The sequence below is a fragment of the Rhineura floridana genome, chromosome 10 (genome assembly GCF_030035675.1).
Source record: "Rhineura floridana isolate rRhiFlo1 chromosome 10, rRhiFlo1.hap2, whole genome shotgun sequence".
Classification (NCBI taxonomy): domain Eukaryota; kingdom Metazoa; phylum Chordata; class Lepidosauria; order Squamata; family Rhineuridae; genus Rhineura; species Rhineura floridana.
Window position 1 is genome coordinate 24,949,562 of NC_084489.1, and position 144,179 is coordinate 25,093,740.

General features: G+C 40.0%; 3 protein-coding genes and 1 non-coding gene across 10 annotated transcripts; 3 read left to right on the forward strand and 1 right to left on the reverse strand.

Moving 5' to 3' along the window:
* Positions 1-474: 474 nt before the first annotated feature.
* On the reverse strand, positions 475-93,130 carry ANO10 (anoctamin 10). 7 transcript variants are annotated; one of them, XM_061586734.1, is made up of 13 exons: positions 92,920-93,130; positions 81,412-81,561; positions 79,228-79,422; positions 78,562-78,696; positions 77,022-77,141; positions 75,510-76,079; positions 68,665-68,720; positions 66,313-66,387; positions 65,374-65,556; positions 64,278-64,469; positions 62,842-62,970; positions 32,216-32,332; positions 475-1,537 (listed from the first exon to the last, which is right to left on the reverse strand). In XM_061586734.1, exons 2-13 carry the CDS (start codon positions 81,548-81,550, stop codon positions 1,493-1,495), a joined length of 1,956 nt encoding a protein of 651 aa, XP_061442718.1. In that variant the 5' UTR covers positions 81,551-81,561; positions 92,920-93,130; the 3' UTR covers positions 475-1,492. The 7 variants fall into 7 exon arrangements, with proteins under 7 accessions (XP_061442718.1, XP_061442717.1, XP_061442715.1 ...); XM_061586733.1 differs by having other exon boundaries at positions 81,412-81,565; XM_061586731.1 differs by lacking the exon at positions 92,920-93,130 and adding an exon at positions 91,555-91,689.
* Positions 77,402-77,471, forward strand: TRNAG-UCC (transfer RNA glycine (anticodon UCC)). Its single transcript has one exon. It is a non-coding gene; the product is annotated as a tRNA-Gly (tRNA).
* Positions 93,131-99,610: 6,480 nt separating the features above from the next.
* ABHD5 (abhydrolase domain containing 5, lysophosphatidic acid acyltransferase) lies at positions 99,611-141,882 on the forward strand. The gene is made up of 7 exons (XM_061587074.1): positions 99,611-99,912; positions 123,418-123,503; positions 124,389-124,761; positions 134,100-134,254; positions 136,368-136,479; positions 138,367-138,553; positions 140,318-141,882. The coding sequence occupies exons 1-7, from the start codon at positions 99,626-99,628 to the stop codon at positions 140,405-140,407; spliced, it is 1,290 nt and encodes a 429-aa protein (XP_061443058.1). The 5' UTR covers positions 99,611-99,625; the 3' UTR covers positions 140,408-141,882.
* On the forward strand, positions 128,419-131,824 carry LOC133365043 (uncharacterized). Its single transcript, XM_061586295.1, has 2 exons — positions 128,419-130,405; positions 131,165-131,824. The coding sequence occupies exons 1-2, from the start codon at positions 128,860-128,862 to the stop codon at positions 131,818-131,820; spliced, it is 2,202 nt and encodes a 733-aa protein (XP_061442279.1). The 5' UTR covers positions 128,419-128,859; the 3' UTR covers positions 131,821-131,824.
* Positions 141,883-144,179: the final 2,297 nt, after the last annotated feature.

Genomic DNA, 144,179 nt, shown 5'->3' on the forward strand with positions numbered 1-144,179 from the left:
TACTCTGACCTTCATCTTTCTCATTGAAATTAATGGACACGAGTAACTTACAGGTCCATTAATTTCAATGGATCTCCTGAGTATGACTAAGATGGGCTACAACCCATTGGGTGCATAATTAATCTCCTTTGGTAGCTGGCAGGCCCATAGGCACAATGTGTGAGATTAGGAGGCCTTCAATGCTTCAAAATGCTCAGGCATTTTAGTTTAATATGTTCAATTTGGTTTTAGATTTGTGGATTTTTATATATATGTTTTTGTACCGACTTACGTGATTTCATTGTATATACTTTCTGTTGTACACCGCCCAGAGAGCTATGCTAGTGGGGCGGTATAAAAATTTAACAAATAAATAAATAAAAAGGCTGTGAGTTTGTGTACTGAAACAAAGTCTGGAAAACCTCATCATGTAACAAACAAGGATTTTGGTACACACAGGAAAATTATATTCACAAAGATTAAATCTTTTAATGGCTTTCTTGCTGGTCAATTCAAACTATTATCTAATTCAACCTCTCTTTTATGACTCATGAAAGTGGAAGATAATGCCAAGCAGTGGCGTCACTAGGGTTGGTGTCACCCGGTGCGGCCCGCAGCACCTTCTCTCTGACTCCGAGCGATCGCATGCGTGGTGGAGCGTGCACACGGCCTCTAGGAGCGCACGGCTGAACGACAAGGCCTGGGAGCGCGCCGCCGCCTAGTTGTCTGCCGCCACTTCCACCTTCTAACAGCCGAGGAAGGCAGCTGGCGCGCCACGCGAAGACTCTCACTGGTGCCTAGGCGGTGCCTGGGGGGGCGGCTCTGGGTGTCACCCCCGTCTGGAGGTGTCACCCAGTGCGGCCCACACCTGCCGCACTGCCCTAGTGACACCCCTGATGCCAAGCAGAAATAATATACAAGCCAGGCTTAATTTGTAAATTTCATTGGGAGTGGGTCAAGCTGAGTGAACTTTATACTAAATGCTTTCTTTTCCAGCTCCTAAAATGAATAATTTGACAGAGCACTGGTTTTAAACAAAATATTGTCATATTGAGTCTCACACATTTTACAGTACACTTTTTTTTAAAAAATCCAAAATATTGTGCTGGATTGGCCCTATGGGACAAATTTATACATCACATTTTACTGTAAACAAGACTTGGATTCATTTCTTCATAAATGCAGGGAACTATCTACTAAGCTGTCTACAGAAATTAATATGATGACTAAATATTGTAGCAGAAGGATACAATTGTTTAACTGCCATTGGGAATATGAAGCCGTGAGTTAGGTACTGCTGCCTCAGCTTGATGGCTATAGACAGTAACTAGAGCTGGCACAAGCAGGCCCTACATTCTGAATGATATGCAGAGGGGGCGGAAAGAGAATTCATGGTGAGTAAGAATAGGTAATGCTATATCATGGAGTATTAGAACGGAGTAAAAATATCAGGCATTTCTTGTTGTTAATACTTATATAGTCTATATTCTTTCACAGCTGCTCAATTTATCATCTAGGATGTTTGTTCTTTCAGAGACTCCGCTGCCATCTTCATTTGCTGAAAGAAAATAGTAGGAAAGAAAAATGATGGAAGTTAAGCAAACACAATGAATCTGAGGGATTGAATTGAATGAATCCAGTTTTTATTCTAATCAGTATTACCTCAATTCAATTTTTCTAGAGTTGGTGAAATGAGCATGGAGTTTATGAGAAATTTATGTGGGGTTTGTTGCTCAAATTCAAATTAACTGCCCATTTGTATGCTAAAATTCCAGCGACAATTCCCATTCGCTTCCAATGTCAATGTATCTATAGTTGTAACTACTGTAAACACAAATCTAATAAATAAAGCTTTAGAACCCTTTTGAAAAATGCTCCTCTTGAAAGTTTCTAGGAGGACAAATAATTAGTGGGGTTAACAAAACCTTCATGGTGAATTGGATGGAAAGTACTGACTACATAGAGCCTAGGTGATTTAGGGTTTTATTCATTTATTTATTTATTATTATTTAATTTGTATCCCGCCCTTCCTCCCTATATATCAAACTGAGCACCAAAATTTGTGACCATAGAGCTTTTGCAAAAATGGGAGGTTTCATACTTGTTGCTGGACAGGACAGTTCCGTGCTGCAGCACCCTCTTTGGAAATGATAAGAAAAGCCCTTCTGGGAAAGGGATGCTCCGTGGCTACAACAAACCACTAGGCTAATTAGCACATCTTTCAAACGTAAAAAATATTGTCAAATTAATAATGTGCTGAAGTTACACTTCCAGATCAACTATTAGCAATTTTAATTTAGTTCATGTCGTACAGTTTTGTTTGTGTGTTCCCTGTAATAAAAATCTCCAGAGTTGAACGACAGCATTCAAATTCTTTAGGCAGCTTTGCCGCCATGTAGTTAAATGCCTTAAAAAACAAAGCAAAACTACAGCTGAATTAATTAATTGTAAAACTATCAGAAGAAGGCAAAACACAGAGTAATACTGAATTCACGACCCATTAAACTTGGACTAATTCATTTATCCTGGAGCAATTTCTCAAGTTCTCATCATGCTGTGATTTATGGTACAAGCACAATAAGAAGAGGTGTTCTATTCTGCAGTGCTGCCTGTATATAGCACTAATCTTGAAAACTACACAAGTAATATTATCTTTCATGGCTGACGGCAGAACTTTTGTATGAAGAATAAAACAGAAAGCTGTCATTATGAGTCCTAAGCCCCTGTTTATTCTAATACTCTTATACTTCACATTGTGTTGACCCCTGGAGGGAAGATATCTAGTTCTTTGGCAGAACTCATTCAGTCACCAGCACCCTCTGGTTGGTCTGGGAAAGACTCCTGTCTGAAACCTGGAGAGCCACTGCCTGTCAGCATAGACCAGTGCTCTTCATCCTTGGGTCCCCAGATGTTGATGAACGATACCTTCCCTCATTCCTAACCATTGAATATGCTGTCTAGGTATGATGGGAGTTGCAGTCCAACATCTGGGTTGACCCATGGCTGAAGAACAGTGGTGTAAGTAATACTGAGCTAAGTGGCCCAGTGGCCTAATTTGGTATGAAGCACCTTCCTATCATAGCTTACTGTTGTGTTGCTTACACCTCTGATCATTCACTGGAAATAAAAAAATGGATTCATTGAAGGTAGATGTGATTGTTCTTCACCACAGTCTCTAAGCAATCCCATGTAGAAGTTCTGTGCCTACACAGAACTAATAGATGACAATAAAATCAGTTACATGTACAACCCTTTTTTCTTGAGATTGAGGCTTTTTAAAAGTCATGCACTTTTTCCATTTGTAAGACTTGTTGGTTTTTAGTATTTTAAAATGATAAACAGCCTTGACAGAAAGGAAGTATATAAATACAATAAATACATACAAATAGTGCTTCCTTAACACTGGATGTAACTCTATACCCGCAGATGAACATCTAGGTATTTAATAATCAATAGCAGATACATATTCAGTGTCTTCTGTGTTCTGTGATATTTCTAGCAGCACTCATGATTTAATGGCTTTCAATCTGCCACTGCACAACTGAATTTGGACAATGACTAATGCACTGCCAATTCTGGCAAAAGTAGAAAACACTGAATTTTCATACCTGTAGGTTAAAAAAAAGTAGCAAAAAACTGAGAACATATTGGCCTAAGTTCTTATTTACACCAGAGCTGAGCAGGAAAAATTGTTTTTGTTCTAGTTTATAGTGAGGAATTGTGTATGAGGCAGAGCTTGGAAATGTTACTTTTTTGAACTACAACTCCCATCAGCCCCAGCCAGCATGGCTACTGGATTGGGCTGATGGGAGTTGTAGTTCAAAAAAGTAACTTTTCCAAGCTCTGGAGGATACATTATATTACTGTAATATTACTAGTAGAGAAATTTGGTTTCATTCATAGTTTAATATCAATCTAATGTGCACTTCCTTAAACTGTACAAAAATAAAAATGCAGTTACACTTCAAGATTCCCGTTTTTACAGATTTTGAGGTGGAGTTTTATAGCCAAATAATGGGTACAAAAAGTAGTGTGCATAAATTAATGAAAATTAAACACAAAAATGAATTAAAGAAAATTTCTTGCAAAAATATGGCAAAATTACAGAAACATATGTATGAGCAATCTACATTAGAGAGATGAAGATTTTTTTATGATGACTTCACAAATTTTAATCTAGAAATGGGGACACCTGAATTTAAGATTGGAAAACTGAGAAACTGAGAGAACCAAAACTGACAGATTTGGCCATAGTTTATGATTAGGCCATGAAGCTTGGCTAATGTGGAAAGATCAATTCTGGGCCACTCTCCTTGTCCTTCTGAAATGCTGATTTTCCAAAGCCTAAATTTGGTGGTTTCCTACTAAGTACATTTATAACCTGACATGTCATGTTTGCTACAGTTCTCTTATCATGGTAAAGACTATCTGGAAATATAATTTGTCATTCCATAATATTCACACAGTGAAAAATATAACAAGCAATCTAGTTGACCTCAGATTAATAATTGACCTCAGAAATTACTATGACTGAAAAATATAGCAAAATTGTATGTTAGAATAGGCTATCTGCAATGCAAATACATTAATTTGCTTATTTCAGAGTTTTTATATCCTGTCCTTCCTCTAGAACAGAGCAGAAGATGATTTACAACATAACGTATAAACAGTAATATAAAATATAAAATAAAATAATAACACATCCATTATACAAATAGCAACACTAAGCCTCAGCATCAGCTTTCACAAGCTTGGATAAATAAATTATACAGCTACAAGAGTGGCTGTATACTATAGTCAGCATGGATTTTTCACATTCCGTAATGTGAAATTGAAAATACCCCCCATGCTATTCTGATCCCTCCCATAAGCTCATTTCAAAACAAAACCTTACAGAACTTATAGTCCTGAACTCAGAAACACTTGCTTAACAACACTCTAAATCTTCATGGCAATACACAAAACAGTCAGAGATAACAGAGAGTTCAAAGTCTAAAAGGAGAGAGAGAAAATCCAGAGCCCCTTTGGATTTTTCTCTGTCAGAGTTCTCATAATCTGTTGAAATTGATTAAAATCAGCCATGTTCACAGAGTACCTGTAACCCTATTACTGACCTTGCCCCATACTCTGATCTTCATCTTCTGCAGTCTAAAAGTTAAAAAAATGCCTGGCTGATTTTTAATCAATTTAAGAAATCTTGCATTGAACTGAATGATAGTGGTGGACATGCCCAGTAAGAACCAACTGTCAGTGTTCTAAAGGCCAGACTCACAGCTGCTGGGCTTGCCTAATCAGGAGGCCACACCCACACCAGACTTTGATTTCACTTGAGACAGTAATGGCTTTCCCCAAAGAATCTTGGGAAGTGTAGTTTGTGAAGGGGGCTGAGAGGAGACTCTTATTCTTCTCTCCCCACCAGGGCTTTCTGTATTGATTTGCAAGAAGAGCTATCAAAATGCAACATTCCTCTCCTGCCATTTGTGTACGTGTGTGAATATAATGCAGCTTGAGAGCCTGCAAAACAGGCAAAGCCATTGGCATGTGAGTGCTACTTTTGTAAAAAATCTGAAGAAATGTTTTTAAATGAATATCCAGAAATGCTTTATCTGCCCTGTACGAGGCAGCAAGTGACTGAGCCTGATTTGTACCATCAAAAATAAGTCCTGGAGAAGTCCAATTGGGTTTGGTGGGCTTCATCCAAATAAGGAGCACAAACCTAATGTTACACAAAACGAAATAGAAAACCCTTTTAGTTAGATTGTATCAGGCAAGCCAAGCTGTTCTTCAGATAAATGGGCTACTTTCAGCCACTTTTTCTGTTGGCTGGGGCATGAAGCAGGGTTGCCTTTGTTGCCTCTGCTTTTTGCCCTAGCCATCAAGAACAATTCACACATTGTGGGCCTTGTGACTGATGACCAGAGCCATTTAATAAATGTTTGCAGATGACATGGCATGGATGTTGACCCTTCTGGCTGTTCCCATCCCAGCAGCCATGACTGAAATAAAAGCTTTATGAGGCTGTTTCAGGATTTTCAGTTAACCTTAATAAATCAGAGCTCCTGTGTTTTACATACTTCTCCTGAAGTGAAATAAGCCCTTAAATAAAAATCTGGTCTATAAACTCTGCAACATTTCCTTTAAATATCTGGGGTCATTATTCCCAAAGATTTGTCTAAATTAATATATCTCAGTTTTAAACCTCTCATTAGGGATACAATTTTGAAAATTAAAGAGAGGGACAAATTTATGTGATAATGGTTGGGTCATAATGCTGCAGTTAAAAATGATGATACTGCCTCACTTTTTGTATTTGTTTTGGGTGCTCCCTGTCCAGATTCCTGATCTCACCAAAAAAAAATGGGAAAGACTTCTTACTAAATTTATTCACCAAAATAAGTGGCTTCATCTCTCATGAAATAGCTTATATATGCCTATAACCCAGGAGTGAGTCCTAACCTTAAACAGTGTCACAATGCTGCTCATCTTCATAATATATTAATCTTGCTCCAGAAATCTAAAGGAAAGCCATGGCCTTTGATGGAATTTGGTCGGAACCATTTGCAGGGGCTTCCCTTCCAGTTAATTTATTCTAAAATAAAATAAAATGAAATTAGGCATTGTTTCCAACCCTTTCCTTCTTTCAGATCTCATGGTATGGAAAGTGTGGTGTTTATAATTTATTACCAGTAATTCTTCTGTTTCTCCATTAATATTTCATGGTTATTTTTATTATACAGAACCGCTGCTACATTTTCAGAGTTTGGAAGGGGCAAGGTTGTACTGGTTAAAGGATTTTTTATAGAAATTCTAAACCATTAACCAGACTGAAACTACAGCAAAAACTGGGACTCCATATACTTGGCCTCATATTCACCAGATTTTGCATTTTATATGTCAGCCACAAGTTCTCCTAGATGCTACTTGATCTATGATCTAGTTTAAGAATTTAATTTATACAATGTGCAAGCGGTCCAAAGGTACTTTGTCCAGTTCTATGACACTCTAATACATTATTTTACTAAACTTCTCACTACTCTAAAGGCTCATTGGGAATGAGACTTCGAACTGCAGATAGATTATGTTCATTGGAACTAAGTCACTGGGACAGCTCCTTTCCATTCCACATCGGCCAGGATCTGTGAGAATGTTCTTAAAATCCTTCATCAATTGTATATGCATCCTATATTACTAAGTAGGGCCATAGGTATAAACACCTCCTCCTGTTGGAGAAATTGTGAGGAGCATGGCTCTTTGTATCGCATGTGGTGGACTTGCCCCAGAGTACAGCAGAGACTTCTTGGAGGCAAAGCTTATAATGGAACAAATTATAATTCGAGACCCGAAGATAGCTTTAATGTCAATTTACGATGATGAAGCTCAAGATCTTAATCACAAACACCTTATTACACACCTCATGACCGCTGCCTACTTAAGTATTGTTGAGTTCTGGAGATCCTTGCATGTTAATTTGATGGAAATCTGGCTTCAAGAACTCTGGGGCCTAGCCCTTATGGAAAAGTTAAAACAATGCTATTAAGGAACAAAGGGCACACAAAAACCAGTCAAGTTTTGCTTAGTTTGGCTCAGCTTTATTCAATATGCTGCTGCAAGAGAACATGGATATAAGGCACCAGCAACTCACAGTGAACTATAGCACGATACCTTTATTTGACGGGTAGAATTTCTGATCATTTGGTTTTAAACGGTTCTTACTATGGCACTCATTGGAGGAGGGGAGGGTTATTTTTTCTTACATTGCTTTCTGTTTTTAAAATCAGTAAAAGTACTTAAAAAAAAGAACTCAGCAGATAGCAGCACTCAAGGCTCAAAGATAAATTGGGTTCCGTTTTCAACTTTCAAAATTGTATCACACAGCTGAGCTGGATTGCACAAACCTTAATTGTGTATGTGTAAGGACTTTTGTCTCCTCCCCTTGGACAGACAATAACCCGATGCCTACTTGATGGGCAATTACCTGGCCCACTTACTTTTGAATTTAAAAAATCGCAGCCCATTGTTAGAAAAAATAAAAATAATGTTTTTTGGAAATGGAAAAGGTCAACATGGGAAAAGCAGAAAATAATGAAGCATTAATAACAATGGACCCTAACCAGCTGTCAGTTCATCAAAATGACACCAAACCAGCACCAAATTACATCCCTACTCTGGATATAGATAGGCCCTCTTAAGGAGGGGTCACATCATCTTTTTTAATGTTTGGGGCATCACCCCTCCTGCAATGAAGCATTAACTACTCCCTGGACCAGCGCAATCAATCCCCCTCTGCTAATTTGTATAAACTAGGACGGGCAAAGGTCACGAGGATACCAGGTTCGCCTCACCCCTGCAAGTGTTTTGTCCACATTCTTGAGCTGCAATCACTGAACACAGACCAGATGGTGCTCTAAATAACTAACCTGCTTCAAATATGGTGTCAAGTTTGACACAAGTGTGAGTGACTTTGCCCGCAAAAGGATTTGCAAAATTTCACAGTGTGCTACTGATAGGTCAGATGGTAACACTCTGAGACAGGAACCAACCAGCTCCTTGACCATTAACTAACGCTCTGCTTTGAGGGTCATTGAGGACAGATGGAAGCGGAGAAGTGAAAAAGACATTACCTTTTTAAACAGCCACATTGTACTTCCCCTCCCTTTTCACAGTGACCCAAGCAAAACTTGTAAGCATCACACTAAAAAAGAGCACTTTCTATGGTAATGAGAAGTGACCTTAAAAATGATACAAACGAGATGCTAAGAAAAAAAATGTTTCTTACAAAAGATAACAGAAGCCTTCGATAGGTCACACGATGGTATTACTACTTGATAAAACTGTCCTCAAAGAATGAAAAAAATCTGGTTTACACATCAAAACTAGGATCTGCTGCACCACATCTGGGGGTGGTGCAGCAGTTATGAGTATTGGATGAGGACAGGGAGGGACGGGCTCAAATCGCATCAGCCATGGAGCTCCAGCCATGAGCTTGGGACTACTTTACAGGGTGGTTCCAACGATGGCATGGGGAAGAGGAAAGTGAGGATATACATTTAAATCCTGTATACTAATAGCAAACTCATTCTGTAGCCAAAATGAAAACACCTACAAGGGAGAAGTGTCAGGAGGCTTGGAAGAACCACAAGGTTTGCAGAAGCAGGAAAACCAGATGGGAAGGGGAACTGAAGATAATATCCTGACCAGGAACACTCGACACTGCCACTTTTTGTTATACATCCTACTTGATAGTATTCTGTTCTTCAAAATACCAGACATATGCAAAATCTATTAGATCACGTAACTTATATATGATGCTGTCTTATATTGCGTTCTGGCAGCAGCTCTTCTCTAGGCTTTCAGATCTTCCCAACTTGACTGCAGCAGAAGATCCTTTTAACTGGAGGTGCCAGGGATGGTACCTGGAGTCTTCTACGTGCAGTTATGTGCTCTTACCTCCCCAGAGGATTAGCAAGGTGTCTATTGCTACTGGCGGGCTAAGTAGCAGTCTTCCTTACTGTTTTCAATAGTGGTAAGCTGAACCATGAAATAATCCCCCCCTGCCCCAGGACTATCCAGTATTAGTGAAAAGTGCGTTGGGGAGCGAATGCACTGTGGAAGGAAAGGCTGCTTGCTGTGAATATGACAGACCAAAATTGACAGAACATCCCACAATAAAAGGTGCTGGAAGGCAGGTGGCATTTACTGAGCAATGCCTCCTCACGCTACGGCACGCCACTAAAGAGCTGATAGAAATCACAGGCCTCAGTCTAGGCAGGAATGTAATTAATTCTCATTTAATGATGGGGTTTCATCTGTGATAGGACAATCAGAGAAAATTAATTCCGGAAGACTAGCTGTAAGGCTGGCAGGCAGGTGATCTTTTGTTTTCTTACATGGCTGGGGTGTGGGGGGACACAATTCAGATAGGAGGAGAAGAGGTGGCTGGGGGGAGATTGGTAGGTGGCATTAGCCATCACTGAGAGAGACACTTTTCTTCCTTTCTCAGAAGTAACAATTGCAATATGTTTTGAAGCCTATTTTAAAAAAAGAGTTCTAAACCTTTTTTAAAGATGTTTTTAAAGCTTTTAAAAAATGTTTTTAAAGATGTTTTGTTTTAATGTATTTTAAAGTCAGTTTTTATGATGTTTTAAAATGTTTTTAGTGCTTTTGTTTGCTGCCCTGGGCTCCTACTGGGAGGAAGGGCGAGATATAAATAAACAAATAAGGCTGTAAGATACCAGGGTTTTTCTTCACTCTTTTTGGCTGTTACTGAAGAACTGATTTATGATGAGAAAGAAAAACAAGTTAGTTACAATGTTCTAAGCTCTAAAGAGTTGTCTGTTGTGCTTTTTCAAGTAGTACCTCAAGGAGGATTTGTCTGTGATAATAAAATATTTTGCAAACTGAGAGCTTATTTTATTCTTCAGACATTTGGGGTTATTACCTGTGTATTGACACAGTCCATAACACAACAAGATCTTGACTTAGTTAACTATAGGCATTGCTGCAATATATGTGTGAAATGGAAAGGAAAGAGGAATGAGATTTAATTTCCTTCCCTTTGCTAAAGCATCTCTCTGCTAAAATTCTGGATATTGTGGCTTAAGATGGAGCAACTTTTCAAGTGGTGACAGTGTGACTATCTCAGACAAAACTATTTTTAAATTTATACTTACTAATAGCATGATGGAACCAAGGTCCTTTCAAGGCCATTTATTGCAATGTGGTGAAATCTCTTTCACTGAAGTCTACAGGACTCACAAGGTCTTATCTCTGGCTGGATCAAGTGTTTATTTCTTTAAAATATTTCTTTTCTTGCCTATCAGCACTGAGTTCCTAGTCACTTAAAACAAATTTAAGACATACCGATACAGGACCAAACTAGATGATTAGGAATGGGGGAGGATTCCTCTAACAAATTTGTAGCTGAATTCCCCCCAAAGCTGTATGTTCGTCATCCTTGTGAATCACTTCTGAATGGTGCTGGATTCCCCAGATTATTATTTTTTTTGCTAATGAAACTGATGAGCCTGCGTCTATGCTTTACTGAGGTGAAATTGGCACTGAATCACTCAGCTCACCCCAATCCACTCTTTCCCTGATTATTGCAAAAACACCCTCCTCTGCAGTCAGTTTTCAACATTAAAATGCAAAAAAGAGTTTAAAGGAAGAGGTTTTGAACTGACCTTGCTTGGGCTGATAGGGGAAGGGGAGGAGAGTGAGGAGCAAGCTCTGTGACATTGATCTTGCAGCCAATCCAGCAGTAGGCAAAGCCTCTCTTTTCTTACCCAACAACTGGTGGAGATGGGAGGGGGTGCCTCTGAAGATCCAGCAGGCTTCCTCTCCCTGCTGGCCTCTCTCACACGAGCATCCCATGGGGTGCAGCCTATCCGGCAATAGGCAAAGCCTCTCTGTCCTGCCAAATATTTATTTATTTATTTATAGATTTATATCCTACCCTTTCTCCCAGCAGCAGCCCACGGTGGCAAATAGCTGATGGGGGGCATGGAGTCTTGTGGTAAACATATCCAAAAGCCAAAATCAGGGAACCAGAGGAAGGAGAGATCAGCTTCTCTCCCTCCAGGCAGCCAGATCTGTGTGAGTGTGAGCTCATGTGCTGTAAATTGTGTTCTTTTGCCTGAAACTGACTAATCTGGGCCCTCGCTTTGCTAACCTAAAACTGAATGACAAACTCTTGCTTTCTTCCATGGCTGGGGGTGGAGGATTTAATACCATCTGGGAGGAGGAGGCATGAAGGGGAGATTTGGTGAGTGCACTGAGCAGAAGGAAACCCCTTTCAAAACGGTAATAGCAGGAGACAGTGGGAAACAATCAAACATGACAAGGGATTTGCCTCCCAGTTTGATGAATACTATTGAACTGGCAGTAACCAATGGCTCCCATCCTTAGATGAGATGCTATCCACTGAACTGCATGAGTTTTTTTTTTTAAAAAAGTGAACAGCAGGCATGGGAACTAAGAGATTTGTTTCCCACTATAGCCCCGATACAGCAGGTTTGCATTTGGGGGATCCAACCGGTAACAATGAAAGCTTCCCCCCAATTAAAAAAAAACAGGTGCAGGGCAGGGTTGATGTGGATCAGGACCTCTGAGGCTTGGCCTCCTCACATCTGCTAGTGGTATTGGAAAAGTTTCAGTTTGAGCTTTCCCCTCACACACAATGCGCAGCCGTATGCATCCACCCACCCGGCGCCACCAATCAAGGTCAGGACAGTAGCAGCACTAAAGCTTCCACTCAGTCTCAATCCCATACCTGCTATTTACTTTAAAATATTTATGAAATTGTTAATTACATGAATTGCTGGGGCCCACAGTGTAATAAAACAGCCGGGAGGTGGGGTGGGGATCAAACCCCACAGGAATAACGTAACCCCTAAAAAAAGCTGCGAACATATGCTAGTTCATCTCTTTGCAGAGCTTGGCAACAAATTTTGTTATACATGAATAACTCCACTGAACCCACCATTGGCCTAGAGGATGTGTGTGTGTGTACCTACATGCTTTCTGCCAAAAATCTGCAGACTTCTGAGTGACTGCTGTATGAACAGGCCCTTGGAAATACAGCATCCTTCCCCAACCTGGTGCCCACCAGATGTGTTCTATTGTGAAAGGTCTACATATTTATCCTGGCTTATATATAATTACTGTAACCTACCCTGTAACCTTACGGTGAACAGAGCTTGGAAAAGTTACTTTTTTAAACTACAACTCCCATCAGCCCTAGGCAACATGGCCACTGGATTAGGCTGATGGGAGCTGTAGTTCAAAAAAGTAACTTTTCCAAGCTCTGACGGTGAAGGATGGAGAAAGAAAGAAAGAAAGAAAGAAAGAAAGAAAGAAAGAAAGAAAGAAAGAAAGAAACTGAGTGAGTGAGTGCTGAAATTGCCAGACTTTGACACCACACATTCTGCAGGGAGTATAATGAATCATACAATAAGGCCAGTATATGCAGTACTGTTTCTAAAACCCTTGGATAAAACATTGGTTAACCAGCTAATAATTCCTGCAAAAAAGATTCTGAACCATGAACCATATTTTAGAAACAGAATGGTTCTTTGCTCATAGTATTCCTTTAATGTGGCTTATTTGCTCCAATCTCCCAGCACTGTATTTTTAAATCAGTTTGTTATGGTTTACCATAAACGCGTAAAGGATTTTGTTGCTGTTGAAGTGCTAAAAGAATTTTCTGTTAGCAATTATCTTAAGAAAACTGCATCCTGGAACATGTCATGTTAGCCACCATTTTGATATATGCTTTAAACGTTTGGTTACAGACTAAGAGAGGCAACTGCATGCGTTCAGGCAAAATTCATACACACAATGGGGTGGCAGTAGAATGGCTTTTGGCTTCTTCCTTGCAGCAACTTGCTGCACTTAAAAATCAACACACACCCTCAGCAACTAAAAGTCCTTTGGCAAGCCACACAGGGAGCTCCTGCTGCCAGAACAGGAAAGGAAAAAACTTTTAATGCCTACCCACTGAGATTTGGTGCATGTAGCCTTTGTGCATGAACAAAAACAATTTGTAAAACAGGACAGCAGTATACAGGTCAATATAATATTCCATTTGTTTACCTGCTTTTAAATACATTATCAGTTCATGCAATCTTTTAGCCTTGCAAGAAACTTAAGTTTTTCCTCTTTGTTAAAGACAAATAACAGCAGTCTGAAAAATCTTTGTACATTTTTCTCTCTGCTCAGACGTATCTGTCTATCAGGAAATGCCATTCGTTCTTTTGAAGGCATGTCTAGTAATTTTGGTTAGATGTTATGGCAAACCCTTGGATCCAATATTTTCATTCTTTGGGGGGAGGGTCTCATCCTTATAATGAAAAATAGATTGGCTCAGATTTATATAAAATGAAGAGTGGTAAAAAAAATATCTCTCAAAACATTTTGATGGGAACATAATGAAACAGAGAAGAAAGTGAGAATGAGACTGGGGGAGGAAAGAAACAGTCAGTGGGAAAAAACCCACTAACCACAGCCTGCTCCCGTGATAAACTTGAAAACATTCACAGTTCATAAAAATATAACTCACAGAGGAGCATGAAGAATAATATCTGCCATGGCAACTAACCAGAACAGTCTTCTGGCACTCTCTGAATGGGCATTTATGAGCAGATTAATTCGATACATGCGCTGATGAAAGGACTCCTGAGATCTATAACTGTCTCCCACATATTACACTTATTGTGCAACTGGCTGTTTAGAACAGATTGCACATTATCTATATTGACCCAGCACTCTCACAGCAAATTTATATGAAACAGATTAAGCACACATGTGCCATGCCATTCTGACCCACTCTACTTAATAGGTGTTTCACAAACAGCACAGTACTGCTTTGTGGGCTTTATCCTAAAACACATTGAGAGTTAGAAGCCAACAGAAATAGGGTTGAAATCCCTAAGAATTAGCTATAAAAAGTCATGAATCCTTCTATGGTCAGGCAATTAAAAAAAAAAACCACAGAAAAAAATACATACGGTGCTATACTATGATTGATGACTAGCAATGTGATTATATTTCAAAGGCATTATCAAACCAAAACTCTTAGTCAATAATTATGTCTCCCAGAATGCACCAGTATTACTTTGTAAATTAAGGCTACATCTTATAAGCATGCAGCACGCAGGCATGGGTAGAGATATAAACATTCTGGAAATTTTGAAACCACAAACATTTGTTGTTGTCCACAATCCAAGAGAGAATTAAGTAGCCTCTATCCAATGCATTACAATGGTTAATTTTGGATATTTTCCATTTCAGTCGGGTTTTAGGCCCGGTTTTGGCACGGAGACAGCCTTGGTCGCCCTGTACGATGACCTTTGTCGGGAGACAGACAGGGGGAGTGTGACCCTGCTGATTCTCCTTGATCTCTCAGCGGCTTTTGATACCATCAACCATGGTATCCTTCTGGGATGACTCACTGATTTGGGAGTGGGCGGTACTGCGTGGCAATGGTTCCGCTCCTACCTGGTGGGTCGTCTCCAGAGGGTAGTGCTTGGGGAGCATTGCTCAGCACCCTGGGATCTCCAGTATGGAGTGCCGCAGGGGTCAGTTCTGTCCCCCATGCTCTTTAATATCTATATGAAGCCACTGGGTGCGGTCATCAAGAGTTTTGGAGTACACTGATGACACGCAGCTCTACTTCTCCTTTTCATCTTCTTCAGGTGAGTCTGTCGACGTGCTGAACCGATGTCTAGCTGCGACAATGGACTGGATGAGAGCTAACAAACTGAGGCTTAATCCAGACAAGACTGAGATGCTGCTGGTGGGTGGTTCTTCTGGCAGGATGGGGGATGTTCGACCTGTTCTAGATGGGGTTGCACTCCCCCTGAAGGAACAGGTTCGTAGCTTGGGAGTTCTTTTAGATCCATCCCTGTCACTCGAGGCTAAGGTAGCCTCGGTGGCACGGGGTGCTTTTTACCAACTTCGGCTGGTGGCCCAGCTACACCCCTATCTAGACAGAGAGAACCTCGCTTCAGTAGTTCATGCGCTGGTAACCTCGAAATTAGATTACTGCAATGCGCTCTAAGTGGGGCTGCCTATGAAGACGGTTCGGAAATTGCAGCTTGTGCAGAATGCAGCGGCCAGACTACTAACGGGCACCAGACGGTTCGACCATATAACACCGATTCTGGCCCGCCTGCACTGGCTGCCTATTTGTTTCCGGGCCCGGTTCAAAGTGCTGGTTTTGACCTATAAAGCCCTACACGGCACAGGACCACAATACCTGTTGGAACGCCTCCCCCATTATGAACCTGCCCGTACACTACGTTCATCATCAAAGACCCTCCTCCAAGTTCCTACTCATAGGGAGGCTCGGAGGGTGGCAACGCGGAGGAGGGCTTTTTCTGTGGTGGCCCCTGAACTGTGGAACGATCTCCCAGAGCAGATATGCCTGGCGCCAACGTTACTATCTTTTTGGCGCCAGGTTAAAACTTTTCTCTTCACCCAGGCTTTTTAATATGTTTAGTAAGCGTTGACATTGTTTTTGACTTTTTAACATTTTAGACTTTTAATCTGTTTTATATTCTTACATGTTTATTGTATCTTTTTGATGTGTCTTGTCTTGTGAACCGCCCAGAGAGCTTCGGCTATGGGGCAGTCTATAAGTTTAATGAAATAAATAAACAAATAAATAAATAAATATTTTGGAGAAATTAACATATAAGTAATACAATGTTAGCATTATTTACAATTTTAAGACCATGAAATGTCTTATGCATAAACAAAGCCAGTAATATATAGAATAGTAGTGTTACATATTTCTGTGAATAATAAAGTATATCTGCTTCCTTTTTCATTCTGACAGTACAATGTAAGAATCTGTGCTAAGCATGCCTACGAAGCTACCATCTAAACAGAGGTTGAAAATAAAAGCCATCAACATTGCTAGGAAACACAAAGGAAGGCTTTATCATTTGGGGTTTGAAATACAGTAGTATCAGCATTATCAAGGAGAAGCAGGAAAAACTCATGATTATAGATGAAAAGCCCAGAAAATAAGTATACCTTAAAGTAATTAGCAGATCACAGTAAAGTATTAGCAGCATACATGGATAATTATTTATCCAAGGATAACAATAACACAGAGCTCTTTAGTAGTACTTCATTATCATAATTAGGGATGGGTGAGAATTTCAATTCAGTTCGCATTTACAGCTGAATCTATCAAATTCACGCTTTCCAAAACAACATGAGAAGTGAAATACAGCCATCCTTTGAAATTTGCACTTATTTGAATTCTGCAATGCACTTTGCCAACCAAATGATGTTTTCAAAAATACATATATTAGGATAAAATGTGCATAAAATGAATATATGAGTGAAAATAACATGCAAAATGCATTATATGACATGAAATGGCTTGCAAAAATGTGTACATTAGTCAAAGCTGCCTATAAAAATGCATTAGGAGAAATTTGCACTAAAATGCTGGCAAATTTTCCTAAATTGCTGCAGAAATGAGAACTGAATTTAAAACTGGAAAAATAAGAAGCTGACAGAACCACAATTGACAGGACTTTCCATTCTTAACCATAATATACATCAAGTCAGAGGCTGCAATCCCATATGACCACATCATTATGCAGCATCATAAATGGAAAGGCAAAAACAGTGGTTCACAGTGTACTACAATACCTGTCTACTCAGATGGAAATCCCATTTATTTCAGTTACGTGTACTCTCAGGTAAGTGGATAAAGAACTATAGCATCAATGGGTAAAATAAGCAGTTTTATTAAGTATTATTATTGTATAAATAAATGTATGGCTTGGTTTTTTTTAGGAGAAAACGTCTTACAAAGTGTCTTTCAAACCCACTTTTAACATTTCCAGGGAGTTTGCCTGATTTCCTATGGAATGACATTGCACAGATGTGAAGCCACCACCAAGACAACCCTGTTTTGGGTGCCTGCCAGCTGATGGGAGTTGTAGTTCAACAACATCTGGAGACCCAAAGGTTGGGAAAGGCTGCTCTAAAGCATATTGTAAAGTATTGGCAGATTGGTATGAGTAAAGACAGTCCTTCAAGTAACCTGGCCCCACACAATTAAGGGCTTTAAAGATCATCACCAGCACTTTAAATTCAATTTCTAAATAAGTTCCAAGTGCTTAGAACAGTCACATTTTGTACCAGCTGAAGTTTCTGAATTGCCTTTACAGGCAGCTCCACATAGACCGTAGTCCAGCCTGGTTGTCACTAGTACATGCATATCTGCTCCTAATGGCATTTAGCTCTTCTTAAGAGGAATATATATTGTAGGGTTGTTGGGTTTTTTAACTAAAAGGAACTATTTACTCTTTTATTCATCTCCTGTAGCAATGAAGTTATTGCTTTCTGCCCAGAGTATTGAGGAGGTATAATGGCCTAATAGCACAGACTTATAATAAAGTGCTTTATTTTAAAATGCTCAACTATTGATAAGGTATATCACAATCATTTTGAAGGAGAAACTAAGTAACAGGTTTATGGGAGGCTTATTAATAAGAAGTTTATTTCCCACAGGATGTAACGATGGCTACTAATTTGGATGACTTTAAAAGAGGATTAGACAAATTCATGGATGATAAAGCTATCAATAGCTACTAGCAACAATGGCTATGTTCCACCTTTTGGAGTATTGGAGGCAGTATACCTCTGAATACCAGTTGCAATCACAAGTGGTGACAGTGATGTTGCACTCAAGTCCTGCTTGAACTCTTCCCATAGGTATCTGGTTGTCTGCTGTGAGAACAGGATGCTGGACTTGATGGGCCTTTGATCTGATCCTGCAGGGCTTTTCTCATGCTCCTATTAAACTTAAGGAGGCAAAGTCCAGATTTCCCCCTAGTTTTTAAAAGTGTATTTTAAAGTATCTAGATGTAAGTAATGCAGTGTGTTTTTAAAAGTTGGCTCAGTAAAAGCTGGCATGCCTGTCATGTTTGTGCATTTCAGAACCTTACTTAGTCCCCATCCTTCTGATTAGAGGAGCCAAGAAAGCGCAAATCTCATATGAGGGAAATGCATTTTAATATGTTATCTAGGGCTACAGTACAGCATTCTCCATGGCAGCCTTAGATCCAAATTTAACTTCACCTTGAAAATACTTATGGCCATGTACAAGTTTCTAGGGAAAGCAAATAAAAATACAAATATGCGGCCTCTGAAGACAAACCTTGGAAAATGATGAATAGATAAGGAATAAATAGCAGGCAACAAATAGTCACATTACAAAGCAACACTGATAACAAAATCATGCTAATGGAGACTATATATATATATATATATATATATATATATATATAAAATCGTTCTCATGGTCCAGCCAAATTTGAAATGTGTCATTTTTAAAATCCACATTATAACACATAATGCCTGTCCTGATCTCAGAGCTTGGAAAAGTTACTTTTTTGAACTACAACTCCCATCAGCCCCAGCCAGCATGGCCACTGGATTGGGTTGATGGGAGTTATAGTTCAAAAAAGTAACTTTTCCAAGCTCTGCCTGATCTCCGCTAATCCAAAATGGCGAGAGGCACTTGCAAGATTAGCCTGAGTAGCACAGTCCACAAGCAGAAAACCATCAGAGAAGTTTCTGTCTGGCTAAACCCTAACATCAGACATGATGGCAGTATAAGCTAATATTTCCCTTATTCATGCAGTGTTGATCAAGGTGAATTGTTTAAAAGATCTGCACTTAAGACACAAGAGAATCAATAGGCCATAGAAGCCTTATTTAACTGTTGTGCAATACATTGAGAACATGGACTGTCATCATTCTAGAAATGAAGGGAACCTTGAATTTGTTAGAGGAACAACCATGTGACAAAGATTTAAAAATCACAATAGTCCAATAGAAATTTAGTACATTGTAAAGCAACAATTACAGTTTTACTCCGAATAATTTCTGGACTATATTTTCGCACCAGTGATTTCAACTTAGATTTGTTTGATTTAAAGTTCACATCACAGCAGCCTATTGCTTGCTCAAAGCTTTTTGTAGTTAAGATAATTTTTGAATGGCCATAAAATGTTAAATAAAGTAGCATGTTCTCAGATCTTACCATTTAAATACCCTCCAACTTCTCAAGATGACAGCAGATTATTGCCTTGGCAACACACAGCCTGATCAATACCAACCTGGACAGTCATGTTAAAGGAACATGGCCCACATGAAAAACCATGTGCAAGGGCTAATATTTCATCTTCCCTACAATTACAAGCATCCCGAAGTCGAGATCGAAGAAATTAGAAGGGAAATCGTGATCCTTTTATATTTATTAAATTTAACAGCAGTAAATATTGCTAATTATATTACACTGCCCAAGACAGCATTCATACAGATGTTTTCTGTTCACAATAATACAGTTAACCCTATTGTAATAAAATCTCCTGCAAAAATCTCATTACACCTTCACCACCACCAAGTAAGGAATGGGGGTGGGGGTGGAGTGAAGAGACGAAATGGCATGGAGAATTTGGCTTCCTCTGTACAAGTGCTACAGTTCCATAGAGGCCTCTACAGGTTAGACATGACACTACAGTAGGGCCCCGTTTATATGGCGGGTTAGGGACCTGGCCCCCGCCGTAAAGCGGAAATCGACGTAAAGTGGAACCCATTGACTATAATGGGCCGCGTCGCGCGAAAATGTCGCAAAATGCTGTAAAATCGCAAAATCGGCTTTAAAACGGGGGATTTCCCCTAATTGAGAGCATCCGCATCAGCGGAATGCTGCAAAATGGAACGCCGGTAAGCACGGCCCTACTGTACACAGTCAGTGCAAACTATGGTTTGTAATTATGTAGCGTTATATAGCCTTCTGCGTATATGCACACTTGTACAGAGAGGGATCATGATGTCATTAGGTTACCCTCACTGCCTCTGAGTTGTTACTATACTATTTGTATATTGTACAAATATGCTACTCTTCTATGATTCCATTAAATATTGTATGAAAAATTGACATAATGAGGTTAGAAACCATGGGCCTCTAAATACCATTTTTTTAATAAATTAGAACACCAAGATCAATTTGAAAGAGAAATAAGTTCTTGCAGGGAGAAGGATTTTGTCTTCAACTTGACAATCTTAAGTACAACATGAACCTGCTATCAACCCAGCATAATTAAAAAACAAATGCAAGGCACAATTTAGAAAGGTGCCCTGAATCCAACCATCATTCATTTGTGCAGCCCCCTCCATTTTCATTTAAAGAGGGTTTTTTCCCTTTCTTTTTGTTTGCCTTTGGCTTTTCTCCAAAAAGCAGTACATTCTCTTCCCACTCCGTGAAAATCCTTGAGAATCAAGCAATACTTCAGTGTTACGTTTGGATTTGATGGTAAGAAAATATCTGTGATGGAGGAAATTCCTATCAGACTTTTATTATATGACTATGACAGCAAGATTTTTGGGTGCGTAAAGATGGAAGATGGACCCAATATGGATAATGACAGAAGAGCGATTTGAAACTACTGGACTCAGTAGATTTGATGAGTTGGATTAATTGACATGTTTATTTAGAAAAAAAAAATTGATTGACATATATCTCAAGGATTGGAAACTTCTCTTTGACTTTTTGTGGAAGATTAAAATGATATGATGTTAATGAGATTTGAAACCAACTAAGATAACTGCTGGAGGAAGGTGATTTTATAATCTATTAAGAGATAGGTCTGTTATATATTATAGATTTATAGTTGAATTATAGTGTTTTGAAATTACTGGATTTAGTAGATTTGATGAGCTGGATTAATTGGCATGTTTATTTAGAAAAAAAATTGATTGATATATATCTCAAGGATTGGAAACTTCTCTTTGACTTTTTGTGGAATATTAAAATGATATGATGTTAATGAGATTTGAAACCAACTAAGATAACCGCTGGAGGAAGGTGATTTTATAATCTATTAAGAGATAGGTTTGTTATATATTATAGATTTATAGCTGAACTATGACAAATCGGAAGTCAATATTTTTATATATATGTATTTTTTTTGTATTGTATTAGTTATTGATTTGTGTTGTTTTCTTTTTGTATTATTTTGGTTTTGAAAATTAGAATAAAAATTAATTGAAAAAAAAAAAGAGAATCAAGCATTGTGAATGTTATAGCTGAAATGTGTGGAGTAACGAGGACAAATTAAATGCAGTTTAATGTAGTTGGGAGGCCAAAGATTGTGTCCAAATAAATATTTTTGATGAAAACAGAGCACAGTTCATTCTTCATATGTTTGTAACCTTATTCAATCAATGTAAATGAATTGCTTGATGTGAAGAGATACTTCTCTGTGATTTACTTCAGTAATTCCTGTATTTACCTCAGTAGCATATAAATTAGTGTTTTATTCACACAGAGCAGTTGTTAGGGTTGTCAAATGTCCTGTTTTTAAATTTGCACTTCCTGAAATAATATGCAAAGTGAAATACAATCATCTTTCAAAATTCACAGCTCTCTGAATTTTATAATGCAGTTCTCCAACCAATGTGCAAAAAAATGCATATACTAGGAAAAAGTGCATAAAATGCATATATTAGTGAAGATAATATGCAAAAATGTATTCTATTATGGAAAGTTGCTTTGCATAATTGTGTGTTTTAGTGAAAATTGCATACAAAAATGTATTAGGAGAAATTTGCACGAAAATGCTAACAAATTTTCTTGCAGATTTTTTTTTAATCCAGCAATTGCAGAAATTTGGAGAATTGAATTTAAGACTAGACAAATAAGAGATCCAACCATCCCTATCTGCTTTACAGAGGACTGTCCTCTATTTGAAGGGTTGTCTGCTCTGTCAGATTTAAAGTTACAGAACCATAAGCTGGCAGAGGCCAAGGACTTCTCCCATCAACAGCTAGCACCCAGAAAGTTAACTGAGCAGGCACAGACAGGTCTCCTGGTCATAGTGTTTTCCATTATGGTGAGATGTATAGTGTTTCTATTTAAATTACAGAAATTATTTCTAAATTTGCATCTATATACAAAAATTAACACCAGCAAATTTGTTTCAAATTTGTTTCCTCTTTTATCCACGCATAAGTGATTAGACTTTTTTCTTCCGGCAGGCCTTTGGAACTGAAGGTTTTAAGGGTAGTGACTAAAGAGGATGCTGTATGTTATTGTTTTACTTGTCTGCTCCTAAACTGGGTTGCAGTATTTTAAGAATATATCTAATTGGTTTTAACATCTTAATAGTTTAATCCTGTTTTAATGCTGATTTTATATGTTTATATGTTTTATATTTTTATAGGTTCTTCATGATATGTACTTATTTTTATCTGGAAGCCGCCTTGAGTTCCAGTTTGGAAAAAGGGCGGGGTATAAATAAAGATAATAATAATACCCTTGCAGCTGCTGAGTATGATATTTTTACATTTAGGGGGTAGGAAGGCCTCAATTTGATATTATTCTCTCCAAAGGTGTTGAGCACTGCCAATGTCTGTTAGGAGATGCATTCTGGACCTGATTCTGAAGATTATTTATCAATTTAAAGAAGAATTTATATTTATATAATTCCATCACTAGGGATGTAAGGAGGCAGTGATTTCTGCCCCAACCTGGATTCATCACACTGTTTCCATTCCACTACAGTTGGACTTCTGATAAAATGTAAATTATTTGTCACACTATCCACTATGGCTGAAATTTACATAATTATGCAATTAATTTCAAAGCATTTCAATGGAAGGGAAATGTCAAAGCAATGCAGTAAATAACATTATTTATATGATGTTTACAGACTAAAACAACAATAGTGAATCCCAGTCATATTATTACCAGTGGAAATCACATGATTTCAATTACTGACTTCTAATGAACCTGTGAATTGTGGGAATTTTTGCTCCCATTTCCGTTTGTGACAGAATTGTCTGATATCCCTACCCATCACTAAGCATTTTTTGAGATTCTTAGTTCTTTTAAACTCACACACACACACTCATTCTAAAAGAAAACAAACAATTGTGGGGTTGCTCTGTACTAAGGATGATTAGCTCAAAATTACAGATATTTAACTACTACCACTGGAATTTAGTTTATTTTCTCAGTGAATTTGTGAAATATTCTTTAATACTTCAATTATAATCAGTTTTCAAAATAGGACTAATTGACTGCATCAGAGGATAGCACTTACGTAATCTGCTTTATGTATGTTATATAACTTGCATATTGTGATAGCCAAATGATGTTTTAGGATTTTTGACAGTCAGCTTTCTTGCCCTCTCTAAAGCTACCATATGAGAGAGATTGTTATACGGTTCATCAGAAGGCATGACACTTTCCTACATTTTCAGCCTTTTCAGCACATAAATGGCATTGAGAATCCTATGTGATAGTCTTACAGTTCTGCATATTTCACTTTTATTTAGAGCTGAGTGTCTTCCATGGATTTGAAGCACCTGTCAGTCATCTCTGAAAGCTCTACCAATTGGAACGAGCCAAGAAGTCTGCACACACTTGTTCTTTAGGCCTTCCATGAGAGACAAACTATAAGATAGTGTTTTATAAATAATGTTTCATCATCTCATTCATCAACAATCCAATATTTGGATGGAGGTGTTTAATTCAATTTACATATTTGTAATACTAGGTTAATTTCAAGCCTTCAGTTATTTGGTTAAATCCCATCCTGCCTCCCCATTCCATGTATGCTTAATGATAAGTAGTACTTTACAATAGGGAAGGTAACATAAGAACATAAGAAGAGCCTGCTGGATCAGGCCAGTGGCCTATCTAGTCCAGCATCCTGTTCTCACAGTGGCCAACCAGGTGCCTGGGGGAAGTGCAAGAACACTCTCCCCTCCTGAGGCTTCCGGCAACTGGTTTTCAGAAGCATGCTGCCTCTGACTAGGGTGGCAGAGCACAGCCATCATGGCTAGTAGCCATTGATAGCCCTGTCCTCCATGAATTTGTCTAATCTTCTTTTAAAGCCGTCCAAGCTGGTGGCCATTACTGCATCTTGTGGGAGCAAATTCCATAGTTTAACTATGCGCTGAGTAAAGAAGTACTTCCTTTTGTCTGTCCTGAATCTTCCAACATTCAGCTTCTTTGAATGTCCATGAGTTCTAGTATTATGAGAGAGGGAGAAGAACTTTTCTCTATCCACTTTCTCTAAGGTTTTTAACAATATTCAAGAGGATACACTTTTTTTCAATGTACTTACCCTGCTAGCTTCTCTTGGCCTAGCAAATTTTATTACATCTTGGAGAATTGTATATTTATTCATAAAAACCTGTTTTGTTTTTATATTATACACGATTATCCTTCATGTACACATCACTTTGATAAAACAGCATCTTTGTCAACATGTTCTTAGGATAAAGTTACATATCAAATATTGATTTTCTGTGTATAAGTGGACATCATGTCAGTCTTTATTTAAATTACATGCTTTTGAATTTACTTTCCCAATGCAAAATTCATGGGCACTTCAATGGTCATCTGGACTGCCTGTACTAGCAGACTTACCCATTTGTTTCAATGGCCTGGTTTCCATAACACAAACATGTGGGCTCCCAGGAGCTTGCAGCAGCTTTGCTCCCTCCCCAGTCTGCTAAACTTTGGCTCAGCATATTGTCCAAACTCTGGCTTGTGAGGAGAGACCTCAGTCACAAGAACAGATATTAACCACAAGTTTGGCTGACCATGTCATGCAAACCAGGTCATTGTCAGGGGAAACCTGTATGAAGGTTGAAATGTGTGGCCCTATCATCAGCCTGAATGGGAAAGCCCTTGCACATGTGAGAGCCCTTACATTACACAAGAATGATGGAAATCACAAATATCTTCTCTATTTTGCAAGCATACAGTAGGCATTGACTCATAGGCTAAAGACAGACAATTTTTAAAGAGAGCTGAAGGAAGAAAGAGAGCCATCATTAGCCATAGTTTACACCAGAGGCATGGAATCCGAGGCCCTTCAAATGCTGGACTACAATTCCCATTATCCATGACCTTTGATTATGCAGGAGTTGAGTCCAACAACATCTAGAGTGCCACATATTCTCCACCACTTCTGTACACATTTATTTTTTGTCTAACTGTAGTCACAGGTTTTGAAGTATTATAAAAGCCTACAAGAGAGATAACAGTGGGAGACGAAAACAAAACACTTTATAACCCATCTTAGTTGCATTCTACCACCTTCAATTGTCACTAAGAACTCCAGCCATGTCCCTTATTACTTTGATAATGATGTCTCAAGGATGGATGCTAAATTATAGACATAGTGAGGATGTTATAATTAATAACCAACCAACTGATCTCAGTGAAAAGAAAAGTGGCATTTATTTTGAAAGTAGCAGAGTAAAATGCTTTCACATTAAAACAAGGTCTCAGAAATATTTCTCTTTAACTTCACCACTGTCCAATAAAGTTAGGATTTGCTTGAAAATATTACACATACACAAGGAGACAAACACTTTAGGTTTGGCTGCCTGGGGGTGAAGTGGCTGTTTATAATCAGATGAGTTTGCTGTGAATAAAAAGACGCATGAACAAGAATAGTTGCAGCACAGACAAAAGAATAGTGCCATCCTACCATTATTTAGACTGCGTAGGATGCACTGGTGTGACCGCAACAGCAAATATGTTATTACATTATATAAGACTGAAGTCACAAAGTGTCTCAACTGAATAGACACATGGCTAAAGCCTCTGGCATATCTTGGTACTGTAGCTTTGATGAACTACTGGGTCATGCAGGAAGTCTGAACAGGTGACTAATTCTTTCTGGGCATACTGTACAAATACAGTAAAATGTTTCATAACATGATCAACAGGTTAAAATGACAACATTTATTTAATATTTGATTGATGCAACCACCATACCCGAAGAAAAAATATTTATGATGGTACCAGCTGTCATGCTTTGAACACATCATTTTAAATTTTGAGTTAGGTTTAAACACATTGCAGGGACCTCTGGACCAGTGGGTTGGCATTCTGATTGTGGTAGCAGGTGGTGAAGTGCTCCAAAGCTGGGAGAGGCCTGGAAGGCTTGTAGTCTAGCTCCATGAACTCCTGTGGGAAAAGAGGCTCAGGCAGAATCATTTCCCCACAGGAAAGCAGGGTCTTTTCTGTCCTCTTTGGAGCCCTCCATTGGCTGCTACCACGTTCTCTTTCTCAAACATGGGTCTTTTTTTGTTCTTGCAGGAGATAGAAAGAGTAATGGAGTGATGGCTTTGCACTCTTCAAGCATGAAGTCAAAAGCTCAGAGAACCTGCTTTAGGGTCTGCAAGCATTCAGTTTTAAATGTTTGAAGGGCACAATAACTTTTCAGGAAGAAACAAGGCTCCTTGCCCATCTTTAATAAGCCCATCTCTAGGGATATCAAGTCAGCTGTATCTTTGCTTAGGTAGGCTGTAAATGTTTTTGTTCAGTCTGGCTTTTTTATGGTTTTTAAATTCTACGTTGTTTTTGTTTTACTAATGGCTTTGTTCTATTTCAATTGGCATTTTATCCATATTGTTTAATTACAGCATAACACTTTTAAAATAAATTAATAATAAATAATTACTTGTGAAAATTCACAGAGGTTATTGTTGGTACTCCCCCTCTATCTCTTCCCCAGCCACTGGTCTACAATGAGAGAACGCAGAAACTGACTCCTGTCTCCCAGACAGGAACAAAGCTCTGCCAAACTGGAAAAGAAAGAAGAGGTAGCAGAAGGCTAGGCAAAATTAAGCTCAGTCCATACAAGATTGAGCTACTCTTAGTAGAGGGGTAATCCACTTGGGGTAGTGATGCTCAACCTTTTCGGGAAGAGGTTACACCCTCCCTTAAAGGATGAGGTTTGTGGTTTGGTGTGCTCAGTGGTCCATTTTGGTCAGTAGAGGCACAGGTGGGCTCAGTGGATCTATCACTTTGGGCTGATATGACAACTGGAACCCAACATAGACAGAGACAGTCTTGCTTCAGTCATCCCTAGTAACAGCCTGTTATCACTTCAGGCGTGCCCTGGTAACCTCCTGTTTGGATTACAGAAATCCACTGTATATGGGGTTGTTTTGGAGAACAGTCCAGAAACTTCAGTTAGTCCAAAATATGGAAGACTGCAAACTAACAATGGGCAAGATGAACACATTAAGCTAGTCCTTTGTCCAATCAATTTCCAGGAACAATTCAAAATGTACATTTTGCTCCTTAGGGCCCTTCATGGACTGGGACCTGGGTAGCTGAATGATTCTCTATTCCTACTATATATTATTTTATCTTTGTGGAAAGACTGCTCTCAATGCTTTATAAACTGTAGTCAACACTTTCCTCAATTTCCCAAACTAAATGTTTTAATATGAATATGAAACAATTAGCCTTACTAAATTCATGATGATTGGGAATTTTTAGTAGTTTACTGAAGTCACACAGCTTACTTTGTTGTCCTGCTTTGGCATTTCTTGTAGAAACATGATACACACTCTTTAGTGCAAGAAAAAACAGAAAAAAGATTAATCTAAAGTATATGTCACCTATTAAGACTGTCAGAAAAGTGTCTTAGCAAGGATGATTTAAGTGAATCAGGGTGAGCCCACAGTGATCTATCCTGTTTCAATGTGATGGAAGAGGTCAAACTAAGAAGAAAACCTCAACTTTCTACAAAGGCTCTTTTTCCGTTCTATCAACAGCAAATAACCAATTACATAACATTCACACATATTTAATTAAAAGTTTTGACATATGATGCTAATTCTCAATTATCCCTCATTACAAGCCTAAATTTATCATCATGCCACATGCACTTGGTGTTATCTCACATATCCTGTTATCACTGGCAGGTAACAAAGTTCAGCACAAGAAAAATGCTATCTAGGCTAGCCAAGTTTAGTTTTTATCTTTCAGGTTTTCAGTGTACATCTTAATCTAGGGAGCACAGCCTTATACTAAGCCAAAACAGTGGGATATCTTAGCTCAATTTTGTTAACCCTGAGGGATAGGGCCACAGAGATTTACCAGGATCTCAAGGAGAAATTTTTCTGCCACCTCCAATTTTTAGTTGAAGCACTAGGGATTGAATATGGGGCTGTGCACATACTAAGCATGCCCTCTACAAATAAGTGGGACCTCTACGTTATATTTAATTTCAGGGGTCAGCTCTCAGCTTTGCAAAGAAAACTTTTAATTAGCCCTTTAATTCAGCCTATGCAGAATCCCTTCTCCCTCTAACAGAGGACTGATTAACACATGCATGTCACATCACTCAGTGTCTCACCACTAAATATAAGAACTCCTTTGCAAAGTATTTTATTTGAGGCAAGGCAATATGAGGCAATATGAAAGCTCTGAACTGTGATGGCTTTTTAACTCATACAGATAATTGTTTGATGTTGCTTGCAGTCAATATCAATAAACATGCATGTGTAAACTTCAAATGCAACAGAGAGGCAGCCTGTCCAGTCCTGAATAACTCAGGGAGAGCTGCCCTTCAATTGGCCTAATTCTACCACATGATCTGGATGATCACAGCCTATTCTGATGTGAACAGTCTTTGGCAGAGCCATCCTCTCACTGATCTGATAATGTCACATGACTTAGGGGAAGCATCTAAGCACAGGGTGATGCTTGCAGGCTACTCTCCTACAATGCTCACATGGGCAAGACCACCAAGCCATCTACCCTCCTGTATCCCTCATGCCATTGACATTTGTTCCCGCAGGTTTCCTCTCTAGCATTTCAACATTCAATGATGAAGATACAGAAGGCTCTCAGTTATATCGCCCTGTGAATGAATATTGAACCACAGGAACCTTAACAGCAGCATTCTCTTACTGTGAAAGTATGGTGGTATTTGTTTTTATACCTTAACAGGGAAAAATAATTTAGCAGAAATTGATTTCTCATATCACTATGTTGTATATCTTAAATACTATGGACACAAATGAAAATAGAGTTAAGTACGCTTAATATGGATTTCAATAGGGTTAAGTTCACTTAACTCTCTATCGAAATGTGGGCTATATCTTATTAGTGGGTTGAAGTATTTTTTTCTTCTTCTTTAACTGCTTCCACAATGCAGTGTGCATTCCAGACACTATCTAACGACAACATAACAAGCAGACCCTTTTTAGACAATGAACAGGCCGAAGCATAACTTTTTCTTCTCACTTAGGTCAGATAATCAGTTGACATGCTGGATATGTCTGCACTTGTATACTAATGCTGGCCATAGTGTACACCATCAAAACTGAGCATTGAGCAGGGGGTTGGACTCGATGGCCTTATAGACCCCTTCCAACTTTACAATTCTATGAATGGGAGAATAGTATTTTCATCCATTTAGAAACATACACAGTCCTCTTTCATTTTTATAGTGTTTTCCAGGAGGTACTGGCATACAGACAATAGTCCCATCAACCCCAAATAAAATAATCTTCTACACATTTTTAGATATCCTTTAAAATCAGTACTGCCAAATTAATTCCAAATGACTTATGATTGAAATAATACTAATTTTGCATTGCACACCTAGAAATATATACTAATTAAGAACATTCTCAGTTTTCATGTAAGCCCATCACAGGTGACAATATACATTTTGCAGAAGATTTTGTAAAAGATTACAAAGATTAATCTATTATAATCTTGTGACAATATTCTTAAAAAAAGTCCAAGCCACTCAATTATCTTAGGAGGCTAACATAATTTGTGCATATCCAGACAAATGGAACAATGAGTAACACCTCACATGACTTTACTTCACTACATTAACTAAAAGGCCCAAATGATCAAAGACAGTATGAAATCAATCAAGGGATATCTGCAAAGATGAAAAAGAAAAAGATAACAATGGTTACTTATAATTATTATAGTAGGAGCTTCATCTCTGACCAAGAGTGTACTGAGGTGTTTGTGGGTGAGGGATGGAACCTGCTGTAGGTCTGACTACCAAATCAGTAGAGTGCCAGATAGCTCTTATTAATATTCAGGAAGCCCAACTGACTGAAGAATTTCTAAACCAAGCCTGAATTTTTAGAGCTTGGACATATATTTTGGGGATACGCTTCAAGAGTTGGATAAAATATTCTTAATTATATACAAATAGTTATGGATTGAAAGAGTCAGTAAAATATAGCTTGCATGTGTTGTATACTCTCTAACCCACTGTTCTTCAACTTTGGGTCCCCAGATGTTGCTGGACTACAACTCCCATAATCTCTGACCATTGGCTAAGGTGGCAGTGGTGATGGGAGTTGTAGTCTAACAACATCTGAGGACCCAAGGTTGAAGAACACTGCTCTAACCCAAAGGTGACTAAGACAACGTGTGTGCTTAAGGGTGACCTACTTTTTCCTGATATATGCAGTGACAAGGAATAGCTCCAGCAGCTTTACAATCCTGCTCTTTGTAATATTATGCAAAGCTGCTGTCTAGCCATGGTTTCTTAAATGCATATTTAGATGCAATCTAACACATATTAAAATATTAGATTCAGTCTTTAGTCTGTTAAGCAGTTATTGCAGAAGACAGCCCTGACCTGGACAGGAACACACACCAAGAACTGGAACATAAATGGTTCAAATGGAACTTCTGGCATAGCATTCAGATTTAAAGCGCATCTAGTAAATCATATGCAAAACCTTCTAGGGATCTACTCTGGGACTAGGATGTATCTGAATCTCATCTGAAAACTAATGAGGTCTCACATTTCTATGCTCCCTTTTCATAAATCAGTTATTAGCATTTGCATGTATATATATTATGATCAATTTGGATGGCTTTTTCAGTTGAAGCTGCCAATAATTGCACAATTCTTCAAAGGCTGAATATATCAGCCTGGAGAAAACAATAGTTGAAGTCTGATACCTGCTAATTGGAACAGTAGATAATATTTAGTTAAGTATTTTCTAACTCTGACTCCAAGACTTCTTCAATCCTGGAAAAGTGAGGAGAAGCCCCAAGGGATGAAGCAAAAAGCCGGGATTTTAAAATAATGAAGTAGATCAGCAGCAACAAGAGAAAAGTATCTGCAATAGGCAGCCTCAGCACTTGTTCTACAATTACAATATTGTCTCTGCCTCAAAAATACAAGCCTGACTGTCTTCTGGAAGCCATCTAAAGCTTTCCTGTTTAGTTGGGTGTCTGGTGACCAGGGTTGGGGTACTACAGAATGGGCAGACTGGAAATGGCATGTATTCTATTATAAGGGCTTTTTATATTATTACAATGTAACAGGTTTTTGTTATTGTTGAATTATTCAACTTATTTAATGCTTTTGGTTATTGGGCCATTTTAACTCAAATTAACAACAAATTGTTTTGGCTTCCCATTGTGATTATAGCTGGGAAGACTGGACAGATGGTGACATAACAAGAGAGATTTAACAGAAGTAGCCAAGAAAGCGGAGGTACCACCTGTGCAAATTTGTAAAGAAAGCCTTAATGACAAAGAATGTAGCCTCAAATACTGAATGCATACTGATACTATAGATGATCCTTATTTTGACATCCTAAGTACACACTAAATACCAAGAGAAGAGACAAAAAAGTGTAGTAATAAAAGATTCTCTGTGGTCTGCATCACTGAAGGTTCCATTGTATATACTGGCCTGTATTCATGCAGTGCAGATTTGAGCCATCATTTAATTAAAAACTGAAAGTTAATAGTGATAATACATTACAAACTATTTTAAGAGACTAGATACTTCAAAGGTATTTAACAAAGCTCAGTTACAGAAAAGGACAGTAGTGACAATTTCCACCTTTGTCTCACCTGCAGACTTCCAATGTTAGTAGCTCTTACCTGCTGCTTGAGTGCCTCCAGAGACTCAAATTCTAGCCTTGCCAATTTTATCTGGATATGTCGTGGTTTATCTGGGATCACATATGCCATAAGAAATTTCATAGCTAGAGCTAAATGCTGGGAAGAAAAAATAAACAGAATACCATTCAGTCATGAGTGCTTAGCATCCTGCATGCATTTGTGTGTAGCAATTATCATCAGTGGTTGAAAATGAAGAAGTGACAAGTATAACATGAACATTATTAGCAACATAAATGATTAGCCATTCTTCTGCACTATTCTAAGTGGCCAGTGGTGAAAAATTTACTTCTTGATAATACAATCTATCATGTCAATTTCCAGAAATATTACCAAGCACAAAATCAATCCTTAAATGTCACTTGATCCCTTGGATGTTCTCAATTCTTCCATGAAGCTACATTGTAGGTTGGGGGCATTAAAGCAAAAATACTCTATTGTGTGTGATAGCAAATAATGTTGTCCTTCAAACAGGAGATGATAAAATCAGATATTAGACAAATGAACAAAGAACAAAGCAAAGAAATATACTGCAAGTGTGCTTTAAAAGTATACTGGCAAGTGATGTGTGTAAATTACTATTATTTATTTATTATTATTTATTAAATTTATTAGTCGTCCATCTGGCTTGGCTGTCCAGCCACTCTGGGCGACGTACAAAATAAAAACATACAAATACATTAAAACATTAAAAATCTCAACAATAATAATAAAACCTAACCCACCCCAAAAGCCTGCCTGAAGAGCCAGGTCTTCAAGGCCCTGCGGAAGCTCATCATAGAGGAGATCATTTGGGAAGGAATTCCACACAGTGGGGGCCACAATTGAAAAAGCCCTCTCCCTAGTTCTCACCATTCTAGCTCTTTTAACTGGTGGGATAGAGAGAAGGCCTTTTGAGGCTGATCTTGTTGAGCAGCATCCCTGATGATGTTGGAGGCGCTCCTTCAGATAGACTGGGCCGAAACCGTATAGGGTTTTAAAGGTCAGAACCAACACCTTGAATTGGGTCCGGAAAACAACTGGTAACCAGTGCAACTCCTTCAGCACTGGAGTGATGTGATCTTGCCGGCGGCTACCTTTAATCAGCAAGCCGTCGCATTCTGTACCAGTAGCAGCTTCCGGACCATTTTCAAGGGTAACCCCACGTAGAGCACATTACAGTAGTCTAGGCGAGAGGAGACCAGGGCATGTACCACAGATGGGAGCAGATGGTTGGGAAGGTAGGGGCGCAGCCTCCGTATCAGATGGAGTTGATACAGCGCCGCCCAGCTCACAGCCAAGACCTGAGCCTCAATGGAGAGCTGGGAGTCAAGAATGACCCCCAGGCTGCAGACCTGGTCTTTCAGGGGCAATTGTACCCCATTGAGCACCAGGTCAACATCCCCCAACCTTCCCTTGTCTCCCACAAACAGTATCTTGGTTTTGTCAGGGTTCAGCTTCAGCTTATTCCTTCCCATCCACCCACTCACCGACTCCAGGCACTTGGATAGGGTTTCTACAGCCAACCTCGGTGAAGATTTGAATGAGAGATAGAGGTGCGTGTCATCAGCATACTGGTGACACTGCAGCCCAAATCTTCTGATGATAGCCCCCAGCAGCTTTATATAGATGTTGAACAGCATCGGGGAGAGGATGGAGCCCTGTGGCACCCCACAAGTGAGAGGCCAAGGATCCGAAACCTCATTCCCCAATGCCACTCTCTGGTGCCTACCAGAGAGGAAGGAACGGAACCACTGCAATACAGTGCCCCCTATCCCTAACCTCTTCAGGTGGTCCAGAAGGATACCATGGTCAACGGTATCAAAAGCCGCTGAGAGATCCAGGAGGACAAGGAAGGTGCATTCGCCCCATCCAACGCCCTCCTCATATCATCCCCCAAGGCGACCAAGGCCATTTCAGTCCCATGTCCAGGCCTGAACCCTGATTGAAATGGATCTAGATAATCCGCTTCTTCCAAATGCACTTGCAACTGCTTTGCCACCACCCACTCAACTGCCTTGCCCAGGAATGGCAGATTTGAGACTGGGCAAAAGTTGTTCAGATCTTGGGGATAGAGTGGCCGTTTATTCGGCCAGATAGGCGACTCAAAAATAAAATTTTATTTATTTTATTTTTATTTATTTATACAAGGAGGGCTTCTTTAGAATTGGTTTTATTACTGCCTCGAGAGCTGATGGCATTACTCTCTCTTCCAGGGGCGTATTTAACACCATCTTGATCCCCTCGCCCAGTCTGTCCTTGCAGCTCATAATGAGCCATGACGGGCAAGGGTCAAGTAAGCAAGTGGTTGGCTTTAAGGTTGAAAGCACCTTTTCCACTTCATCAGAAGGAAGAAGCTGGAACTGATCCCACACCACCGGACCACTGGCCGCCTCTGGCTCACTCACTGTGTCCACAGCGCACGGAATAGCACTCTTACACGATCAATTTTCTCCATAAAGTGCTTTGAAAACTCATCACAGGAGGCCTTAGCATGTTCCATCGGTTCCGAGGCAACTGGACCGACCAGGCTCCAGACCACTTGGAACAGCCTCCTGGGACTGGGACAAATAAAAACTACAAACTGTACTGTATTCCCATTTGCATTTTACTAGAAACTAGAAGCCTATGGCCAAAGCGCTGACTAATTAGTTCAAATCATGAAGGGGAATTAACCTGTATCCCCACACACACTGCTTTTTGGCTTTTGTCGCCCCCTTAGGGCTGCTAAATACAAAGCTAAGGTAGAAGTAGAAACAAGGGCTATTAGCAACGTGTTTGTGCGTGCTTGTGTGGCATTTTAGTGAGGATTGTGGCTGGGAAGGAAGACGTTAAGCCTTCCCTCCATTCATTCTGAAGTTCTGAGAAGTCTCCGCATCAGGCACCTGCTATTAATTAAAATAAAAATCCTGATGTGCTTCAGAGTGTTGTTTAGTATCATGTCTAGGTTGATCCTTAATTTCCTGTTTATGAATATATAACTAGCAATGAGTTCACATATTGGTTCTACAAGTATTGATCTTGATTTCATAACTGTGATTATGTTGAACTAAGCAAGGTGTGTCAGTCAGGCCTTGGCACTGTACTGTGTTAGGTGGCTGGTGAAATATGACTAAAAAGGCAATCTTAGCTGATTTTCTTTTTGATAGCCTAATTTCAATAGCTGATTCTGTTATGGGGGTTTGGTTTTGATGTTATGACTTTAATGAGGAGTGTTATATCGTATATTTTATTATTCTTTTGATGTTTTGGATTGTAAGCAACTTTGAGTTTCTTTGGAAATTTAGTCACAGTATAATTTTTAAAATTAAAATAATAAATAAAATTATGTTGTTACTCATTCAGTAACCACCAACTTTTTATAACAGAGTTTTAATGAGATTTTTCCTGCCTAAGACATTCCTTACTAGCCTGTCTGATAATCAGATGGCTCTTCTTATATCTATACAATTGTGGCTGGCTGGAGTACAACATTTCTGCAATCATGCCACAGTAGAAATCAAATTAGCTGTTCAAAATTCCAAGAATTCATTTCTAATTTTTTAGGAGAGACAAAGCTGAGGGACACACTGATGTGAAAACACAGCTGCTCCTGTTGCTCATGGCAGTAATTTTTGTCGAACAGGCCAGCTTCACTGGCTCTGTGAACGCTTGGCAGAAGTCCACAAAGAGTTTGATAGTGCTGCAATTATTGAGGGTGAAAGAGACACTGACATTTTGCTTCTTACCCACTTGGCAGATGGCAAAATAGGAGGATATTTTACTGTTGACACCAGGGAGCTGTGTTAATTCTATCCTGTTCTCCTCATACCAAGACATATACCCTGTAATCATCATGTAGAACATGTGCTTGAAAAGCAGAATCTCTTTAAGTCTTGCAGTGTAGAATAATGCTGCTCTGTAAGGACTTAAAATGAGCTACACCACTGATATATGCTATTAAATTCAAGGTTGCTATCATGTTCCCTACTAAGAGACTGACCAAACCACAGAAAACGTTCTTGTAATTCATAGCAGACTCCCAACTACTATCAGCCTTATTTAATTTCAAATTAAACTAATTCCTATTCTAATTCAGATTATCAGACATGTAGTACCAAATTGATAAACTGAGTAGGTATTTCTCAAAACCTGAATAACTTTATCATGGCTGATTACAAGAATTTACTAAAACATTTTTGATGAATTATTTATCTCTTCAAGTGTGAAGAACAGACTAGTTCAGCCAGGATCTATCATATAGATCTACATGCCCCTTCAGCACTTTAGTGTGTGGGGTAGGGATGGGCAAGAAAGTTTATTCAGTTTGTATTTCAAGCTGAATCAATCAAATCTGCACTTTCCAGAAAAATATGAAACTGAAACACCGCCATCCTTCGAAATTCATGCATATTCAAATTTTGCAATACAGTTTGCCAACCAAATAGCGCTTACAAAATACGTTAGGAGAATGTGTGCATAAAAATGAATATACGAATGAAAATAACATACAAAAAAGGCATTATATGATGAGAATGTTTTGCAAAAATGTGTACAATAGTCAAAACCGCCAACAAAAACGTTTCTTAGGAGAAATTCACACTAAAATACTGAAGAATTTTTTTAATCACAAATTACTGCAGAAATGTGAACTGAAGATTGGGAAAATGAAAACCTGAGAACCAAAACTGACAGATCTTTCCATCCTTAGTGTGTGTACGTTAATTTCCATTACACCCACAGTTGGCTGCAGCCCCACACTATTTCAGAGTGTACCCAAACTTCTAGAGTTGCTTTTGTGGGGCATGAAAGGTTGCAGCACGAAAAGGGAAACAAGAAACCCTCACAGCTCAAACAGAATTCCTTTGGATTCAGTACTGTGACTAGTATAAAGGTGATTTAGTTAACATAGAAAGTAATACAATATACTGAGCTGCAGTTATCCAGGGCTCTGAGTATCCTATGATTATGCGCAGCTGTAGCAAAAGCATGGTACGGTATTGGCAACAATTCAGCATCCTGAACATCTGCCCCCCCTCCCCCGAGAGAGAGAGTGCACAAGCCAGTTTCTAGCCCTTACAACTGTGAAAATACCTGGTGAAATCTCAGAAATCAGTTACATGAATTGTAAATACCTTAGAAATGTAAATATGAAAGAACCCTTAAACAGCCATATTAAATTACACAACAGCTCATTCATTAATACTTGATAGCTAGACCTTAAGACTTTTCTCACATTTCTGTCAATATTTAGCTACTTTAAAATAAATATAATATTCAGCTACTTTAAAATATAAACAGAGGGCAGTAAGTATACATGATAGCATTTCTTAATTGCAAATTTTCAATACAGCATTCTAGAATGCAGTTATATAATGCACCGAATAGTATATTTCCATCTAGTAATCCTTAACATGTTTTGGTAGAATCCTTTTCTCAAGTTATGGATGGTGTGTTATAGGAACTGAGATATGGGTCGCCAAAAGTCAAATTAGCCAATGCAGTATCTAATGAAGCGTAAAGCTTTGATCATGCTCTGAAATAAATTTGTATTAAAAGCTGATAGAGCAAAGTGAACAATTCAGCTTGTGACACTTGGATTAATGCCATGCTTCATGAAGTACCAGTGATTGCCAGTATCATACACTGGTGTTATTTCTAATGGGTGTACTTTACTGAGAAGGCATGTGGTGTCTAAAAAAATGTTAAATTGATTTTCAGTTTATGCAATATCTGGAATTCTAAAACTGTATGAATGGAGATCAATTTTGTATATATACATCCCTTTAACAAATATGTTCTTGGTTTAAATCTGAGGTCAGTAACTTTTTGCCTCCAAAGCCCACATGCAGTGGAGGGTGCACACTCAGCGATGGCCCCCCAGTTGGCATTGGCAGAGCCAGCAGTAGCCATCACCAAGGCACACATACTATTTCTCTCTCATACACACACATAACTTTCAAAGGCTCACCCTGCTGGGGTGGAGATCAGCAGACCCCAAAGTCCTTTGAAAGCCAAGATCACACTGCTGATAGTCAGGGTGACCCTGGCTTTCAAGAGCTCCCCTGACAGGGGCTGCTTTCACACATGGGGCTAATAGCGCTAGTTTAACGGATTAAAAAGGTAGCGATTCTGTCCTGATTTCTAAAATCCCTTTCACACTGCACTACCTCTTGCAATCAGGAACAGGACTTTTTCAGCCGATATAGCGGCATTTCGCGCAACTGTCTTTCACACAGCTTGTTTTCGTCCCTCAACCATGCACACGGTTCCCCACTGTGTAGGAGGTCTAAGATCTTGTCCCTCCCATTGCCATGCAAGCCCTCTCCCTTTAGGATCTGACTTTTTAAATTGTTTTAGTTCTATCAAGACAGGTGTGTGTGGGAAATGCTGCTGCTATCTGAGCTGATGCCGGAATACCGATACGACGTTCGTCAGGCAAAAAAACCAAAACACCTGTGCGACTAAGGGGTGGGAACACACTGCATGCTGGGATGCCTGTCACGTGAGCGGGAGCAGCTAGAGAAAAACTCCCGCGATCTTCCGGGTTCCCAGCCTTGCTAACGGATTATTTCTGGTATCATTTATTGCGGAAATTAGCGCTATACTTGTACTACATTCCACCAGAATTCCGGAGCTACCCGGTATGTTGTGTGAAAGCTCAAATATAATGCGCAAATTACCAGGTAAGAAATCGTCAGAATAGCAGAATAAAGTGCAGTGTGAAAGCACCCAGGATGAAGAAACTCATAGTTATACGTAGTACAAAGACTTTGGGGGAAAATTGAATGATTTATTGTCTAATTATTGAAATAGTCCAAGCATATCTGAAGAACTGATTATATTTAGGCAAAATTTAAGGAAGAATGTATTAAGGTATTCTTAATACCTGTAGGCATTATGTTTGCATGTATTCATTTTAAATAAAATGGAGTTCACACAAATGTTATTTTTAAATAAAACAGTAACATTCACAGGTAAGAATCAATTCCCCATTCTTGGATCAACAACCCTAATGTGGATACTGGACAGCTGGTTTGAAATCAAACATCACAGCCAAAGGCATGAAGATCTGCAGGCACCATCAGCTGATCAGCACACAGCACCTGCAAACCTCACTTCCTTTAACTGGGTGGTTTGAAATCCAAACAAGCAAGGCACAATCTAGAAGTATTCTGAATCTAAAGTTCACCACCGCCAACACATCAGTGTTGATTCTACGGTGGGTGGTAAAAGTGTACCATGTTTCTGCTTACAAATGTATCATATGAAGATCTCAATCTGAAAGCCCCCTTGAATGCATGGGGAATCAACACCTCCATTTTGTGCCTTCACAGTATCTGTTCAAGATCAACTTGCTGCTCTAGATCTGAGCTTTATACCTTGATGAATAAAACAATAAAGAAGCTAGGGATCTTCCTAGTGCCTTCTGTGAAATAAGGGTAAATATTCAAGACTCTCAAACATGGAAACAGGTAATCTTAAAAGCTTGAACAGGACCTGGTGACAGCTGATTTCAGGCTCTGAGGCAGAGATATAGAATTATGCCTGCAGAATATACCAGCACTCCAGCCATCTTGTATTTAAAGGTATCCATCATGGCTGTCAGATCTTGATAAAGTTCACCTATTATGTTTTCATGTGTAAGGCTGCAATCCAATACATGTCTACTCCAAGTAAGCTCTATTGGGTTCAATTGGACTTACTTCCACGTAAGTGTATATTGGATTGCAGTCTGAATCAACTTTCGTTCTGGCCTATCTACTGAAAAGAATTAGCCCCTATTCCTGTTTATTATCCCTTTGATCATATTCTGACCTCCCTGATAGACAGCTTTGTAAACATTCCTAAAGACATGGCTAATAGCATTCAGATTCAACTGTCTATTCCAGCTGACCTTCTTGTGCTTCGTTTGCTTATTAAGTTAGGCTAGTGCTACCTGGACTATTAAAATGCTTGTAATTGGCAATATTGAGTTAGCCTTTGTTTGCCTATTTTTAAACTACTAAACTTGGTTAGCTTCCTGAAAGATTGCTTTTTCAGGTTAAATACATATCATCCTGCCTCTCCTTGGTTGGTTTTAGGAGGGAGTCTGAGGAGGCCCGCTTTAGCTCTCTTCTAATACAGAGTGGGCTTAGTACCTATGTTTCCTAACAGTCATGGGCAGAGGGGTGTGTTTGCAGATATACATTGGGGAAATGGCTTGGAGGACCCTCTCCTCAAGTGCTCTGGTCTTGATCTGAATCACCCTTCACCCCTGTGGCTGCTTTTTTTTTTAATTAAGATTTAAGCTGGGTGTGTGTGGAAGGAATAGGATGCTGTGTTTGAGAGACTCTGTATGCTGCTGCAGCTGTGGCCACTTACTCCACTTACTCCACAACTCTGCCATCCTGTTTTTTCTCTGCTCCAGGTATATAAAGGAGAGGGGCTGCCTGAGGCAGCGCCTCAGCGTCATGCAAAGTGCGACGCTAAGTACGCACTTAGCGTCGCACTTGGAGTTGCCTTGAGGTTACCTTGGAGAAGAAGACCATGGAAGATTCTTTCTTTTTACTGCTGTTCTGTTTTGTTTTTGTTTTTTTTCTGACTGTTACGTTATGATGCGGGAATCACCTTATTTTATAGTTAGTTACTGCAAATGTTATTTGTTGTTTAATTTTGAGAATTATTTAATTTTGAGAACTGTATTATTTTATTGATGCATTATGTTTTATTGATGTATTATGTTTGTGTTTTTTTGTAAGCCGCCTTGAGGGCCTTTGGGCCATAAGGCGGGGTATAAATTTTATAAATTTTATAAATAAATAAATAAATAAATAAGAGACCAGGGATCCAGTCACATATCTCCAATTAATATCTGATTTAGTTTGGGCCTGAGAAACACTACTGTGCATTAGAAACTGCTGAACAACTGTGCATTCACAAGAACACCAGATTTTTTCAACCAAAATTTCATAGCCTTTAAAGATATACAGGGACCCTTTGCACTTAAATGCAACCCTAAAACAATTTTTCTTTATTTAGACATATGCACATAGAAATATAAAAACATTGCTAAAAATGAATCTTGTTGCTCAGTTTACAAACTGTGATATACATTATATAATTTTGGAGTTTGCTGTTAGGCAGCAAGGAATCTAATCCTAAACAAAGAAAAAAAGAAAAAAAAGATTCTGTAAATTATATACAGCCTAATTATGATCGATCAGTAGCAAACTATAATAAAAGAGCCTCTCTCAATCTTCTCAGGTTACAAGATTGTTCAATAGCATAAGGCAGGTGAGGTAAGCTCAGGAGGTACATATTAACCCTTATTTTTCAAAATCAGTAAGTTTCAGTAAGTAAATCTAAAAGGGGGAAATGAAAACAACAGATGAAGAGCAATATTGTGTTAAATCATGGTTACTCTTTACAACAGCTAAAAACCCATCCATGTATATTTTATATACTTTTTTTGTTTAGTTTGATATAGTGGTTTGAGCAAGGGTTCAGCTTTAGAACAGTTTTAAAAAATGTGAACTTGTGATGGAATATAAAGATGAATAACCCAAGATTGGATTGTGTTTTTGTCCAAGAGCATTGAACGGAAGAAACTGAAATTTTGTAAGAAAACAGTGAACATATTTTTAATCATTTCATTTGGCATGCTTTCTTTTTAACTAAACTACATATGACATGAAGATCCCAAAATAGCCACCTGTTCTGGATTTATTTTTTATTGAGTGGGGGGAGGGGCTGTGGATTTGATTGCAGCAATTCCACTGGGGGAGGAGTACGTAATACTTTTCTCACGGGCCACTTGCAATCAAAATTGTCCCTAGGTTCAAATCCTGACATCTCAACTTAGTCCCAGTTTAAGACTTTAGAAAGCCACTTACAGCAGAATTGGAGAAATCCAGGGTAAAATGCCCCCTTAGCCATGAAGCTCATTGGGTGACCTTGGGAAACTCAGCCTTACCTACCCACAAGGTTGTTGTGAGGACAAAATGGTGGTGGTGGTATGTATGTATGTATGTTTGTTGACTATCTTGAGCTCTTTAAAGAATAGGCAGGGTATAAATGCAATAAAATAAATATGGGCTCCTGTTTTGTCCTCCTTCACAGGCACGAAAATGGGTTTCATGGAACAATTCTGACTAGACAAAACTGTCAGGGGGGAAATGCTAACTACCCCCCTTCCTCAGCACTGTTGCTGCAATAAAATGTGCACCCTTTGCTCAAGAGGCTGCATTTCAGTACTGAGAATGTTAGTCTGATGACATGAATTAGTATGTTAGTTATTCAGCTAAAAAAGATATGTCTTAAAAGTACTAGAATAACATTTCTATTGATCACAGAGAGCAAATTATTATGCTTGTGGGGGCTGTACACTGTTTCTGCAACTTGAAAATAGGCAAGTCTTCTCCTAAAGTATGACAAATTAATGGAAATGACTGCTTCAAACTGATCTCTTGAGATTTTTCTGACAGTATCAGAAATGTTAAATAATTCCATTCATGTGCTTTGCTGAAGACCTCCAAGTTCATAGACAACCTGCTGAGATTAAGAAGGTAACAATTCCCATGGCCCAACTAGTGAGAAAATAAAAATTCTTTGTTTCTAAGAATATTCACAGATTTTGAAGTAGGGATGGAATTTTCTGAAAATCTTGATGTTGAGCTTATCTGAGCACATTTTTTCTAATTTCTATATAATTACTCCCTAATTTAGCATATGTATATTTTATGTAATTCTGTGTTCTCTTTTTTTAGTGATGCATAACTGGCCACCGTAGAACAGGTTACCACATCAGGGCATGTATCAGGAATTTTGAATGCAAGACTTTTAGGGATAAGACACTTTAACCCAAAGATGGGGAATTGAATCCAGCCAGCAGGCCAGATCTTAATGTCCTCCACCCTTTGCAGGCCAACTGTGACTGTTGCACAGGACCACCTGTCAAAATTCAAAGGGCAATGCTGGTTACAGCACTTTCAGCAGTTGGTGCTGGAATATGCCTTTTAAAAGTCTCAAGTTAGAGGTTATGGGGAGCCCCTTTGAAGTCTCTCCAGCACTTTGATTACAAACTGCTTTCTGTGGAAAGAAAAAAAATGCTCTGTTTAAAAGTTGATACCAGCTGATTGTCAGGGTTTTGGCTGTGCAGGGCTCTCTTCAGGTCCTCACAATCACCTGGTTATTGGTGCTTGTATAGAGCCCTGTGCTGGGCTTTGAATCCCTGACAATCAGTTGATAGTTGGAGATTTAAAGTGCCTCACAATGGGCTTTGCAGGTGCCAACCGACTGATCAGCAGTACCTGCAATCCCCTTTTTGGCCCAGCTGTGACTTTACCTGCTCCACAACTAATGTTGTATAAGACATCAGGCATAGGGCAGGTGGGTGTGTCTTAGTCAAAATGGTCTGGCAGGCCAAATAGTGAAGCCTGGTCAGTCTAATTAGGGCTGTGGGTTAGAGGTTCTCCACCCCTGCTTTAAACTTTGGAGGCAGTATCAAAAGTCTAGGAAAAGTAGGAAAATATCTAGGAGCACAAAAAAGTGGGGACGGCGCAGGGTTTGGGGTTACGGCAAAGGGAAAGAGTATGAACGGTAAGTAGGAGTGGGCCAACAGAAAGTGCCACAGCCCAGGGAGCTGTGATGTGATGAGTGGGGAGGGGAGGAAATTAGCAGGCGAGAGCATAAGGTGGGGTCAACACTGGCTGAGGATTGTCTACATTCTGGAATATTTTGGACATCTTTAGACTGCAACATTTTGCTCAGACCTGAATGCAAAAACTGGGCACAAGGTGGGTCCTTCCCCCCCCCGCTTTAAAATCCTGTTTAGCATCTTGAGGCAACCATTAAAAACGACAAGAAAAATGTGGTAGAAGTTAAAGCAATTACTGTTACTGAATACTGCTTTAACAAATTCAGTTTAACTTGCATACAGTATTGCGTAGTCTGCCTTTCAAACATTGTAAATATTTTATTTTCCTCACTTGAATAAAAGCAGGCACCACCTCATAAATTATTTCAGTATGCATAATACCACTATATGATGAATAATTCTGGCAATTGTTCAAGCCGATCTCAAATCCCTCAGCCAGTTTTTGACAACACAATAGTTATCCATCCAGCTGAGGAACCTTCTTCCCCCAGACAGATCTGATCCATAAATTCCTGGAAAAAAATATAATTTCCCTTGCTTCCTGGAAAAACAACTTCTGATATGTGATGAAGAACCAATTCTATCTTAAAATTCTCTACCACATTGTTTAAAACTATAGACTCAAATGTGGCAGGTTATTCTTGAAGAGAGAACTGTGGTTTATTTCAGCAATTGAAATAGTACTAGTTTGCTACACTATCATGTTCACATATATCAATTATTTGGGTTCTGACACAAGTATAATCTCTCAGAAAGACATTAGCGCTGCAATCCTATACTTACGTACAAGGGAATATGCCCCACTGAACTGGAAGGGGGCTTTCTGAGTAGACAGATATTGGATTGCATTGTAAGGAACAAAGCAGGACAGAGTTGTAGAGTTCCAGAATTTTTATTCACCAAAGATAATTCAATTGCAACCACTCAGTTTCCTTTTAATCAAGGCTTCAATATCATTTATGATGCATGTAGAACCATATTTATTGACCACAAAAATTTCACTACTCTCTTTTCAACTTAGTTATAAAATCTACACAAATAGAAATTATACATAGTTTAATACCAATCAAAATAAGGATTCAAATAGATTCTGGAGTGGAAAAAGCAGCATATTTTTGTATCTTATAAAAATGGTAACCATTGAAGCTGGACATGACAAGTGCCTGGTCTTTTGATGCAAAGTAAAGTATGTCCATAGTGACGTAGGTTTGTACACAATACTAAAGTGCAGGACAGACTCTTTCATTCTAGAGGATTCCTTATAATGTGTAGGGTGGCCATTTGTGTATCACCAAAGTCAAAAGAGCACAAAGATTTGCATGCAATCTGCATATTCTAATTTATATGTATGGACTCATATTTAGAAATAATTGCTATAATTCATATAGAAAAAGTCCATCTCACAATAGTGGGGGAAGACTGCTGCCACCAGGTGACTTGTGTGCTTGCTGAGTCTCCTATCCAGGTGCTAACTGCTGATGAGCAATTTCAAGGCCCTTTGTCTCCCCCTTTATGGTTCTTTATCTTTAAACCAGACTTGGACTGGATAGCACTGAAAAGCGGATGCCTTCAAATAGAAAATGATCCACTGTGAAATAAAATATATGGCCATCCCAAAGGAAGAATAAAGTAAGCCTGTGGTGGGAGGGTGGAACCACAATCCTGATATCTAAACTTTTGATGGTAGCCTAGAAGCCCACAATTTATTTTTTTCCCCCAGCCATGCCACAGAAATGTACTAGGTGAGCCACAAGGATCTTGCCAACACTCAATCCCAACACACACACAAAGCATACAAAATTACAGAAGCACTGGAGAGGCTGTATAGTTAAGTATGTTGCATTTCGTTAAAACCACAAAAATTCTATTCCTTGTGCAATTCAGATGATTGATCTTATCCAACAGGGCAACATCCTTTTCTTTCTTTCTTTTTTGCAGCTGGGGCCCAGCAGGGTCCCTATTCTCCAGTGTCCTACAAGTCAATCAGCATGAAAGGGGCAGCATATTAGCCAATTGCCACTGAGAACAGTCTTCTCTCTTGTCTTGCTAGCAAGTGCTTTCTTGTCCTTTCATGCTGATGGAGCCACTAAGAATGAAAGGGGATGAGTTAGCCACTAAAAGACTACCACATGCCTCCCCTTTCATGCTGATTGGCTCCTAGGGATGTCTATTGTGGGAAAAGGTAAGTATGAGAAGAACACCAATGAGTGTAGAATTGATTACAATGAGGTGAGAGTAAGCAAGCAAGGAACTCCGTGTAACTTACAAATGTTATCCCCATTTTATCTTTGCAACAGCCCTAGGAGGTAGGGATTTGTGTGTGAGAGAGCAAGAAGGGGGCAGCACAGTAGCAGCACAACTAAACTCTGTTTTGTTGTTGGTTAATAAGGAACCGAATTCCCAACCCAGCTGCAAAAAAAGCCAGGAGTAGGGGCGGGTTGGGGGAGAGAGAGAAAGTGTGTGTGTGTAGTTCAATGCAGCTTGCTGTGTGAGTACGGATATTTTTGTTAATTTAATTTTTGACTACTAGGCAAAGAAACTGCCTGTGAGACAAACAGGAGAAATCTGTACAGGTTTTCTTGGTTGAGGAAGTAAGGAGACAAAAAACGCCTTTTCTTTCCTGTGAAGCTCTTTGTTTTTATTGTAAAACATGGATGGGATGGGTGAGAGAAATGGTGGCTAAGGTGGGGTGGGCTTGTTGTTTGCATGGGCCTAATTTCCACTTCCCAAAATACAGGAACTGAAACTTGTATCCTTTGAAATTCTCAGTTCTCTAACAAAAAAAATGTGTGCAAGAATGCAAACATTATGGAAGAGAGCTATTAGCTGTGGGCGGTCTAGAAATGAAAATAAATAAATAAATAAATTAAAAATCCATATATTGCTGAAAGTAACATACATAGAAATCCTTAGTAAAAGGCAAAAGATTTATATGATCTGAAGAGAAACCAGAGTACATATAAAGATGCATTACATTACAGAAAACCACTTGCAAAAAATTTATATTAGAAGAAATGCACACTAAAATGCTGATGAATTCCTACACAGTGTTTTTTAAAAAAATGCAATCTGATGCAGACATGTGGTGAACTGAAGTTAAAATTTGAAAAATGAGCGACTAAGAGATACAGACAGAATTGCCCATCCCTAATTAGATCCCAATAGCAAATTGATACAGAAAAAAAATTGAAGGGTTAACTTATCCAAACCATTATAAAACAACCTGTCATCACATCCTGTCAGCTATGGAAGAAAAGGGCAAAACCAAATGACTGTGTCTAAATGTCAAAGTGCATTTCGTATTCAGCAGAATACACAACATCCACAAGATGTAGATATTTCAAAAAGGAAACGTCATGACACAAAATACAGAATACTGAAAGACAACTGTCATACTAAAGACTCATATTCATTGCTGTCTAAGAACATATTTGGCCTTTTCTGCTATAGGCTATAAGATGTCCCCTTCTCCGTTGATCCCTTTAAAAATCTACTTTTTCATAGTGCCCTGAGCAAAGCTTTTGACAACGGAGTTAAAAAAACTGGAACAGTTTTGAAAACAGACGCAAAAGAAAGAAGTTGTCCCACCAAGGCATATTCATTCATTACAGACCAATTGTCTTCCTCTTTCACACCAATTGTCCAATGTGCTTTCTCTTCTTGTACAAACACAGAAAGCAGGGTTTTTTTCTCCATTTACATCAGCCTCTTTTTAATTTGATTCTCAAAATCAAAAGGAGCTGCATTGCTCATCATCTTCTAGTATCCAAAAAAACATGCTCAACTGTGTACACACACAACTATGGAAATATATGGTCATATAGAAAAATTAGAAAATACTCTAAATTTTAGAACTACATTTGCAAAATCAGAGGGAGGGAAGACACAAATTTCCTAAATGTGAATCTGCAAAGTTTCCTGTTTATAATGTATCCAACTCTATTTATTCAAAATTAAAACTCTGTGGGGGAGAAAGGCTCATGATCTATTTGGTCATGTTGTGTACTCATCTCACTATAACTTCACATGCAATAACTTGTCAGACCGAGAAAGTATGCAAGATGCAGAGCATTTGCGGTAAAACAAAAATGAAGCAATGGAGAGCAAGCTGATCTAGTTAAGTGTCCCCAAATGTTTCCTAATTTACCGTTGTAGACAGATTCTCACATGTCCTGTGTCAACTACAATGCCTAGGTGGAAGTGCATTAAAGGTCAGGAGCCAGCAATGCTTAGGGATCGTGTGCCAGATTAAATAACTGCATGGGGTTGTGAACTGTGCGCGAGATTGTGGATAACAAGCAGGCCTTTCTGCTTACTTAGCTGCCAAAATCAGCCAGAGCATTTGACCCTATGTGACTCACTACATCAGTGGTTTTGCATAGGGAGCTGGCACCAGGGAGCTGCCAAGATTATGTGTGTACTGTTAGATGTAAGTTGCTTCTATGTAGTTTAGCTATATATCTATCAGGAGTTGCAGAATGTTTCCTACATAGAATTGGTGCATCTTTATAATTGCTGCTAGCTTCTCTCTCACTTAAGACAGTGATTAACTTAGGGACTGCAAAACCTCTTATTATAGACTCCATTTTCATAATTAGCTCCATCCCATAAAGAGGCTGCTGATTTTCATTTGTAGTAACACTGGCTTCAGACTAATAGACAAAGTTTATACAATCTGAAAATGTCCATGTCTACCTTATAAGTATCACTAATAGGCAAAAAACCTTGCGGTTTAAGAACATACCTATAGCCAACAGATATTTCTATCAAACTTTAAAAAGCAGGGAAATTGCACAGCTATAGTGAATGCACCAGGGGAGCAGGAGACCTGACCTCCTCTCTGAGATATTGGACTGCCCTACAAATTTGTCAAAATGCAAACACAATTTGGGTTGGTCTTTCACAGTCCAATCCACTTCCTGTGTAGCTTGAAAGAATTTGGTAACATGTGCCCATTGCAGAGGGGAGTGCTACTCTCCCACCATAATGAGGGGTTCCTCTGGACCACAGGGGCCCTAGGCCAGGGCCCAACCTGGCTGTCCTTTGGCACCGGCCCTTGCCATGACTGTCTAAAGGGAAATAAAGGTCTGGTGTGGCTGTGGCCCCCTGATTGGCCAAGCCAAGCAGCTGTGAGTCTGGCTTTTAGAACATGGACAGTTGGTTCTTACTGAGCATGCCCGGGCTTATCATTGACCATAATGTTAACTTTCTTAAATTAATTAAAAATCAGCTAGGCATTTTTTAAACTTTTAAACTGCAGAAGATGAAGATCAGAGTATGGGGCAAGATCAGCAATAGGATACAGGTACTCTGTGAACATGGCTGATTTTTAATTAATTTCAACAAATTATGGGAACACTGACAGAAAAAAGTCCAACAAGGGTCTGTTTTTCTCTCTCTCTTTTTACACTTTGAACTATCTATTCTCTCTGACTGTTTTGTTTATTGCCACAAAAATTGATAGGGTTGTTAAGCAAGCGTTTCTGAGTTCAGAACTGTAAGTTTTGTAAGGTTTTGTTTTGAAATGAGCTTATGGGAAGCATCAGAATGGCATGGGGGTATTTTCAATTTAACATTGCGGAATGCGAAAAACCTATGCTAGCTGGATAATTACACTTGGGCTGTGTAATAATACCACCATTCTAGCATCAGTGTATCAACACTACACAATTAAAAGCTGCAGCACATCATACATTTAAGGCTTTTTAATGTTTGCCTTGTTGACTCATAATCTTATGTTCCATGTAAGGATTTAAAAAATGCTTAGAATATATTAGTTTGAAGAAATCTTTCTAAGTGTTTTCAGAAATAGATTCTACATTACATAGGTAGAAGAACTTGAACAATATAGTTTATCCACACTTTGGAATTCCCTTTCCTTAAATATTAGACAGGCACCATCTCTTCCCTTTTCGGTGCCTACTGAAGACCTTCCTCTTTCAACAAGCCTTTTAAGTATTTTAAACCCTTATTTTAAAGATGTTTTGTTTCAATATGTTTTATAGTCTTTTGTTTTTACAGTGCTTTTAGTGCTTTTGTTTGCCGCCTTGGGCTCCTTCTGGGCAGAAGGGTGGTTTACTACTACTACTACTACTACTACTAATAATAATAATAACAATAATGAACAAAAACTGCCTAAATGAAGCCATGTTAAGTAATCCATTTAAAACACTAGGCTCTCATCTACTGTATTTGTTGCTTGTATTCCAGAACAAGATGCTATTACTTTGCAATGTAGTAATTCACCAGACAAGAAACACATCAGGCAAGGACAAGGCAATCGGTGTCTTAGTTTACAATGTGTGAATCCCTGAAGCGAGAAAACCAATCATTAGATAAAAATAGATGAACACTGAGCCAGGAGGCTTCAAGCCGACTTGTGGCCTGAATGAGCACAGATGAAAAGGCAGCAGCACAAAAAGTCTATTAAAATACAGAAAGCATGCACTCAGAAAATGTCCAGTGTGAAGCTAATGTAACATGTTCTCTCCTGCAAGCAGCAGGCAGCAATCATATTAGAATTAAAAACTTCTGTGCGCAAGAAAATTCTTCTGAATGAGAAATATGGATCTGTATGAAGTCACTAAAGGGCATGTAATATTTTAAAATTGTTTGCCATGCCCATGAAGTATGTATTATAAACAGATACAATTATTATACAAAACAGAGTCCTTGACACGGCAATTGAAACATATATTGCTATATAAATATTCTAAGTATGGAATATTTGCACCAATCTTATAGCCAGCTTTTCATAACATTTTTAGTGATAGAAATGTGCCAGGAGAGTTTTTACATGTTCATTTCTAACAAGTGGTGGAGAAACAGCTCAAACCCAAAGAACCTTAGAACAAGAAATCCTGTGCAGGTAGTTCCAGTAAGGTTAGTGCAATCTATCAAACAATATAAATGCATGGATTTTGTCTGTACTAAAAACACTCAGAAGACGGCTATTTCCTGCACTGACAATTGCCAAATAAACGTCGGCAAGATTGACAAACCTGAACAAACCGATTTTGTGTTATACCCAAAAGGATATGCTGCAACAAGCAGCAAGAGCCAGCCAAAAGGCTAGACATTAAGTCAAAGGAAGGATAAGTTGTGTGGGGACCTTGGCATTAGAATCATGCAGCTGTCAGATACATTTCATAAAAGGCTTCTTGTCTGCAGAACTTGCAAGATACTTAAAAGGAGGACAAAAAAGAAGGGAAAAATAAACTGTATCAGAATAAACTGTGTAGTAAGTGCAAAATACCACTATAGCAAGATTGTTACATTCTACATATCACCCCAACTACCCAGAAAATTTGCAGCCTGATAATCGTCCTTTTAGTGCGGCAGCACCTACCCCTTGGAACTCCCTGCCTACTGACATCAGACAGAGACCTTCGTTATATTCCTTTTGGCACCTGCTTAAAACTTTTTTGTTTAAGCAGGCCTATTCAGACACAGATGTTGATCTGTTTTAATCTTTTTAGTTAGTCGCTGTTTTAGTTGTTCTTAATGTTTTTAATTACTTGTTTTAAAATGTTTAATTGATAAATGTAATGTTTTTTGTAAACCACTTAGAGTACTTTACATTCAAGCGGTATATAAATTTTATTAAGGAAAAAATAAGTGTTGCAAAAGCAAGATCCTTCAATAAAAAGCTTAACATAAGATCATTAGAGATGAGTGACTATGTCGAAGCATTATACACTAAGCAGATTGTGCCTTTGTTTTTGGAAGACTTCTCCTAAACCTGATTTTGAGCTTAAGATCTAAGTCACTGTGAGACAATTGCCTGTGCAGAGGTGTATGCGAGGGAGGCCTGGTGCAAGCTGAAGCTGATGAGGAACAGAAGAAGAAGCCAGGGGTGTACAGATGCAGAGCAAAGGCTTGGGTGAAAAATGGGGTATATGCATAGCTGTGGAGTAGGCAGAGCTTGGAAAAGTTACTTTTTTGAACTACAACTTCCATCAGCCCAATCCAGTGGCCATGCTGGCTGGGGCTGATGGGAGTTGTAGTTCAAAAAAGTAACTTTTAGGAGCAAAACAGGAAAACTTGGGTGTAAGGAGGAAAATAGGAACAAGCAATGAGATTGAAGGGATACATACAGCAGCTGTGAAATGATAGGTCTATGCATTTGCTAGTGAAAGGCAGTTACAGAAGCAATCAGGAAGGGTAAGTAGGAAAGCTAAGGCTAAAAACTGCTGTGAGAGGGTGGGAAATGGGGCCAGGTAGAAAGAGTGTGGAAATAGACAATGGAAATGAGGCAGACGGGCAGGTAGAAAAAAAATGAATGAGATATGGCCACTTGGGTTTGTAGGAAATCATAAGAGTAGGAAAGTGTACTAGCCAAAGATGTAAGCATGATGCTACCTTGAAAAGAAAAATGTTGTTTGAAGTATATTTTTCATCAAATAGCAAATAGCAAGATTCATAGGGTGCTATCCAACTAAGTCATAGAGCAGGGATGGCCAAATCTGTCTATTACAATTTTTTCCAGTTTCTCATATTTCCAGTCGTATGTTCAGTTCTCCACATTCTGCATGCTAGTGTTGTTGTTTTTAAAGTCCTTATGGAAATTGGTCAACATTTTAGTGCAAATGTCCTTAACATACACATTTTCTATGCAATTTTGGTTGATATGCATCTTTTTACAAGCAATTTTTTGCTAATAAAAAGAGTTTTATGCATACTTTCCCCTAATGCACACATTATTTAGGTGGAGGACTGCATCGCAAAATGTGGAGAAGTGCAAATTTTGATGAGTGGCTGTGTTCGGTTCACATATTGTTCTGGAAAGCAAGAATTAGAGAAGTTTGCATCAAAATCGGAATCTAACTGAATTTCTTCTCCAACCCTACCTCCAAGTACTGAAAGCAAGAGTCTTAAGTAATTATGTTCATTGATTTCAGTAGCTGTATTCAGAGTATGACTAATACTCAGAGTATACTCAGAGTATAACAATCACATACAGAATGAGAAGTTATGAGTAAAAGTACAATCCTAATCCCAGCTGCTGCCCAATAGAACATATCACAGCATGTTAGATGGGGTAGGAGAGGGCAGGGAGATCACTGTGACAGTCTGGAGCTAGTACAGTGATCACCCAGATTGGGAACAATGCCATCATGTGATGGCAGTGGGGCTGACTCAGCATCCAATGGAACCTGGGATAGCTCAGCCCCACTTTGCCCCCACAGAACACCTCGCTTCCCAAGATGATGTGCTGGTTACTGCCAGCAGCACTTCTGCCCACCCACTCAGAAGGCGGAGGCTGGCTGGGCAGAGACATTCCCACCCAATCCAACACACACACTCACAGCCCAGCACAAAGGGGGCTTAGATTGCTCTGTAACGGTTAAACTTTCAGTATTTGCTTTTCATTTTCTAGATTTTTTCTGTCAAACCTATGAAACATGATCCAGCAAACTATATAGAGATAAAAAGAATACAATTTTTAAAATATATTCATAAAACTTCTGAATGCATTTACAGAAGTTTGTTCTAAGCTTGGAATTGTAACTTTCCAATAAATTTAAGCTAAAATTAGTAATATATTAATGATCTCCTTTAAATGCTAAGGCTCCAATTCTAATCATACTTATTAAGGAGCAAACTCCACTAAACACAATGGGAGTTACTTTCAGTAAACATGGACAGAATTGCACTGGTCATGCCTGTGATAAGTTTTTCTTCATTTATTTTCACCTGAGGCATTCTTTCTTTATTATTCCTATTGACATTTGGAATGTCAAAACGAAATCTCACTGGACCCATGGAAAGACAAGAGTTCAATTAAATTAACTAACAGCCTATGTAATGTGCCCTCTAGTGGTAGAGTTCCCTTATTTAATATACTAGACATTCATTAAGAAACTACTCCATAAAAGTATTTTCTAACTATGATTGAAATATGAGTAGTCAACTTAATTGGAATTTTCTAAAAGTAATTTATGATAAACATGTTACCTAAAAATGATACAACAAATGAGTAATTCAATGACAGTTACAGTTAATAAAATGCAGTTTATTAGGCTTTCCTCAAAACACCTGACAAATATTTCGCTAATGATTTTGAACAGAGTCTTCAAAAGGAATGGCATACTAGGTATTCCCTCTCCACACAAGCAAGAGCCCATATGCAACGTCTTGAAACAGTTCCTACTGATGCCTAGTAAAAGACAGATTCCCAGAAAGATAAGCATCCTGAATTCCCTCTTCCAGCTATATTTTCACAGATGTCAATTACTCACAATGTGACAATAGCCCAGCTGATTTAAGGTTGTGTTAAAAATTGGGGAGGGGGAGCGAAAATCTGGGCCCAAAACATGACATGAGGTATATGGAAGTGGTAGATTGAACCCTGAGAGACCTCTAGTGGTACACAGCTATACAGTGGGGGCCTATGTCTGTACGTGTGGCAGATGCACAAGGTCTGTGGGGCACCTACTGCCTCATAACTACTGTCAGGCACCCTTGAAAGTACAGCTGCAAAGGACATCAAGAGGTTCTCTAGTCAATCTTCCTGCCTGAGTACAATATTGCTAATCTAACATGCTCTTAAAGACTGCCAGTAATTGGAGATCTCATCACATCCTGTCCTGGCTATACCCTCCTAAGAATCAGATTCAGGATAACCAGTGTATTTTTCTCCATTACATAGATCAGACTATAGGTCACAGACCTCTGGAGTTCTGCAAGACATTGTCACAACAATTTGACATGCCCCCCAGCCCCCCTTAAGTAGGATGGGGCAGGTACACTACTTGCATGGGAAATGTCTTTCACACCAGGACTGGGCAAGTAGGCTGGACAGCGGGCTCAATCTGCTCACCACCCATGCAGGCAACAGTTTGTCCTTGGCAATAGAAATGCCTTGGCCAGTTCACTTCTGAGCTCTGCCTCCTTGCACTCTTGCCGCTCCACAGACACATCTATAACAGGGGTCAGGTGGCGATTCAGGAGACAGCAAACATTTGGGAGGCGGAGTAGTTGGGGGTTCGCCTAGTAACTCTGCCTCATCCACGGCATTCTGCATCTCAGGGGCGGGGCTGTCACTCAGCAGACTACTGAGATCTTCTCTAGCATCTTCACCCTCGCTCCCCGCATATTGTTAGGCCACTCCCCTGGATCCCAGCCCTCCTCCTCTTTGGAGCCACTCTGCAAAGAGTTCTCCATGGGGCTTGTGACACATCCTTGGGCAACCTGTTCTTGTGTTCCATTGCTTTTATAGGAAGTTCTCCCTAACATACAGCATCACACACAGCATAAATTTGGTTACAGTGTGAGCCAGTTATTTCTTATCTTGCCACAGCAGCCCAGGAAAAAAAATCCTGAGCCCTATTCTAACTGAGGCAATCTTTTATATTGTATCAAATCCTCAGGTTTAATTGGAGAAGAAAAGGTTGTCGTTTCTGTAGTTCACCATAAGTTATATTCTCTAGTTTGCAAACCATATTTTTGCTCATTTCATTCAATTCTTTCCAGCTTCACTGTCATTCTTGAAACATGGTGGACAGAAGACATTACTCACAGAAAGCCTTCACTGATGCTGAATAGAATGAAACAATTATTTCCAATGTCTTGTAATATATAATGATGCCATCCTTTTTTTCATGACACAGGTGAGATGTGAACATTGCTTGACAACACCACTTCAAATATGACCAAAGGCATCAGAAGATCTAGGCTGCAATCCTCTGCACATTGACCTAACAAAGCCCCACTGATTCCAAGCAAGTGTATGGAAGACTGCAAAGTTGCCTTTGTAAATTCTTTTTCAATTTTCATGCTTTCTTGTACACAAAAGGGTCAAATCTTCTAATATGAAATCCTCAGACTACATTTAGTTAGTGATGCTATTGGCTGCAAGAAGTAGCAAGAAATTTCTGGATGGCAGAGTTTAGAGGGCTTTTAAAAGATGCACATACAAGCAATAATGGTAGTGAACAAAATAATTATTTTAGCTTGCATTTATTAACCACCTCCGGATGGCTTACTTTTATCTTATGACAGTACCTTTGACTAGTATTAACCCTGATCAAGCATATTATCAGGTACACATTTTCAGGAGCTTCGCGCTGTGCCTGCTTTGTATTATCCGCTATACAGATTCAGCTGATTATACGCATGCATTAGAAGTCTCCCATGACTTCAAAAGAAGTGCTAACTGTATTAAAAAGAGAAAGCAGCTGCCTGCTGTGTCCCTTCCACAGTGCCAGAATTAATGAAAAATACCTCTGAGAATTACCACCCCACTAATTCCTTCTACTCAGAGAAGTGACTTTGGATTGACGCTTCCTTCAATTACAGAATGGAATCAGTGGGAAAAGGGAGATGATAAATAATTTATTTTGACAGTTACTTTACATAATTTCTTGTGACAGCACATAAGGTTGTATTTCAAAAACTCCATTTCATGTATTTTGTAAAATCAATACCAGAAAAAAAATCACACTGGTGTGGGGGAGATGGTGGAGTGAATTCACTCCAGAACCTTATTTAACAAAATATAATTTGATAAAGACAATTAGTTTAACATTCAAAAGGTTTTTTTCAAAATGGTCAGAGGTTTAAATTGTCCTGGGGGGGAAAGGATTTAAAGGCAGTCCCTATTTAATTAAATAATAGGGACTTTCTTTAAATCCACTTGTTCTAGGGGCATTAATCTGTGTTTTGGATCAATTACTGCTTCTGAAGTATATTTGGAAACAAATATGCTCAAATATGGGCTCCTGCTGGGAGGAAGGGAGGGATATAAATTAAATAATAAATAAATAAAATAAATAAAATAATAAATAGTATGCTCTATAAAAAATAGGGTTTTTTAAAGGTTTCCAACAAAATATTACAATGAATGCACAAGGTACACTGTTGGTGCCAGAGTCCCTAGTTACAATGAAATTAACATTTTACAGCATCTTTCATTAGCATACTTCCAATTGCTCCTGGTGTTTGCCTCGGATTCAATTACCTCTTTAGCATACTTAATTCCAGAAAGGCTGGCCTGCAGCATGGTATATGCTGTCAGTTCAGCTAAAGTAGGAAGAAATAGAATGACAAAAGGTTTCAGTTTTACAAGGCGTAAAATGGGAGGGGGTAATCAACACTCCCATGGCAACTAGGGATGGACCAATCTGTCAATTTCAGTTTCTCTCATTTTCTCATTTTTCCAGACTTAAATTCAGTTTCCCCATTTTTCCGTATCAGTATGTCCTCATGGAGATTCATCAGTATCTTGTGAGCATTTCTGTTACTATACATTTTTGCCAGCAATTTCCTCTAGTATAATGCATTTTTGTATGTTAAAACTCTTAGCACAAAGACAAGAGCTTTCCCAGGGTTAGGGAGGTGCCTCTAATTAGTGGCTATGTAGTGTGGACAGGGAATGCCCAGCAGACCTGGGCACCTGCTAACCAAGAGGCTAGGCATAGAGTTTCACCACAGTCAGAAGCTCAAGCTTGAGAATGGCACCTGAGGGGCATTTGTGACGTGGATAACCGGGCCAAGAAGGGAAGGGAGAGTGCTCTTGCGCTCACGTCTTTCTTGCGGGCTTTCTATAGGCACCTGGTTGGCCATTGTGAGAACAGAATGCCTGACTAGATGGACCAGTGGCCTGACCAAGCAGGCTCTTCTTCTATAAAGTTTGAGCAGAGAGAAAATAAGCCCCGCCTCATCCCACATATGCATTTGTTAATTGTAAATCATTTAAACCCCAAATCAATGTCCACTTCTTTCTTGCCAACCGCAATTGCACTGTTGTGATGTGCATTGATGTGGGATGCTCTATTACCACACAATTGCCCCATTCCACTGCCTCTCCTCCCTCCTTCTGCAACACTCAACAACCAAACACAGCCTACACTCCCTGTACTCTGGCTGCCTAGTAATGAGTGGCAGATAATGTGGAACCATAATGGAGTGAAGCCAACAGTTTAAATAATGCAGTAATTGGTCTTCAAACTGAATCATGACAAACTGAATGTTTATGTTCAACTAACTTGGCAATAATTGCAGACATTGAAATTTTCAAGGTACTTACACCACAGGCAAACCCAATTAAATCTAAATAAGGTTAGTATGTTTAGGACAGGAGCCAAAGACTCACAGAGACCTTAAATATTTATCTGCACATTGCAGTTCAACATTCCACTGACTGTAGTGTACAAATAATAATAAAAACATCTTCCAGGCGGCTTGGAAGAAGTGGTTGTTGAGAGTGGTTCAGGAGGCTCAAACCCCAGACAGTTTGTTTCAAGCCCCAGATCTCCTGCCCCTTTCCTTCACTTTAAAACAAACACTTTTTACTTTGTAGTTGGGTGTAGCGTAAAGCATAGCGCTGGAGACCCGAACCATCCATCGGTTTAATTTGCCCAGAGGTATCTATATATATAATTTAACATATGCAAGTTTTACACAAATGTGTGTCATGCACCTATGCCCAAAGTCCTTTAAGTAACTAGCAATGTCCTTGGACACAACCCTAACTTCACTGTGTGTATGAGTTCTGAGGAAGGACTTAGGGAACAATCCTAACTATGGGAAGCCAGACTAATTTACACTGGCTTAAATCAAGCTGGCGTAAAGTACGCCAGATCCAAACCCCGTTCAGGAGTGAGGGTACTGCTGGCTGAGCCAGCCCAAGACTGGCAGATGAGAAACAAGTCTTTAAAATAGTTTTTTGTAGGGCACATTCAGCTGGGTAGCCAGGTCACATGACTGAACTGAGCTGAACAGAGTTAGGATCCAACCAGAGCAAGGCCCCCACCTGCCCGGTCACATCCATCCCCTTTTTGAGACTTATACCAGCTTCGGCTAAACCGAGATGAGGGACTTACACAGGCATATCTCCAGCTGAACTGGGGTTGGAGACTTACACCGGCTGAGCTGAGGTTCAGGGCTATGCGAGAGATGTGCCAAACCCTAACTCACTCATCCCAGCAGATCTTGAGTTTGGATTGTTACCACAGAGTTCTACTGTTGTTTCCTCAGTAAGGTTTGTGTGCTCAGATGCTTTGCTAACAGAAATGCAGATGGCATTTGATGCAGTCCCAGCATGCCACTGTGTTTCCTCAGCCCATTTTATTAAACTATAATAGAAGTTTCCCTTCTACTAGTGGGAAGGAAACTCAGGCATCAGAAACAAAAACTGAACAGTTGGCTGTGTGCAATGATTTGTGGCCTCTGTTTTTGTTCCACATTTGTAGAATGGTAGCAATACTAACCTCACAAGGAGGTCAAGAGGGCCTTCTCTTGAGGGTCAAAAGAGTCAAAGATGACAACTGTAAAGCATCTGACACTTAATATATTATTTTAAAGAGACCATATTACTAGGCAAATATTTTCCATGAAGTGTATCAATTAACCACTAGATAGCAGTGTACAAAACTCTGAATGAATACGCTTTATATCTTGGTGATTTTTATCTTTTGGGTACTGGGTCCCAGTGATCTCCTCATAGATACCCTGCCAGTCAAGGTGCTGTTGCTGATTTCACAGGAGTTTTGCTTCCAGGCCATGGGCCAGAAAAGAAGGTCACTGCAGTACAGACCTTTTGGGATCTCCACGAGGGTGCCATCCATTCAATTTTGTAGTGCTGAATGTATTATTCGGTAGAAGTGAGTGATTATTGGGTGGTAATCTCAGACTGAGATTCTGGCTTGTCATGTTTTTGGGTGCTTTGAGGTTACTCAGTACTACTCTGTGTGAACAAGTATAGAGTACAGCCCTACCTGGGTGAGAGTGGTTATGTTGTTGTTTGTATGATCTATATTGCCCTGGATGGAGGTGGGTGGATGAGCTGGTTGTAAATTATAATTAATTCTGCTGTGTATTTTTGTACACTATGTGTTTGCTCGGTTGGCTGGGGATTAGTTGAGTTACCTGTGTGGCTAGTGGGAATGCATGAAAGTAAGGCTCGGATATGGAGGATTGCTAAGGATGTATTTGGGAAAGGTTACTGTGTCGGTCAGGGGGCAAGTGTGGGTGCAGCTTCTATCGTAATTATTTTAGTAACTCACAATGCTGTTTTATGGAGTTTACAGTGTTTTTGTGTTGGATTTTTATGCATAACATTTTCATATCTAAGAGAATATTTTGTTTTCCTATTGTTATGAGTATAGGGGTTAGAATGGATGATCCCTGTGGGTCCCCTTCCATCCTCTGATTTGGAATCCTGTGCCTTGGAATGAGGAACTCACTGTGCTGGTCAGATGAGTCTCCTCTGTTAAGCTAATAGAGTGGCCTGATAGTTAATGGGCTTATTAGGTGCCCAGCAACTGATGAATGAGCCAGGAAGATCCTTTTGTTATTGAAACTCTTCAGGAGAGCCTCCCTCCCCCTCCTAGAGCCTAGGAGAGTTTTGTGTTTTTAGTTGTGTCTAGAGAAAGGCTGCTGACTGGAGGCAGACAGAGAGGCTATCCCTCTGCACCATGGCTTTAGGATGCCTCCTGCAACCCAGATGGAAAAGCTGGATATTGGACTGCTGATGCTTTTATCTTAAGCTCAGGTTGGAATGTGTGTAAATAAATAAACCATATTTCATAAAGACACCGCAGTCTCTGCTGACCTTCTTCCCAAAGGAAACCAAACCCTGGAGGAGCACAGGGACCCTGGAAATCTCACCACTCAGAGATTGGGGAGGCGCACAACACTATACATTATGCTGCTTTAAATGTGCATTTTATGTTTGACCTTAATCTGCAATGTTTTATTTTGATATTTTTAATGCTTTATTTGATACTTTAATTTAGGTTGTAAACCGCTTTGAGATTTTTTGAAAAATATATAAAGCAGCATAGAAATTTAAATAAATAAATATCAGGGGAGAGGAACCATGGTCTCCAGGTATTGCTGGACTACCACTGCCATCATCCCTGACCACTGACCATGCACCAACACTTTGAGATCACTGTGGTAGCCTTTAGGATGTGGTGCCCCTCTACTAAGGACAGCTCAAATTCACATTATCTTGGAGAAAAAACTTTACGAGAAAAAACTCTCTCTAAAATAACTTCAGAACAGTGCATAATCCTCTTGTCACATTCTGTAAGATCCAAGTGGAAATGAAGGGGTCTTTTTTCCCCTTTGGTTACTAATTTAATTATTTCCAAGGATTTTAAGTTCAGAAAGAAACAAAGCAAAACCAACCAATCATGACATGCTTACAACTAAAATACTCCTAGTTTTTCTTCATCATATTTTAATCTGCAGAACTTTTCTTTCAAACAAATTCCAGGTACTTCATCCTTAGGTGTTTTAAAACTAAAAATAAGTCTTATTTCAGATTTGCCAACTTAATGTTGCTTAAATGTAAAACATCTTGAGAAACAGATGGCAATCAGTGAGTGGACTAGTTATCATATAATGTCCACCATGAGTTTATCATGACATGAGTAATCCTTGGACTCACACATTCCATGTTCATCTTACTTGGTCTGAATCCCCTCCCAGACTTCCTGGTTTGCAGCAAACCATAATTTGAAACTACCCCCAGATCAGAAAAACTATGGTTTCCCTCAAACCAGGAAGTCAGGGGGAGAATTAGAGCACACAAGAGGAGGAGGGGGTATGGAGGCCCAAGGCTCTCTCATGTATTACCAAACTATGGTATTATGTGTGAACTGGGCCAATGAGTATTTACAGTGTCTAGGTTAGACTATTGCAGATATTACTTTAAAAGATTTCAGTCTGACTACCAAGGAATTATTATGGCCAAAGATGGAGTTTCTATAGGCCAAACTATGCATTAATAAAAATCCTAACTCCTGCGTAGCATGAAAAAAAATATAGGTATTTTGACTAACATTACTAAAAGCATCTGAATAAATGAAAGAACACTTAAAAATATTTTTGTTTGATATTGTGTGAAAATGAGCTATTACAGCCCTAAATAAACTCATTAGTAGAAAATACATGCTACTGTAAGTCACTATTGACCTTGATTAATCTCCCTTAGCATTCTGAATTAATTATGCCAGATAATTATTTTTCATATGCATGTACCACTGAATCACGTCACTGCTCAATTTCCATAAACTGCACTTTATCATCTGTGTGCTCAACTTGCAAGCAGAAATGCATTTTACTTATTTGGTTCTGTAAACAAGCACAAATAACTGAATAAAATACCCAATGAGCAGCTTTATTCATTCGTTCTCAAAAGATTCTGGGTTTTCAAAAGCAAGCAAATCAGAGCTTTATCACCTCTGGTCATTGGTCATGCTTGTTGAGGCTGATAGGAGTTGTACTTCAGCAACATCTGGAGAGCCAAAGATTCCCCACATCTGCTTTAACCCAAAGCTGTCTGCATTTTTGTATAGTCAAAAATGCTGTGAGAAATCCAGAAATCCTCTACTACAACACTCAAGAGATAGATTCCAAATACCTCATCAACTCCTTTGTTGCCTTCAGGCTTCTAGTCACTATTGCTGAAAGTTTTCTTTAAAAATCCTAGCAAATATAGCAGAGATGGCTAACCCACAGCCTCCTGGCTGTATCTGGCACTCCAAGACTGTTTGTGGCCCCAACGGCCCTGCAATTTTCCCATTTTTAAAAAATGACTGGCTGCCACCATAGGTCCCCCACTGTGATACTGTGATGCCAAACTACTGGGAGATTTTTAGACATCCAAGTCTCCCACCCGAAAACAAAACAAACTTTCCCCCCTTAAATTACTGGCTGCTCCAATAGGCACCCCACTGTGATGCCAAAATATTTTTTGTGGTCCTCCAAGGTCATCTGACCAAGGCAATTGCCCTGCCCAAGCCCCATTCTAATGCAGGGATCTGCCACCATAGGATGCAGCCAGATCCTAAGTGTGTGGCCCCTCTGCAACATGCTGGGATTCCATAACAGACATATCCATGTAGAAAAGGTACCCTAACAGATAGAAAAGTTTGAAAACCACCACTATGTAAGACTCTCCAGTTCATAGACCAGTGGAAATCAATCAGTCAAGGAAATACATACAACTTATGAACATTTATTTCTGAACCATAAGCAAATGTTTAAACCTTCCACTTACCTCTGCCAACACCACAATCAGGATAAGTTCTACCTTTGAGTCTGGGAAAAGTCCATTTACTTGGGGTGACATGCCAATAAGGACACAATTGGTAACCACTGATATGACAGTCATAGTCTGAAAAGCCAACTGAAACAAAAAGTAAAAAGAAGTAGAATTCCTTTAATAAAAATATATATCTTTTCTTTTCTCAGGGTCCCAAGGAACCCTGGCATTCCTCTATTTTATATTCAGAAGTGGCAATAGCCTAAAGCTTAGGACATGTATCTGCATGAAATTTGCCAATAATAGTACATCACGAAGAGACAAAATGTGAAAACTTTGGAAAGATACTCAGGTATGTCTCCTGCTGTGCAAGAATTAAAGACCAGACACTCGCTAAGAAGTCACTGTATAGTTAACTTACAGTGCAGTGGAATGCAGGTCTATTGAGAAGTCAATCACTTTATCTTTCATGGGGCTTACTGTCAAGTAAGTGGGCACAGGATCGCAGCCTAGGCTTTGATTTAGTGTTGGCATTGGCAGAAAGCAGAGTTCTTGTTCCTTTTACAGCTGTGTCACAGGCAGAAGTTCAAGAGGTTAAGCCTTTTCTAGCATTGAAAGATAATTATGAGAAAAGCTTCACTTGTCTATCTGTTAGGCAAATATATTTTTGCGTGGCCACTAATTTATTTTTGGGCCCTCCACTCCACCTGCAAAACAGGACCCAAATTAGTGTAAGACACAAAGCATATGAAAATGTTATGCAAATCTGTATCCCCTTTTACGAGTGGGTTGGGGGGCTCAATCCATATACAGTGTACTGGTGTACAGCTAGATATATATATTTACATTTGGTGTGGATCTGAAGAGTGCTGCAGGTCTAGCAGCTGATATCTCTGTTGGAGACTGTATGGTTTTAGTGTTGATTTTACTACTGTGTTTCATTGTTCTTTTAACAATCTGATATTCTTTCTATTTTTTCTTTTTCTTTCTTCAGCCTTTTGCATGCATTCTTACCTCCTGTATGGGGTTCCGAGAGAATCTTGCCTTCTCTAACCAAGGCATCAAGGTGACTGGGGATCAAAGGAGAGGTCCCATCTCCTCGAAAAGGGGTATTTACTTATTTAAAACACTGATATCCCACCTTTCTGAAACGTTTGCTAACGAATGAGGAATACAGGTACAATAAACTGCCTGCCCAGTTTAAGACCTTCCCTGTGATTGATATGGGCCTCCAGATGTCCCATCAGTCCCAGCCAGCATGACTGCTGGTCAGGGTTGACAGGTTCCCCGAACTAAATGTCCTCCAGCTTACAAGAGGAGAAATGCTCAGCTCTGCCTCATATCCCACTTCTGTATCCTTAAGAAAAACAAAACTATCTTCTCATATATTCCAATGATAATGAAAAATTAAGAAAGAAGTTGCGCAAACTTTAAGAATTTGAACAGATTACCTGCCATACACCTATATTTGCAGTGGGCTCTGAAAATGGACGTTTAAAGATCCTGCACATTTTTAAGGCATCAGAATACATCTCTGTGATGTTGTTTAGCACTGCAAAAACAGCTGCCAAAGGGTAGACACATGAAAAAAGGCTCACATAGCCAAACTGTAAGAACAATTCCAAATAATCATCAAAAGTACCCTGGAAGAAAAGAGAACATTTTAACACTAAATGTACGATTAGAAGCAGTTTCAGATTCTAGCAGATCTATGTATTTTCCTAACAAATTTGAAAGATTAAAGTTGAAAATGTAGATGTAAAATGGTAAGTAGACAGTGTAAGATTAGAGTGAGCAGGGTGGACATACCAACTGCCTATTCTCACGTCTGTTCATTTGAAGATCAATTAATACTTCTTATGCATTCATCTCATGTGGAACATGGAAGGCATTCATTTAAAGCATGAGAGAATGTGTACACTGCTCCATGCCCAACTTGAAAGATCACTAGTTAGAATGCAAGGGATGTTTTAATAATTACCTCCTCTCTTATGCTTAAACCTCTGTTTGGCATGTGTTTTTGCCCCATATTAAATTTACCAACCAAAGCCTTACTAATTATAATTATACAAAAACCTAAATAAAAAAAACTCTTAAAGCTAATGCAAAATATGCAACAAGAGGTCCAAGTGAAGGGGATGCAATTAGAGCTTGGTGCTTTGTTGGTTAATTTTAGACTCTGGACTCAATGGTCTTACTTGGGGCTCTGTGTTTGGATGGCGATAAATATTGCTACACTTAGATGCCCTCCTGCTCATTCTGTTGAGTGGCGCACTCGATTTCTACCCCAAAATCCTGCCCCAATGGCACCACTATGTCACATGCACTAGTATTTCCCTGCTGGGCAGAGACTGGAGGTGTGAACAACAAAAAGAATGGTTTTGGACCTCTGGCTTGAACAAGCATAACAATTTTATGTTCTAAGTATATAATTCAGAATTCAGATTCAGTATTCAAATATTTGCGATAGTCCACAGTTTTTTAAAATTAGGAAAGGCTTCACTTTTCAGATGCAATGAATCATAAAACAGGATACAGTCAGCTTACCAGATAGGTATCCATCCCTTTTTCCTGATTAACTTGCTCAAATAAAGACAGGTCAGTATCTATTTCCATTGCTTTCACCTTTTTCTTTACCCTCTTATTCCGTCTCTTTTGGAGCCAATAAGGCAGTACAGCTTCTACACATTGATTAAGGACTTGTGAAGTTATCAGCAAAGTTGCCAAACTCTAAGAAAATTAAACAAAGCAAGCATGCAACAAGACTGTAACAGTCCTTTAAAATATTATATCTGCATTTAATTAACTAATGATCATCACATATAGTACCCAACACAGATCTAAAGGTTCCACAATATATTGAGCTGGAGCCAAATTCCAATTTTTAAGCTGCATACAATAAGTGTGAAAGTAGTCGCAGAGGCAGCCCATTTTGTAGGACTGGTAGCATTACAATATTAATTATGGATAACAACCCACTAGCGTTATTAACATTATTAATATTCATGTTTCGTGGATGGCTGTTTACCAAAGAAAGAACAGACCCAGAAATTTCACATAAAAAACATACTAAAATATCCTTTGCAACAACCCAGTTGTCCCAGAGTAACTCAAACCCATGTTAAGAAAGGATGCAACTGTAATTCCAACTCAAGACTGAAAGGAGTAGATACGCCACTACAATGTACTGCAAGTAAAACAAACACACACAGCACCATATTAGACATGAGCAATTCTTTCACATGGTAGAAGGCAGTCTTAAAAAACTACCCGTCAGAACTGTTCAGCACATAGGGCAAGCCGCTAGAGAGCTTGGAACATATTTCCTAGCTTGAAAATATTATCTGAGTCAGCCTGATGTAAATTAACAAAATGTTATAGATGCTATATTAGAGACAGATGACTGAAACAATATTATAATCAAATATCCTGTGATTAGTGCAGTATTTTAAAAGCTATCCAAACAACATTTTAAACAAACCTCACCTGTCTCAAAAGTTTCATATCAAACAAGACGAAAGCAATGTAGAATAAAGATGCAAAGCAGTTTAAAAAGTTGAACTGCAAAAGGGAGAAAAAAAGTTAAATGTCATCATCTCAGTATCCTAATTCATGAGGGAAAAGCTACGGATCACATGACATAAGCAACCCAGGGAGGCCTCTTCTCTCTACCCCATGCAACCCTGCACTGCCACCATGTGGTGATTCATCTAGAGTTGTTATTAGGAAAATACACTTCCCAAGGAGAAAAGCTTCTCAAGGAGAGAATTGTGTGTATTTATGCTTTGACACCATCCACCACCAACCACTTTCCCCTGAGGGATTATAGTCCTCAGCCACTGCCTCCATCCACTTTCCCCTGAGGGATTATAGTCCTCAAATTGCCCAATCCTGTCCTATGCAATCCCCATTCATTCTGATGAAGTTTGAGCAGAATCAGCACCTGACTACGTCCTAGACTAGAGCAAAGGGGTTGTATTAACAGTGAAGACATTATGCAATACTCCCAAAATGGTGCTTTGTTAGTTCCCTTCCCTGATCAGAACAATCCTTTCTGGCAACTAGCACTCCACAGATTTTGCAAATGATCTGCGATACATTGCTTTCCCTCATTAAGCCCTTGGAATTGGGCAGAATATAAGTCAAAATAAATAAACTAAATATATTGCACAAAAATGACAGATTCTTAATATTTCTGTTATTAGTTTGGTGTTTTAAGTTGAGACACAGGCCCAATTTGCAAGTTATGGACGAGCAAATATGTGGGCTCTTAGAAGACTGCAGCTGCTTTGCTTCTCTCTGGCCACTTTGCTGGTGTGCTAAGAAGTGCTTTGGATTAGTGTGTTGCACAAACTTGGGCTTCTGGTTTAGTTCTTCCAAATAAATCATAAATTGTAACCAAGATTTGTTTGGAGAAAGTTAAAGCATAAACCCAGGTACAGACGGCATGCTAAACGAAACCATAACTTAGATCAGTACAGCAGCAAAAACAACCAGCAAAATAGCTGTGATCTCCTTTCTGGAAGGCAGCATGTTTACTCAAGCCATGGTTTGGCTTAGTGTTTTATGCAAACAAGGGCACTGTGTTTTACATAAATTTAATAGTAAGATTATTCTGCCCATTTCTGCATTAATCTGGAAATGTCTTTTCTAAAATGTGTACAAAAACTGTATTTAACTACTAATTTAAAATGTATTTTATCTCTATGAATTTATAAATGTATTTTATCTTTAAATATGCATTGTTAATACATTTTGTATGTTCTTTGAGCCAAGAAGTATATTGCAAAACTCAGAGAAAGTACTAAATTGAAAGGATAATTACATTCCAATTTGCATATTAGGGTGTGTGGATCAGGTCACATCAGGATTTCAAAGTAACTGAATTCCTCAAGTACCTCTAATTTAACCTCTTTAGTGATTTTTTTTAATTTAAGGTGCATTTCTGGGCACATGACCATCCAACAAAAGGATTATTTTAAAAAATCTGCACCATTTTTTCCAACAAGCCCACCCATATTCTAACCCAGCTGTAAGAGATGTAAATTTACTGTTTGAATTGTAACTATTTCCAAGAAATGGAGCTCTTAGAGCTTACACTTCCAAAAGGAACATCTTGAGGGTAACCGATAGAAATTTGAGGAAGGGCTGTAGCTGGATGGTAAGAGTACCTGCTTTACATGCAGAAGGTCTTAAATTCAATCCCTGGCATCTCCAAGTAGGACTAGGAGAGACTCCTGTCTGAAACTCTGGAGAGCCACTGCCGGTCAGTGTAGGCAATACTGAGCTAGATGGACTAATGATATAAGGCAGCTTCCTATGTTTCTGTGGCTTATGTTAAAATAAATCCACAGTGATAATTTTTCTTTCAGACTGCAATCCTATGCACAAACGTTTCTTTGAACAAACTGGGAATTACTTTTGAGTAGACATGCATAGCATCAGTCTGTCAGATTATCAGATATCAGACCTAATCCTCTGCAGCGTTTTCTTCTGAAGCCCTGTTAAAATGGAGCAATGCATTGGTTCCAAACTGTAAAATTACTTCTGCATGTTCATAGGATGGTCACCAGTCCTGGCTGTGGCTTGCCATGCTGTATCATATGCTACTCCAGAGAGTACTCTGACTCTCCAAAGCACATATTTTTGAGGTATGAGGGGCTGCAGACCAATGGAAAACTGGCAATCTCACCCCGTGGATACACAAAAGTGCTTTTTTTCTTGAAAACATTCCTCTTTGGATCCAAAACAATATTTTTATGAAATGTCCACTCCTTTCAATGGGCCTTGTCAGACATATTTCCAAATAATATTTAAAATATTTTCAACTCTACGTACCACCAAGACTTTCAGAATTAAGTGATTCTGATATGAAGACTCCAATCGATGGTTTTCTGAAATTTAACAAGGTCCCAATGAATGGAAAATACATAAACTTGAGGCATGTTAGACATCATTTATGTTAAATGCAATTAAGACATTTTTCCTACAAATATACAGTAAAATATAATACATTTAAGCCATAATCTGAGAGAAATGAGGTTGCGCAATACTTGTATTAAAATATTACATGTTATCTATATTACATTATATCTACATTATAATTTGCACTGTATATTTGCATTATAACTGGTATGTTTGGTTATACTGAAGGCCACAGACCTGGATCTACAACATACCAAGAGCACTAAGAAGTGTTAAGCAGCAATGTTTAGGATAAGTTGAAATCAAAAGAATTGACAAACTTTCCAGTCAATCCTTCTTGGGTGTTATTTTCTAAGTTTTCTAGTCAATATTATTTTTACCTGTTCAATTCCTTCCAAACTCAATTAGTGTGTCAAAACTATGGTCATTGAAATATATAATGAATTTTTGGGGCAATCATATTGTTCCCCTTTCTTACTATACATTTAGCACAGTTTAAGCTGAACGCAGTGCCAGCAAATCCCAAACTACTCCTTTATTTCAAAACTTATTTTTGTGATGCAAACCTAAATTAAAAGCATACAGTTAATTTCTATGTCTTCATCATGCACTAATTAATATTTTTAAAGCATCCTGACAGCTGCAAATCTGCAGTCTGAACATTCATGTCCTGTAATGAAATGTATCAAATGGTAGTTCTGATACCATTACTTTTCTAGTGCAACAGTAGTAAACTATTCCTGGATATCTAGTATGCTGTGATCCTGACCATGTTAAGAAAAAAACCTTACTACTGTCAAGGCTCATTAAAATACTGTGAATGTACTGTGCATATACTGCCCTGAACAGTGCTTTATATATATATTTTCATTCATTCGGACTTTGCTCTATTAATGTGATGCCTGCACTGGGCCAAGTAAGACTCACCTGACCTTTTCAAATTATGCTAAAGATTATACCCTCTTTTATAAAAAATATTTAATCAAAATATGAAATTAACAACCTACATTTAAAATTAACATTTGTGCATTACTGAGTCTGTCAATAGATCATATATTTCGGCTGACTGATCATCCGGCTTTTAATCAATATTTTTACAAAGCCTAAAAGCCTTAATCTTGATACTTTTCTTGAAGGAACATAACAATTTTTCCTAAGTGTAACGTAACTTTCAATTTAACAAACAGTTTACAAATTAATATTCATTCCAAATTGTGTAAACATCCAAATCGGCTGCCTTGTCTTTCACCAATCTACACTGTTGTGCTAATTTTTGAGTCAGAGCAATATGCCATAGTTCATTATAGAGTTATCTAAAATCAGTTTTCCAGCACCTCACTATGATTTGCTAAGCAGCCATTAACATAAAACAAATCAAGTATTTAGATTTAGCACTCTTATCTTGATTTTCCCATATAATTAAAAATGTCAGAGAATGTATTACTTTTTTATTTTATTACTGCAAAAACCTTGCATTTTAGTACATATACTCTACACCCTTTCTGAGTGCACCCTTCTGAAAAACTGCATTTTTTGCTTTTGTTACCAGTGATGGTCTCATGAATATGATATACCATAGATAGGCCTTTTTGCTTCAATTTTTATGCTGTTCTACTTTATCTTTACTAGTATGAGTGCAACAATATTGAGAACAGTACCCAGCCCTTAAACTTTTATTTACAAATACAACCTGTTCCACAGCCTGCTGTTCAGTATGTTATCTCAATTTGCACCCAAATGGCTTCATTGGTATTTTAAGAATCTAGACTCCTCTCATGCCCCTTAACAAGTTTTAGCAAAAGGCTGCTATTATTATTATTAATATTATTATTATTATTATTATTATTATTATTACTACTACTACTACTACTACTACCACCATCACCACCACCACCCGCCCTTCACCAGCAGGTCCCAGGCCTTTATTCTAGGTTCCCCACTAATATTGAAACTTTCCTTGCAACAGTGCTAATTCTTTGGTTTTGTTGTTGTGTGCCTTCAAGTTGATTATGACTTATGGCAACCCTATGAATTAGCAACCTCCAATAGCATCTGTTATAAACCACCCTGTTCAGATCTTGTAAGTTCAGGTCTGTGGCTTCCTTTATGGAATCAATCCATCTCTTGCTTGGCCTTCTTCTTTTTCTACTCCCTTGTTTTTCTCAGCACTATTGTCTTTTCTAGTGAATCATGTCTTCTCATGATGTGTCCAAAGTAGGATAACCTCAGTCTCATCATTTGACTAAAATGGAGGGCACCTCAAAAAGGAAATTTAATTTTGGAACTGAACCATTTTGATTGCATTACTATGCCCTAGAACAGGAGTTTACAAACTGTGGTGTATGGATCATCAGTGGTCCTCAACATGTCTGTATTAAATATTCATATTTATTTTAATTGTATTTTTTCTTGTATTTCTTATATTGTTTATCATATGACAATTTGAATTCTATAGAATGTAAATTGTAATAAAATAAAGTATGATAAATAAAAGATGCAATAAAAATACAATTACAAATCATACAGCATCTAGCACAGCACATTACATTACAATTACTACAACAGACAGAAAAATGATTGAGTCTGCCAAGATCAGCTATTTCCAAGTGGTCCATGGGTTTGGAAACCACTGTCCTAGATTAAGCTGTGTCCACTTTTTAATATCCTTCTTAAATTGCCTAATAATGGTTGTGTATTTAATTGCTGCAATCTTTAAAGTTTTTTGGGGGGTATTTAGTCCTGGGTAGTGGAAACAAATTCTGTAAGCCACTTTGAAACATAAATAAATCAACAAGTATTTGCCAAAAGTCTGAAACTTATACCCAATTTATAAATTTTCTATCTTCTACTGTATATAATCATTTCATTGTTTAACTGTCAATTTCCATGAATCCTATTTTTTTATCATCTAATTCTCAATCAGTTATTTTTAACCCGGTGGTCTGCGATTAGTTTCCAGATCCTTAATTTCATTTTAAATTTCCCCTTTTCTATTTTGGTCTTTTTATTGCATGCATATATTTAAAGCATTCTCCATGCACTAGAAATTTCACAAAGTCCCATTTTATGTGCATGGATATGCAAGAAGTGATATTTTCTTTAAAATAATTTTGTAGCCTTCTGAATCCTTTTGCACATCTCTAGCGTCATTAATTAAATAGTGTTTAATTTCCAGACTTAAGTTCTCAGCTGCTGTCTTAGCAGGTTTACTTTAACCTGCACAGGACAATGATCAGATGCCCACTGTTCCTATATGTTAAATCTGCAAAGACACAGGCTAGAAAGTTTATCCATAGCACAGCAAAGACCCAGCCTTGTTAGTTTCACCTTAAAACAAAGGCACACTTTCACCCTGAAGCAAATGCACAAGCCTGAATGTTTATCCACAACAAAGCAAAGCTTGTCAATTTCACCTTTTTAAAAGCCTTCATTAAAAGGAGTTTGGTTCCTGAAGCATTGACTGAGGTATTATTGCAGTGCTTTTGCAATTTATTTTTACTTAATATTTTTGTTTGATTTTTATTGTTTGTCCAAAACCAATTAGAGTTTTCCCCTCCACCATCACCATGAGCAGGACCAGTGCCAGGCATGACTGGGCCCTTGGACACCAGCCTGCCCTGGGCACGCAGCTCCTGCCTGTTCCACCTACCTCTCTCCGGTCTTCTGCTGCTGTGCATGCAGGGCTACCATCAACCAACATGGTGGCGGAGGCTTCTCTAAGGGGTTGATGCCCCGCTGCCATCTTGGTTGATGGCACGCATGCATGGTACACTACATGCATACACATGCCTGTCATCAACCAAGATGGTGGTAGGAGCATCGGCCCCTTAAAGAAGCCTCCGCTGCCATCTAGGTTGATGGCAGCCCTACACGTGCAGTGCAAGCAGCAGAAGACAGGAGAGAGGTAGGTGGAGCAAGCAAACAGGCGGGTGGCCTGGAAGCTCCCTCCCTGAGATCCATGGCAGGGGAGTGCTACTCTTCCACCCTAATGAGGGGCCCCTCTGGGCCACAGAGGCCCTTAGGCAGGGCCCAACCTGGCCACCCTTTGACACTGGCCCTGACAATGAGTTCACTTGTCCTGAATTTAATTTTCTGAAACTTAAAAAAAAAAATTGTTTTTAGTTGGAGAATATATTATTGCAACTATGTTTTACCTCCATATTTCTCCATCCCAAAGATATAACAACCCTGAGGGTCTCTAAGAATGTTTTTGTTTGTTTTTGAAAGGGAGATGCACTGGAGAACATTGCTGCCACCCTTCTTGTCTTAGAATTACTTGGTGTAGAGAAAGTTGCTCAACATTGGTATGCTACAGAATATGTTTTTTTTATAATGCCTGTTTCAGCATGCACTTTCTTACAAAATTAGACACTCTGCTCCATTTAATAGGGTCTTCCATCCCTTGAACATTTAACATAAAAAGCTTAATGTCTCTTTTTAACTTCTCCATTTGTTCTCCTCTTTGCAGGATGTAGTGGCTTCGTCATTTTAAAATTCCCTCTTGTCCCAATAACTTTCCCTCACAATTACATAACATTTCTTCTATTACTTTCCTACAATTTAAATCAAAATTCCAACTCAAATTCTCAAAGTCAAACAATAAACAACAATTGTCCACTGCATCCTCTGCCTCTTGTAGGAGGCAAATTGGCACGATTACATACATTTCATGCCATGCTTAGGGTAATTGGTGAGGTGCAAATTGTCAAACCTCCTTTCCTCTCCATATTTCTACACCCACACTCTTAATTATTTCAAAATGTTATGCAAAAAAACTTAGTATTTACTTTTCTTCTGTCAGTGTATATGTCACAAATGTTTCCTTTCTAAGCAACATTATTAACTTACATTAAATTTCCTAGCAACATTGTATTTCAACAACCACCATTACCACTTCTAAATACCTTTTTAGTATTGTTCTAGTTTATCAGCTTTCAGTTTATTATGCATTACTAGATGCAAACATGACTTTAGTCCCTGGAGCTGCTTGCAAGTACTTACTACTATCCCACCAACAGCTTTCCTGCATGTTCCATAAGAATTGTCACTTGAAATGCAAAAATCTTATAAATCTACAAGTTCCATAAATACTGGGTTATTGCCCAGCCTGAGGGGTTTTTTTTAACACTTCCTTTTTCTCTCTCTTTTGTAATTGCCAGGGTTCTGAATTTTGTACATCATCTTCCTCATTTTCTCAACCTAATTCTTCTTTCTCTGCCTCACATGGAAGTTCAATATTCAGTGCACTACGCATGGGTGCTGTTTCTTTGGATGTCATCACTGTGTGTGCTTTACCATCACACTAAACAGTTAGTTTAAATGGAAAGCTCCTGTATTTTACCTATTTATTTATTGTCTTCTAGAGTTTCTGTGAAAGGGATGAAATGCTCATAGTCTCTGCTGTGTTTCTGGACTCAAGTCCTGCATAAATATCATATTGGCATCTTTATACTCTGGAGGCTAGGTAATCCAAATGTGCCTCAAACATTTGATAGCACAAACCTTGAAAAACAGATAATATCCTTTGACTTAGTGTCTCCTTGCTGCTTTCATGGCAGGACTCTGTGAGTTCTCTCTATATACATTTTATCCCAAGCTACCTTCAGGAACAAAAAAGTTAAACCGCTTGACTAATAAACCAACCAAGTCCTCTCCCTCTGAGAACTGAAATTGACAGATCTTTCCATTCCTACTCCTGAGGCACTGTACTTAAATTCAATGTGTTTGTTGCTATTTAAGTTACAGTGTCATGTATTTTATTTTCCAAGGGGTCCATTTCCTTTCTCCGTCCCTCTACTGCATGCATTTTCAGGAGTGCTATTTGCACAGCGATACCTTGTAAGCAAGTTGGTCTGCTTCCTCTGTATCTTCCCTCATCTGCTTAGCTTTAGCTGCATGTTTGTTTTGCTTTCCTGTGATTCAAACCCCATTATCTCCATCAATATTTTTGCCTGGAAATAGTCAGTAAGGTCTCTTTCTCAAATATTTTGGGATCCTAGAGACATCTCATTTGCTGCTGATTTAATCTTAGACAACATATTTTAGGAGAGGAAAGTGTGGAACCCTTGGATCATGTGTCCATACTATCTGGCTTCACTTTGTCCCCAACCGAGAGAGTATATCAACCACAAACTCTAAGCTGAAAAAATACCCACTTCAGTCCCTATTAACTCATACATACACATTTGCATGATGGTGGCAGTAGGTGCCCCTGAACTCAATGGAGATTACTTTTAAGTAGATATACGTAAGATTTCACTGTAAATTGTATAAAATGTGGAGCACATTTAAATGGAGTCTAACAAAAATGTATAATTTTGCCACAAATAACACAAAACACTATTTTACAAAAAATAAAATAAAACACTACTTTACAAATTGGTTAGTCACCAATTGGAAATTATTTCCATGGTTTCCTTAGGTTATTTAGGAATCTATATTGCTTTTATATTACTGAAAGTAGGAGTGGGAGGGATGAGATTCTTAAGTGGTCAACATGACTGGACAAAAATGTTTTCACAAAACTACTAAAGGCATCTTAATTGGCACAAAAATGAAATTTCATTAAACTGATTGTCACTTAATCATTCTTGGGTAAACTCTCGAATATGAGCTGAAGATTCCTTTATACCAATGGGTGTTATAGCCCACATAATAAAGAGTTTTTTTGCATGATAGTTGAATTGATCATAGCTTAGAACATGCTTCAACATAACAGTAAAATAATAGGAGAAGAACTTGAGGAAGAGGAATCTTACCCCATGAGGTTAAGAACTCTGCAGCATATCTATAGATGCGGTTTAGAACTTCAATCACAACAGCATAAATTATGCTGGGCACATATAATATCAAGCTGCTTAACTCGGATTGGTTCTCTTCATGATATAAATGTGCCTGGTATTCCAAGTCAAAGTAAACCATCATGACGTAAAGCGAGAGATAGAGACAAAGGCACACAAATGGCATAGAGACTAAATAAATTCGTAACTGTCTTTTGAAGCTGGAGTAGACTGGCTCTTCTCTCCCAGTCACAGGATTGATACCTAAAACACCATGAAACCCTGGCCTGGGTTCCTCAAACTGTCGCTTCATCAACAACGTCCCCCACCTGTAGGCCATTACAGCACAACACCGCTTCCAGAGTTCAAGGATAACAGTAGACCACACCAGATTGAATGCTGCAAATAGCACATATTTGTCATAGTTTTCCCAATCAAAGATATAATAAGGAATCCCAATGATAGCCATTGGAATCAATGCAAATGTGATATACTCCAAAAAGGCAAAGTAGAAGGCAATTGTTTCACCAAAATAGCAGCGAATTTCATCTACGGAAAGAAAAGATAACAAATGTAAGCATTCTATTAAGAAAATCTGCCAGACTTGCAACAGCTATTGGGAAATTTAAAAAAAGACTATTATACTCTGTAGTATCAAGTGTTTTATGTAAGGCATAAAAAATGCTTACCTCATTTTTCCCCAAGATAGGGCAATGCCAGATTTGAAAATGCTGCTTTACAAGTACAATCAGAAGTACAAATTAGGACAACTTCCCAAAAACATTTGACTCACCACATGGATCAGGTTCTACTAGACAGTTTTCTCCATGTCATTTCAAACTGCTGAAAGCAGTGTTTTGCCACAACTCATCCATGTGGCAAATCACTGTACATTAATAGAATGTTGTACGCAGCAGCTGCCAGACAAATTCAAGCAGTTTCCCATTGCTCAGTATCTTTGTAAACTACACACAAGTCACTTAGGCTACAATCCTAACCCCACTTGCCTGGGGTAATGCCCACTGAATTCAACAGGACTTACTTCTGAGTAGACATAGATAGAGCACACAGTTATTTTGTAAATGTGAAGTGCTCATTATGTATTAGCTCATGCCCAGAATGAGACTGATCATCTTTTTTATTGTCTTAAACTAAGCCATGGCAGATCAGACTGACAACCATATTGGGATCAGAATTGAATTTTTCTCCAGGTCAGATTATGACTAGTGTCCTCTGGTTTTGTTTCCTGATCCCCTCCAACGTGTGACTTAACTTGCTTTTCTGTGTCCTCTCAGACAATTTGTTGGGAAACCACCTTACTTACTCTCTAGTTGCGGCATGCTGTGGTCTTAAATCTGTATCTCACATCTAAGGTTTTTCTACATAGCCTTATAAACCACAAGCCCCCAATAAAATTACATAATTCAGGCCACAAGGAGTAAAGATGAACCTCCTTGTGTGTTTTTTCCAGTGACTGAAATGCTACCTTACCTAAAGGTTGGAAGCTAATTTTCAGTTGTCTATACCAGGTATGTCCAATTTTCTTTAATTCTTCTGAGTCATGGAGAGGAAAAATCTGAACCAGAATACCATTAGTTGTTAGCCTTCGTACTTAAAGAGAAAAAAAAAAGGAAAGGGGTAGACAGTGTGTTAATTTTAAGTGTTTTTCTAACACAGCAAATGTGTTTCAACTGAATTATCTTAGGTAAAACATACTACATGATTCTTTGAATAACATCTTAAAATCCATATTTATTAGTAGAAATTGTAGTCCTGATATTCTGTCCACATACAAGCATACAGAAGTTATGTGGCATTCATGAATCGCTTTTTGAAATGATAATGCAGGAACACATGAGCATAAGGGGAAAGGCTGTAGTTCAGTGGTAGAGCATCTGCTTTCCATGCAGAAGGTCCCAGGTTCAATCCCCGGCATCGCCAGGTAGGGCTCAGAATATCCCCTGCCTGAAACCCTGGAGAGCTAGTGCCAGTCAGTGGAGACTAATGGTTCCATAAACTCTTTCCCCACAGACCACTTGAAAATCCCCGAGTGTCTCAGAGCACCACTTAATCATTTTTCTGCCTACTGTAGCAAGTGTAACACACTGTGCTACATGCTGCATGATTTTCAATTCTATTTTTATTGCTTCTTTTATTTCTTATATAGTGTATTACAATAGATTACAACAGAATACAAATTGTAATACAGTAAAATACAATATAAGAAATAACAGAAGAAATAAAAATACCATTAAAAATAAATATTCATATTTAATGCAGACATGCTACAGACCACCTGAATGTATTGTATTGTATTTTACTGAATTTTAGTTTGTACGTCGCCTAGAGTGGCTTCAGCCAGATAGGCGACACAAAAATTAAATTTTATTATTATTATTATTATTTAATGTAACTTGTGAACTGCTGGTGGTCCGCAGACGACAGTTTGGGAACCCCTGGTGTAGACAACACTGAGCTAGAAGGACCAATGGTCTGATGCAGTGTAAGACAGCTTCCTATGTACACAGGAGTGTTGCATCAGACTTAGATTTCAAGACAAATCCATGAGCTCAATGATCATGTTCACAGACCTAGCTGTAGAAACATTACATGTATGATGTAATTTGATTTGTACATAGTATTTCTACATGCATGCACTTCTGTGAGAGCCAAATACTATGACAGAACAGGCCTTCTGCCTGTTTACACATATAAAACAACAGGAGCAGGCAGTGCTTATGTGCAGAATAAGACAAAGCTACAACCTACCCCTTGCAGATGGAACAACCGAAAGATGTTAGGTAAGTTAAGCTACTAGGCATGTCTGCACTTCTTCTAGGTGGTTCCACTGAGGAATTACAGAAATTAACTGTATTAAATTCATGCAAGCAAATATTGTGGCATACTGCATATGCCCACTTACAATACCTAAATATTATTTTGAAAAGAAAAACTATGCTTTTACATATTGTACTTTTTTTTCAAGTATCAGAGCTTATGCAATCAACAACTTCCATACAAATTTACTTACTAATTGACTTTCCTGGATAAAGCTTTGCCTGAGGATAGCCAGGGATCATTTTTTCATCTTTGGCTCTCAGGTTTTCTAGTTCATGTTTGATGATGTACTGACACTCTGCCATTGTAAGAAAATCATGGTTGTCCTCTAAATGAGAAAAAAAATGGTAAGGTTGAACATTTGACTTATCTTGCAAAATTCCTACAGAAAGCAATTACCTGGGATTTGGGAGGCACAGTATGTCATCAAAACAAGAGGCCTCTTAAGGAATTATCTAACCAGGACACTAAAATTTGATCCTGTAAATGTCTTAGTGGAATTTACTCTCAGGTAAATATGTATTGCAATCTAAGACGCCTCCAGCCTCCTAAAGTAGCTAGCTACTAGTTGAAGATCTACTTATTAAAAACACTGGTATCTACTGATTTATTTTTAACAACTTATTAATATTCAACATTAAATATTGAACAGGGTTTGTAATCATCACATAAAATTGAAACTAATCAATTTACACATAATGTAGAAAAGCATAATAACATTTCAAAATTCATAATTGTATATATTTGCATAATGGACAAAAATTGAAAGTTCAATGTTCATTTTAGAATGTTTATCCCCTAAATAGCAAAAACATTCAATTTTCTTTCAGAAAAAAATTCTAAAAACAATTTAATTTACCCGCAAAATTTTTGAAGGTTTTTCTGCTGGTATATGTAAAGGCTCTCATTGTATTATCATTACATTCTTTCACCAACCCCACCGTTTCAGCTCCTAGAAGCAGCCTCAAGTGAGATGCTCCCACAAGATAAATATTCTGGTTTCCTTCTATTTTTTCCCCATCTTCCACCAAGGGTTTCATGAGAAGCTGAGCTCCTTCAAAATAAGGCAAGAAATTAAATTGAATGTAATTTTAAAATAAGTTATTTTAATAAATTACAAACTCATATATTGCTCATGTCCAGGTTCAGTTGCACAGATATCGCAAGGATAAAGCTATATAGAGTATCTATAGAACAAGTTTGCGTTGTTAAGTCATGGTAATAAAAGAGAAAGTTAAGTAGTATTGGTTTCCAAGGGAGAAAATAAGCACATACTCAATTTTCTGGCAATCAAATCATTAGGACTTAAATATGGGGAAGGGTCATAGCTCAGTGGTAGAGCATCTGCTTTGCATGCAGAAGGTCTCAGGTTCAATCCCTGGCATCTCCAGGTAGGGCTGGGTGAGAACCCAGTCTGGAACCCTAGAGTGCTGCTGCCAGTTAGTGCAGACAATGCTGAGCTAGATGGACCAATGGTCTGGGTCAGTATACGGCTGCTTCCTATGATCCTCAGTTTGGCTGTACTGTGGCAGAAAGGCTTCAAGCACACACCAGAACTTTAAGTGTCCACATTTAAAATGGATTAAATCACTCTCTTGCCCTAGCAGTACAAATTCACTTAAACAATGAACAAATGCTCAGTAAAAACCATATATAATCTAACTTTTACACAAGCTTTGTGCAAGCAGATCAAGATGAATATTCAATAAATAGGTCAGCTCAAGGGGAGGTAAGCTTATTGGTCCTCATCCAGTCCATTACTCCATTCAGGCACTGATTTAGAATACTAACTACCGTATCTGGATTTGATGAAAAGGAGAGACAGAGGTGGGTGTCATTTGCATACTGGTAACACCTCAGTCAAAATTTCCAGATGACATTGCCCAGTGCTTTCATGCATATGACAAAGAGCACTGGAGAGAAGAACCCTGCAAGACCCCCAAGCATAACTCCCAAAGAGCTGAATAGTAAACCCTTAGCACTACCTTCTGGACATGGCCATACAAATAGTGGAATTACATCATCATCATCATCATCATCATCATCTACCTGCTCTTCATCCTGAGGTTCCAGGGCAGGTCACAACAATTTAAAATACATTCTTAAAACAATGTAAAACAACTTAGAAAAATAGGGCGGGTCTTAAAATATATATCACAGGTGTCAAAGGTAAAGAGGTGTGTCTTCAGCACTTGCTGAAAACTGTATAGTGAAGTTGCCAGATGCCCCTCTGTGGGGAGTAGGGTTGCCAGGTTCAGGGTCTGAGACTGATCCTGTATCTTTAGGAGAAGAGAAAGTCAGCCAAGTGCAGGTGTTCTTGCAACCCTGTAATAGGAAGAACCACAAGGTGGAATTCTCCCTTTCCCCTGCACAACTTTTAAAGATACAGAAGACCGGCTATCCAGAAGGATATCATAGTTGATGATATCAAAAGCTGCTGAAGACAAAGAACAAAGTTGCACTTCCCTGTCTTTCTCTTGACCACGATCATCCCACAGTGCAGTCAAGGCAGTTTCAGTTCTAAAACCAGGCCTGAAAACCAGCTGAAATGGATCTATAAAATCTGTTTCCTCCAAGACTATTTGGAGTTGACATAGTGCAGAATATTTTTATTTTTGTAAATCAATGCTTAAATGAAAATGACAACAGCCTTTATAAACAGATGCTTTCATAGAAATTTGGACACTGACCTTGCTAACTAAGCTCACATATCACAGGAGAAAATGTTGACCACACAACTCCAGCAAAGGGAATATTTCAGTGAACTATTAAATATTAAGATCATATTCAACCACACATACTATTTTGTTGACATAGGTTTTTCTCAGATAAATTACAACTTTCATCATATTCATAAAATCTCAGAATACAATCTCTTTCATTTTTGTATGAAATAGGATAAGCTTTATGTAAATAAAATAGGATAAGCTATATGTAAACAAACTGTATGCAATTTTTTTCTTTTTGTTCTGTCTAAAAATGTGTTTGTATACTTGTATTTTCATAATGTAAAAAACAGTTGTATAAAACTCAGACTACTCACCTCCATTTTTCTTCTTCTCTACTATCTTTTGTGTCAGCCATTCTTTGGTTTCATCTTTGGTATCTTTTGCAAGCTCTACTACTACCAATGGTCTGAAATTAGCTTCAAATGTGTCATACGCAGACCAGCTTATCTTCATCTTTTAGATAACTACCTTACCAAACAGAGAAAAAAAGAGTAAAATAGTTTTGAGGGCTGCAGAAGAAATGAACATTCAAAGATATACTGTTTGCTGCAAAACAGCCACAGAGCACCACTACCACCTGCTTTTTTCTTTTTTTTTGTAAAGGCAACATTTCACCTTTAACCTTAAAGAAAAGGTATATTCCAGTGTTTCCACATAGTTTTTTAGAGATGTTGTTGACAGTCCAGATGGGTCAAGATCATAACAAACGGCTATATAATCTTTTTATCAAATATGACATGCTGTTTGATCAAACCAAGTGAACATGTTTAACTGAAAAGTTAGTTTAAATTACCCAATAGCACATTTTGCTCCCTAGACCTCTTTTTGTGAAATTTAAAAGTATAGTGTCCTAAACATACTATGCAATCTTAAGTATGTCTGCTCCAAAATAAGGTTCACCAAGTTGTAGTTGTAGCCACTGAACACAATGCCAAGCATATTTGTTAGTAAGTCTCTCTGTGTTTAATATGGGCTTATTATTTATTTAAGGCATTCATATGCCACTTTTCAGGTGGACCTCACAAAGCGGTTTATATAAGTTTATTACAACAATAAGTATTAACTTTATTTTTTTTTTAAAAAAAGTTACAATGGGGCTGTGGTTTGCCATCGGGCAAAATGGCAGCATAGACGCCAAGTCTCCCATAATCACAGAACAATAATCACATGGAAAATCGTGCAAAACATAAGCAATTTTATTCTAATCCTCTGGATAGGGTAGATGATATCACAGGCAACCCAAGGGACCCCAGCAAAACTTCTTAAAATTAGCGCAGAAACTAATATTAGCACTGACTCCTCAGACCAGTCAGACACAGAGAGTGAAATTGACGTGGTGCAGGGAGGCCTGAAAGCACTCAATGGTGGGAAACAGATAAGCGCTATGTCAATTGACTATGACCCAGATGAATACATCAATAAAATAAGAAAAGTTCCTTCAACTGATTGGGTGAAGGCACTACAGCCTCTGGAAGGAAAAATAGAAATTATGTCAACAGAAGTGAAAGAAATAACTAAAACAGCTAATGCAACTATGTATCTACGTTTAAGGCATAATGACAAGCTTGAGCAGCTAAAATGGTGACTAAACAACTGGTGCTGAGAGTGGCAGAGCAGGAGGATCAGGCCCGTCAAAACAATATTCAGATGAGGGGGATCCCAGAAAAAGAGGAAGGGGCAGGCATGCCCAGGTTCATTACAGACTGGCTTAATATGCTCAATTTAGGATTTACTCTCTAAGTCGATGACGTTGAGAGAGCATACCGGGCATTAGTAGCTCACCACAAACCACACGGTCCCCCAAGAGACATTATTACAAAATTTGATTGCTTTAAAATAAAAGAGAAAACCAATAAAGTGCTTTGCAATCTCAGGGAAATCAAGTATAATGATAATATAATTGATATTTTTCAAGATCTTTGTCCTGATACGCTGCTCAGGCTGAAAGGCTGTAGACAATATACAGCTGCACTTCAAGGGGCGGGAATTAGATACTGTTGGGGATTCCCATTTAAATTGGTAGTGCTTCATGAAGGGAAATTTCTTACAGCAAGCACTGGGAAACAGGCAGAGAAGCTACTCTGTGATCTTCACATACCATTTGTCAAAAATTGATCACAGGAAGGACTTGGATGAGGGGGTCCAACAATGGGAATGTCAAAAGAGCGATAGGAATAAGAAAAAAAATTGGAAATCGCAACAATGTCTGAAGGGGAAAGCAGCAGATGCAACCTCACTCTGGAAAATACTGACAATTGATCACACCTGCACTGGACCCCAATCTCTGTATAAGCACGCAGGATTATTTGTTTAAATCACATAGGCTATTTCAGCCATACCATTCTCATACTCTGTGATGGGAGAGGACCTATGTAGAATTATGGTCCCCACTAACCCCCCATTATCCCAGCAGGCTGAGACAATACTCGGGGCTGTCTCATGGTGGTCTACTATATGTGGGCAGCCCTCTCTGGTCTGTTTGTTGTTGCTGTTCTGTTTATTTTTTTCTGATGTCGGTGTTCAAAGTTTGGAGCACAGTCTAAGCAATCCTTTTTCTGGTACCAACAAAATGAATCAGCACTTGAACATTCTCTTCTCCTCTCAGCACTATGAGTATAATGATTAACAAGTTAAAAAATACTCTCATTCAATGTCAATGGCTTAGGGTCCCCCATCAAATGAGCCAGAGTAGTAGCAGCACTCAAATGTGAACTCCCAGATTTAATATGTTTACAAGAGACTCATCACTAAAAAAATACAAGGCAAACTTCTTAAAGGGCACTGGATAGGTGAACAAATATGTGCTGTAGGAACATCATAGGCAAGGGGAGCAGCTATTACAGTTGCAAAAAAAATGCTGCTAGTGGCGATTGACAGACTAACAGACCCAAATGGATGCTATGTAATAGTAAATGGCATGACTGAAGGGGAGCAATCCACTTTCTGTTCTGTATATGCTCCTAACAAAGGACAACTGGTCTTTCTAAGAACAACACTGCAGATTATAGAGAATTTTGCCCGTGGACCAATTATTATTAGAGGAGACATTAATAGCTGCCTCAACAATATGCTGGATCATAGTGATAGCAGACAAGTGGAATGCATTAATGACATTGGCATATCAGATTTATTTGCATCTCACAACTTGCTAGACTCTTGGAGATTGCTCCACCCTTTGGAAAAGGATTACTCATTCTTGACCTTCCTGAGTTCAGGGATAAAGATAAATACGTTCAATATAGAGGATGGGAGGAGAAGGGCTTATATAGGATTTAGGATCTGCTTGTAAGAGGCCAGCCCATATCAGAGGCCTTGTTGCATGAAAAACTGGGGCAGATTGGCTACACATAGCTCAGGTATGCTCACTAACACACAAATTAGAAAAATGGGCTGACATCAAACGAACCCTAACATCATTTGAGAATATGCGTACAAGCTCAGTTTCAGAAACAAAAGGACTAGCAGCACCAATATACAGAATACTTATAGGAGCCACAACAGGCAACACCACAGGTCTCAAAATGAAATGGGAGGAAGAGCTGGATATTGACGTAGATGAACAGCAATGGTATCATCTCTGGACTAAACCTCCTGTAAGAACTACTTCAGCCAAAATCCAAGAAACAGCACTCAAAATACTTTTTCAATGGCACCTTTAAAATTATATCATATTAATAACTCTCTATCGCCATTATGTTGGAGAGGATATGAGGACGTGGGCTCATTCTACCATATGTGGTGGAATTGTAAACCAGTAATGAAATTCTGGAACATGGTTTTGGGGGAAATTTCAGATATTATGGGGCAGTTGTTGATACCAAATGCAGCCTTGGCTCTGTTATCCTATACAGGGCTCTCAGATGTGCCCATTCTACATAAAGACCTGGTTATCTTATTACTAGCGGCAGCTCACATGGAAATCTCATTTCAATGGAAAACAGTAGATAACCTTTCAGCTGAACAATGGATGGGTAGAGAGTCGGAAATAACACTCTCTGAAAAGTTAATGTGGCATTATAGAAAAGTGCATGGTATGGCAAAAACAGATAAATTTGATGATGGATGGCACCCATCTATAATCTATATTAACAAGACTCTACCAGTCCTCCCCCCCCCCATTATCCCATATCTAGCTATGGTGAGGGTCAACTTTCCACACTGCCACAGAGAACCATGCAGACGAGTGAGGATAACAGAGACAGTGAGTGCAAAGTAAGTATGATATGTCATTTCGATTCTTTATTAAGATTTAGTTACAAATTCAAGTTGTTAATATCATTTTAAACATACGCCAGAACATCTGGGGATCCAAGGTTGAAGAACAGTGTCTTAGCCTAACCCACCTTGCAGGGTTGTTGTCGGGATAAAGCAGGGTGCGGGGGGTTAGAGAGGTCTACATGAGCTAATCTAGAGGAAGAGCAAGATAAAAAAATTAAACGTATTGAGGGTTCCTTAATGAGAAGTTCAGTAGAGAGACTGTATGGCTTAATGACTGAAGGCCTCAGGTTCAATCCCCAGCACCTCCAGATATGGCTGGAAAAGTCCCCTGCCTGAATTCCTGGAGAGCTGCTGCCAGTCAGTGTAGACAATACTGAGAAGAGGGATCAAAGAAACTTGGTGGAAGTGAGGTTCCTTTGTCCCTATTTAAACTTTTCTGTACTCCATGTTATGTTGGTTTAGTTTGAATGTTTCTTTGTATATCCTGGAAAATTAAATAAAACATAATTACAAAAAAAGTTGCAATAAAATGGAAAAGACAGCTTGTTTGTTGAAGAAGCTGTTACTGCTTCTTCTCACTCCTCTCAGGGCAAGGTGGTTCTGCAGATGTGCCTGTAGTGACAGTTGGTGGAAGAAGGGAGGGACTGTATGCCAGGGATTATAGTCTAAGGCTGTACCACATAGGATTGTACTGCCATAAAGTAAACACATTTATCCTAATCCCCAAAAGACAAGAAATATTTTGTGCACTGCAAACATTTTTTGTTTCACAGCTCAGTCTTTGGCCAAGGTAACTGTGTGCACTTAACACTTTCTACTGTCAGCATTTATGGCTAGTCCATAAGTGAATCACTTGTCCTCCTCTCTGCCTTAGTTAATTAGTATAATGGAGATAAATACTGTCTAAATCAAATTAATGTGCTATTAGGTAACATTTGTAAAGAGCTGCCTTTTTTGCTTATATATAAAGGCAATATAAACAGTAATAACAATCTATAAATCTGATTGGAAGAGCATGTATGAGGAATGCTATAAAAAATTGTCAGGAAGAAAATACTTATACCTACAATTATTTTTTCTCTCTCTCTCTGTCATGATCAAGGGATGGTGACTCTGGCCAGCTTCTCTCAAGATATAGCAATACTATTGCATGATTACAAATCATATGATTATAAGTCCGAGGATCACTTCTCAAATGATAGGAATGATCTACTAGTAATTCCAATTACAAATAATGATACTGTGTCATTTATACTCATGTCAAATGACAAGTCAAACACTACAAAGCTACTCCTTCATTAGATGTACAAGTTGATACAAGTCTTAATTCCTTCAGAAGTTACTATTTTCCTCCTAAGTGACTTGCAGCAGCATTCCTCTGCATGGAAAGCAGCTTTAAAGGAAGTACTACTGGTAAATTCAATTAGGCAACAAAGGAGGCAGTGCCAATACAAAGGGATTTGTTTGGTGCAGTGAGTGTTTCACTTCATGTGAGTGTTTGAATACACAGCAAATAAGTAGCGAAATTGCAGTTTATCACATGGGGGTTCAACCACATTATATGAATTCAGTCTCATCACACCTTTTTTTTTTTAATGAGCATATGAAACTTTATTGTACCCAGTAAGGCTATTCATTAGAGCTATGAAGGCCTGGTGGGAAAAACAGAGGGAAACTCTCTCCCACCCCACACATTTTTCCCATTTTGGGGGGCCTTCACTTCTCTACTGTTCATCCATGTAGCTCAATATTGACTATACAATATTTACTATCAATATGAGGCTCTATAAGGCCTCAGCCAGTGACTGTCTCTAACAGCAGAATGTATGTCTCTAGTCACGTACAGAATGCCTTTTCCTCATCAATAATCTATCACAACTACACATCTACAGTTAGAGAACAGGGATTTCAGGAAATCTGAGTCTCTTTTCTTTTCCATACATAACATTTATATATACAAGCATTCAAGATCTAATGAGAAAAGGTGTTTTCTGTTGATGCAATACATCACAAAGGGTTCCAAAAACACAGCTTTTACAGTGTTGTAAGGCTGTACTGAGTCAAGAGAAATTCAAATTTTTATCCCCAAAGTAAGGTACGGTACCATGAAAGGGCATGGTGCCATAAATGGGCAGCAAACTGTTATTTTCATTATTATTGCTATACTTTTACTCCCAGGAAGTAACTTGTGGGATCTTCTGCCTCAGGTGCCAACATAACTTGCTGGCCATGAGCAATGTGCACCTTAACTGGGTGGAGTGTTGCGACTGCTCCACCTCAGACTGCAGAATGAAATCTGTTCCATCTTATTATTGTATATGGATGTATCAGTGCATGGACTGGAAAGCTGTAATTAGCCACAGCTTCCCAGTGCATACACTGTGGAGACAAAAAAAGCACATGCGTGTGCAACTTTCACATGCAGAGTTAATGCTTTTTCATACATAAGAACATAAGAACATAAGAAGAGCCTGCTGGATCAGGCCAGTGGCCCATCTAGTCCAGCATCCTGTTCTCACAATGGCCAACCAGGTGCCTTGGGGAAGCCCGCAAGCAGGACCCGAGCGCAAGAACACTCTCCCCTCCTGAGGCTTCCAGCAACTGGTTTTCAGAAGCATGCTGCCTCTGACTAGGGTGGCAGAGCACAGCCATCATGGCTAGTAGCCATTGATAGCCCTGTCCTCCATGAATTTGTCTAATCTTCTTTTAAAGCCGTCCAAGCTGGTGGCCATTACTGCATCTTGTGGGAGCAAATTCCATAGTTTAACTATGCGCTGAGTAAAGAAGTACTTCCTTTTGTCTGTCCTGAATCTTCCAACATTCAGATTCTTTGAATGTCCACGAGTTCTAGTATTATGAGAGAGGGAGAAGAACTTTTCTCTATCCACTTTCTCAATGCCATGCATAATTTTATACACTTCTATCATGTCTCCTCTGACCCGCCTTTTCTCTAAACTAAAAAGCCCCAAATGCTGCAACCTTTCCTCGTAAGGGAGTCGCTCCATCCCCTTGATCATTCTGGTTGCCCTCTTCTGAACCTTTTCCAACTCTATAATATGCTTTTTGAGATGAGGCGACCAGAACTGTACACAGTATTCCAAATGCGGCCGCACCATAGATTTATACAACGGCATTATGATATCGGCTGTTTTATTTTCAATACCTTTCCTAATTATCGCTAGCATGGAATTTGCCTTTTTCACAGCTGCCGCACACTGGGTCGACATTTTCATCGTGCTGTCCACTACAACCCCGAGGTCTCTCTCCTGGTCGGTCACCGCCAGTTCAGACCCCATGAGCGTATATGTGAAATTAAGATTTTTTGCTCCAATATGCATAATTTTACACTTGTTTATATTGAATTGCATTTGCCATTTTTCTGCCCATTCACTCAGTTTGGAGAGGTCTTTTTGGAGCTCTTCGCAATCCCTTTTTGTTTTAACAACCCTGAACAATTTAGTGTCGTCAGCAAACTTGGCCACTTCACTGCTCACTCCTAATTCTAGGTCATTAATGAACAAGTTGAAAAGTACAGGTCCCAATACCGATCCTTGAGGGACTCCACTTTCTACAGCCCTCCATTGGGAGAACTGTCCGTTTATTCCTACTCTCTGCTTTCTGCTTCTTAACCAATTCCTTATCCACAAGAGGACCTCTCCTCTTATTCCATGACTGCTAAGCTTCCTCAGAAGCCTTTGGTGAGGTACCTTGTCAAACGCTTTTTGAAAGTCTAAGTACACTATGTCCACTGGATCACCTCTATCTATATGCTTGTTGACACTCTCAAAGAATTCTAATAGGTTACTGAGACAGGACTTTCCCTTGCAGAAGCCATGCTGGCTCTGCTTCAGCAAGGCTTGTTCTTCTATGTGTTTAGTTAATCTAGCTTTAATAATACTTTCTACCAGTTTTCCAGGGACAGAAGTTAAGCTAACTGGCCTGTAATTTCCAGGATCCCCTCTGGATCCCTTTTTGAAGATTGGCGTTACATTTGCCACTTTCCAGTCCTCAGGCACGGAGGAGGACCCAATACATGGTAATGTTTTCTGCATAGAAAAAAAATCCAATATATTTGAGAGCCATGTAACATTCCAGCAACAAAACTGGGTTTGTGCCACAGGATGAAGACTCAAGCAAGGAGGCGCAGGCAAACCTGGCTCCTAGATAGGTGCGTCTCTCTGATATACAGATGGTTCAAAACACATTTTTATACTTAGCATCTAAGTGTAAAGCAATCCTGAGAGGAGAGTGGTTCCAGACAGATGTTTATTGTGGAATCAGTGCTCCTCATGCATGCACATTTTTTTACAGCACCCACCCAAACATCACTGTCATCAAAATGTATTTTTCCCTATCCAGTAAGAAAATCCAGTAAATCTCTTGCCATTGATCTGTTTGCAATATCTCAACAACCACATTAGTGACATAGTGGTAAATTCTAAAGCATAGGTGTTCTTCATAACAACACCCATAGCCATATCCCCATAGCCTTCTAAGACTATACAACCAAAAATGAATTTTTGACCAATGCAGATATTAAGGCTTCAAAACCATGTCGGGTTTTCATAGAATAGTAGAGTTGGAAGGGGCCTATAAGGCCATCAAGTCCAACCCCCTGCTCAATGCAGGAATCCAAATCAAAGCATTCCCGACAGATGGCTGTCCAGCTGCCTCTTGAATGCCTCCAGTGTTGGAGAGCCCACTACCTCTCTAGGTAATTGGTTCCATTGTCATATGGTTGTAACAGGAAGTTTTTCCTGATGTTCAGTCGAAATCTGGCTTCCTGCAACTTGAGCCCATTATTCCGTGTTCTGCACTCTGGGACTCTGACAACCTTTCATGTACTTGAAGAGTGCTATCATATCTCCCTCAGTCTTCTCTTCTCCAGGCTAAACATGCCCAGTTCTTTCAGTCTCTCCTCATAGGACTTTGTCCCTGATCATCCTTGTTGCCCTCCTCTGAAACTGTTCCAGTGTCTGCATCCTTCTTGAAGTGCAGAGACCAGAACTGGACCCAGTACTCAAGATGAGTTTTCTTCTCACCCCACTCATGCTTTGCTTAACAGCTAGTCTGGGGAAAAGTTTTCATGGTTACAAAAGCTTGCTCATAATTTTGTGACATTTTGCTTGGTCATAATAAAGGGGCATGGGAATTTCTCCATAGTAAATGTGGCAGTGTAATGCTTAGCAATACAGTAGGACCCCGCTTTACAGCGCTTCACTTTACGGCGCTTCGCTAATGGAGCGGTCTCAATTAGATGCAATTAGACTAAAGCCCCACTCATACGGTGCTTGTTTCGTTTTTATGGCGGTTTTCGGGTGTCGCACGCCATTCTATTCAATGAGTTCCGCTTTTCAGCAGGGGTCCGGAACATAACTCGCCGTATGAGTGGGGCCCTACTGTACACACTATGTTTCCTACCTCTTCCTCTGTTAGTTTATTTGGTGGGTTTGTCTCTCAAAAAGCTCATTAATTCGGCATGCACCTTGAAGATGACATCATCGTCCCTACTCCACTACACCTCCGCCAGTTTACAGTATTAAGCCTTCGAATGCGTCTGGAAGCATCCAAAGCATCGCACAACTCAGATACCTGTCCGGTTCTCCTGACTCCAGCCCCTTTGGAATAAGTGTTAAAAGCCTATCAGGAATTCTTAAGTCATGTCGGGGATCTAAAAACTCCTTTTATCAGCCTACTCCCCTAATTCTTTGCCACAGGAGAGAGGGAGGGGGGTCACGTTGACGAGCCCCCAAATGCAGCTGGCATTTTCTTATAAGGAATGTTCCCTCGCGGGCAAGCGTGCCCCACCCCAGCTGCGGCTCTTGACAGGGGCAGGGAATACAAGGCAGGCGAGGCCGCTGCTAGCAGCCCAAACCCACAGCTAAGCAAGCAAGCAGAAGTGATGGAGATACCAAATGTGGGAAGGGGGGGGAAGGGAACAAATTAATTGGGAGGTCCCAAGGTGGGATGTGAAATATACGAGGTTGTACATTAAGATGAAAGAGCGCGGATATCTTCAATTGCCTGACCCCATGAGTCCATTGCCCCTCTTCCGGCTGCCGACTGACCCCCTAAGTTCTCTCCAAAGAACTCCCCAGACCTCTTACAAATCACTTCCCCCTCCCTTTAACGGCCCCCGGCTTCGGCAAGGCAGATTCCTCTTCCTCCTCCTCTCTCTCTCTGAGAAAAGAGAAAGGGGCTTCCTTCCCTTTTAGCCCGTCCCCTGCACAGTCACTCACCCTCTCGTCTCTTTTCTCCACGTTCGCGGGAGGTACGGACAGGAGGGGCAAAGCAGGAGTTGTTAGACAGACCGTGACAGCCACCAACGGGCGGAGCCACTTGGACCACGAGGGGAAGACTTTGCGTCACTGGTCCCGCCCACAGCCACGGGATATGGGATCCCAGCGAGATATCCCTCCGCTGGTGGTTTCTTCTTGTTTTTCGGTTTCTTGGGGGGGGGGGTGTTTTTTTTTTTTTACGGAAAAGACTTAAGTGCCTATCTATAGAGACTACTGGCAACGCGAGCGTTAACTTGTAGAGCTCAAGCATTGTAAAACTGTGGACACGGATGCACGCTCAGTAATACCCTTTCTAAAAACTGGGAATGGAAAACCCAATATTTCCTATCCGACAGTGCAACCCTAAGTACGTCTACTCAGAAGTAAATCCCACTGAGTTCAGTGGGGCTTATAGGGTCTGGGTACGGAACTGCAGGCAAAATCACTTGATAGTATTTCTCGTCCGTTAAGTAAGAGAAGCTCGAATCATTTCCCCACCACCACTGGGGATTTTAGGAAACTGCTTTTTTGTTTTTGTTTAAAGTGATAATTGGAGAGCTCAAAACTGCAATTCTAAGCACATTGCTAGAGAGTAAAGTTCCAGTGAGCTCAACGGGACTTACTGCTGTGTAAACAAATTAAGGATTGCACTGTCACTGTATGGTACCAAGTTCATAAATATATTTTACTTCCTTATTACTTTTTGGGGGGGGATTTGATATTTAGGAGCACAGAAATTTTATCTGCAAAGCTCAAAACCATGTGTGTGTACACCTCAGTCCTTGTCATTAAAGTGTAAGCAATAGGTTACCCATAATCATTACTACCCCCAACTGAAAATCCACAAATAAATTTCAAATGTTGAGAATTCCTTTGGGAGGAAGGGCAGGATATAAATTGAATAAATACATTCTTCAAAATGCTTGTCAGTTGTAGTCAGAGATCATTTCACTACGCATTCATCATAAAATGGAAGAAACACATAAATACTGCCTGCAATCTTCACTGGAGAAGAGATACAAGTAGAGACAAATATATTCCGCAAGAGTAGCCATGTCTGTGAGTGGTACAAGATCTTTGCCTTTTAGTTGCTAGGACTGCCATCAGTGATGGGGCAGGATCATAGCTCAGTGGTAAAGCACACATGCATACAGGACTCAGCTTTAATCCCTGGGGTGCCTTCAGTTTAAAGAATCAGCTAGCTGCTGATGGGAAAGACCTCTGAGACTCCAGAGGACCACTACAAGTCCAAAGAACACACAATACCAAGTTACATGGACAAATAGTCTGTCCCCTATTACGAGACAGCTCCCTATGTTCCCATACCTTTTAGGCTTCAATCCACATCTGGTCACTTAGGATGAGACACAGCCGAAACGAATTTAGTGAGATTTACTTCTTGTGAACATGCACACCGTACATTTAAAGCTCATCTGCCTCAAAGAATCCTGGGAACTGTAATTTATCCCTTACAGAGCTATAATTGCCAGTGCCCTTAACAAACTGCAGTTCCTTAGGATTCTTGGGGGGTCGGTTAAAATGTGCTGAAATGTATGGTGTGCATTAGTTCTGAGGCAGCTAGGGAGCATGCACGTTTTCCTTTGTTTTTCTACCTGTTTCTCTGCCCATTCTCTTCCCTTTTCTGCTACACCAATCAGAATCATGGGAGGGGCCTACTATTAGATAAGTGAGGCTCCTTGCTTAAAGAGAGCATTAAAAAGCTGCAAATTATCATTTATTTTGTTTATTAATTCATGTTTCTTTACCACTTCGGTGGGTGGGATTTGGATTTTCTGACTCAGGTAACAAAATGTCCTGAGCTATCATCTGATTATGTCCCAAATCCAGTTGGAGAGGGTGAAGGAATGACGCAGGATGTACAGCTTATCGATTTATTGTGGCATGAGCTATGCATGAAGTAAGGAGATATTATTGGTATATGTATACAAGTTGAACTATAAAGGATGAGAGAACTCAACAAGGTAACAAAAGGTAAAAAATGCACCCCAATGTTTTATTGTGGCAGAGTTGTAAATGGGAATATTCTAATGTATAAACATTACTTGTACTAGCTGTAACATTACATAATGAATGCTATACATATGTTGCAACAAAACCAAATGGAGACATGTATTTTTGGTGCAGATGATCTGTTTTTTATGTTGGATATGGTTAATAAACCACATAGTAATATCAGCACATTACATCACAAGGATGCAGATAAAATGACATAATTTGATTAAGAAAAAATGGCATTCTTTTCTTGATCTTTGGCAGAAAGGTAGACACAGTTGTGTATTTCTACTTTCATTCAGTAGATGTTGCTGCACTCTTGAAGTGTTTTCTCCAACTAAATGCTTACTAAGTAGAGAACATTATTTTGGAACCCTGAACAGAAGTCCACACTGCAGCATTTTGTTGCAGGTCCCAGTTGTGCATATAATAAATGAACTAATCTGTAGAACCTGCAAGAGCCAGGTAGAGTATCAAAATTGCACTCAGAAATACCAAATGAAACTGTCATGTAATCATTTATTATTTGATTTATTTTTTCAAAAACCATGGAGATCACCAAGAAAAGACTGCTAAAAGTAGGTCACAATTCTATGAAAATAAACATTCTGATAATGGCAATGATGTACTTCATAAGGAAAAGTGAAGTGCTGTACTTGAGGATGCTGCTGAGGTGAGGGCAAGCCTGCCCTGATACTGGGTAGACCAGACTCCACTAGCTAGGACCCCGCAGAAAGAGTTGATGTGTACACAAGAGATGCACTGTACCTCCCTCTGATATCTTTGCAATATATGTGCACTCCCTACACACACACAGAGCCCATCAAAATGATTTATTTATTGTTAGTTTGTTCATTCATAAGATTTCTATTGCCAGTATTTTCAAAGTGTTTACTACAACAAAATTAAAACAATAAAAATAGCAGCATCCATATAAACTACAAAGCAGCCGATAAAGGGTAAAACTAGCTGGTAAAAACTAATGAAAACATCAGGAAACAGCAAAAGCCATTTAAAGGAATCTCATTTTTCATAGATACAGATATATAATGAGAAAGCGCAAGAGAGAATCCACACAGCAAAAGTCAACTAGAAAGCCTGTGTAGATTTGCAACAAGACCTTTTCCGAAAACAAAGATCTCCAAATAAAGGTGTATGTATTGCAGAAGCTGAAAAGATACTCACTAGCAGCCAGTGTTTCTTGCCTTAAGCCAGTGGAAGCTGCTCCATTAGGGCAAGTGGGGCACTGCCCAACTAACTCCAGCCTGTCTCCACCTGCCTGCCTTCTTACTTAGAATCAGTCCAGTGGATGACGCTGCCTGTCACCTTCCTCCTTCTTAGACTCAGTGTTGCCCTTGTAGACACAGCAGGGAAGAAGATGGGGACAAAACTAGAATTAGTTGGCTCTGGCTCCACCTATTGTTGGACTCCCTGCTTTTCACCTTACCAGTCCCAGTGGGCACCAGCCACCACTGCCTTAAGCATGAGGAGTTGGGGGAGGCAGTAAGGTGAAATCAAAGGCATTCTGTGTAACGAAGCAACAGCATTAGCAATGAGATGTATGTACAGCATCACCAGCTTTGTTTGTTTGTTAGATTTATATCCCGCCCTTTCTCCAGTAGGAGCCCAGGACGACAAACAAAAGCATTAAGAACACTTTAACACATCATAAAAACAGACTTTAAATTAAAACAAAACAACCGTTAAAAACATATGAAAACAAAACATTTCAGAATCCATTGTCAAATGAATTGCAACCAGAATAATAAAACCCAAAAAGCCACTGAAGATAGCTGGCTCAAGTTACGTCATATAATGATGTGCAAAGGGTGCCCCAGTAGATAAAATCATCAGAATCACATGGTAGAGCTTTTTGTGAAATGCACAATTTCAGACTAAAGGCATGTGCTTCCCTGTGGTGAAAAAAAGTTCCCTATAGTTAGAAAAGTTAGCCTGTTAAGGAAAAGTTTCCAAATGATCGTGATTTTATTTAAGCAAAACAGGCAATTTATTGAGCAAAAATAAGGGATGCCTACAACCCAGCAATCCTTAGTCCGCTGTCTGCTGGATGAAGCCAGAACATCCTTTCCTTTGGTTCTGCAGTCCTGAGGCAACTGACAGCTGTAGTAGAGTGCTCTTTCTTGAAGGTATGGGAAAACAGAACTTCCTGCAGCTGCTCCTTCTCTGGCTGATAGATGATTCCAAGGTGGTCTTCCCCTTGTCATAATGTTCTTGGGAGGCAAAGGGTAAAACCTGCCAGTGACCCTCTTGGTCCCCTCGCTGAGCTTTGTGAGAGGGTATACAGTTCAAAAATAATAAAATAAGCCCCTCCCCCACTTGCTGCTTCATCTGTCAACACTACTAATCCTGCAGTCTGAAACACATACCTTGGAACAAAAGCTAACCTTAGGAAAAGGATAACTGATTGCCTTGTGATTTTATTAATTTTGTTATTAATTTTGTTATTTATTACCAAATAAATGCAGAAGTCACACACTGGTATTCTGAATACAATTAGGTGGAAATGGGTTCCAGTGGAAATCTGTGAGATGGAGCTTCCAAGTCAATATATTTAAGGCGTCACTTAGGTTGAGATTGTGAAATTTCTTTCCCTATTGAAATATCAAATAGCTGGCAGTTTAATCTATGCTTTAAAAAATGTAAACAGGATGAGGCAATATGGTTGCCTCATTAGGAAATGCTTGTATTGCAACTAGCACAGGCTGCCTATGGGGTAATTGTGGGCCACAAAAAAGGAGTGTGCACAGTTTGAATTCACTTCAACAGACTTTGCAGAGAACAACTTCCTGTTAGATTGCACCCTGATTTTCACAATGGAAATTCTCAGATCTTAACCTAGCTGACCATTGGCTAACTGGCTGTAAAGCATACCCTCCTCCCACCCCCACCCCTGCCTTGCAGATGTTGGGAAGTGTTGCTCAACTACGTATTTCGGATGGAAGTTACTAGGCAATAGTTCTATGTAAGAAGTCGAACGTGTTGCTAAATGCCATATTTTTACTCAATGCAGTTAAAATTAGATTTAGATTATCACCAAAGACAAATCTTAGTGTAGGTGGAATGAATATACAAGGTGTTATCTCACAATAGCTACCTTTACCTTATCCAATTGGAGACTCTACTCACAGAATCACGTTATGTGTAGATAAAAGCATAATGATCATGATCAGTCACACCCCTACCCCAGGACAGTAAAAATGATTCCCAGACAATAATCCACAGTATTATGCAAAAATGTTTTAAAAGAATATTTAAAGGCATCTTTCCTCGTCTTATCCCATTGGAAATGGCTCACAATCAATCCATCATTCTCTCCTCTTCTTGTTATGGTTGGAGAGTGCAGTAGCTTCAGCAAAAACAATCGCAAATCAATTCCAGCTAACTTTGGCTTGTTTCACCGATTGGTACCTCTTAATCAAACTCCACAAACACATATAAAATTAACTGCTAGTGTAAAAAGCTAAACTCTGAAATCTGTGCTGCAAAGAAAACAAATGGCATTTGTCAAATTTGTTACTTAAATTCACAAACCTTTTCCCTTGTATCAAAACAAAGCTTATAAAGTGCTCTCAATGTATATGGCTCTTTCCAAAGAAGCATAAAAAAAAAGGAGATTTGTGCCTTAAAAAGATTATAATCCAAATTTTGGCCATGGTAGGATGCATGGGGGGGGGAGGAGGAGGGGAGGAAAGGACAAACAGGATAAAACATTAGAAGCATAGGAAGCTGCCTTATACTGAATCAGACCATTGGTCCATCTAACCCAGTATTGTCCTCACTAGTTGACAGCAGAGCCCCAGGGTTTCAGGCAGGGAATCATCACAAGTCCTACATAAGAGATGCCAGGGATTGAACCAGGGACCTTCTGCATGCAATCCAGATGCTCTCCTACTGACCTACAGCCATTTCCCAATGATTACCTAACAAATAATAGAATGCAGGATGGAATGTGAGCAAACAGCATGCAATGTCATTAGGCTTTGTTTTACTTATGGCTTAGAACAATGGAGGTGAAAGACTTCATGGGAAAAGTGGATTTTGAGGAAGGGTTTGAAGGAAGAGAAAGAAGTGATATCACATGTATGCTCTGGGTGAGAGAGTTCCAAGCAGTAAGAGAAAATGAAATTGTTTGTGGGCAGGAGACCTTTGGGCCATTGAAGACGATATTGTTGGAGGAGCAAAGGTCATAGGCAGATTGATATATCAAGAAAAAGGGAAGAAGATAGGATGGGGCAAGGCACTGACTGGAGAACTTTAAAGGCACTCAATAAATTTGTGATGGGTGTGGAAAGTCAGTGTAGGATAAAGAGGCATCACATAATCTGAACGAGAAAGGTGAATAGTTTTGTCAGCTGAGTTAGTGGTGAAAGGGCTGAGATGTGACAAAGGAAAACCAGAGAACAGAAGGCTGCAGTAGTAAAGTTAGGAGATGGGCAGAGCACAAACCAGCGTTTTAGCTAAGGCTAAATGTAGAGGAAGGGCAGGTTTTTACAATTGTGTAGAAAGAAAACTTTGCTTCATTCATTTCCTCAATTTTAGTATGTTACATTACAATCTTACAAAAAATGTTAAACTTGCCATTTAACGTCTTTACCTCATAAAAAGCAAAGGTATGTTATCCACAAGGATAACATACCTTCTCCAAAATCCACAGTTGTCCAATGCCATTGGGACCAATCAAAAAAAGTGTACCAGCTTTAAAGTTTTTTAGGATGTTTTGTATGCATTTCATTTTATTTCCTTGGCAGCTGCTGCTTGTGTTTTGCAAAGAAATGGATTGTAAAGCTAGATTGTTTACCTTTATAAATGATAAAGAATAAAATTAACTTCTAGCAGGGAATAGCAATGGTGTGTAAGGGCCATGATGCTTCTTTGGAAATAGGTCTCTTCCATTGCCTTGTGTGGCATTGTGTGCTTCTTTTTGGTTCACAGAAGCCAGGAAAGCTGAATTGACAATAACCATTTCTTAAAGGATAAGAAGACAGAAAGTTTAGTCAGGAGGCTGAGCAGAGCCAGCTGGCTTAATCATGCTTCCGAAGTATAGGAACATGATTCTTATGCTGCACTGGTGCAAGCTACTACTTGTGTCACTGCATTTTAAGTCTCTCTACAGTTAAAGGAAAATAGGATAAAGATTCCAAAATCAACAGTTGGGCAATACCTTGGGACTAACCAAAACATCACAAAAGCATGGCTAGCTTTCAGGTTCTGCAGGACTATTCATCGGGCAAGATGTTACTAAAAAGGTGGGAGTGAGAAACAACAAAAATTAGTCTGATGTCATAGCCATGAGGACAGCTTGTAGTTCCAAGATGGAGATTGCAGATTCCATCTTGGAAGTGAGTCTACAAGCTGACCTCATGGCTGCAATATCAGCCTAATTTTTGTAGGGTTTTTTCCTGTTCAGGAATGAATTACAGAGCTGTGTGGTGTAGTGGGTAGAGTGTTGGACTACGACCTGGAAGACCAGGGTTCGAATCCCCACACAACCATGAAGCTCACTGGATGACCCTGGGCCAGTCACTGCCTCTCAGCCTCAGAGGAAGGCAATGGTAAACCCTCTCTGAATACCGCTTACCATGAAAAACTTATTCATAGGGTCGCCATAAGTCGGAATCGACTTGAAGGCAGTCCATGTCCATTTCCGGACAAGATGGGTCGGTTGAAACAAACAGAAAGGACGCAATTATAAAGTGATTTGCCTCTATGCCCAGTTCCTATAGGAGTCTGTAAATCAACTGTCATGACAGAGACTACAACTGAGTAGCAACTGAACTCCTTCAGAATAACCATTGTTTAGGGACGGATCGTACTCCAAATGTGCATATTTTGGAGCGGATTGTACTATAAAACGCCGCCGTTTCTCTGGGATCAGTAGAGCAACAACTTCCTACCCTCCCTAATTCTAGAGGGAATAGTTGGGTAACCGCAAAGGGGGAGGGGACAGCCGAATTCCTCCGTACTCCTGGCCCCATTCCAGCCAACGACGTAACCGCAAATGCCTATTAAAGCGAGCCGGCATGACGCTGACCGTCCTTTTGCATCCGCAGGCCTAGCGGCCGCTCTATTCCTCAACTCGCTCTATGGTGGGGCGGAACTGAGGAGTGACGCGCTGCCGCGACTGCTTGCCTGCCGGGCGGGTCCCGTGATGGCTGGCGGTGGCGCCGCTGCCGCGGTCGCTCTGTCACTGACTGCGCTCCCGACTGGTGCCCTAGGCCCGGCTCTCGGACGAGGACGCGCCGTCGCCATGGCCGAGGACGAGAACCCGGAGTCCCCCAGCGAAGGGTGAGTTAAGGGGAGTGGGAACAGGAGAGTTAGGCAGGCAGGCGGTGTCTCCGAAAGCCCCCCCCCCGCGCGGTCGTCTAATGTGCGCGCGATGTTCCCAGAAGTGAGCTCTGCCCAGCTGCCTTCTCCCCAGGAGAGACGGTGCCGCGTACCCCCCATTTTTCCAAGGTATCACCTGTGTTGCCCCACAGTGCCCAGGTTGTGCCTAGGGACTCTTTGTCTGCCCTGTTGGACGCTCCATCACAAGCCACAGCGCGTTTCAGTCCCCGACTGTACACTCAACGGGAATCTGCAACCTCTCCCACTTCTCTTACAGGGGTATCCTTGTGACACCCCTGCATTCACGCATTACTTTGGAGAGTACTGTACTCGTGGAAAGTAAACGCCCGGCATTAATAAATGTAGCTTGCGATGTGTAATGTGCCACCTTTTTGAACATCCGGTCCCAAGGCTAAACTAGCGAAGGGCTCAACTTGGATTGTCCTGAACGTTGTTTATTGCTGGGGATGAGGAGTGATTTAACGCCTTTGGGGAGTTGGAGTGTTGAAGTCTCCTCTTCTCGTGTGCTTTTCCCTCCGAAACAGCTGCTTTTCTTCCAGCAGGGGCAACTTCTTTACTCCAAGCCCCAGAAAACAGCTGGGACGGGCAGCTTCAAGGCAAAAGTGTGGGGATCATTGCTGCCTGTCTGCCAATGTGCTTTAAATCTCTTCTGTCCCCCCCTTCCACTTTGCTTGTGGGTATGCACATGCTTTGGCAGTGACCTGATCCTTCTGACATCTGTGTCCCAATGTGAAAGCAAGCCTTTTGTATCTACGTATTACTCCAGTGATTCCATGTTTTCCTGCTGCCTCATAAAAGTTGCCACCTTGTGTCTGCTTCATAGGCGTAGCATCCTGGGGCCGTGTACACTGAGGACTCAGTATGTAGCTACTATTTATGCATGCTCACTCTCTTGTATATATTTCATGCAGTCAGCTGAATTTCTAAAGACGAGAGCTGCTATGAGTCAAACCTGATTCTGACCTGAAAGCCCTGCTCCCTAATTTCAGATGTAGTTACCTCACGGTGAAGAAAGTTACTTTGGTCAGACACTGTGGGCCCCTCTAGGCTGGTGGGTTTTTTCCCACAGGTATCATGCTGCAACATGTAATTGACACAATAATAGTGTATTAGCAGTGGATTTTTATGGTATAACCCACACATCATTCCGCTTTCTTTCTTGTTCTGCAATACTTTTCCAATGTTATCACACTGTTGCCGTTTGGGGAGGCCCTATAAGAGAACAAACATGGGACCAAAAAGAACAATCACCCCAGAACATTTGTGGCATATAAAGTTCAGAGTTTCAGAAGAAATCCACAGGATATGCACTGATTGAAAATTAAGCAGTATGTTTGCCTCAAAACTATCGCAGGTGCAAATAATGTTGAAAATGGAATCGCGGAGAGCTACTCCAATATCATCATGAGTACAGATCATCATGAATGCACAATAAAAAGGATAGTTGGAGAGGCTCTTTTTCCTTTTTGTTGAGCTTTTCATTTGAAAGATGTTTGTGGGCTAAACTTTGGTGAGCTCTGGCTTGGGTTAAACCCACATAAAGCCAGTCCCACATACACCCTTTCATTATAATATTACTGTATCACTCAAATATAGAGATGTCTGTGTTTATGCTATCCGTAATTCATATAATACCTAATACGCAAAGATTAATGCTATCACATGCATACACTATGCTGTCTCTAAAGCAATTTGTGCTGTTTCCCCATACAAATCTTCTCCTTACATCTTAGGCTTAACAATGCTTCAGTGTGCTTCCCCTTCCAGTGCATTTCACAACCTGAAAAATGCCTCAATTATAGCATATGTTTCTGTGCTTCAGTATGTGCTCCAGCCTTTCTTTACCATTTGAACCTTGTCTGCAACTACTTATAATTACCTTTGTATATACATTATCCATTTTCTACATAGATCTTACGTCATTCACATAGGCCTTTCTCCTCAAAAAACACCTTTGGAATACATGCTGTATTGACTCTCAGTCAGTCATGTATATTTTAGTAGCATCTTCTTTCCTGGATACACTGTTCTCTAGTTTTGCACATTTGTCTATCTTCTAGGCTAACACTGTCTGCTCAAACTGACTGGCAACAACTTTCCTGAGTCTCTGGTAGAGGTCTTTCACATCAGCATCTATTGGTTCCTTTTAGGCAGAAATGACAGGGATAGTATCTGGGACCTTCTACATGCAAAATATGTGCTCTACCGCTGAGCTATGATCCCCACCTCTTTGTTCCTTCACATCTTGTCAAAATACAGATTTGACTCAAATACTCAGTATTATGCTATCTCTGATTTTCAGTATACCCTTGCCCATCCAGGCTTCTTGCCATATATCCTCAATTATGCTCATTTATATATACGCATACTAGTTTATTCTTTACATCTACTTTCTCCATTACCCAGCGAATCTTAAGTATATACATTCCAATGGTTTTTTGTTCTCCTGAATCTTGCACTATTTGTCTGTACATAATTATGCTCTTTTGCTCAAGTTAAAGAAGTAGATTGCTGTACACATATATTAAGTACTGTACATGCTGTCCTGATTATGTCCATTCCTTGCACTTGTCCTTTCTCCAAAGTGTAAATGCCCTGTTCTGCTATAAAACAATGTTGACAATGAAATCATTGTTGTTTCCAAAGTGTGCACTTGACCTATACAAACCCAAACCAACAACTTAATTCTTAGCTTTCATATAGCATTTGTGCGGGTTCAAACAATCACGTTCATTATATCTGTAATCCCTACAAACCTCTTTCAGTACAGGCCACTATTATTCTCTTATTGCAAAATGAGGCTTGGACTTGGAGAAGGCACCTTGCTACTGAGTTCATAGATGGGTCAAGATTTGAACTAGTGTGGAGCAAGCAGATACACATAGGTTTTGCCTCTCCTTATAATACCTGAAGCCAGGGTCATTCAATGAAGCTGGTGTTAGAAGATTTTGGACAAATAAAAGGAAGTACTTCTTCACACAGGGCATAGTTAATCTATGGGACTCACTAGCAAAAGATGTAGTAATGACCACAAACTTGGATGGCCTTAAAAGGAATTAAACAAGTTCATGAAGGATGAGGCTGACAATGGCTACTAGCCATGATATTTATATTACTCCAGTATCAGAGGCAGTAGCATGCTGTTGTGCTCATGTCCTGCTTCCCATAGGCATCTGTGAGAACAGGATGCCGAACTTAATGTCTTCGGTATGATTCAGCAGTGCTCTTCTTATTTTCATACCGTTGTAGCACTTGTGGTCATAGCACTTGTGGTCATAGCACTTAGCCACTATGCCACACTAGTCCAAAAACCTGGTTTAGTTTGAATTACCTTGCCCTATTGGACGTGTCCCTGCCCATTAAAACAGTCATGCCTCTTGTTCTGGGAAAAGAAATAAGTGAAATACCTGTGTAATAGATATTTGTTGTTATGTGACAGATTTGCATAGTGTCAATTTATGTCGCTCTGCTTAGTCACATTCATATGAACATTTGAGTCTTGGCAGCTGGAGTTATTTAGTCGGCTGGTGCTAACATTCTACAGGTTGAGCCACTTGTGTAACCTCTGCCTCTTGTTATGCATTGACCCAAGCTTCAATTATAATACTTTAACATACTGCTTGCTGATTCATTGGGTCACCATAAATCATGATCGACTTGAAGGCACATAACAACAACACAGCAGAAATATCAGTATTTTCATTCTGCCCACCATAGTGGTGGATTCAGAATAAAGACTGTTGAATTGTTTGTAGAATCACAGGGCCATGTGGATTTTAAACCATACACATTCCCCTCCTTAGCTTCTTCGAAAGAAGATGCTTAGGGCCAAACAAGAATGTATAACGTGCTTGCTTCTATTTTGGAGGAAAAAGCAGCTTTAGGACCCCAGTCTGGAATGTGAATGGATGAATTAATTATTATGGTCCTGTGCCTGCTTCCTGGCTGCTTTTTACCCCTAAGAGTGCTGCTTGCTATAAACAACACATTTGGGAGCAAAAAGCAGGAAGGAACGAGCGGTGTTCAGCAAAAGACAGGTGTGTGGCTCTGATCCGGATTGGGAACCAATTCCAGATTTGATACCTAGAGCTTTAAAATGCATAATGTAGTGATACCAAAAGTACCACCATCAGATCAGATCTTGACATTGCTAGCAGTTTACATTGTCCTTGAGAAAATACTTTGCAGACATAAACTTAGGTGGAGTTTATAGGAGCTGTGTTTCATCCTTAAAATAATGAAAGACGTCATTACGCAAATTATTACATATGACTTTTAATTAACCAAAGAAAAATTCTTGCAGGGCTCCTCTGTTGGAAATTCTGTGGGATTTGTACATGCTGTCCTAATTTGCACATCACGTTAAGCCCTATTTAAACTATGATTTAATGTGAATGAGCAGTGTGCTGGTGTGCACTACTCAAGAGTCTATGCTTCACTGCTCTGCTGCTGCTGCCTGAGAGAAGAAACCTGCTGGAGTCTGGCTTGTTGTTACATGTGGACCCATTCTTGTGATTTGTTTCTTTCCAAATAATCTAGGAGCCGTAAGCCAAGAACAAAACTTTTGGAGAGAAACAAACCATGAGCCCAGGTCCACTCATTACAACAATGGTTGGTTTCCTCCCTGTCACAGAAGCAGTGAGAGAAAAGCAAAGCACTGACTGTTGAGGAGTATGCACTACCACATTACTTGCTCATTAAACTATAGTTTATTTTAACTATGGTTTAATGTGACTATGTGCATTAGTTTGGCCAATGTCTGGAGATCCATCCTTTCCTGAAGAGAATGTTATGTGCCTTCAAGTTGATTACAACTTATGGCAACCCTATGAATCAGCGACCTCCAATAGTGTCTGTTATAAACCACCCTGTTCAGATCTTGTAAGTTCAGGTCTGTGGCTTCCTTTATGGAATCAATCCATCTCTTGTTTGGCCTTCCTCTTTTTCTACTCCATTCTGTATTTCCCAGCATTATTGTCTTTTCTCATGGCTTCTCATGATGTGTCCAAAGTATGATAACCTCCGTTTCATCATTTGAGCTTAGTTGATTTTTCTCTTATCTGCTTTTTTCATTGTCCAACTTTCACATCAATAAATAGAATGAGGTTTCTCTTATATGTAGGCTTTTTCAAATGGAGGTGTGTGATATTTATATGAGGGCACCTTCAGGTATGTAAATCCCCATGCCATGTAAAACCTGATTTGGTACGGTCACATGAAAAGGGCTATATGTTGTTCACATTTAGTGAAGGAACTGGTTCTTAGTGTGTTTCTATCACTACACGTAAGAGCACTGCCTTGATCTGTAATGGGATAGTGTGGCATGGATGGATTAAATATACGCCATCATTTCTGATTTGGGGATTTATTTGACCCTTGAGAATAAGAAGCAAATGCAGTTTGAGGAGTTGAGATATGAGTTCCAATTAGCTCATATCTCCCATAACTGTGATTTTTTTTGGGGGGGGGGAAATCTGCTAACCTTATTTCATAAACACTTGTGCAGCTATAATCAGTAATAGTTCTGCAGGCAAAAATAATACATTTGGATTTGTGTGTTTCTCTGGCACCACCTTTCACACTTGGAAGGCACTTGGTGATCCAGGCTTAATTATGTAAGCATGCTAAATATACTAGCACAGGTTTAGATAGCAGCTGGTTAGTCTCTTATTGTGCTTCTCAGAATAGTTGTGACTATTAACAAGGCTTTTTTCCATGTTTTATTGTAGTACCATCTTGCAATTCTTGGGAAAGAAGGCAGATAACTAACCATGGATTTGAATACAATTGGTACAATTAAGACAATCTTGTGTATTCCTTCCTTGCATCCCATAAATTTAAAATGGTGTCAGGTGGAAGCATCTTAGCTCAGTGGTAGAGCACCTGCTTTTCATGCAGAAGGGTCCAGGTTCACTCTGTGGCATCTCCAAATAGGACTGGGAAAGATGCCTGCTCAAAATCTGGAGAGTTGCTGCCAGCCATACTGATGGACCAATGGTTTGACTTGGTATAAAGCAACTTCTTATTTCCCCATGTACCAATCTGTCTTTTTATTTCACATGGTACAACTCTGAATTCTAGACAGCATGAACACCTTCCTTTATGTCTGGCTATGCATTTTATCAACATTGTTCCTAATATCATTGAGGCTGAAAACTCTGTCCTTTAAAACTAGAAAAATGCTGTGAATGGCCTATCTTATTTACAACCCCATGTTAGTATTTCATGTCAAGGGCCAATGTAATTCTCCAGTTGTGTGCTGGGTTGATTAATTCTTTTCTATATTATTTTTACTTTGATTGTCTGTGCGCCATCTTCTCTCAATACAAAGTTCAAGAAGCAATAATTATACAAGGAAAGAGTTGTTTTTACCTCTGCCCTAGTGTGGCAATGTACTGCAATAATCTGCCAAGGGCCTCCTGGAACTGCTGCTGTACAATACACTTCCTAGAAATATTGTGCAGTAGCTCCCTCCTCTCTCCCTCTGTATTCTTCTCCAGTGTAGGAACTATAACCCAGTACTTTGTTTTAAAGATAAAGTAACAGAAGAGGATTACATGTACCCACAGTGAGGAATGAAGCCCAGTCTAAGAGATCCTCAGAATAAACTACTAACTTGACAAACAGATGTGATGATGGTGGTGTTTTTAATCTATAGCAGTATGTTTTTTCCCCTTGTAAGGCACTCCACATACCAGTGGGACTCTCCTATTTATCCTGAAGGAGGACAGGACAAAGCACAGGCCATTCCTGTACGAGTAGGAAGAAAGAAAAGGCAAGAGAGACTATGGACAGGAAGGACAATCCAGGGGTGGTGACCTGCAAAGTGTGTACAGTGTTTGTTTTCTTGCCTGAGAGCAACATGGAGTACAAGCTAATGGTGCTATTGGAAGAAAAAGTAAGGGGCCTGGAATGGCAGATGGCCACGCTGAAGGGTATAAGAGAAGATGAAGAGTTCTTAGATAGAATGCTGGAACATCAACAGCAAAGAGAAGTACAGGAGGTGGAAGAACAACAGCATGGTGAAGCAGAAGAGGAAACTGTTGTGGAGAACAACGACGAAGTTGAGGAAACTCCATGGAAAAGGGTGACAGTTAGGAACAGAAGAGCGAGAAGACATCCATCACCTGTGGAACTATGGAACTGCTTCCAGGCACTTGAGGATGAGACTGGATAGCAAGCAAGAGGCTGAAAGCTCAGTCAAGCAGAGGCAATGAAACCATGATGCATGACAAGAAGAAGAGAAGAGTAGTAGTGGTGGGAGACTCCCTACTGTGTGGGATTAATACCCAAGTACGCTGAGAAGTTCCATGGACTCGCCAGGTATGCTGTTTCTCTGGAGGACAGATTATAGATGTTACAGAAGGGTTGCAGTCGCTCATAAAGCCCACTGACAGATATCCCTTTCTTCTCATCCATATCAGAATGAATGATATTGCTAAGTGGAGCTACAAAGAAATCACATCAGACTTTGAAGCTCTGGGAGAGAAGCTCAAGGACTTTGGGGCCCAGATAGTTTTCTTGTCCATCCTTCAGGTACTTTGAAGAGGAGTGGTAAGGGAAAGAAAAATACTTCGGGTGAATGACTGGCTACGAAGGTGGTGCCAACGCAAGAGATTTGGATTCTGGGACCATGGACTATGCTTTCTGGAAGACGGACTGCTGGCAAGTGATGGGTTGCACCTCACAACGATTGAGAAGAATGTGTTTGGCCACAGCATGGAGAACTTCATCAGGAGAGCTTTAAACTGAATCCTAAGGAGGAGGGAGACATAAACTTGGCGGTAATAACTAACAAAGGCTTGTGCACAGTAAGAGGAACTGAGGGAATGGCTCTAATGGGGCCCAGTAATACTCTTCATAAAAATGTAGGAAGGAAACCAGGCCACAAATCACATGGTCTTCGATGACTGTATACTAATGCCCAGAGTATTGGAAACAAATAGGACAAACTTGAACTCTTAATACAGGAGAGTAAATACGACTTGATAGGTATAACTGAAACTTGGTTGGATGACTCCCATGACTGGAAAACAGCAATTGAAGGAAATAACCTGTTCAAAAAGAACAGAAGGAATAGAAAGAAAGGTGGAGCTGCCCTGTATGTTAAAAATATATATCCCTGTACAGAAATACAGGAGGGTGAGCTTGGTAGCTCCATTGAGAGTCTCTGGATTAAAAGAAATGGGGCAAGGAATAAAAGGAACATGGTGGTTGGAGTCTACTACCAACCGAATCAAGGAGAAGATGAATTGCCAACGTTTTGAGGAGGCATGATGTAGTAATAATGGGGGATTTCAATTACCTCGATACCTGTTGGGAGACAAATTCTGCCAAACGGCCCCTCCAAGAAATTCTTGACTTCTGTCTGTTGGAGATAACTTTCTCCTACAGAAACTGGAGGAAGCAACTAGAAGAACAGCTATCCTTGACTTGATTCTAACCAACAGAGATGACGTGGTGGATGAAGTGGCAGTTACAGGAACTCTGGGAGAAACTGATCTATACTAGAGTTCTTGATTTTAAAGGAAGCAAAAGCTGAGGATAACCATATGCATACCCTGGACTTCAGGAAAGCTGATTTTAATAAACTCAGAACAATGGTAAGTAAGGTTCTGTGGCAAGCAACCCTAATGAGAAAAGGAGTCCAAGATGGGTGGAAGTTTCTGAAAGAGGAAATTCTAAATGCACAATGGCAAACAATCCCCTCAAGGAAAAAAGGGGAAGATAGCAGAAGAAGCCAATGTGGTTTCACAGAAAGCGTAGAGATGACCTGAAAACAAAAAAAGACACATACAGGAACTGGAAGGGAGGCCAGACCACAGAAAGGTACAAAAAGGTAGCACAGTATTGCAGGGATGGCATCAGGAAGGCTAAAGCTGAGAATGAGCTGAGGTTAGCGAGAGATGCCAAAAGCAACACAAAAGGTTTCTTCAGGTACATCCATAGTAAAAGACAGAGAAAAGAAATGGTGGCACAGCTACTCAGTGAGGATGGTAAAATGATAACAGATGACAAAGAAAAGACAGAAGTGCTGAATTCCTACTTTGGCTCAGTCTTCTCCCAAAAGAGGGTCTATGACCCTCCTGAAAAACATGAAGTTGAAAGGGCAGCATTGCAGCTTGAGATTGATAGACAAATGGTCAAGAAATACCTAATCACTTTGAACAAGTTCAAACCTGCAGGGCCCAATGAACTGCATCCTATAGTATTGAAGGAGCTGGCTAAATACCTCTCAAAACTACTGTCCATTATCTTTGGGAAGTCATGGAGGATGGGTGAAGTGCCGGATGATTGGAGGAGACCTAATGGTGTCCCACACTTCAAAAAGGAGGAACCTGGGAACTACAGATGAGTCAGCCTGACATCGATCCCTGAGAAAATTCTGGAGCAGATTATAAAGCAGTCAATCTGTAAGCGCCTTGAAAGCAATCCAGTGATTACTAGATGCCAACATGGATTTATCAAGAACAAATCCTGCCAGACTAATCTTATCTTGTTTTTTGATCGGGTAACTGCCCTGATAAACTGTGGGAATGATGTGGACATAATATATCTTGACTTCAGCAAAGCTTTTGACAAAGTGCCCCATGATATTCTGATTAGCAAGCTAGCTGAATGTGGGCTGGATGGAACAACTATCAGGTGGATCCACAGTTGGCTACAGAATCGTACTCAAAGAGTGCTTGTTAGTGGTTCCTTCTCAAACGGGGGGGCAGAGTAACGAGTGGAGCACAACAGGGCTTGGTCCTGGGCCCAGTGCTCTTCAACATTTTTATTAATCACTTGGATGAGGAGGTGCAGGGAATGCTTATCAAATTTGTAGATGATACAAAATTGAGAGGGATAGCTAATACCTTGGAAGACAGAAACAAAATTCAAAGGGATATTGATAGGCTGGAGCATTGGGGTGAAAACAATGAAATTTAAGAGGGATAAGTGCAAAGTTCTAAACCTAAGAAAAAGAAACCAAATGCACAGTTATAAGCTGGGGGATACTTGGTTCAGCAATATGACATGTGAGAAGGATCTTGGGATTGTTGTTGATCACAAGCTGAATATGAGTCAACAGTGTGATGTGGCTGCAAAAAAGGCAAATGCTATTTTAGGCTGCATTACCAGAAGTATAGTTTCCAAATTGCGTGAAGTATTGGTTTCCCTCTATTCGGCACTGGTTAGGCCTCATCTGGAGTACTGCATCCAGTTCTGGACACCACACTTTAAGAATGATGCAGACAAACTTGGGCAATGAGGATGATCAGGGGACTGGAAACAAAGCCCTATGAGGAGAGACTGAAAGAATGTTTAGCCTGGAGAAGAGAAGACTGTGGGGAGCTATGATAGCACTCTTCAAGTACTTGAAAGATTGCTACACAGAGGAGGGTCGGGATCTCTTCTTGATCATTCCAGAGTGCAGGACATGGAATAATGGGCTCAAGTTGCAGGAAGCCAGATTTCAACTGAACATCAGGAAAAACTTCCTGTTAGTTTTCGGGTTTTTTTCCAACTCTCCAGATGATTTAAGAGTGCCTCTGTCCTTGGAAGGACTTAACGTTAAATCAATCTCTTCAGCTTTGGAGTCCAGAGGGACTTTTACTTCTTTGAAAATGTCCAGTAAGTGAGACTTTAAACGTTCAAATCTTATGAGGATATCAATTTGACTGTGAGGAGGTAGCGTGGCAAAGGAATTTATTACCATTTTCTCATCCTCATCAAAAGAGTTCTCAAATTCATTAAGAGATTGGCTGCCTTCTTGATGCACTGTATCTATGTTCTTCTCATAATTGTCTGGAACGATGTCTCTAAGTTTGGTAAGTGATGCATCTTCTAGAGTCAGCTCATTATTGGCCTCTTGTTTTCCTTTTTCCTTTTCATTCATATGGTCTTCACATGGTCTACAGCAGTGTATTAGAGCTACTGGGACTGCCTTATTTTCAAAGAATCTTGATATGGCAATTCCAAGCTTTTCAAATAGAGCCTTGGCCTTGAAAACTCGATTCGCCACACTCCGAGGAGCAAAGGAGATCAGTGCATGAGCTCTTCTCCCATCATGGTATATATATTCTATCCGTTCAATTTCTATTAAGGGTATATGAATCAGGAGATGATTTCTTAGTAGCTCCTGCAGATGTAGTTTACGATTAAATTGGGATAGAAAACCATTAGGTTTGGGGAAGCTTATCCATACATTAAGTTTAACCATACATTTCAGCTGGATCTTTTGAGAAGTTATTCAGATCTGCTATAAAATTGGAACTTAAAATAATCCTTTTGTTTTCTGGTCATTTCCAAAATATCTTTAGCAACTTTGCACACTGTATCAGATCTTGACTCCCCTCAGCTCTGTTTGTGTGTTCTAGCTCCTCTCTCTTTTCTTTTTGCACCAGATGGGTTTAAGGATATCCGTAATTGCACTCTTACACCTAATTATAAAATATGAGGCATGTAGTTTTGTGCTGACATTACTTTCAAGTTGGCTCCTGAATTATTAAGATTAGTCAAACCTTGCCTCAGGTTGTTTTTGCACAGCAGCGTTGCATGACACCATAAATACGCTGTGTGGTGATTGCTGTTCTGACTAGTGTGCTCGTACACCACCACAGGCTGTGGTGATGTAATGGTGCCAAATTCATTTTGCCTCAATCAAAAGTCTTATGTACTGGTTAATAACATCAAACCTTTAGTAGGTATGTGGCAATGCCATTTTTTCTGATAAAACCTGACTTTCTATATCTTATGTCTCTTATTCCTGTTGTGTCATAATGGGTGAGAGGTGGCTTCTTCCCCACACCCATTTCCCCCCCTTTATAAAAGCAAAATGAGTGGAGATGCAATCCCATGCTGTATCCAGGAGTTTTTGTGTTATGTTATGCTTCTTCATGTCAATTGCCTATAAATTCTGTCCTTGTACTGGAGTTTAAAATGTGCTGCTTTCACAATGTTTCATTTTGTATTGGTGCCAGTTTTAACTTTAAATTCTTCACTTTATTCCTATGCAAACAGTGAAGACCACTGTGGCCATATCTTCAGTTCACTGCCTCTGTGAATCACTATCTCCATTCACAGTAATGCTTGGCTAGCAAAGCACATTGGATTCTGTTACTTCCCTTGTGTGATAAGCCAGTCATTGAGTCTTGTGTGGAAATCTGGGAGTAGGAGTGGTGGTTGTTTAAGGTTGCAAAATGAAGTGTTATGCTTTGAACTGGATTAACATTTTAAAAAAAGTTCCCAATGCAACTAAACCAGACTTGTATAAAGGTCAGGATTCGGGCATGGTCTAAAGAGTAGAACGTGCTGACATTCTTTAAATTGTATTTTTATTTGGTATGCTGTTTATCACATCTGTCTGTAGTGTGCCAACCAGCAACTAAATTATTAAAGCAAAGACATTCAGTCCAATCACTTTTCAAAGACCTGCCTAGGCTCAGGCTGTGGGCATGAGCTAACCTAGTGAAATATTTGATTTGATTTGACTAAGAACCGTACCATTCAGAAACTTCTTTTGAAACTCCTCTCAGTTTAGAAGACAGTTTAGTATGTAGCACCAGAGCTGCAATTTGGGGGGGGGGAAACAAAAGATTCCCTTTGACTCATGGAGCTAGTTTCACAGTTCTTTATGTCCTGACCATGATTGTCACCACTTTTATCAGTATGTCTAATGTCCTTAAGCATCAAGTTTAAAAAGCATAGAAGCCACAATCAAGAAATCTCCTCTTGGGCTTGAATTTATTAAAGAGGATTTTTTTCCTTTTAAATTTGGTCTTGCAGTCTGTAGATTTGCTTCAAATTTATAGATTGGCTATTTGTGGTGGTGGTGATGGTTTTGTAAGCTGCCTTATGTAAAATAAAGGATATAAATTCCAGGCTATGGTCTGAAGGCACATGAGGCCAGCTCCCTGCTGAAGCTAAGTAGGGTCAGGTGTGGTCAGTGCCTGGATGGGAGACCGCCTGGTAACCATATGTAAGCTGCCTTGGATTTCTATCATGGAAAGAAAGGCAGGGTATAAATGTAATAGATAAATAAATAAGAAGAAGCAATTGCCAACAAGTGGGCCTTCTTTCAAAGTCAGGTTGAACTCCTTTCTAACATCTGAATCCTAAACGTACTATTTGGAAACAAGTACTAAAATTTGGTGCTTACGACCACATGCTTGCTGTTAGATACAGTGCCTTGCAAAAGTAATCTGGCCAAACGTCTTTACAGATTTGACCCTTCACTTCAGAAAGAGGTCTCAAAAATGAGTATGAGTAAGAAGCTTCTCTACCCTTTCTGTCTACCCTGTGGGCTGCTATAAACTCAATCTGACAGCCAACCCAATTCCAGTGAGTAATGATTGACAGAGAGAAAACACACATGGTTTGATCTACCTTCACAGACAGCAGCTTGGGAGCAACAACAATTGCAGCCACACTTCCCAGTATATTAATTCTGTTTTACCATTATTGGGCAAGAAACAAACCATCATGCAACCAACAAGGTACATCCTCAGTGGGTTTAAGGGGATTGAGCTGAGTGCATGGAACCACTGCTGTTGCTTCTATGGATGTAAGGGAGTGAAGTTAAAGAGAAGTGAATATGTTTTTAAACCTTTTTTTAACAATATGTTTTTAACCTTTTTTAAAAGATGTCTTGAAAGCTTTTAAAAATGTTTTTAAAGATGTTTCGTTTTAATGTATTTTAAAGTCTGTTTTTATGATGTTTTAAAGTGTTTTTAGTGCTTTTGTTTGCCACCCGGCTCCTGCTGGGAGGGGTGGGATATAAATCAAATAATAAATAAATGCAAATAGAAAAGAAAAAGAAAAGACAGTGATGCTTTCCGGAATGCAATACCATACCAACCACAACAAGATTCCTATGAGTAAGACTGACAACTCAGCATCCCACAACCAGTCAGGAGTCATAATCAAAATTCAAAACTAAAAAAATCCTGGCAGCCAGTCAGCCAAGGTCACAGAAATCCCCATGCAGCACAATCTGACCCGGGCACGATTGCTGAAATGAGTGAGATCCTATCAGCACATAATACCTCTGCTCTGAAATCTGCACTAGTGTGCTTTCCATGTTATGGGTGCCACATAGTACTTGTTCTGCTCTTGTAAGAAGTCAGTCCTTTAATGTGGCAGCACCTACGCTTTGGAACTCCTTGCCTATTGAAGTTAGGCAGACTCCTCTTTTTAGCACCTGCTAAAATAATTTTTGTTTAGGGGAGCCTATCCAGGCATGTATAAGCTATTGTGTTTTTTAAATCTGCTTTTAACTGATTGTTGGTTTTATTATTTTGAATGTTTTTAAATACCTGTCTTTAACTGTTTTTGCCAATAATGTTGTTTTAATTCTTTCTGTAAACCACTTAGAGATTTTTTACAATAAAGCAGTATATAAATGTTGTAAATAAAATACATGAATAAATTTTGGGGTCACTGTGGCCCTTGAGTCTCTTCCCACTTTTAGGAACAAAGGAATCTGCCTTATACTGACTCGGGCCATTTGGTACCATCTAGCTCAGTACTGATGACATGGACTAGCATTGGCTCTCCATGATTCCAGGCAATAGTCTTTTCCAGAAATTGAATTTTGGACCTTTGCATGCAAAGCGTATGCCCTACCACTGAGCTACAGCCCTTCCCCTGTTTAAAAAAGAATCTTTTAAAATTGTTCTTCTCAATTCACTCTTAAATGCACATCATATCTAGTGCAGATCCACACCATTCATTTAAAGCACATTCAACACCCATTTGAAGGACATGAATCTCACCACAGAATCATGGGAACTGTAGTTTAAGAGTGATGAGTACTATAACTGTGTGGGGAAAACTACACTTCCCAGGATTCTTAGGGCAAGTTGGATGTCCTTTAAATGTATTGTGTGGATCTACTTAATAAACTTTGCCTGCTTTTAAATTGTTTTAATTTATTTTTCAAAATGCAAATAAGGTATAAAGTGAACTGGGTGACCCTGGGCTACTCACCATCTCTAAACCTATCTGCCCCTCAGGATGAAAATAACAGAGAACCATGACCACCCCAAGGAAGAAGGGCACACTTAAAATGTAGAAATAATCTACAACCATAGTGTTTATACTTGTTTTATGGTTATTGGATTTTAAAGGGATTTATTTCTTATTGTGAACTGCCTTGGTTTCCAATCGCCAACCCTACTTCACAGGGTTGCTGGAAAGACTCCATATACCCACACACACTGCAGATGTAAAAATACATGCACCCCATATAAATAGTTTATTGTCAAACCAGTTGGTCACCACAGAACATTTTTTTAAAAATCAGTATTTTCCAACATAACAAAAACTGTGATACCTAAGGAAGCCCTTCCTAATTGCTTTTCAAAATAGGATTGGAGAGGGAGAGAAAGATTTACAACACAAACACAATTCTTTGCTTTGTTCACTCAAAAGTCCCCATTAATTTACAGCACAATCCTAACCATGTCTACTCAAAAGTAAGTCCTATTGAATTCAGTGGGATTTACTTCAGGTATGTGGGATTAGCGTCGCCGCTTTACTCCCAGAAAAGCAAGTGTTGGATTAAAGCTTCATATCGGGAAGGTTTTCAGAACAGTGCCCCTCTTCAACAGCCTGGGGTTTGACTCCTGCACACAAGAGGGAAAAAAAACGTGAAAGCTATATACTTAATTTATGAGATTTTCAGATAAACAGGGAAAAAACACCATTTTCTGGCATTGCAATGAGGTCTAGGCACTGCCTGGAGATCAACAAATCACAACCCTGACTTTACTTATTGGCTACAATCCTGAAAGGGTGGGGTTAGAGCTACTAGCTGATTTAACAGATCTGTTAAACAGATTTAACAGTTGGAGGGCAGCTGACATTTTGGTGTATATCTTGTGAACCAGACCACCTAGAAACTTTTTTTAAAAATTGAAGCTGACTCACCCAGAGAGCCGGAGAGGATGCCCAAAAACCAGAATATCCGGCTGCAAACTGGACACCTGGCACCCTAATTTTGCTCCATCCATTCTTCCTTCCATTTTAACAAGATGCCCAGTCCCTGCTGATGAGAAGCATCCCCACAACATGATACTGCCACCACCTTACTTCACTGTAGGGATGGTGAGTCTTGAGGCATGGGCAGTGTTAGGTTTGCGCCACACATAGCACTTTGAGTTTTGGCCAAAAAGTTCTATCTTGGTCTCATCTGACCACAACACCTTTTCCCACATTGCAGCTGGGGCAGTCTCATGATTTCTGGCAAACTCCAGACATGCTTTCAGATGGTACTTTTGGAGTAACGGCTTCTTTTTTGCCACCCTCCTGTACAGACCAGTGTTACGCAGAGCTCTTGATATGGTTGACTGGTGCACCATTACTCCACTCCCAGCCACTGAACTCTGTAGCTTCTTCAAAGTGATGGTTGGCCTCTCTGTGGCTTCTCTCACAAGTCTTCTTCATGTTCGAGCGCTGAGCTTTGAGGGATGGCCTTTTCTTGGCAGTGCCTGGGTGGTGTGATGCAGCTTCCGCTTCTTGATTATTGATCCAACTGTGCTCACTGGGATATCCAAACACTTGGATATTATTTTGTACCCTTTTCCTAATCTAGGCATTTGTGTTACATTGTCTTTCACTTCTGTAGAATGCTCTTTGGTCTTCATTTTCCTTCAGATCCACAGCCTGACCAGTCATCCTTTAACAGTGGGGTTTTTATCCTGACAATGTGACAGCAACTTTAATGGTTCACAGGTGGAGGCCAATAGTAAGGTAATTGTGTCCTCGATAGGGCAATTTCTTTCATCTGTATACACTGAGAGCTTCTACAGCACAGGGGTTGAATACTTATGCAAGCAACATGTTTCTGGTTTTTTATGTGTCTTACAAACATTTCCCAACATAAAACCAATGTCACCTTATAATATTTGATTTTGAGTTTCAGTGTTTCAAAATAATAATAACAGAACGAAATTAGAATGTACCATTTGTAATTCAGTAATATGAGAGCATTGGTCAGGGTTCTGGTTACTTTTACAAGGCACTGTATAGAGTGTAAATGTGTTTTAATTTTCCCAAAGTCACGTTGAATGCAAGGCATACTCTACTAACTGGAGGAGGTGTAGTTGAAGGATCCTATTTTATGGCAGGGACTATTAAAAAGGGATTAAACAGATTCATGGAGCATAAAGCTATCAATAGCTATTAGTCCCGATGGCTATGTTACTTCCAGTATCAAAGGCAGGATGCCTCTGAATACCAGTTGCTAGATCACAAGTAGGCAGTGCTGTTGCATTCACATCCTGATTGTGGACTTCAAATAGGTATCCAGTTGGCCACTGTGAGAACAAAATGCTAGACAGGCCTTTGGTCTTATTCAGCAGGGCACTTACTTTATTCTTATCAGTAAAAATTATCTTCAGGCCCCTCCTTCCCTAGACTTCCCTCTCCTTGACATAAAGTATACCTAACGCTCAAGTACAGCTACCTCCAGTGTTCCTCAGCTTTTTTTTTATTTTAACAGAATGCATTTTAAAAACTGAATTTCAGTTGATATTTTTGCATCAAATTCGATTTTACATATGTGGTCCTCCTTGGAAACTAAAAGACTCAAGTTTTTAAAAAAAGACTTGGATTCAGAGTGTCATGCACAGTACTCTGTGCATGTATGGAGCAATTTTCAGTCCTCTTTGGAAGCAGTCCCTGAATCCCCCAAAAGTCTTCCTGAAAGTTGAGGAATTCTCCAAAGCCATGAGGCATAAGGGACGGCCTCCACAACTGGAAAGCTAACAAGTGTGTTTGCCTGCACCCCTGGGTTTCTCTGGTTCTCAGCCGTAAATGTGCTGTAATGTGACTTGTTGTGAGGTCCGTGGAACAGTTTCATTGACAGGTTAACAATGGTTGAAGTACTTACTAATACTATACATCCGTAGTATGGAGAAAGTGAGGTTTGTTACGTCCAGTTATATATATAAAAAATGAGTGTCTTGTATTGACATATGAAGAGTGGGAAGCACAGTTTTATGCCTGTGAGCAGTGGACTTTGATATCTCTCTTCCAGCACAGTTGCTTCATTGTACCACTGCTACTCAGTCACGTCTGAGAAGTTTCTGTGTTGCTAATGCCCTTAAAGAGTCAACGGTGCTCAAATATCTAAAAGCTGTTATTTATTAGAATAACAAATTTGAATAGAAAATTAACAATATCTAAAACCAGAGTTTGTTATAAAGAAATAAATAAAATCTGATAGTAGAAGGATAAAGGATATACAAATATATTAAGTACTACTTGCTGCCTGTAGGTCAAAATTTCTTCCTATGAACTAATGTGAAAAGGATCTGTTAATTTTTTGATTTTTTTATATACTTAATTTTAATATTTGACATATGGTTACTTAGTATGGTATATACAAACCAGTTTTGTATTGGTGAGCAAAAGATGTTTTTAAGCCATTGAGCATATTTGTGTCTTGTAATTGTGTTAGGTGAATTCATGCCCAAAGGACACTGTTACCCAACAGGCGTGTGTGTGTATTGTGAAACCTGTACATTTTTATCCTTCTGTTATCAGCTTTTTTTCTTTCTTTCTTTACAATACATTCTGTTTTTCAATATTGTTAATTTTCTATTCATATTTATTGCTCTAATAGACAACAGCTTTTAGATATTAGGCATCCTTGGCTCTCCCCCACCCCCGTGTGTGCCTGTGTGTGTGTCTGTGTTAATGCCCTTGTGTGTACTACAAGAAATCTTAAGGGTTTTAGCACATATGGTTTATAAATGTTAAATGATTACTTTGAGGATCTATAGTTTGAGGATCTATAATCGACATGTTTAATGGGACACAATGAAACTCTCTTTATTTTATTTTAAATATTTATACCATGCTGGATCAGACCCCCATCTAGGCCAGCATACTCTTTTTCACAGTTGTCAGCCAGGAGCTTCTGGGAAACCCCCAAGTCAGAACATAAAGGCAAAGGTCCTCATCCTTTGCCTTCAGCAACCAATATTCAGTGGTGTGCTGGCTCTGAATCCAGAGGTTTCATTTAGCTGCTGTGGCTAACAGTAATTGATAACCTTACCCTCCCTTTTAAAGCCATCACCAGTGGCAATCACCCATCTCTTCATCAAATTCCATGAATTATGTGCTGGATGAAGTACCTTCTTTTGTTTGCCCTGAATCTACTGCCAACCAGTTTTGTTTTTTGATATCCAAGTTCTAGTAAGATGAGTAAGGGGGAACAAACTTTTCTCTGTATCCACTCTCTCTACACCCTATTCATAATTTAATAAATAATTTAATAAACCAAGCTATTATGTCTCTCATTTTAAAAAAAACCTAACTAGTTGATGATGCTAACTTTTTGATAAATTACACTAGGGTGTCACTAACCCTGCAGCTATCCCAGCACTCATAAAGGCCATCGCAGTGAGCCGGGCAGCCTGGTACCAACTACACCTCATACGCAGGCTGCAACCCTACCTCCCTGTTCATCAGCTCCCACTGGTAGTACATGCCCTGGTCACCTCTCGATTAGACTACTGCAATGCGCTCTACGTGGGGTTACCCTTGAAAACGGTCCGGAAACTTCAACTGGTACAGAATGCGGCGGCTTGTTTACTTACAAACAGCCGTCGCCATGATCATATTACACCAGTATTATTTAATCTACACTGGCTTCCAGTAGTTTTCCGGGCCCAATTCAAGGTGTTGGTGTTAACCTTTAAATCCCTATACGGTTTCGGCCCGGTTTATCTGAAGGAGCACCTCCAGCGTCACCAACTATGCCGCCCGACAAGATCCGCCACTCAGGGCCTTCTCTCAATCCCACCAACAAAAGTAGCTAGGTTGGTGGGGACTAGAGAGAGAGCTTTTTCGGTGGCGGCCCCCACTCTCTGGAATTCCCTCCCGTTTGATCTTCGACATGCCCCTTCCCTGGATACCTTCCGCTGAGCATTAAAAACTTGGCTGTTTGGTCAGGCCTTTGGGACTATCGGGATGGGTTAATTATATACTCAATGCCCGTTGCTATGTATTACAATTGCTGCTATTCTGTCACTGTTGATTATTTGTATTTTATTGTATTTATTGTATTTACTGTATTTTGTATTTTACTGAATTTAATATGTACGCCGCCTAGAGTGGCTTCGGCCAGATAGGCGGCCTAAAAATTAAATTAAAAAAAATTAAATTAAAAAAAATCGTTGGTGCCCCCAAGCTCCGAGCTTTTTTTTTTTTTAAAGTCTCTAGTCCATAAGAAGGTTGTGAAGCAAAACATGCAGGAACTCTTCTAAACAATTTCTGTGAAATGAGCCGGTCTGGCTGCTCGCACCATCTTGAACTTCAGGACCAAGCCTCATATAGTGCATTACAATAATCAAGAACTGAGGTTACCATTGCACAAATCACCCTGGCCAGGCTGTCCCTGTCCAAGAATGACCATAGTTGGCATACCAGCTATACCTGGTAAAAAGCACTCCTAGCCACTGAGGCTACCTGAGCCTCCAGCAACAAAGATGGATCCAGGAGCACCACCCAACTATAAACCTGTTCTTTCAGAAGTAGTGCAAGCCTGTCCAGAACAGATGACTGGTTAGTCTCCCGAATACCATGACCATGAGCAGGGCCGGCTCCAGGAATGCTGGGGCCCTTGGGCATCAGCTTGCCCTGGGCCCCGGTGTGTGCATGTGCGTGCACGCACACGTGGCCCCCCAGGCCCCCACCTACCTGTCTGCTGTCTTTTACCATTGCCCTTAACGAAGATGGCAGACGCGGTTTCCCTAAGGGGATGTCGCCTCTGCCACCATCTTTCTTGATGGCACGCATGTGTGCTACGTGCACCCATCTCTGCCATCAACTAAGATGGAACCAGGGGCTTCAGTACCTTAGGGAAACTGTGGCCACCATCTTTGTTAAGGGCAATGGTAAAAGATAGCAGACAGGTAGGTGGGGGGACATGGGGGGATGCGGATCACGGAAATGGAGCAGAGGGGCGGCTGAGGAGCCCCCTGTAGCTCCAGGGGCCATCGGGCCAGTGCCCCACCTGGCCACCCTTTAGAACCGGCCCTGACCATGAGGCCTAGACACAATTCCCCAACTCTAATCTCTGGACATGTCCCTGCAGGTCAGAACAGAACCACTGTAAAACAGTGGTTCAGGAGGATACCTGCTGTCAAAAGCCTCTGACAAATCGATAAGCAGGAGCAGAGTTGCATTCCCCAGTGTTCAATACATGTCATCCATCAGGATGCCCACGGCTGATTTAGTCCCCAAACCATCCCTGAACCCAATTTGAAATGGATCCAGATAATCCATATCCTCCAGAAGCTCCTGTAACTACTCTGCTACCATTGTCATTACCACCTTACGCAAGAAGGAAGTATTTGTGATCTTAGTTCATGGCCACCTCTTGCGTAATTATTAATATAATAACTGGATAAGCAGAGAGTAAAAACATGGCGGTGTCAGCATTTGACCATGTTTAATGTAGGCATGTGTGATCTCGCTGCGGAGCATGGAAAACTCAAAGCAATCAAGCATCTCTGCCCTACAAATCTGGGCAAAATTGTCTGATGTTACTGTGCAGACAAGAAATTTGAAGATACAATTTCAGAATATGTATGCTTGTAGATCTTTAAAATTCTGATTTTAAAATTTAAAGGTTTAATAATTTTGCTGTGTGTAATTTTAGATGCACTTTTTTTAAATAAAAAATAAAAAATGGAAATGAACTGCCTTCAAGTCGATCCCGACTTATGGCGACCCTATGAATAGGGATTTCATGGTAAGTGGTATTCAGAGGGGGTTGGCTGCACATGGTATACTGTGCATACACCAGAGCTTTTATGACCCATTTCTGCTGTAATTTTCTGTTCATCCCCCCAAGCAGTTCCTTGGAACTCCTCAGAGCAAGATGTGATGCAGCCAAGGGGCAGGGGGATTGACAGCACACACGATGTCTGCATATGGAAGTGCTTCCCATGCACACATCATGCTTTTAAGATTTCTAGCCTTAGCTACCTAGAATGAACCTATGTTCATGCATATGTTTAAATGAAGGCACTGGAGAAAGGATTGAGAAATAGTTTAAGTTGTTTGTGTAAAAGTTGCATTAAGGTCAAAGTCCTTTGTGACAGAAGCTTTTTTTTAAGTCCCAGAATATGGTCTGAAGGTACATGATAGATAACGGCAGCCTTGCTGAAGTTAAGCAGTTCTGGTTTAGGTCTGCGACTGCCTGGCCAGGAGATTATGTGGGAACGCTATGTATGCTGCCTTGAGTCCTGCGATGAGAGAGAGATGGAATATAAATGTAGAAATTGTGTTATTTATGCTCTTTCCCCTAATCTGCAGGTTGTTAAAAAAATTAAAATAAAAGTATATGCTTGTATGCATGTGTTCAGAGAAAATATATGCATTTAGTGACTGTGCCACATAAAATACGAATGATTTGCGCACCTGCATGCACACAAGTTCCATGTCAGTTGCATAATAATTAATAGGTGCAGACATGACCTATTAAATATCTCCATCATAAAACTTAAAGATATTCTTGAAGCTCATGATTCAAGCTGATAACACACAAGAAAAATAAAACAAAGTGCTTCCTCCTACCCAGTGCTATAATTAATAACTTAGGAGACGGTTGTTGTTCTGCTGCACTCACCTGACGACTGATTTTCATGCCCTTCCTCCTGCTCCCTCTCTCCTCATCCCTTTTTCCTAGTGCTAAAGGGCAGTTGCTGCTTAAGTGCTGGAAGAGGCAGAACCAGCAAGGCATGCAATCTCTTTGGTTTGACTCATTGTTTAGTACCAGGCAACTCTGAGAACAGATTAATGCATTTCTTGAACAAAGACTCTGCAGATGTTCATTTTTGCTTGAAACCAATTTCAGTATATAGGTAAGAATAACTTCTGCTGCAATACTGGACTTTGCAAAAGGCGCTTTTTGGGTTTCCCACATTTCCAAATCAAGCTATATTTATCACTGTTGTTTCTTTTGTGAAGTGCTGAATATTACTAATTTTTATGGTGTGCAGTACTTATGTGACTAGAACTATTTCTGACTACCACCAGCTTTTCACAGCATGATATATAACAGGGGTGGAGAATCTTTTGGCCCTACAGATGTTATTGGACTTTAACTCCCATTAGCCCTAGCCAGTGACCAGAGATTATGGGAAATGTAGTCCAGCAACATCCTGAGGGCTACAGGTTTCCCACCCTTTGTGTGAATAACATACTTCTTATACTGCTGAGTGGATTGGTGATGGTCATCAAATGCAAGGTCAAATGGGTTTCTAACTCTCACCTCCATGGACTAGCCAAGAACTCTTAATCACTTGATCACTGCCTACTTACAGGTAGTAGCATATATGTGTTTTTTTAATACGGTTGTTTCATTCTCGGGCTCCTATTGGGAGGAAGGGCGGGATATAAATTTAATAATAAATAAATAAAAGAAAAAATTTCTTCTTGCTCTAGGTCAGGATGGCTATCCAATTGGCTGCCTGCTTGGTGTCCTACATCACTGGTACATCTTAAAGATGCTGAAGAGAAAATTTTGAAATGTAAGCAGTTTGTGGTAAGAAACCTCAGGAATTGGGCTTTACTACATGTGAGCACCATCGAAAGAATGTGAGGTTTTCATCGGGTATATGTGCCCTGATCAAATAAACAAAGTATAGCCTGACTCAGTTTGTTCCGCTGGAGAGGGGGAAGCAGTTTGTGAAACCCGTATTAGGCGAATTTTTTTTCCACCCTGAAAAAGTGTGTGAATGGGGGGAACAAAGTTATCCTAGGCACAAAACTTAGTGGCACATCCAGACTGACATTTCTTGTGAGATCTGCTCCTGATAAATACATTAAATGAATAAATATTTGTGTGAGGATGTAGGGAGGACTGCGGTATGAGTGCAGCCGTTGATCTATTGTTTGTTCTTGGGGTGTGTTTGGTCCTGAGAGAACAATTACACTTTCTGACCATTGCCCTGTCTTCTCTTCCTTTATAATCAGAAGCTTTTCCTAAAATTAATTCATTTGGTAGTCACTTGTTTTAGCATAAAAGTGACTTACAGAAGAGAAACAAAATCCACTATTATACAAAACCATTATAATACCACAGCCTTGTTTAAAAGCATTTTTTTTAAAAAAATTGGTTCTTTGACCCTGAGAACCTTAAGGATCTGTCTGTGTTTTGTTCTTTAGCGTATGTTAATTCAGCAAAGCATAAGGGATGGATTCCTGGTCTATAAAGATCCTCATCTTTCCACACAGATGTGGGGAAATGTGACTTGTGCATAGGCTACAGAGAGATATGATAAAGTGCCATGGTGGAAGTGGGAGTATCTGCCCTGTGGACATTTTCTGATAAACTGGCCCTTATTTTTCATAGGGATGTTCAGGTATAGTTACTTGAATAATAAGGTATAAGGCTTGTGTTTCTCTTTCTTCAGGTATCACAAGTCCATACAGTAAACAATATGTCTTCATATCCAATGGAAATAAAATATGGACGCTAACATTCTCGCAGAACCTCTCACAGAAAACTCCACTTGTTCTTCTCCATGGGTTTGGAGGAGGTGTTGGACTTTGGGCACTGAACTTTGAAGATCTTTGTGAAAATAGGACTGTGTATGCATTTGATCTCTTGGGATTTGGACGCAGTAGTAGACCACAGTTTGACACTGATGCAGAAATAGCAGAAAACCAATTTGTAGATTCGATTGAAGAATGGAGGCGGAAAATGGGCTTGGACAGAATGATTTTACTTGGACACAACCTGGGTGGATTCCTGGGAGCTGCTTACTCACTGAAGTACCCATCAAGGTATCGGAAAATAATAGACAAGTGGAAGTTCTCCTTACATTTTATTAGGGATTCAGTTTTAGGTTTGACAGAATAACATTATTCAGTATGGGGCAATCTGATTAGACAAAGCTTATCTGTTGAAGAACTAGTTTCTTTGCTTTAAACTTTAACTACAAACTGTACTCAACTTGCATTGTATGTTTTCTTCAGATTGCCTTTGAGTACAACATATGGCGTTTCTTGCTCTCAGAGTTGCCAGTATGCCTTTGATTTTGTTTATAGCGTGGCTTGCCCTCTGAAGCCATAGAGTACTTGTCTAAGGTGCAATGTAGCAGGCTGCTCACCTCCATCACCTCTTTTACGCAGCCACATGCTGTTATGCAATGGCATTGGCCAGATTTTTAAAAAAATGTTTTGGGGAGGAGAGGGAGCATGTTGCAATTACTTAGCAGAATAACAAGTGCAGGCTGTTCTTAGTAACCATAGGGTACTAATTCGTATGCTAAATATTCAGATGATGAGCTGGGCTTGAGCACAACTATGGAACAGAACCAAAATCAGGGGTGGCTAACCCATAGTCCTCCAGATGTTGTTGCACTTCAGTTCCCATCAACTCCAGCCGTGATTGCCAATGGCCAGGAGTAATGGGAGTTGGAGTCCAACAACATCTGGAGTGCCACAGGTAGCTGCCCCTGCAGTAAAGGAAATGGAAAGAAAGACGGGGAAAAACAGTGGCAGATGCAAGCCATGAAGGTGATGGAGCATGGTACACTTGGGGAAGCTGTGGATTAGCATAAAGCTGCAGTATGGGAAGGATGTGCACAGAAGTGAAACCACATCCAAGGCTTCCAAGTCCTTAGGACTTGTCAACACAAGTTAACAAACAATGCCATCTTTCTTGGTAAATACCTAGTCTTCAACTATTTTTATAGTATTATTATTCAGCTGCTTAGTTGAGTACTTGTGTTTGATCGTGTGCCAGCATGATAGTCCCACTAGAGTTTTAGTAATGGTACGTACTCAAAAATCCACACAATCACATCTGGTGGTAAAATGAACTTCAGTTAAGTAACTCATACCCAGTTTTCCTTGGAGACATCCTCTGTCAGTTCTAGTAAGTGGATATGATAGGGCTGTTGATAGGCTGTTCTCTTCTTAGGAACTTAGAAGCTGCCTTATACTGAATTAGATCATTGGCCCTGTATAGTTCAGTATTGTCTACACTGACTGGCAACTGTTTCTCCAGGGTTTCCAACAGGGATCCTGGAAATGTTAGGGATTGAACTTGGGATCTTTTGTTTGCAAAGCATGTGCTCTGTCACCGAGCTACAGAAGCAATTGTTAGATTAATCCACTACATTATCATATGTAACTTCTTGGGGCTGAATAAGTAGGCAATTTTTGGAAATTAAATACTGTAGAACATCATAATTGCTCTGGTTATCTCTGGAATGACCTATTTTAAGGAAGTTAATGTGTCTGGCTGGGCAGATTCCACTATCCCTTAAGAACAAGAAGGTTGACAAATCCAAACCATTAGAGTAAAAAGGACAAATATTTGCAAAATAAGTTGACCTTTGCATTTAAATGAGGTAAAACTCTGCAATACTTTTGCTGCAGAATAAGTAAGTTTAAGATAAATTTTGCATGTAAAGAAGCAAGGCTGATGTCTTGCTTAAATGCCACAGAATGTAAACATTGAGCAGGTAGTTTCCAGTGAAACTATCTGAAACCTAATATTCTTCATAATAACAGGGATATATTTTTGGCAGACTTTTAAAAGTGAAATACACATGACGTATGAATTAATAGGTTTTCATCCATAATGAAACTGTGGTGTTTAAGCTTATTAGCCATGAATACCTTTCATTCCAGGCAGCTATAATGCACTCAGGAAAAACAATTTGAGTCCACTTTCCTACCAGTAACATTATAGGAAATATGCAAAGAAAAGTCATCTTTGTTTGTAAAAAAGTTCCAGTAATGGCTGGGAAGAGAGACAGACAAGAATTCTATACTGGCCAGTTGTGCAAATGCTTGTTAACTATTTAATGTTGTGCAAGCTTGAACACTAATGGAACATAAAGAGTAACATATCATAGGATGTTATGAAGATTGTGATTTTCCTTGTGCAGATATCAGTATTGGATCACTTGGAAGAAAATTGCTAGATGGGGATGCACCCATTTTCACTCTGAAGTCAAATCAAGCCTTGCTTGTGTCTTATTGGTTCGCAATGCAGTCTCTTTTAGCTAAATGACTGAAGAATAACAAGTGTTATTCTAGAGCAGCCTTTCCCAACCGGTGTGCCTCCAGATGTTGTTGGACCACAATTCCCATCAGCCTCAGCCATTGGCAATGCTGGCTGAGGCTGATGGGAATTGTGGTCCAACAACATCTGGAGGCACACTGGTTGGGAAAGGCTGTTCTAGAGTATGCAAGTGTTGAGAGAGTGTTTATATTGAGATCGGTACAATACTTGGCAATCGAGATCTGCTAATCGCATATATTCATGATAGTGATTGGCTTTCAACCTCTGATATTCTGGTGTGATCTTTCAGTAGTTTAAGCCTTGCATGAGCACTTGCAAGAAAGCCCCATTCTCATCTATGATTGTATATGACATAGAATCATAGCTAGCTATAACCACAAGTTAAAGCACCAGATTTGCTTAAACCCTAGGAATATTTTACATTGCCCAACACTTTCAGTAGCTACACAATAAACATGATTTAAATTTTGATAATCCCAAATCTCCTCTTTTCCATATGAGGCCGGCCATCACTGCGGGTATTAGCTCCACCTATCGTGCGAAGGCAAGAATGTTTTTGAAGTCAAGACTAGGGGTGTCAGGCCCCTCCCACTCTCCAGTTCATTCTTGCCTTCGTACGAACAAGATTGATATTCGGATAGCGTAGCTTTAGCTAAGTCTCTGTACTTTGTGTTACTGTATTTGTCTGACAGGTGTGGAGGTTTGTTTGTCTGTGTATCCCACGTCCTTCCTTCCCTCTGTCTTGTGTTTAACACTGTCTTCGTCGTTCTCCCTGGGGAATTCCCTTGGGGGGGGGCTCTCCCTTCACGGACCTATTTCTTTTGCCCCAGGCTTTTTAGCCTAACGGCTCCGAAAAGACCGCGGCTGCGGTTTTTTCTTGTTTTTACGGCGGGAGCTTGCGGCCGCAGCTCCCTGCTTTTTCTCCCTTGCCCGGGCCAATTCTTTTGTACGGCAGCAGTTTCCTGTCCGTCTCTCAGGAGCCTGCTTGTGGCTCTCCTTGCCTTAGCCCCAGAACGGCTGGCTCGCCGCCTGCCTCGCACGGCAGAGGCTTTTTTCCTCGCGGCCCCTTTCGGCCGGGAGACTAAGGCTACGGTTCTCCTCCCCCCAGACTGCTCAACCTCCCTGAATGGCTCTGCGGCTTTAAAACCACGCCGCGACGGTCCTTGCAGTCAGCGGCTGTAGCTCTTTTCTCTATTACTCCTCAGCTGCTACGGTCCTTCCCTGGCCATTCTGCTTCCCTGACTGAGTCTCGCTTGTTTGATTTTTACAGCCGCGATCCCCCCTCAGTGTCTGCCATTGCTCCTTCTATATAACCGCCATTTTGATTGCATTGTTTTCCCGCTCTTTTCACGGGCGCCATTTTTGTTTGTCCCCTTTCTTCCCGCTCTTTTTCTTCACCCAGTACTAATCACAAAGTGGGTCTAGCCCTGCATGTGTGCCGCAGATACGAATCCATACACGTACTAGTCTACACAACTACTGCTCCTGCGTCTTTCCTAATCAGTCAATGCTGCACATTTACGACTGCATCATCAAGGCTGAGGCTGTGCAATAGACTTTTTTGAATTATACATTATCCGTCCGTGCACTAAGACTGTTCATATCCGTGCACAAGTTATTACAACTGTACATTCTGCCCCCTCCGTGGCCGTGTACCAGGGCGGTCTACAGTGTACATGCTGCCCCCTCTGTGGCCGTGTACCAAGCCTGAAGTCTAGTCTGCATTATATTGACGCTGTTACCATCGTACATTCTGCCCCCTCTGTGGCCGTGTACTGTGCCTGTTCGGGTCTCTACATTCTGCCCCCGCTGTGGCCGTGTACTGCACCCATAGTGAATATAAGATGGCGGAACAGCCAGACATGTCTCAGACAGCCAAGCCACAACCATCTAAGGCAACTAAGACTAAGCATGCCAAAGCACTGGCTAAGACTAAACATCTTTCCAGCCACAGTAAAACCAAGCGCCCACGCTATGCTTCTGTTCTGACCCCCACCACAGCAGTCCAGGAACAGCTAACGGATATATTTCATTCCCCCGCTGCTTCTTCTGATGAGGAGGACTTTGCTGGCTTTCCTACACAGCCAACACTTAGCCAACCTCCTCCCGTATTGCCGCCCAGGGCTTATCCTCCGTCACAGTCCACTGAGCCACCTACTCAGGCACAACCATCTGCTTCAACGGGGCTTCAGCTGTCTCATGAGTTTCTTTCACAACTTCAGGGTATGCTGTCATTTTTCACTCAAATGCAGTCACCACCACAAGTTCCCGCCATACCTCAACGCACTATGGACCAACACGTATGTCATGAGGCACACCCTTCCTGCTCCCCAAATCCTTTTGACGTAGCTAGAGGCAGATGTATTGATGACGCTTCGTATGGGGAGGAGTCACCCTTTGCTGATCATGCTGAGGGAGACGAATGGAGTGACTATTCGGAACATGAGGAGGATACATCGTATCTCCTGTTTAATGCCTCAGATTATCAGCCTCTTGCTCGCAGGGTAGTTAACACCCTTGGTCTCCAAGCTGCGCCCCCAGCAGCTACCGCTCCAGCTATTAAAGGGGCCAGGGTTCTCAAATCCCCTGCACCAACTGAGCATTACATCCCGGTGCCGGATCCCATCGCCAAACTGGCCACCGAAGAATGGTCTCATCCATTCCAAACTCGCCGCTTCAAGAACCTGGCTGACAAACTTTACTCTCTAGCTCCTGACTTTGCCACCAAGCTGGCTGTTCCCGGCATAGACGAGCCGATCGCTAGCCTAGTTTCGCGATCTCTTTTGCCTAGGGAAGGAGAATCCCAACTAAAGGATGCTACTGAGCAAAGATCAGACTTCGCTCTCCGCAAAAATTATGAGGCCACTGCTTTCTCCATGCGAGCCTCCGCATCAGCTTCCATCTTCTCCAGGGCAGCAATGATGTGGCTGGATGATCTTCTAGAGGACCCTAATCCTGATCCTGTTTCTCTCAGAAGGTCACTGATAAAGTTGCGCAAGACAGCGGCGTTTGTAGCTGATGCCACTTTGGATGCCACTCAACTGGGGGCACGAGCCATGACGGCTCAGATCGTCGCTCGACGGACCCTCTGGCTTCGCCACTGGCAAGCTGACTCTACGGCCAGAGTGAATCTCTCTAGGGCACCTTACTCTGGATCTTTGCTCTTCGGCGAAGAAGCTCTAAAGGCAGTGCTGGTTGATCCCAAAGACGCTCACAAACCGGTTCTGGCCACTGTCAAGAACATCGATCACAGGCCTTTCAGGCGATTTCCCTCCTTCTGCACTAACCAGCCCTTTCGAGGAACGCGGCCAGGAGGACGATGCCGCGACTTCCGATCCTATGACTCCAGTCCCTTCAGGGGAACCTGGAACCGACGTTTCCAGGGCAGAGGTCAGTACCAAGGGCGCAGAGGTACCTCATCGTCCTCATATAGGGGAGGGTCTCACCAGTGCAAACAGTACTAATGCACTACCGGTTGGGGGCAGACTGCTTATGTTTGGAGACCAGTGGCTGCACCTGACTAAGGTCGCCTGGATCAGGGACCTTTTTTGTTCTGGCTATGCAATAGAGTTTTGGGCGACCCCACCAGACAAATTCCATCTATCTCCTTGTCCCAGGGCGCCGGCCAGGCACAGCATCATGCAGACAGCTATACATCACCTCTTGGACATAGCGGCGATAGAGCCAGTCCCTACAATAGAGAGGTCGGAAGGGGTGTACTCCCTCCTATTTGCTGTGCCCAAACGAGATTTGTCATGGAGGGCGATATTGGACCTCAAGTTCGTCAACCGTTTTGTAACATACCGCAGGTTCAAAATGGAATCCCTCCACTCCATTACTGAAAGCCTGCAAAAAGGAGACTTCCTGGCTTCTATTGACCTAAAGGAAGCGTATCTCCATGTGCCCATTTGCATAGCCCACAGAAGGTTCCCTCGGTTTGCCTTTGGCCCCCAGCATTTTCAATATAGAGCGATGCCATTCGGCCTCTCCTCTGCTCCGCGAGTATTTACCAAAGTGCTTCTCACCTTAGTGGCTTACCTCCGGATTCAAGGGGTCCATCTCTACCCATATCTGGACGATGATTTAATACGGGCAAGCTCTGAGGAGCTGGCTCATCGTCATTTAACGCTCACCCTCAATGTTTTGCAGGCCTACGGCTGGCTTGTCAACTTCGACAAAAGCCATCTTCAACCGACCCAATGCCTACTACATCTTGGGGCGATGTTGGACACTCTGCAGGCGATGGTGTTTTTGTCTCCAGATCGCGTAACTGCCATCACAAACATCGCGAGGGCCTTGATGCAACAAACAACAGCAGACGTCATGCTTCTAGCCAGGGCGCTCAGAATGTTCATCTCTACCATCCATATTGTGCCATGGGCTCGAGCCCACTCTCACCACCTTCAGTGGGCTTTGTTGCCCTTTCAACAGGACATTGCCAACTCCAATCATCGCACAGTTCCTTTGAGCCCCGCACTGCGCCTTTCATTCCGCTGGTGGACAAGGGTCCAACATCTTTCCAGGGGCACTCCGTTCAGAGAACCTCGCAGGACTGTTGTCACCACGGATGCCAGTCTCATCAGCTGGGGAGCACACTGCAACTCCCAGTACGTTCAGGGGGTTTGGTCCACAGCAGAGCAGACTCGGAGCATCAAATGGCTGGAGCTCAAGGCGGTCCACTTAGCTCTACTTCATTTTCAGTCTCTGTTCCCTTTGGACCATGTCCTCATTCGAACGGACAACACGTGTGTAAAATCACATTTGAACAAACGGGGGCACCAGGTCCCGTCCTCTGCAGGACCTAGCTTCCCTCATCTTCGTCTGGGCAGAACAACATCTACAATCCCTGAAAGCAGAGCATCTCAGAGGGATTTGGAATGTGACAGCAGACTGGCTCAGCAGACAACAGGTCTTTCCAGGAGAATGGAAACTTCATCTGACCATTTTCCATCGTCTCCAGCGTCGGTTCGGCGTCTTCTCAATAGACCTGTTTGCTTCCAGTCGCAATTGCCAGCTTCCCAGGTACTTTACCTGATACCTGGACACAACAGCGGAAGCAGTGGATGCTCTGTCAATACCGTAGCCAGACGGTCTGTTGTATGCCTTCCCTCCAATACCGCTGTTAGCCAAAACCTTGCGGAAGGCGCGGAGCGAGCAGATTTGGTTCTGATAGCACCATATTGGCCACCCCGACGGTGGTTCTCGGATCTTCTTGCAATGTTGGTGATGGATCCTTGGACACTTCCAGTCAGGCCAGATCTTCTATCCCAGGGTCCAGTATGGCATCAGGACCCCACTTGGCTCAATCTAACAGCGTGGCTTTTGAACGGGGACATTTGAGGTCGGCTGGCCTGTCTGACGCTGTTATTGATATTATCTTAGCCTCGAGACGACCATCTACCACCCGTATTTATCAACATACTTGGGTGGCTTTCTCCAAGTGGTGCCAGTCTCACCACTGCGATCCATCCCAGGCCACTATGCATCAGGTGCTGCAGTATCTTCATAGCGGCTTTATGATGGGACTCAGACCCAACACTCTACGTCGACATGCGTCCACTCTGTCATCCATTCTTTCAGTGTCCTCCACTGGTGCCCCTATTTCCTCACATCCGTTCATTAAACGCTTCCTCAGAGGCACTGCTTTACGTTCACCGGCCGTAGTTCACCGTTTTCCCTCATGGAGTCTGTCCAAGGTCCTACAAGCTTTACAACGCCCTCCGTTCGAACCCCTTAGGACTGTGCCTTTATGTCTACTGTCCTTCAAGGTCTTGTTCCTGGTCGCCATCACTTCTGCCAGACGAGTTTCGGAACTGGGCGCATTGTCTTCTGCCCGCCATCTCTGTGTCTTTCACAAGAACTCTGTTGTGCTGAAAACTGATCCTTCCTTCCGTCCCAAGGTCAATTCAGTATTCCATTGCAATCAGGACATTGTACTCCCTTCATTTTGCCCGAACCCTACTCATCCTCTAGAGAAGGCTTGGCATTCGTTGGATGTTCGGAGGGCTCTCAAGACCTACCTGTCTAGAACCCAGGAGATTCGACGAACGGAGTCTCTGTTTGTGTCCTTTCATCCAAGGTCTATGGGGCATAAAGTAACTAATTCTACATTATCCCGCTGGTTGCGAGCCTGTATTGCTCTTGCTTATGAAGCTCTTCAGCTTCCAGTTCCAGATAGTATCACAGCTCATTCCACCAGGTCAGCGGCTACTTCTGCTGCCTTTGCTACCAACGCCCCTGTTGCCGATATTTGCAGAGCAGCTGTTTGGTCTACACACTCGTTTATAAGGCATTATAAAATAGATCGTTATGCCTCTGCTGATGCTGCTTTTGGCAGACGAGTGTTGCAACAGGTTCTTAATGACGATTAGCATGTGGGTGGTCCCTCCCTATTATGGGCTGCTTTGGTACATCCCGCAGTGATGGCCGGCCTCATATGGAAAATGGACCATTGGTCTCATCTGAAGGGTGATTTTCATATGAGGACGGCCATCACGACCCTCCCAGTTGGAGGATGTATAGATATTTTACTAAGATGTTATATATTACTGTTACGCTATTGTATTTAAATTTACTAGTGAAGTCAAGACTGCTAGTTCTGTTATATCGCTATGTTGCAATCACGTTATTATGAATGTTACTATTGTGTTATTTTCCTGCTGGCAGGCCTGTTGGCCCTGTTCTTGTATTTTTAGATATTTCTCTATAGACTCGCTGCGAATGAACTGGAGAGTGGGAGGGGCCTGACGCCCCTAGTCTTGACTTCAAAAACATTCTTGCCTTCGCACGATAGGTGGAGCTAATACCCGCAGTGATGGCCGTCCTCATATGAAAATCACCCTTCAGGTGAGACCAATGGTCCATTCTTGAAGTTGGGGCATTTATTCTATATATAGGGAAGTGGTTAAAAAGAATTAAGTAATATCAAGTAGCTGAGCTTTGTTCTGTGTTTAGAACAATCTAAAATTTTCACCTGACGCTAAAGGTAAAAAATAAACATGATAAAGGTGATTCTCAAATACAGTGTGTGCATTGTTTTAAATACTCTTCTGTTGAAAATACATCTTAACTTTTATGTCCACAGAGCAAAACATCTTATATTAGTGGAGCCATGGGGTTTTCCAGAGAGGCCTTCCAGTGCTGAACATGAGAGGTCCATTCCAATCTGGATCAAAGCACTTGGAGCAGTTTTGAGTCCATTTAATCCATTGGCTGGTCTCAGACTAGCAGGACCCTTTGGTGAGTGCTAGCTAATAGTTTACTCTGATGGCATTGCCTCCTTAAGGGACTGATTACCATCTGTCATCAGTTCTGAAAATGTAATACCTTAGACTTTAGGACAACCTTGTATTTGAACACTAGTCTGACAGCCATGGGTAAGAAGGAATTCCATACAGATGAGTGAACAGGGTGGCAAAGGGGCACTCTGTCCTTCTGTACCCAGCATAACAATGTAGTGGACTGCTGAAAGAGGGACAGAGCTATCAGCTCCTCCATGCCAACCCACAGTAGGCTAGGTGTTTTTTTTTTTTGAGGCTAGCAACTTTTGTAGATCTATTTGCACGGTTGCTTTAGAAATCAGCAAGGATTATGGTAGCAAGATCTGCCTAAATAGTACTAATTTTCTGCTTCCTCACTCTTGCTCTTTTTCAAACTTGAATTCTGTTGAAGAGTACAATGGCACAAACAACTATCTGTAATGAACAGAATATGGAGGAAGAAGGAATCAAGATAATCTTGGTTTGCAAGCTATTGTGCAAAAGAAATTGTGCAACTATAGTACATGGTTTTGTGCTATATTTAAACGTATCTCTTCTCCCATCCTCAGCAAGCTTATGAGTTGTTGAATGATGATGAAACACACTGTAAAATACTTCTTATTTAATAAGTCTATATATTCCTGTTTGTATATAATGCTTGTATGTTCCTCTGTTTAGGTGACAAATAAAGATTCAAAGATTCAATGTTTGGCTGGGTTCTAAGAAACATTTGGCTGTTTTCATTCTGCTGGCCACCAAAAGTTATTCAGTTAATTTGTGCGTAATTTCATGATTCCAAATCTTATGTGAAACAGATAATACTTTAGTGGATTCCCAGTGCTAAGCAATACTTACTTTGCCAGTGGCAAATAGATTCTTAGTCAAGCCTTCATAAGTTAAGAAAATAACTTTCTTATATTTGCCATTAAGAAGAATCACTTGTGGATCTAGCGGCTATCTGTGACCAGTGATTTCTTGTAGTTTATCGATTATATATTGCCTTGTACCTGGCATTGCTAGAGAATTATAAGAAACAAAAAAATCAGTGGTTTTGAAATCAGTAGTTAAAATCAGTGCAATTTTGAAAGGTTCAATCTACCATTTTGATACAAAATGATGTCCAATTCCAAACATAGATAAAAACCTGTTCCTTGATCTCAGGAACCATCATGCAAAATTTAGTTAAAATAACATAAATGCATAGCGAACAGAGAAACATCTTTCCAAAATATACAGTGGGTAGGTGATAAGTGTTTGTTTCTTTGCTTCCTTTTCAACAGGGATGGGGAACTTAAGACATTGGGGCCAAATGTGGCCTATCTGGCCCTCAGGACTCTTCCTGAGGCCACACACCCTGCCCCCCATATCCCTCTCCTGCTTTGCACCTTCCTTAGGTGGTACAATGATGGTTTTCTTCCATTATGTGAGGAAGAGACCATTTGGGGTTTCATACATAATTTGGGGTTTTGTATATAAATGACTGCCATCTGCGAAGAGGCTCATCTTGTGTAGAACTGCATTCCCTCTTTAGATATTATTGTTCTGCCTTATTGCCCTGGCACGTGACTTATTTACCACCAGAGCAAAGGAGAGAAGGGCTAAGGGTCAGCCTTGTTTAATTCCTTTTAAGATGACAAACTGTTAGGAACTGCAGCCATTCATTTTGACAGAGGCCTTCAGCATAGCACAGAGGAGGGCATCCTTGTTTCTGTCAAAGGCTATATTCTCCTTGGGGAAATGGGGGGGGGTGAGGGGACAGCACATACTTGCGGTGGGCAGCATGTCTTTTGCATTTCCCTTCCCTCCTAGCTGCTGGGGAAGGGATAGATCGCTCTTGACAGAGAGAGAGAGAAAGAGACTGACATACATCCTGTGCAGGTGGGCATGTAGATTTTAAGTGAATATTCTTGACAATCCACAGCATTAAGTGTCACTTATTCTCTACTGCCTGTCTAAAATTACTGATAATGACTGATAGGATCAGATAACCTGCTCTCAAGTTAACTTTATAGCTCCTGAAGTAAGTTGCAAAACACCATTACTCTCCTGCATCTAGTTAACAGGTTTTAATTTTTTGTCTTGATTTATGGCAGGATTGGGCCTCGTACAGCGTATTCGACCTGATTTCAAGCGAAAGTACTCATCCATGTTTGATGATGATACAGTCACTGAATACATCTACCATTGTAACGTGCAGACACCAAGGTAAGCAAATGTTAGCAAATCCTAAATACTAACAGCAGTAGCAGCATATGTGGTGGGATGGAGCTGTTGTCTCAGTATGAGTGTCACTGCTATTTACCTGCAAAAAGCTGGTCCTGGGCAGGGGTGAGATTGGGGCTCATGGTTGCAGCAATGGGAGTGCTGGATTGGCAGGAGCACACCTGTTGGTGCAGCCGCGCCGCCTCTCCCCATCCAGGTAAGTAGCAGCGACACCAGTGTCAGGAGAATGGCTCTGCCCCATCATGTGCATCGCTACCGGCTAATAGTGAATTGATTCCTTGAGCGTGGATTCCATCCATGGTATTATCCCAATACAAGAAGGAAATATCGGCAGGCTTAGGAGAAGTTCATTGTTTGCAGAAATACAAATAATCTTCAGGGAAGAAAAAGGCAGGGAACACCCCAAAACAACCCATTGACACCTGAGCATGCTCAGTGAGCACTAAATGCTGTCTCACTCTTGTGGGTTGGGAAATAGCGTATTCTGGAAAAGGGAGAGCATGGCTGGATGGCCAGAACTCTGAACAGGAGCACTGCAACATTTTGTTGCAGGTCCCACTTGTGCGTTATTATTTGAATTTATAAGAAATCTTAAATCCCTTGTTGCATACATATTTCATGCTGCTAAGCAGTGTGTGAAAACTGCAAATGAACAAACAATCCTAATCTTGGAACTTAATTTTGAATTGTTACCTTAGAAATAAACCTCTTTTTGCCAGTGGACTGAAAGTTGGAAGGTTACGTGAAATTAGAAGTACTATGCAGAGAATTGGTTTTTCAGATGCTTTCATATGATATGACAGTGACCCAAGAATTTCTAAAAAAAAAAATGCTGACTTCCGTAGAATATCTACTTTTTAAAAGAAGGCTTGGGGTCTAAATACAACAGGGACATCTTCTCCTCTGCCCTGTCATGACCCTTTAAGATGAGCTGAGAGTGCCGTCTTACTTGGGCCTTCTTTGCACCATGCTCAGCAAGGGCATATAAGAGGCATTCTTAGTGGCTTTTCTACACTTGTGAAACTCTCATGCCCTAAGCCTGAATACTTTCTGGAAATATTAGATCTTCTTGTTTTAAAATGACAGGGAAAGTTGAGCAGGAATGAGATATAGTGCTTTGTTCTACATAGTTTAATATAATAAATTGGGTATTTTATTGTAGTTTGTTCAATTATTGTTCAAGCTATAATTCATGAAACTCCAAAGTGGTTTACAAAATCCATTTTACTCTAACGAGGCTTACTTATTAACACCTTTCACCCAACCCCAACAGCACACATGCTTCTACCTCCTGCTGTCTTGAAATAATATTCCATCTTAAAGTTTGGCAAGGCCATGATGGCCCCATTATGAAATTGAATCAGTTAGGGATGTTGAGCTCAGCAGACCTTTTGGGCAAGTGATTTTCAACTTGCTTTGTCAACTCTCTATTACCATTGTGATTGAACATTTGCCATATACTTTCCATGGTTTTACAATTTTAGCACCTGATCCTGAGAAAGCTACTTTGCTTCTGGGGAAAGAGAATGATGGTTATTGCCTCTTATGCATCAAAATGTCTTTCTTTATGCTGTGCAGCACTTGCAGGTTCCTACTTTGTGATGTTTGGAGTAGTAACTTACTGCTGCTTTATATTTACTTGTATTGTGCTCCTTCCAGGCATGTGTAATTTTGTATGCATGTTTGAGCTAATGGGAAGCTTCAAACCTGGATGAGTTTTCTCACTTTAGATATGCTTAACATACGACAAACCCAAGAGAACACTTTTAAAAAATGTAAGAAGAACTGCAGTGTTAGGTGGTGATAGATAGACCTGCAAGGCCAGGTGTACTGTGTCATAGCCTTTCTTTTTTCATTGATATTTTTAAGTGGCGAAACAGCTTTCAAGAACATGACAGTTCCATATGGATGGGCAAAAAGGCCAATGCTACAGCGGATTGCCCATATGAACCAAGTCATTCCTATCACTGTGATTTATGGGGCACGATCATGCATAGATGGCAATTCTGGGACCACCATCCAGTCTCTACGACCAAATTCATATGTGAAAACAATAGTAAGTTGGACATTCAAGTCATTATTATGTTTACTATTATGAAATTGCCTGCTCTTTGCAACATCTCTCAATGACAGCTTTAGGATTTTAAAAGGACAACGTAAAACCAAAACTCAAAATCAAAAATAAAATTACCTTTTAAAATATTTCTTCATCATTACACTAATACTTCCTTATCTTTCATGCATAAATGTAAAAGGCAATTTGTTTTCTCTGCTCCAGAGTAATGGATCTGCCTGTTGAACAGATGACGGTGGAGAAGGTTTCTGTACTTTGTCCTCTCCCACAACACTTGCAAAACTTTAGGTTTTGGGAAGAGCAATTCACACAAGTTAAGCTACCATAGGCTTTTAGATGTACGTGCCTCATGATTACCAGTAGTGCATGGAGTGGGAAATGATCCATGCACAGAATATCTGGTTTTGTAGATTGCCTTTGAAGCTATTTGAATTCTCATATGCAACAAGACATCAAACATGCAACATCTAAAATGTGAATTTCAGCAAAATACCGATTCAGGTTGTTGATTCTGTCCATCTCTCTTAAATAATGTAATGTAATTTGAGGTCTGGACATGAATGGCAAAGAAAAAAACCTCAGTAAATATAGATCTAACTTTTCTTTTTGCATAGGATATCCTTGGAATGTACGTGTAAGGAACACCCCTGAATAGTAACAGATATTTTGCACTTCCTTTTAAAAAGTGATGTTTGCCTTCATCAGATTACTCTTACAACTTCTGTTGCTATCTGAAGCAAATTAATTTAAGCACTCACAGTTTTAAAAAAAGATGGTAAAAATAAAGATTAGTCTCCTCTCTTGACCAAGGATACCATCGTAGTCACTTATTTCTAAAAGTGTCTCATATAAAGTGTTGCACATTAATAGAGCAAATTGACCTGAGCCTGCAGGCTCATAATCTAAAGAAGAGGCAAAATTGGAGGAAAATGAGAAAAACAAGGATAAAGTAGGGAATTATTTTACAGTTTGGTATACCGGTCACAAATCTTGGATCCTTTTTGTTATGTCAGCTTTATTAACCAGAAACAGAATTTAAGTTGAAATTAAATTAAACCAACACTGAAGTAATGTGTGTATGCAGAGACTTTGTACCTTATTGTTATGCCAGTGCAAATTTGTAGCACTATGCTGATATCACAAACTCGGAGAATGCGCCAGTGCATTAGTATGAGCCTTTGACCAATTGGCACAGAGGCCTTTGTAGCCACAGATGACGCAGAGGCATCATGTACATACAGGATGTGATGGAGAAGGGGCATAATAGGCAGCAGCTTGCTTATGTGGCAGCCTAAAAGCATTACAGCTATACAGAGCCAACTTTGTTAATACAAGCCTGTACTACATAATAGTTGATAAGATGTTTTAGAATGGGACTGCAAGTGAAGACAGCATTGCATGACTGCTTCTGTGTGAGCTTCTCTGTGCTATCCTGCAGTTTGTATCTGTTTGGGGTAATAACATTCAACATCTCATCTTTGGAATCCTTGACCTGAGTTTTTGTCCAAACTCTTGCAACAGTATGAATTTGGGGAAAGTGTATATTTTCATAGGATGATATCCATACTAAGAGTAGACTCATTGAGACTGATGAACATAAGTAACTTAAATCCATGGATTTCAGTGGGTCTACTCGGAGATTGACTTAGTTGGGTATCACCCATAAACACTCTTTTTCTTATAAGAGAACCTTAAATAGATTTTTTTTCCTCTCCCCCCCCCCCCCCGCTCCAACTTCTTCCATAGGCTATCCTTGGTGCAGGTCATTATGTGTATGCTGATCAACCTGAAGATTTCAACCAGAAAGTTAAAGAGATCTGCAGTTCTATGGACTGACATCATTCTATTCTTGAGAAAATCCAGTCATGGACACAATTCAGAGCAATACTTTGTAGTACATTATAAAAGTTAAGGAATACAGCAGTTTAGAAACAAACATAGATTTTGTTTGCACCATTTCTTTCAAAATGTTTGCACACTTTAAACCATACAGTGCCTTTTGCTGGAATGGGGAGATAACACTTTGTACATTTTAGTTTGATTCTGTTCTTTGTATATTTAGATAAGGTGCTTGTCTCTATATATACATATATTAAACACAACATTTTAAAACTGGATTTTTTTATTTTAAAGAATGTAGAGCTTTTAAAATTGTGCTCTCTACGTACAGGAAGAATTTCAGTATTCATCATTCTTATTAAAATACTTAGTAAAGTTGTAGTCTGGCTACTTTGGCATTCAGTATCCATATGTTGTAGTTCTACATTTTTAAGAATCTGAAAGTGTTTTACAGTTTTTCTTTTGAATAGGGAGAATGTATTTAGAATATCTTCACATTTTATTGTACCTTATGAAGTGGACTTTGCCAAAATAATTAACATTGATGAGCACCCAGGAAAAGAACAAAAGTAGAGCCATTGCTGTTCACTGCAGTAATTGCTGTCCTTGGGTGTTCAGGAGCTGCATTTTGTAAGATGTTAGTACTGCTGATAACTTGTGCTTTTACATAGACATTGTAAAATCTGAAGACAACATGCCTTTGCGTAACCTGTTCATTTGGTGATATGATTATTGCAAGATATATTGCTGACTCAATTCTCACATTTTTACATGTTGACTAGAATTCCATGTTTGATTAGTCCTTGGATAAAATGATCCCTAATGTTTGGATGAATATGCTTTTTCTTATAAATTACTGGAATTTTGAGCCAGTCTAACTGGAAAATGTCTAACTGTTAAAACCCAAGTATCCTGTAAGAAGAAGGCATCTTAGATTAAATAATACAAATGAATCAAGAAACATTACCTCAGAATTTTTTTATTAAAATACTTGATTTTATGCAGTGTTTTTAATAAGAGCTTGTTTCGGCTCCGGTTCTTTACAAAACTGTCTATTTTTAGGTACTTGGTTAAAAATAAGATTTTTTGTGTCAACGTAATGACAAGTGGAATGGCTTGTAAACCAAACTGTCTACGCAATAACTTATTGGTTAGCTTTGAATGTTGAAATAACTACTGAATCTTCAATCTTTATTATATAAAGCCAACTAGTCTCAAATAATGCTTGAAAATCAGTTATTTTGCTGTCTCATGTAGGTATAATATCAGATTGTATTAAAGTAATGGAAAGTGTTCCCTGTGCAAGAGATTTGCTTTCCTGGTACTATGATAAAATCAAACAGTTGCCAAAACTTCCTTGATTGTGAAGTTAAGTGTGTGCTGAATGTTGTCAGCATTGTGTCGTTCTGATTACTTTTTCTTTCTTTTTTAAAACAGTATTGCATAGTAAACTCCTGTGTTCAGAACTAAAATGCAGAATCTTGCTTTTATTTGGCTAACCCAAAAATATGCAGTGTTTAAAAAAAAAGTAAGAGGCAACAGTATTTATCATGTAAGACTGGTACAATGTTTAGTACACCCCACTGTGGGTTGTATCCCTTTGTGATCCAACAGAAACTTCCTTGTTTGGAAAGAAAGAGGGTTTTTTGCAAATTCCCCTTCTCTTGCAGATTCCCAAAGGGTCCCCAAAATAATATGAGAACGGAAACACAGCCATCCTTTGAAATGTGTCCTTATCCGAATTTTGTGATGCAGTTCTCCAACCAACCAGCACTTACATAAATGCATATATTAGGGGAAAATATCGATAAAAATGAATATATGAGTGAAACTAAGATAAAATGCATTACGTTAGGAGAAATTGCTTGCAAAATATGTAAATTAGTCAAAACAGCATACAAAAATGTGTTTATTAGGAGAAATTTGCACTAAAATGCTGAAGAATTTTCATGGGGATTTTTTAAAAAATCTTGCAAATTGTTGCAGAAACGTGGAGGACTGAATTTAAGATTGGAAAAAATGAGAAACTGAGAGAACCAAAACGGACAGATCCTTCCATCTCTACTACTGGGATGTCAGCCTAGGCTCTTTTGGAGTAAGGGCAGAATACAAATTCAGATATTACTACTACTACTACTACTGATGATGATGATGATGATGATGGAATAAATTGGTCAGACTCCAGCTGAACATAACAGATTTATCTGCCACCCAGTAGCACAGATCAGAACTCCTGAATATTTTCTTCTCCTTGCTCCTGATCAGACTGACACTATTTTTACCATCTTTCTGTTATTAGACCAATTTATACTGACAGTTATGATGAATAGTGAAGGACTGATTCTTGCATTTTCTTTTTAATATTCACATAATAGATACCTATTAAAAATCAACCAAAGGCCATCTAGTGTTCACACATAATGTTCCACTGTTTTATGAGTGGCATTTGACACACACACTTGGAAAGGGACAAAGGTCAACTGTTGTGCTCTGTTGTCAGTACAGATCACAAGATGGAGCACATCATCATGGCAACCTCCAATTGATCTTGCCTGACACCCGGTTTCTGTAAGTCACTAAAAGGTGATATAAATGAAGAATGAAATCTAGATTACTGCATGTAGGCAATAAATTATTCCTGTATCCTGTCTGGAAAATTAGCATCCATTCTGAAGCACCACATTTGTTTGTCACCTATTTGAACTAACTTGTCTTAAGTGCAGCTGTTTACCTCATATATATTCATGTCACCTTCCAAGCCCCTCTTAACATTCTAATCTACTCCACAAGTGCTTTTGAAATCTCTTGCCTTTGTTAGGATATGCTGAAATGGAGCAGGAAATGAAAGGTTCCTGATTTAAAATAGCTTCTGTATATCCTTTGACTCTCTCCATGGGGTGCATAATTAGAATGCTAAAATAAAGGTTAAAAATAGAAAGGCAACAGAACAAACAAAAATGTCCAGGAGTTCATCTATAGGTTCCTTCCACAGATCTCTGTGTGTGTTCATAAGAGAACTAATATTAATGCTAGTACTAATAATAAGCTACACTAAGGGGTTTTGCTAGAATGCATCCACATCACAGGGCTTTTGCATGTGCAAGATGAATGAGACTGAGTCTCAGATCTGTTTGGGCTCCCTCTGGGTGGAAGGGCAGGATATACATTTAATTAATAAATAAAAATCCAAGCATTTCCGTGTACACAGCATATACTGATATTCAACATTCTAAGGAAAGAATACAGGGGCCAAAGAAGAAATAGGGTCACATGAGTGAGGCCTGCAACAAAATGGTGCCAGAGATCTTTACCTCGTAATAGGAGTGCTCCTGTTCAGGGTTCCAGACATTATCGGATACTATAACCTGGTTTCCCGGCTCCAACCTAGGAGGATGGACTGAGGAGATGGACTGGGGAGAAGAGCAGTGATGATATTGGATGGGATGAAATAATAATAATAATAATAATAATAATAATAAATTTTATTTTTAAGTCGCCTATCTGGCCGTGACAACGGCCATTCTAGGCGACGTACATAAAAAGATAAAAGGATAAAAATACAACATTTAACCAGAACAACAGTCGATGAAAATCTAAAACCGCCCATCTATACAGCTAACCCTAGTCCACCCCAGCAATCCTGTATGCCTGCCTGAATAGCCAGGTCTTTAAGGCTTGGCGGAAGCCTACCAGGGAGGGGGCATGGCGAAGATCATAAGGCAGGGAGTTCCAGAGGGTGGGGGCCACAATTGAAAATGCCCTCTCTCTG

Coding starts and splice junctions, on each gene's coding strand:
- ANO10 (XM_061586734.1), bottom strand. CDS start 81,550: ATGAAGATAAGCTGGTCTGCGTATGACACATTTGAAGCTAATTTCAGA. Junction 79,423..81,411: donor AGAGAAGAAGAAAAATGGAG/GTGAGTAGTCTG, acceptor CTTATTTTGAAG/GAGCTCAGCTTCTCATGAAA. Junction 1,538..32,215: donor TGGAGGCACTCAAGCAGCAG/GTAAGAGCTACT, acceptor ATTTTCTTTCAG/CAAATGAAGATGGCAGCGGA.
- ABHD5 (XM_061587074.1), top strand. CDS start 99,626: ATGCCTATTAAAGCGAGCCGGCATGACGCTGACCGTCCTTTTGCATCC. Junction 123,504..124,388: donor TGAAGAGAAAATTTTGAAAT/GTAAGCAGTTTG, acceptor CTCTTTCTTCAG/GTATCACAAGTCCATACAGT. Junction 134,255..136,367: donor CAGACTAGCAGGACCCTTTG/GTGAGTGCTAGC, acceptor GATTTATGGCAG/GATTGGGCCTCGTACAGCGT.
- LOC133365043 (XM_061586295.1), top strand. CDS start 128,860: ATGGCGGAACAGCCAGACATGTCTCAGACAGCCAAGCCACAACCATCT. Junction 130,406..131,164: donor CCGACGTTTCCAGGGCAGAG/GTCAGTACCAAG, acceptor AATGTTTTGCAG/GCCTACGGCTGGCTTGTCAA.